Here is a 114,197-nt window from a genome sequence, read left to right as displayed (position 1 = left end):
AAGGTGGGGAGACTGCCCACTCCCCTTTGAAATGATAAAAACGCCATCACTGCAAAACAGATGAATCCCCTGCCACATCAAGCATTTACCGTGCTGAAGTGTCTTTGAGCAAGGCATTCCCGGGACACGGTCAACTGGAGCGCTAACAACATCGGCGAGATAAAGAACAGGGTTAATCTGTCATCTGGCACCATCAGTTTTCTCCAACAAAATCAGTGTCTGCCTTTCTGGGTTTCCAGCTTTGGTGGATAGACTGCTATGTTAAAAAAAAAATGTTTGCAGCACTTCACAAGGCCACAAAAACGTTTTAAGTCAAGCGGTACTCCCCTTTCAACAGAGCTTCCCTCTTTCTCAGTCTCTCCATTTGTGAGGTTCGCCAGCCAGAGGGATTTTATGACCACTTGACATAATTTGTCTACTTTAGACTCTCTGGTTGAGGATTTTAAGTTCCTTAGTGCTGTATGCAGCTGGCATGGTGTGTTGACTGCATGCCCAAGTGGATTTTACTGCCTGCCATTGGCCCTCCATTTCACCCCCACTCTGGAAAAACGCAACCACCTCATGACGCGGTAAAACCTGGAAACGTCAGGGCACACATTATTTAAAAGTTTTAAAATCTGCAACGGCTGAGAGATTTACAATCCTTCCACTTGGTTATGTGTTACGCTGCAGGAGCACCACACACTTTTGCACTGGAAAATTAGACAACATGGAGCCCCATTGGTTATGGTGTGAGCTTATCCCCTTTTTTATTTTATCAATCTATTACTATGTTGGACTGTTGCATTTGCTGGTCATTAAACAAACTCTTTCTGCTGAGCTGCTTGAGCTGAATCACCCTCCATAGTCTCATTCTTTTAAGATTTTGCCATATTAGTTAGCGCACATCCTATGTTGACAGGAAGGATGGGAGGTAGCGAGGCCATAAATCCATTTCAGCCCCATGCCCTAAGTACGCCGTCTGCATTTTTGGTCAGTTGGTCCACCAGCACACCCACTGATATCAGATCAGTGTTTTAATACTTCGATGTTTGACCGTGTCTCTTACCTCCCTAACTTTATGACCTCAAGTTTTCCATCCCTCTAATGCGTGTGTTCATCTTTGGTCTATATATCTGCATCTATATAGACTGTTGGAAATGGAGGCCTGAGTGCTTAAAATGAACATTTCAAAGCAGTGTTGCTTTATTGTTGTTGTTTTTCCACGGGTTGTTTGTTTGTTTGTTTGTTTTGGGGTTTTATTTTGTATCTGTAATGCTCGCTCTATTTTTTCAGCGCACACAGACACTGTGTGACAGCACACTGGGTGGGCCTTTGTCAGCAGACACTGAGGACAGAAGGAATTATCACTACTGGTAAAATGGATTATGTCAGCCAATCAGGGCAACCCTGGGGTGCCGTTATTCCACAGGCACACAGACAACCCCCCAACCCCACCCACCCCACCCCACCCCACCCCACCCCACACACACACAGTGCACTTTATAAAAACACATGAGTAAACACACAACTCAACCTGCCCATGTTGTGCGTGCACCCAGTGCCCGCATGTTCACATGCACGTACGTACGCGTGCTCACATCACATCACACACACACACACACACACACACACAAACCTGCACACACCAACGCATGCACACAAACACACACGCCCACTCACACACCCACGCGACGCACAAACACTATCACTAATAAGGCCTGGAAGCTGTTGCTGTGTGAAAGGTAATTACTCCATGCAGCTCAGTGACTCTTTGATGGAAAGTTTTAGACTAACTGGCTCTGCTGTAAGAAGTCTCAAATCTGCTTCTTTTTAACAAGAACTCTTTATGGGTCTTTTAGCTCTCTTTTCTTTCTCAGTGTTCCTAAACATCTCTGTTTCATGGCATGAAGGGAACACTTCATGTCTCATTCTCAAATATGCCCAATATGGAATCTATTATAAATACAGCCCCTGCAGAAACTTCCATCTTAACAAGTCCATTAGTCTTGTGTCCAGTCTTGTAATCCAACATTCTCTGCTTCTTCTTTTTTTTAAATGCCGTTTTAGTCATACTAATTTTCCGCAAACAGGTTTCACTGATTTTAAATATGACAGAGAAGTCCACATGTAAGACAGAAATGACAAAGAAAATGACCAAAAAAAAAAGTGAAACGCATTGTTAACAAATGAAATTACTGCATCCTCATGCGTGAGCGTAACATCCCCCCCCCCCCTTGTGCAAGAATAATTTTATTTTAGGGTTCGGAGCAAGACTGTGCCACTGATTTATTTGGCGTATTTACGGTAATTTTTTCACAGCAGACAACTTTGTGTTTCGGGGAAAGCCTGCTGTGTGCAATCTCAAACATGTGAGATATCCTGCAGGAAGTTTCGAAGCAAATATTCCCGCTGGCACAGCAAACGTCTTTATGACATTGAGGTCTGTGTGCTTTGTCTGCATGCTGCGTGTGACTCATGTGGGACCATGTTGGGTGAGACGATAACTTCCTCTCTGAAACCACTAACAGCCAGTTGTGTGTGCATTGTAAGTGGTCTGGTCCACAGGCCGTGTGTGATGCGTCTAGTGTGGTACAAGAGTGGTAGTTTGAGCATGCTACAAGCTCGCCTGATGGTTTGCTAGTTTGTTTGCTGTTCCTCTCGCTGCCGGTAGCCACTGAAATGTTGTGTTTGAGGAAAATTCCTCCTCAATATGCACTTATTTTTTGCTTTTAAGTCCCCCCCCCCAAAAAAAGACTTACAAAGACTTATAGTAGTTCATACTGGGCACTGAGCGCAAATAAATTGACCAGGTGGAATAGTAACGTAGTCATACAGCCCGTAATGCAAAACAGCTAAAGCAACAAAATCAGTGTTTTGCTGACCATTAAGTAATGTTCAGTGAATTTCAAATGTGCTGCTGCTGACCCTCTGAGCCGGTCTACCCTCCTATCACATCACAGGGCTATCCAGACACACACACACGCACACGCACACGCACGTTTACATTTTTAAGGCGTCTGGGTAGCGTAGCGGTCTATTCCGTTGCCTACCAACACAGGGATCACAGGTTTGAATCCCCGTGTTACCTCCGGATTGGTCGGGCGTCCCTACAGAGAACAGCTGGCTAAGTCTGCTGGTGGGAAGCCGGATGTGGGTATGTGCCCCGGTCGCTGCACTAGCGTCTCCTCTGGTCGGTCGGGGCGCCTGTTCGGGGGGGGGAGGGGGAACTGGGGGGGGGGGGGAATAGCGTGATCCTCCCACGCACTACGTCCCCCTGGCGAAACTCCTCACTGTCAGGTGGAAAGAAGCGGCTGGCGACTCCAAATGTATGGGAGGAGGCATGTGGTAGTCCGCAGCCCTCCCCGCATAGGCAGAGGGGGTGGAGCAGCGACCGGGACGGCTCGGAAGAGTGGGGTAATTGGCTGGATACAATTGGGGAGACAAAAAGGGGGAAATAAAAAAAAATTGACATTTTTATCTTGGCTGTCAGAAACATTGGGACGGGCAGTGCAGACGGCAATGTGCAAACTCCACTTCTGCACCCTGGACAGTGCAGAGTCAATCCCTTCCTTTCGGTCACAAAGAGCAGTGCCTCCTCCACGCTGTACAGCAGCCAGCAGCAGCTGACTGAACAGTATCCTACCAGTTGCCCGCGCCCCCTTCACCTCCTAGACCCATCATACGTGGGCCCCTCTCCACCAGTCATGCACTTAGCTTATGTAATGCAAAGCTAAACGCTAAAGTTCAAATGGGGACTGGAGTTTGAACTATTCCATGGTGGAGATGGCGGGGCGGGGGGGGGCAGGCCCTACAGACGAGTGATTATAATCTCGAATGACACTGATGCTTATGAATCCCTGAAAGAGTTAACGTCGCTCAAAGTTGGAAATTTTTTTTACTTCCTATGTCTAGTTACTACGCCCAGGCGATGTTGGTGAACTGAGTATGACTCCCCCGTTGGAGGCCGAGATTACAAAAATGTAGATTTATAGTCATGATAGCATTTCTTAAACTGGGTTAGGAGAGATGGTTACGGTGACGGTGATGACCCAAATAGGAGTCCTCTGAGGACACGGATGACGTAGGCTGGACAACACACTATTATACTCCCATCTGTTATCAGATCCATTATAATCGGTCTACCGATCAATGTTTCTATGGAAAGGTTCATACCTGGGTTTATGCCATTGCAGCTCCATTCCCAAATATTGACTAGACTGACTGACTCTGGAAGAAATGTGTATAAATTCTTGCACAGAGGGACATTCCTCTTTAAATTCTTCACAGCAGCTTTGCTATGCAGAGTGCCATGTAAACAAAGAGATTACAATGACAACCCACTGGCCTTACAAATAGATAGCTTATGTTTTTGTTCATGTAAAGCAACTACAGTCAGCGCAGATCCACAATCCAGTATATCTCTGGGGTTTTAGCCCTAAAGAGCTTACTCAAGCTCAACAACATCAGAGATGCCTCCAAGACCGACCGCGTTACGTAACTGATGCTCCATAGCTCATCCAGAGAAATTATAATCCTCTGTTGCCATGGATACGACCGTCCCAACAGAGCTCCCTTGTACTCTAAAAGAGGAACGACCCCAATTGATAAATGTGACTTGCATCAAATCCCGTTAGCGGCATAAATCCAGGGACCAGATAACAACCAATGTCTTTTGACAAAACTGGTAGTGATGGATGATAGATGCCAACCCCCCCTCCCCCCAAACACACACACTCACTCACACACACACGGGCTCTGGTTTAGCAGCCACCCTGACCCATTGAGCCTAGTAGGCCTGTGCCCGGTAGGCCTAAGGGGTCAGGGGCCTGGTATAACCCAACACTCTTTCTCTTTCTCTCTCTCTCTCTCTCTCTCTCTCTCTCTCTCTCTCTCTCTCTCTATATATATATATATATATATATATATATATGCACACACACAACACATCCTTGGTTTTATTGGAGCAAGTGAGAGTAGGCTGTTGAACCCAAGTCCTTTGACTTCCTGTTCGTCCAGTCTTCAGCTGCACAGCATATTTTGTTACAGTGAAATGTGCTGTGATCAAGTCAGGTAAACTTGGCAGCGTGACTGAGATGCAAAATCAAAGAAAACACAAAGTAATGAAAATATCAGCGTGTTAAATGAGAGCAGGCAGCCGGGGTGGTGGTGGTGGGGGGGATAAACACATCCGTTTCATCTATTTTCTATTTTATCTATTTACGATTCGCAGTCAGCGAGCCCTCCTGGGAATCGTTTAGATACAGACGTTGTTACCGGAACTTCGGATCTCGCACGGTAAATAGCTGCACGGGGAGGGAACCGCTTGCCCCCCCTTTTTTTTGGTGATAAAAAAAGGTGGATTAACCCCTTTTTTATTTTCTCTCGTGCCACTCTTAAACCAATCAGCGCGAAGGTACAGGAAAAAAAAAAGAAAAAAAGGAGAGGAAAGCTTTTCGAACTGGGTGCCACTAATCGCGGCGTCGCCGACATCCATGAGGACCGTGCCTCCCTCCACATTAGCGCAGACGACGAGGAGCCTGGGACCTTCTGCCGTGTGGGCCTGCGACGCCGGACACGCCCTTTAAACTTTTCACTTTTGACTTGCGTTATCTAAAAGCGGGGATATGAATGAAGAAGCGGCGGCGGCGGGGGGGTAGGACACTCGGACGAGCACGTATCGCGGTGCAGAGCGTCGGCGGCCGGGGACCGTCTCCTCCAGCAAACCCCGCCTCTGATGAATGCAGGGGCGCCACACGTGACTCCGGAGCAGAAATCCAGTATGGCGGAATCTGTCAGAAGATGAAATCCTCGCCCCGCTAAAAAAAAAACAAAAAAACAAACAAACAAAAAAAACAAAAACCCCACTTATGGAAAAGAAATAAATTGCCGGACGGATGCGGGAACAGCTGGCCGGCTTTCGGTCCGTCTAGGTGAGCAGGAGTGGGTTTATCTGGGGGTCGTCTTTCTTTCTTTCTTTCTTTCTTCTTTTTTTTTGTTCTTTCTTTTGGTCAAAAGAAACGTTGATAGGAGGCGAGGGGACGCGGTTACAGGACAGGCGAGAGGATTCAGCAAAACAATGTCCGGGCTGAAGTTTCCAGTTGAGCTCCCCCCCCCCTCTCTCTCTCCCTCCTTCCCTCTCCCCACACATACACACACATACACACACCTTCTCCGAATAAACATCGCTTATCCGTATCTTTTATACTCTTTAAGTGTCATTTTGACGACACCGTTTCCCTCTTCCAGCCGGGTTTGGAAGTGAACTGTGTAGGCAGTAGGAGGGAGAATGGACGCCGATGTTTATTATGCACAGTCCGAAAACGCCGATTGTTCGAGAGCTATTTTTAGAAACGCCGTCGGCCGTTCGCTTTTAATGCGAACATGCAGCCGCGAGTGGACTTAATGCGCACGTTTTCCCTCGAAATGTGTAAATCGTAGCTGTGTGTACAGGTCGGCTTGCATAAGAGAGAGTATGCATGTGAATGGGTCGGGATGGGCGGTGGTAATTCTCTGCATGCGTCAAGCCTCTCTCTCTTTTTTTTTTGTGAATGGAGGCGTAGGGGGTTGTTGAGGCTGTGGCACCCTTCAGCGCGAGACTCTTGCCACTTTTATTGCAAGTTCTGTAACGTGAAATGGAGATTTAAACGTGTGCGTTTTTATCTGAAATGTCGTATGTTTCTCCCCGTACATCTGTTTGGAGGTTGTTGTTTTTTTTTGTTTTTTTTTTGTTTTTACAATTATAATTTTAACCATAGGCCACAGGGCCTGTCTCCCCACATATTTCACCCTGAATAGAGGGACAATGAGTTTGGGGCACACACACATACACACACATACACAGATGGATTGGATGCCCCGAGAGAATAGTGTTGCATGGAGCCCCCTGGAGTGTGAGCCGCTCTCCAGGTCACACACGTACCCCTTTCCATCACAATACGCAAGTGAGGGTGTGCAGTGACCGACTTTTTGGCAATTTGTCCCGCGGCTGCACTGTCTGGCCCTCTGTCTTCAGACGCGACCCCCACCCCCCTTCTCCCCTCTTTCTCCCTCCCCTACCCAACGCCCATCCTTATTCTGACCCCCACCCCGGCTCAACACTACTCACACACACACACCACTCCCACCTTACCCTCAGGCAATTTTACCCCTTCAATTTGTGGTGGTATAGTGTACTTGATAATTTGGACCCAAGCAGTGATTAAATCTGACACCCAGGGTTCAGGCCTGAGGAATTTAGGCTACAAAGAAAAGAACAATCATTGACTGTTTCTGTCAAAGGCGAGAGCAGGCCGTTGGAGGCTCCCTGCTCTTTTAAATGTGGCATTTTGATGAGGCTGTTGTGATGCTGATGTGAAAGAAGCGTCAGAAGTTTAACCCTGACTCAAACTGCAAAGGGACTGGCCCACACTGATTTTTTCCAATGATTGTGGGTAGAAAAATGCTTCATTCTTGTTTATATTTATCTTTTTTTTGTTGTAAATTTCAGCCCAAATTGACTATCGGCACTAGATGGTGATCATCATAAACCAAGCACCTGCCAATGCCAACAAAAAATTTGTATTTCCGTAATGCACTAGTTAAGACTTTTCATTCGAGTGCATGTTCACTCAGAATTTACATCCCAAAGATTTTTTAAAGCATGCATGAAATCTGTTCTGCAAATAGAAACTTGGGTAAACCGAGTTTAGGTTAAATTTGCAATCTACTACATAACCAAATTTTATTTATTTTTTTAATCTAATTTATTATTACTACTTTATTAATCCCCGTGGGGCAATTCTTTCTCTGCATTTAAGCCATCCTAGCTGTGTAGGTAGGAGCAGTGGGCAGCCGCTGTGCAGCACCCAGGGACCAACTCCAGTTCGTCTTGCCATGCCTCGGTCAGGGGCACAGAGAATCAACACAAATATGCATGTCTTTTTGATGGTGGGGGGGAAACCGGAGATTATTAACAGGGAAAGAAATCTCATGTCCATTTTGCTATAGAAAAAACCCCATGAAGCCGACGCTGTGGGTCATTCAGTTCTGAATGTGCTGGATGCCTATTTGATTATACTGGATTAGCATACCTGTGTTTCACTTATAGGATCCTTGTGGGTGTTTCAACAAGAAGGGTTACAAAGCATGCCAGATAACACCTAACAGCCATCACGAAATACCCCCTTAAGTGTTTTTCCTAATGGGCCTCTGTTGCCTTGGTAGCAGGATATTCCCGGGAAGGAATAGCTGTCATTTATCAAACAAATTATGGACACCCTCTATAATAATGTAATCCTATTTCACTGTGATTGGCTAAAGGTGAATTGTGCTGTTTGAAATACCCCCGTGGAGTTGTTTAATTTGATTACTACCATTAAAATGACTGATAATTAAGGCACAGTGAGATACCTGTGAAAGTGGCCACCCACAGTTTTAAGTGAACTATATGTGGATGTAATGGTCTAGATGTTGCTTGTGTGGGCTATATCCACCCAGGTTTTTTGGTTGGACGAAAAACACAAAAACCTCTGCAAAATGTTGGTAAACAAGACTAGGTCGAAAACCTAGTATTGGCTGGACCATGTTTGGTCAGTGTTCGAAATTGTGACCAATTTGTTACAAGGATAGTCAGTGATAGTGTCTGTAATGTGAATTCCTGGATATTAAATGTTCATCTGCAGTTTGCTGTATTGGTCCCGGTAATATTTGTTGTTGAAGTGTACTGGAGCAGCATATCGCTTGACATGGTTAAGCTGCGTCCAAGAGCAATACTTTCCACTCATATCTTGGGACATTTGATTTGAAAGAGAACTCAGTTTAATTGTAAGTATGCCTATTTAATTATCTGTTACCTAAATATAAATGATGGCTTTGCACCAAGAACACAGTAGACGGGCTCAATGCCTTCCTTGATGTGATCGAGTATAGCAAGAGTTGTTGGACCTGGCAACGTGGTTTTGGTTTCAGTTACAACAAGTGATATTCTCTTGCAAAATACCCGCTCACGAGCACGCCTGGCATGGCGAGGCCTTCGCCTGACTGCAATCACTGCTGCCATGATCACTGGAAAGTCTGGGTGTCAGTTAGCACCAGCTCTCTGAAGACGCCAATAATTTTCACTTTCAACTGCGTGTGGCTATTAGCGTTGGCGTTTTGCATTGAGGCTCATTTGCGTAGAAAGGAGCCAATTTCACGCCAAATGTATGCATGTTACCTAATATAAATACGTGCAAATAGCACCGGAGCACCGAGACGCTATTCGCTTGGCAGGGCAGTCAGGGGTGCATTTCACCCTTTGCGAGTGTTTTGAGAATGACACGGGTTTCTTTTTGTGTTATTTGTGCAGGTTTAGTGGCCGCAAAAGCCGCGCAATCCTTTGGCGGATTCGCCAAGTGAGAGTTTTGTCAGAGTGATGGTTATTTGGGGTGCTTTAACTGTGCGCTTTGCCTCGTGCCTCTCGACGCTCAGCCGACCAGTCGAGTAACTTCAGTGACGTTGTTGTTCACCTGATCCAGCGGGCCAATCGTGTCAAACATGATCACTCACTCACTCAGTCAGTCAGTTAGTCAGGGATATTTGCGTTTTCCTAACACCTTTTTAAATGTCAAGTACCTCGTGAACCTGGTTTCTAACTCACTCACTCACTCACTCATAAACTGACATTTGGTCTCATACGCTGATATATACGATATACGCTGTTTTAAGATGTTGAACATTATTTTCATTAACTTATGTGTCATGGGCATCGGGGTAGCGCGGCGGCCTATTCTGTTGCCTACCAAGATGGGGCTCGCCGGTTCGAATCCCCGTGTTACCTCCGGCTTGGTCAGGCATCCCTGCAGATACAATTGGCCTTGTCTGCGGGTGGGAAGCCGGATGTGGGTATGTGCCCTGGTCGCTGCACTAGCGCCTCCTCTGGTCGGTCAGAGGAGGGGGAACTGGGGGGAATAGCGGCACCCTGGTGAAACTCCTCACTGTCAGGTGAAAAGAAGTGGCTGGCGACTCCACATGTATCGGAGGAGGCATGTGGTAGTCTGCAGCCCTCCCCGGATCGGCAAAGGGGGCGGAGCAGAGACCGGGACGGCTCAGAAGAGTGGGGTAATTGTCCGGGTACAACTGGGGAGAAAAAGGTGGGGGGGGCAAATCAAAAAACCCTTAAGCATCATTAGTAAGAAAATGTGTAAAACTTTTTTTTTATCTGCACCCCACAACTGTCCTCTCTTAGTGTCCCTGTTGTATTTTATCACTTGGTATTGAGGTGGAATTTCACAGAACCACCACCGACAGACATGCGAGCAAGATGTTCTGAATTGTCGGTTTGCTGGGATTCGGACAGGCGAACTTAAGCTGCGTTGAACCGCTGCAAAAGCATTTTATTTTATAATGTCGATGTTAATCGTCCGGTCAAGATATCATGTCACACAACAATTTCTGCTCTGCGTCTGGGATGCCGTGAGCACTTGCTAACAGTTCACTTTACATTTCTTTAATAGCTGTCCGCTTAATGAAGAGTGGTGCTCACGCAGTCTTCTCCTCCTCTCTCTGATAGGCTGGTGCTGTTGCTCCACAGCGAGGTGGCCCTCTCATTGGATTACCCAAATCCAAAAACTAATGGGGATTGGCTGTTGCTGAACGTCTGTTTCCTGTTACCAACCCCGAGACCTTGGGGCATTCTTGGGAGGGCCCCGCTCTGAACTGCTGTCAAAGTGTGTGTGTAAACAAACACACACACTCGTACGAAGAGCTGCACATTTTGGCAGGATAGCCATCTCTCAAGCACCAGACAGTAAATCGGCTACACACACAAACGACAAACGGGGACGACGCACACTCCTGTCCTGCCAGTACGCGAGATACACCAAGCCGGGCTCTCTCATCCTCTGCAGCCAAACTGTCCAGCGTGGATACGAACAGGGCCAATCTGTCAACAATGACGTCACACAGCCATCCAGGTAACTTACTTCCTGTTCCTCCCTCTGTGTCCTTTTCACTCAGTTTCATCCAGCGTGAGTGGCGTTTTGCTTCAACCTGACCTAAACCAGATGTCCGTGGTGTGGAGACATGTTTAGGATGTGTGTATTTGTTGAAGAAAACCGTTACTTTAGCTCATTAGTACTCGTTAGCACAACGAGAGATGTGTCTTGGCGGCTACGTTAGGCGTATTGAAATATATATTTAGGGGCAGTGTGTGAATATGTACTGATCACAGCCCGATTGAAATGCAATACAACGTGTTAATCAGACCTCATGAATGTTAATGGAAGGGAAAAGAAGTAAGCAGGATTCAGTGTAACTGTCTCTAATGAGCGAGGAAAAGGTCACTGACACAAACTAATCTACTTTGTCAACATCTTTAGCACTTTATCAATCTTAATTTAGAAGCTCTACTTAAATCTAATCTGATTGTACTGTTATTTATATATATATATATATATATATAATCCACTCCTCATATGTGTGTGTGTGTGTGTGTGTATGTATGTATATATATGTATATATATATATATATATATGTGTGTGTGTGTGTGTGTGTATATATATATATAAAATATTCCATTCCTTATATATATATATATATATATATATATATGTATGTATGTATGTATGTATGTATGTATGTATGTATGTATGTATGTATGTATGTATGTAAAAAAGTGCCAAGTAGATAGGGAAAAGGTTAGTTTCTCTCTCTCTGGGCTGAGTGAGGGTGACGGCGGTGTCGACCATGTTTACTTTGTACACCTGGTAATGTGTGCACTATAAATACCATGGTCGAGGTGGTTACCTGGGCCCCGGGGGGGACACGAACGAGCTCCGAACCTCAGCCAGGTTCCCACCGTCTCGCCTAAATGCAAACCCCCCCCCCCCCCATATTTTTTTTTTTAAACAAGCTGACTTATGGAGGGATCAAACTTAATCCGGGAAGGATCAAACTCAAACGGCACGCAAAGGTCCGGGGTGAGGGTACCGCTGCTCACCGCACCGGGATTAAACTTGACTAGACGGGGTTATCGATACCGCATGCATACGACATAACGGTTTTGCCCCGACATTGGCTTGCTAAAATTAATATCATTGAACGAGGGGAAGTGGTGTTTGTTTCAGCTAACGCGCACGCGAATGAGTAAACCTGATACCGCCATCACAACGCAGTGTGTCTGCCACGAAAGGGATGCGTTTCCAACGAGTGAACTGGTATCTGTGTGTGAAACGTCAGGGCCGTAACGTATTAGGTGTTATCCATGCTCGAGGAGTGTTTTGGATGTGTGTGATGGGATGACACCATGTGCTCAAAGTCTGTTAACATCCCATCACGGTGTCTGCCCCCTTTATGCCTGCCCATACTTTTCCTTATACCCAGGCAGGCTCAAGCGCATTACGTCGTTAGATCAACCCAGGATTAGGGAGGCTCAACAGTTATCATTAGACAGGCCATTCTAAATGCCTGACCACATTTACCGTGCACACACCAGCCCGGGCGGGAAACTAATTCGTCTGTCCGCTGGCTGCAGCACTGAGGAAACTCTGAAAATTCACTATTTCCCTAATTTCCCCAAGCAACCTTCACTATTTCACACAGCTGGCTTCATTTTTAGAGCGGGGCACCTCCGAATGATGATCTGGGTCACCTGTCTGAGGGGCGTGTAGAGCAGATTAGTTTACCAGCCACAGCCGAAGTATACCAGCATTTAGCCGGTGTTTATTTTTTTATTTTTTTGGGATCCCCCCCTTTTTTTCTCCCCAATTGTGTCCGGCCAATTACCCCACTCTTCCGAGCCATCCCAGTCGCTGCTCCGCCCCCTCAGCCAATCTGGGGAGGTGCTGCAGACTACCACATGCCTCCTCCGATACATGTGGGGTCGCCAGCCGATTCTTTTCACCCAACAGTGAGGAGTTTCGCCAGGGGGACATAGCACGTTCCTCCCCGTATTCCCCCTCCAACCCGAACAGGTGCCCCGACCGACTAGAGGAGGCACTAGTGCAGCGACCAGGACACATTTCCACATCCAGCTTCCCACCCACAGACACGGCCAATTGTGTCTGTAGGGACGCCCGACCAAGCTGGAGCTAACACGGGGACTCGAACTGGGATCCCCGTGTTGGTCGGCAATGGAGTAGACCGCCATGCCAACCAGATGCTCGCCGGTGTTTATTTTCACACCCTGCCCTCGACTACCTGACATCCTTCCTGCAGGACCTCAGTAGTCAGCTTTCCACCAGAGAGCCGAACAGGGCCACCATGTTACCAGCCTGAACTCACATAACTCGCCTCACACCTCAACTACAGATCTCTTCATTTCTCTGGGTGGCACAGTGGCCTCACAGCAAGAAGGTCCTGGGTTCGAACCCCAGGCCATCCCAGGTCCTTTCTGTGTGGAGTTTGCATGTTCTCTTCACGTGTCTGCATGGGTTTCCTCTGGGCACTCCAATTTCCTCCCACCATCAAAAAGACATGAATGTTAGGGTTAATACTCCTGTCTGTGCCCCCGACCAAGGGAATAGGAAGAAATAACTGGAGTTGGTCCCCGGGTGCTGCATGGCGGCTGCCTGCTGCTCCTAGCTACACAGCTAGGATGGGTTAAATGCAGAGTAAATTTCATTTGTATATGAACAAAATGACTAATGAAGAGTATTCTGTTCTATTCTATTCTATTCTATTCCATGTCTCTGTGACTGGTAGAGTTTATTTATACTCTTAAGCCTAAGCACAGGAGACCAACTAAACTGTAGACATGCGAAGAAATTACCACACACTGTCTTTAGCTTACAATTATAGGCTATATTGGAACCCTCCATCAAACTCTCAACTCAAGTGGTTGAGAGTTAAAGTGGCATAGAATTGGGTGGGTTGACCTTCTGACATACCTGCAGAATGTTGCCAAACTAAATTATTATTCTCTTCCATTCAAAGCTTTTAGTCACAATTTGAGATGATTAGCAGCGTTTTCCTCGGCACGCCTTAGCCTGTTACCGCTGCACAGGAAGGGAGGTGGTCAGCGACTGTCTGCATGCTCTCCTGTTATGAGGACCACCGACTCAGAGCCCTGCACCTTCAAATGTGTGATGTGGACACAGATGCCGGATCCAAACTCGAATTACATCCAGATGTCTCAAGGTTGTCAGAGCCATTGGGTTACACCATCCATCCATCCATAATCCAAGCTGCTTATCCTAATTAGGGTCGCGGGGATGCTGCAGCCTATCCCATTAGTCATTGGGCAGCAGGCGGGGAGACACCCTGGACAGGCCGCCAGGCACAGGCCGACACATTTACACCTAGGGACAATTTAGTACGGCCGATCCACATGCCCCGCATGTCTTTGGACTTTGGGAGGAAACCGGAGCACCCGGAGGAAACCCACACCGACACGGGGAGAACATGCAAACTCCACACAGAGGATGACCTGGGATGACCCCCAAGGTTGGACAACCCTGGGGTTCGAACCCGGACCTTCTTGCTGTGAGGCGACCGTGCTAACCACTGCGCCACCGTGCCACCCCCAGTGGGTTACACTTTTAAGTCAAATAAGTTCATTATATCAAGTCAAGTCAGCTTTTTATTACCAATGTATGGTCACAAGCAAGGAATTTGATGTGGAATATTGCTCTCAGTTACACATGTACACATGTACACAGCAATATATGAAAAGAGTAAATTAAGAAAGAGGTAAGTCTAAAACTGAATAAACTAAGTATAGAGAGTAAAGATATGAGCGAATGCACATCCAAGTACGAGTAATATTCGAAGTGTAACAGAATAGCGGTGTGCTATAAGTAGGCTATGATAAGCTAGTATTACAATAGCGTTATTATACAGAAAACAAACTGTTGCAAGGTTGTTGGAGTAATATGCATTAGTTAAGTCCACATCTGTGTTCTCACATAATGGAAGTGTAATCCACAGCCCTTATGGTTTTAATGGTTTTTTTTAACATTTTTTACATATTTCATCTCTTGGAATTTACTTATTGCAATGGTATTTTGGCTTTTTCACACTGGACCTTGTAATAAAGTCGGCCATGTGTGTGTGTGTGTCTGAGTGTATGTGTGTGCGTGCTTGAGCAACTGCGTGCATAGGTCTGCCCCACCCGAAGTGGACTGGACCGTAAGCGCATATGAATGTGTACTCGCGTGCGTACGTACTCGTGGGTGTATTAGCGTATGCTTTGAGCCGTTGTTATGGTCTGTAATGAGTTTTCCTGCATGCACTTTTTCTGATCCCCTGAAAATCTTTTTTTTCTTTTTTTTTCTTTGGTACAATTCTTTTCCTAGAGGAATGGCAGTATAGAACACTTTGTTTAGTTTAATGTTTCCCAGGAAAAAAAAAGGGGGGGGGCAAGCTGATAAGGCCCTCACATCTGTCTTTATGGGCATATCAGCAAACATACTGGAGTGTTTGCAGAGAAGTGATTAGGTGCTGTGAGAGCTTTGGCATATTAATGGGAGTATTTGTTCCATGCTTATGATCAACGTTATGCTAACGTGTCAACTTTGTTTGTTCGTCGAAGGCGCAGTGCTCTTGAACGCCACACTCAGGGTTCGGGGGCGGTGGGATTGGTCGATGTCAGTTAGGACGGTCCTAACTGACGTGTATTTGCAAGTGGTTAAATCTGTTTATTATACCCCGCCTGCAGCAGCTGTACACACACACACACACACGCCTTACTAAATTGCGGACTCTCAAAAGAATCTCACCACGATGAAGCCCAGAAAAGTCGGCACCCTTTGGAACTCAATGTCTTATCATGGACGTGGGAGTGAGTGACAGCCCCCCCCCCCACCGCCCCCCGCCCCCCGACTCTCTGAGGCCCCTCTGTGGTTGTGGTCACTTGCCAAGCACGCTTATCAGTTCCCATAGTGACAGTTCAGGCTGCCCCTTGTCCAAATAATGTGTGTGTGTGTGTGTGTGTGTGTGTGTGTGTGTGTGTGTGTGTGTGTGTGTGTGTGTGTGTGTGTGTGTGTGTGTGTGTGTGTGTGTGTGTGTGTGTGTGTGATAAATAAATAAAGAGATCAGAAATCGGAGCCCTGCATGCAGAGATTTGGAATAATCATTTCGCTCCAGCTGCGTCCAGGTCGGCCTTTCGCCGCCATTAGAAGATGAGCATGAGCCAAATTTGTTCCAAACGCTACCCGTTCAGATCGAAGCAGGTTAGACTAAACTGCAAAGAGGCCCGTATTGATTTATTAACATTTTCTCAGGTTGAGGGAGAGAAGAAAAAAAACGGTAAAACTCCTAAAAAGTGTTAGAGAGCGAAGGTGATGGCATTACTAGGCAACGCTTTGTTTTGCTTTTAGTCAGAAGTGCAGGGGCCTTCCAGGAAATTTTACAATGTTTACTTCCACAGCAAGAACTGGGCCTTCTCTCGCACACGCACACGCACAAACACACACCGAGTGAGGGCATAGGTAAGTAATATGTGTAGTTTGAACGTCGCTGTGTTAACATGGGAATGACACAAACCATTTGTAAGCACGCACTGATTCAGAAGAAGATGGTTTTGAGTGCAACGTGACACGGACTGTGTCCAGATTAGTGTTGTTGTTGTTGTTGTTGTTCTTCTTCTTCTTCTTCTTCTACCGTTTTATTTTGCTGGCTGTGTGTGTGGGTGTAAGCATCTTTTCATGGTTCTGAACCTGTGAACTTGACACACTGCTGCTCTCGTCAAAGGCTCTTCGTTATGTAGGTTACAAGTCAAACTTTTTCCAGCGTTATGAGCCTCGGTCTTGTAAAATAACAATGCTTTCAAAAAAGCAACAACAAAACATCACTGTAATGACTTGGGGTCAGAAGAGTTCATCCTCTTGAGCTTGGTCCCAGGGTTAGATAAGCCTCCCAGGGTTTGAGCTGTTGAATCTACTACATCGGTCGCACCTGACGTGTCCGTTTTTCCACCAAGTAAGTGCCAGACGGGACCCATTTGGCTTGTCAGATGGAGTCCCGTAGAAATGGTACTAGGTAGTTGTGAATTAACATCGTGTGTTAAAAGGAAACCCGATTTATACAAGGGATGAGCCTCACAGATGTCTTGGTGTTTTGTTCGAGTCTTAATTTAGCGCGAACACATACTCCTCTTCTCCGGTGTTCGGACTTGGGCGACAAACCAGCTGAGGGGTTAGCACTCAGCTGCAGTATAAAAAAAGTTTTTAAAAGGTTTTTGAATCACCGCAACTACGAGAGGTCCTTGATTGTACAGTCATAACTGTGCACAAAGGTTACTGGGCTGATAGGCCCGGTAGTATGTGAGAGTAGCAGCGGACAGACACACACACACACACACACACACACACACACGGACAGAAAAACCGGCGTTTTTCCTGCCATTATAAGATGTTTGCACAACACCCAAGTCGATTGAATGGGAAATACGGAAAAAAAGATTTTAATGTGCAGCTCTCAAGCTAAAAAAAAAAATCTACCTAATAAAACGTTTTGCCTGTCAGTCTGTGGATGTGCAGCCTCCTAGGCGGACCCTCGCACGAATGCGACCAAGTCTAATATCGCACTTTTCAAAAAGAAAAGGTTTGCTGTGTGACCATTTTGGTCCGACCCTAACCCTGTCTTTATTTTCATAATGTAATAAAGCTGGGTAAACCGTTTACACTCGCGCATGCGCGGCTCACATCTACGTTTGAATCAGATCGGGCAGCGACAAGAATATGCATCACTTCCTGTTTTGACTGCAACCTAGAGGAAGTTGTTCCTTGAATTTTTTTTTTTAGATTATAAAAATTCTTTTAATAACTTCTGATCATGTCGCTGCCCGATCCGAGGCAACCGTAGATGTGAGCCCTGCATGCGCGTGGTTGAGACAGAGAGCGGCGTTGGTGGAGCGAGCTAGAGAGTGAATGAAGAGAGGGTGCGGCGATAGCAAGAACAAACGTTTTTCGAAGGTTTTGAATCACCGCAACCACGAGAGGTTCTTCATCGTACAGTCATAACTGTGCACAAAAGATTTTTGGCTGATAGCTCTAGTAGTTTGCAAGATTAGCCGTGGACAGACACACACATGGACACATACATGGGTGCACAACCAAACATCAAGAAACTCTTTGCAAAAGACAAAAAAAGTAATAAAACTTCTGTCTATCTATCTAAACAAATGAATGAAATGAGGGGAAAAAAAACACCATGATGGGTCCTCTAGTAATAGTATGCCAGGTAACATTATAGGCCTATTGTGCCACCAGTCCAAGCAGGGGTCAATCCCCGTTACCTGAACTTAGATATACAATATATTCCCCCCTTTTTTCGGTATATTTGTCCCACCTATCAGTGGTTCTATAAGATATTTGCTCACAAGAGGCTTCTTTACCGATTTCAGTAGCCCAGCCCTGAAAGGACGGACTCCCTGGAGTCTTCCACCACCCCCATTAAAACCTGTCTATCCACCATGAGGCAAGTCAAAATCCAACTGGACGCACTACAGTGGGCAATTTTTAGAGGATCACCCAGCACATATAGCCTTGGTTTGAAATCAAAATTGTCCTCGAAACTTTCTGTAGTACATTCGTGGACCCGCTTCTGAAAGTCTCGGATCACCGGGCACTCCTATTTGGCATGAAATAAAATGCCCTCTGAGTCTGGGGCCTGACACCTCCAGCACTCTGCTGAGTCCTTAAAGGTAGAACAAGTAGGATTTGCCGGTTGCGGTTTGTAAACGCACCATTCAAAGTTGGTCCCTCCTCCCCGGCTCAGCGTCACCAGAAGAACACATCCCAGTGTCCAGACCAACTCCGCGTCGCTCTTCATTCCCGTCTTCTCCTTCAGTGCTCGCCAGCGGGTGAAAGTCATCCCCAGATTGACTTTCATTTTGGAACGAGCTTTGTCCACTTGGCTTTTCGCCTCGCTATATTTGCGTCTTTTTGGCGCTGTGTCCGCCATTGTTGGAGCTTCCTCTTGGATGCGCGCTTCAAATCTCGATCTGGCACCTGGTCGCTACGTTTTTATAGAGTCCCGCTGCCCAAAGGTTAACGCCCAGAAACGTCCTGTACACAGCAAAATAAGAAAATACAGGCCGAGGACAGGGTCTCTGCAGATACAGACACCGCCACACACGTCTAGTAGGTTATAATCAATGATTGGGAGGGATTATTTTTGTTTGAGTCTATACATTTATTTTTAGGAAACTCCTACTCATTCTACCTTTAAGACTCTTGTCTGTGAAGTTGAGAAGGTGTCCAGTAGAGAAGGTGGCCTGTTCCATATACCATAGTGACGCCAGTGAGAATATCGGAATAATGAGGGATATTTCTGGGTGAGCCAAAGACCTGTGTTAGTAAGTGCTTTAAGTTGTAGATATTGCCAGAACTTAAGATCTGGGAAGGTCAAAATCTAGGACAAGCTTGTTAAATGTTTTGAGAGAGTTTTCTTCGTATAGATCTTCAAGTGTGAGAATGCCTTTATCCACCCACTCTTTCCATAAGAAAGGGGCTTTGCCTATTAGTAATTTGGGATTGAACAATTTACTTGACCCCGAGTTAAGATGAGGATTTAGATGGACTGTCTGATATGTTATCCTCCACGTATCCTGCAGGTGGGATATGATAGATGGGATCGATACCGGACAATCTGGTAGACAAACAATTCAACAGAGGGAGAGGAGAGCCTATCACTCGCTCCATCTCATACCATGGGTGAGCCCTCTCTGGTGGTAATGCCCACTGAGCCAAATGTCTGGTACTAAAGGCCTCGGACTGCACAATGTTTGATTTTGTCAATATCGCCCAGCCCTAAATGTAGTGTGCTTACTTTATCATGCCTCGTACTTGTCAGTAAGTTTGACCATGACCTTGTTCACCACAGTACTTGTCTAATTTAGTAACGCAACCAATGTATGTGGCTTTTATTTCCAACCCAACCCTACACCAGCTGATTTCACTAACCAGCTGGACAGGGGAGGACTAACTAAGTACCACTGGTCTTACTTAGCAGGTGTCCAGTTAAGAGAACAAATTTACACATGCAATTTAATTTTGGGCCAAGATTAGACTCACACCAACAGGACCAGGATTTTGCTTCCATATCTCAGTCATCAAGTGTTGCTGTTCTCATGAGCCGGTGAGAACGTTTGCATGCATTTATGAACGTATATTGAAATTGTTCAGCCAGCCTAAAGGGAGTTTTGGCAGGGATGGGGAGGCAATGCTGCTGACACAAAAACACAGCGACAGAAGGGAGTAAAGTGTAACACACACTTGTTTGTGCACACACACACGTGCACACACACACAACTGTATAGACTTTTTCTTGCTGACGGGAGCAGGGTGACACAGGGGACATGAAACACATACACGAGCATTTGCATACACAGAGACAGACAAGCACAAACAAGAAGTGTGTCCTACATTGTCATTTTTCACTTTTTGTTTCGCCCCCAAGTAGGAAATGTGACCTCGGGAGTGTCATGGAATTTTTCTGCCGCTTATGTGTGTACCCCGACACACCCCGACTTTTGGGATTTGAGTCCCAGCGCGACGCTTTGCTGTCAGCGGTCTCACGACAACGTTTTGCCATCCGCCTTCTCTGTCCCCCCTGAAACTGGAAGAAGAAATGGCAGAGGCGGCTGGCTTTCCTGTCTGCCAGGGATGTGCCTCTTCGAAGTGATCCCTTCTTGCAACCCAAAACTAATTCTGTTACGTGGGCTACTCTAATAATATTCATCCCCCCTGTTAGACTGCAGACACAAGACTGCGCTATTGTTTTCAGCCTTATCTTAACTGACAGTGACTCAAAAAATATTTCTTAGTCATAATATTTTTCATTATATCGATGTGAGTGATTTCTTTCCTCTGGAGTCATAGGACCTCTGGATGCAAAAGTCCCCCTTCATTTATACATAGAAGTTATTTTTTCACCCTAATTTCCTCCGTTTTCTTTATTTTCATTGACATGTTTCGTAACAAGACTTGCTGTCAGAATAACCCATTGGGCGTCCGGGTAGCATAGCAGTCTATTCTGTTGCCTACCATCACGGGGATCGCTGATTCGAATCCCCGTGTTACCTCCGGCTTGGGCGGGCGTCCCTACAGGCAGACATAATTGGTCGTGGCTGCGGGTGGGAAGCCGGATGTGGGTATGTGTCCTGGTCGCTGCACTAGCGACTCCTCTGGTCAGTCGGGGCGCCTGTTCCGGAGGGAGCGGGAGCTGGGGGGAATAGCATGATCCTCCCACGCGCTACGTCCCCCTGGTGAAACTGCTCACTGTCAGGTGAAAAGAAGCGGCTGGCGACTGCACATGTATCGGAGGAGGCACGTAGTGGTCTGCAGCCCTCTCAGGATCGGCAGAGGGGGTGGAGCAGCAACCGGGACGGCTTGGAAGAGTGGGGTAATTGGCCGGAAACAATTGGGGAGAGGAAGGGGGAAAATCCCACAGAAAAAGAATAACTCATTGGCACCTTATTATTTATTGTTTGCTTATTTTTTTATTACCTCCTGTAAATCGAACTCGGGTCTCATCCCAGTTTTTGGAAAACCCTTCAAAACAAAAGTCCTATAGCCCATGTAGACCAGAGCATTACCTGCACATAACAGATGTGCCGTCTCCTGTTTATCCGGTGCAAACAGGAGTTGTACTTTAATTTATCATGATCATGATCTGTCACCTTGATAGACGGGGTTGTCACAGTTTTATCAGTCACACTTTCATCAAAAGTTTCATCAAAAGCCAAAAACCACAATAGCCTTTATTCGGGCTGTGCTTAACAGAAATGTTAAAAAGTTAAGGAAAGTTTAGACAAACAGCAGTGTATTCACATAGGAACAGATGCTGCTATGTGAAGTGACTCCATTGGCCAGCGATATTCGCTACTCATTTGCATGAATTTCGCTGTGCCAAATTTGCTCCGCTCCGGTGTATCCACACCATAACTGACAAGAATATGAGTGTAGAGTTTTCTCAAAAAGCCGACAAAGCCGATTCCTTATTTTGATTCTGTCAAAATGACGGATGGCGTTCCGGATTATCTGTCAGCGCTTTAAAAAATTTGGTAAATAACTGAAAATTTCCGGTTACTGCGGCCCCTGTGCAGCAGGAGCCTGGAGTTAAGAGGAACGGACCTGTGACCAAATCCCACCGACTTCGACGCCTGAAACGACTAGGGGTGTGTAAAGTGGACGAGAAACATCTTACCAATAACTAAAGTTCAGCTGCCCTTTAGCAAGGCAGTGGGCCCCGGTTCCTCTGTGGAAGAGCTCGGTGCAGCTGAGTGAAATGTGCGGCAGCTTGTTGCTAGTGGAGCGCCCATCTGCTCAGACCGTTTCTACGGGTTAAAGCGGGCTTAAAACGAAATGAATTAATGCCTCGTCCTCGACAGTGGGCTGAAAATTAAACCCAAAATGTTTCAACCGTTTCTTCTTTTTTTTACCTCTGCTCAAAACCCCCTCTTCCCCCACCCCTTTCCGTCATATAAACCTGTGACCTCTTTTCTCTGCCTTGCTCAAACGCATGCAATTGCACGTTGCACGCTTCAAACCAGAGGTGAAGGGGTTAAAAGCTCTCGCGCTGCAATAAAGAGGGCCCGGCTTATCCCTGAGTCTATTTATAGACATGCACACACACAAGATATGCGCACGTGCAAACAATCATTATTTTTGGCCTCCCGTGTTGATTCTCTTCTTCACGACTGTCTGTTGTTACCGTGCACCATGCAGCTAAAAACGGAGCTCAGGACAAGTGCATGCATGACAAAAACACTCCCTCTTGTGCGGCTGTCATCAGGATGCATGCCTGAACCGTGCCAAAGTGTGTTTTTCTCGTTCGCTAACCTTTTGTTTTTTTTTTTTGCTGAAAAATTGTCCACCATCCAGTTGAGCTGGTTAACGGTTTCTGCCTATAGTGTTTGAATATTCTCCCACGCCTTCTCTCTTTCTCTCTCTCTCTCAGTCTCTGTATCTCTCTCTCTCTTGCTCTCAACCCGACGAACAGTCGTGGCTCACGTTAGCCAGAAAGTCCATCACTTGCACCCCAACACCCACCACCAAATGTGCCACCAACTTGGCTGAACACCACCGGCAGCCCAGCCTAACACGTATGCAGAGGGGCAGATGGGGAGGGTCTCTCTTGTACAACAAGCCTCCTCATACCCCACCCCACCCATCACCACCACCACCCCTAAAAGCTCTGCATTGTCCTTGGAAAAAAAAAGAAGCAATGCATCCCTCCTTTGCACCCCACCACCTTCACCACCCCACCCACCCCTCCCCCAACAAACAAAAAAACCCAAAATGGACATCATCACGACCTCTTGACTGTCCTCCGATACATCAGCGGGAGCTCCGTTTTTAATTGGTATTAGGAGCAGGACAGCGGCAAGGGAACATGAGCTAATGAAAGGAACAGGGACACGTCTTTTGTCTGGCCCGTCCTTTGTCCACGTCCCTCTGGCGGGGCGGAGAGATGGGCTACACCATGTTCTGCCAGCAAGCTGTCAGCGGCAATTACGGTTTACACCACCGCCTCCAAGCCCCGGCCCTCTGCCTTTTGACACACCACTGTTGTTGTTTACCTCTGGAGCGCGCACGTCTTTGGCCAGGCCTCGGGTTGCATTGCGTCAGGGTTTCTACCCGGCTTCAGAGAGGCCACAAAAGGATGGCCTGGCGATTCAGCGGCTCTGAGACACAAAGGCATTGCGTAAAAGTCTGGAAAAAGAAGGAGGTGTTCTCATTGAATTTCCGTACATCATTTGCTACAGATTCTCGAGCAAATGGGTTGCAGACCTGCTTGTCAGCTCACATAATGCAGAGTTATTGGTGAAGAGCCACCCCCCGGTCACAGAGAGTCCAGGCTAAGTTCCTTCATGTTGTCCAGCCACTAACAAAGTGTGTTATTTAGCACCAACCTATTGATATCCAATTAAACATTAACGTAAAGAGTCCTCTGTTGAGCGGTAAGTCGGCGTCCTCCAGGTTAGGGTTGGATGACGCCATATGTATTCCCCCACTGGCCAAGAATAGAAAACCGCTGCATCGTATCTCATGTGTCTCCTCTACTCTTGACTGCTTCTCAGCTTCCCAACCAAATCAATAACAGTACTAAAGGTTAGTCTGCCTTCTCTGCTATTGCGATCCCATTCTCTGCCTCTTCTTTTTATTTCAATTTAATTTAATTTAATTTTTGATTTTGATTTTTTCCCCCCATTTTCTCCCCAATTGTATCCTGCCAGTTACCCCACTCTTCTGAGCCGTCCCGGTCACTGCTCCACCCCCTCTGCTGATCTGGGGAGGGCTGCAGACTACCACATGCTTCCTCCGATACATGTGGAGTCGCCAGCTGCTTCTTTTCACCTGACAGTGAGGAGTTTCGCCAGGGGGATGTAGCGCGTGGAATGATCACGCTATTCCCCCTCCCCCCTAACAGGCGCCCCGACCAACCAGAGGAGGCGCTAGTGCAGCGACCAGGGCACATACCCACATCCGGTCCCACCCGCAGACACGGCCAATTGTGTCTGCAGTGATGCCCAACCAAGCTGGAGGTAACACGGGGATTCGAACCGACGATCCCCGCGTTAGTAGACAACGGAATAGACTGCTACATTACCCGGATGCCGCTCATTCTGTGCCTCTTTGCTGATAAACACACTGTTCTGTTATCTGTCAAAACAATTTTGGATAGATGGGTTCATTTTGGACAAGAAGCTGCTAATTTATGAGATTGAATTGGCAAGGATTACCGTGGTTACCGTGGCCTCAGCTGTCCATTCTTCTAATAGCTTGTTTTCACATAGCTTCTTGAGATCTTTTTGACCTGGCTGCCTGGACCTGTATATACCAGAAACCGATAATATGGCGACAGGCATGGGCACAAGTCCACAAATACTGGGATGGCATCCAGCGCTTCACCTGTGCCCCCATCCATAGGGTTAGCCGTCGTGTCAGGGAGGGCATCCGACGTAAAATTTTGCCAAATCAGTATGCGGATTGACAAGACCGTACCGGATCGGTCGAGGCCTGCATTAACAACGGCCAGCATTGGTGCTGTGCCCTCACAGGGTCCTGATGGAAACTGTAAAATCTGCTGTGGCGACCCCTGAAAAACAGGGAAAAAGCTGAAAGAAGAAGACGGTAATAGGGATTCACAGCCAGACTTTTTATCAATCTGTCTGACCATGCTGTGATTTCATTTATTTTTTCAGGGTTTTTTTTTTATTTTTATTTTTTGTATCTTTGCCTTTAGCCGGTATTGACTGTGTAACACAGATTTGCAGCAATTGCTATGCTTCTCTTCAACTTTTATCCATGCCTTTTTTTTTGTTATGGGTCTGTTTATCTAGCAGGCAGGCATGACTGTCAAACTTTCAAAACTTCTCAGGTTGGCTGATTTCGAAAAACCGTCCACATTCACAGTCTGTTCCAAGATACATATATATATATATTTTTTTTTCATTTTGCAGCTTGTCTCTGCTATCCAGCCATGCTCCCTCCCTACATTAGATAACCTGAGTAGCAGCTAGCTGTGTATGTAGCATCTGGTTGTGTAAAAGATGGATAGCTCTGGACACTTGTTTATTTTACTGCCAATTTGAGCCTACTGAGATACTTGGTTCACCTCGCTGTAAACCTTTAGGCTTGTGTAACTCTAATGAATCAGATGCAAACATCTCTCCAAAATAGCCACCAAGTTGTCGCATTCAAAATACCGGCCTGTAAATAAAGCAGAGGCGCTGCCATCAGACTGCACTGGCCTGTGGAAGAGTTGGCCGGCTTGTCTCTGGCACCATGCCTGATGCATTTCGGATGTGAAGCAGCTGTCCGACGTCCACCGTCCAACTCCGCCGCAGTTTGCGATTTCAGATTGAATGATGGCGCTCGCACAGAAATGCAAAAGACACAGTCGCTCCACACCAAACTGCGGCACCGCAAATAGTTTTTCCTGACGATCAGAGCGAAACGGGGGGGGGGGGGTGTCATGTGGTCGTTTCCGAATGTTTTGGAGGGGAAGCAAACTGGCTGTGGCGCTGAGGGCCACCCATTCTCCACTATCACTCGCCATGACGTCAGCCGATGCCCTCTGGAAGCAAATATGTGACCTAGAGGAAGTGGCTCTTCAAGGAAAGGCGTATTTGATTAATCGTATTGTTCCTGTCCCATTCACCTTGTTCACTGGAGTCACCCTGGACAAAGCACCCAGAACGGAAGTGCACTGAATGTAATGAGGCTGGAGCATCCTTCCTCTTTCTGTTCTCTCTCTCTCTCTCTCTCTCTCTCTCTCTCTCTCTCTCTCTCTCTCTCTCTCTCTCTCTCTCTCTCTCTCTCTCTCTCTCTCGCTCTCTCTGTTTGTCCCCCTGTTTGTCTCTCGCTGTCACCAAGGAGACAACATCTCATTTCTTCTCGATAACAAAGGCCTCTGTCAATGTATGCTGTGTGCGTCAGAGTCAAGCTTGCCTGTATTAATTTAGAAAGACCCTGGCAATGCAGTAGACAATGCCGTCCACTATCTGATTAGATTGCTAGTCTTGTATCCTTGCCCTCCATTTACAATGCTGATCATAACATGCATGTTTGTGATGAGCGCTAGCTGCATTAGCTCGAGTTGACTGGCTCTTAGCCTTAGGCTAACTCGAGCTATTTATAGCTCTCCGTCTCCTGATGCTTGCCCACTGGGACCAAGAAGAGGAGGAGGAGGAAGGAGAGAGAGAGAAAGAGAGACAGGAGGGGTGGGTAACTAGGCTACATTCAAGATTGATGGTCTCTGTTGCCAAGGTTTGGGTACTTCTCTGCAAGGGTGAGGTGAATGTGTATGTGGTTTGTTGCTTAATTGCGTTCCCCTTCAAGCTGATCGCCCTCGATTTCTCTCGTGCCCGTTCACCTTCTTACTCTTAGAAGTGTGCATGCTTGTATTTGTACATACACACACACACACATGCACACGCACACACCTGTGCATCCTTTGTTTCGCTCTTGGGTATCAGCCGTGTGGTTTTGGTGGGTGAGAGCCCGGATACTATGTCTGACTAACCACACACAAAAAAACAAAAAAACAGCCATCGCCAAATACCCACATGTAATCCAGAGACGTGAAGCCGTGCTATTCATTTGTGCAAAACGGGGATTGGATTACTTAAGGCCACAGGTGCTGTCATTACAGACACACAGGCATGGGCGTACATCATTTCCAATGCAAAATGCAGTCATGTACTTGCAGGTCATTTGCGTAGGCTAGTTAAGATGTATCAACTAATATACAAATGAAGGTGTTTGTTTTGGGGGAGCAAGTACCCGCGGGTCATCAGAGAGTCACTTTGCGGTGTGGATACCTGTCAGCTCTTGAAAAATTCTTCAGCAATTTACATATATATATATATATATATATACACACACACATATACATATACATATATACATATATATATACATATATGCTGCATAGGCCATTAATCAACCTGGACACTTCACCTTTACTATACTTATGTTTCTATTATTATTCTTATTCTTATTATTGTTAGTGTTACGATTATTTTATTTGTACTATATTTATCATATGGTTCGATTCAAGTTGACGTCAGCCAACTCATTTGTGTTTTGCGCTCGAGGCTGTAAGTGCCAGTGGAATTTTTATAGGTCATTTTTTTATAGAGAACAAATCAACTTTTTCCATAATTTTGTCAATCTCGTTGCTGTCAAAGTTTCTGGTCTCGTCCGTTTCACAAGCTAACGTGAACTCAAGACTACTACTACTACTACTTTCGGCTGCTCCCGTTAGGGGTCGCCACAGCGGATCATCCGTTTCCATCTCTTCCTGTCTTCTGCATCTTCCTCTGTCACACCGGCCACCTGCATGTCCTCCCTCACCACATCCATAAACCTCCTCTTTGGCCTTCAAGACTAACGGGAGTGAATTGCGTGTGTGAGGTGTGCGCGAGCCACAACGTCACCGGTCTCTCTGTCGCTGGTGTTGTCGTGTGATATTGCCATGCTGAAAATGGCGAGAATGGGCGCTCTTTCCATACTGCCGCTGGACCTAGAGTTGCTGGGAAAACGCGCCACTAGTCAGCGTTCGCACGCCTACGTCATTTCTAAAGCAGCTCGTGTAGATATGCCAGCAGATGAACACAGCTGCCCGAACACACAACTCCGACATCACACGACATCACACGACACCACCTGCAGACACTTTACAGGGATGGGAGTCGTAACGCTGAATGAGTTAAGGCATTTAAAAGCATACATTGTTGGAATGGCATCAGTTTTGAAGTCCTTAGCACACTGCCATTGTCATAGCAAGGAAAACTGTGGTCTGTCAGTCAAGGTTCGAGACCCTCCACCCGTCTCTACCTGTCAGTTGTCGAGCTTCGTCGAGGTTCGACAGCGCTCAAGAAATTTAAAGCAAGAAAAACATGTCGGGTTTGACTGAATCCCGCAAGAAAGGGAAATAAATAATGTTTTGGAAAATTTGTAGCTAAGGGTGTGTAGGGTGTAATGGTTAAATTTATATATGTATATATATATATATATTTTTTTTTACAAACACCCACCCACAATGCACTTCTCCTGTTCATAAAGAACTAGATGTTGTTTTTAAAAAAATTTTTTGTAATGGAATTGGATGCGTTGTGTTGTGTTGTCGTTCCAAAGATGCTGCAAGTACACAACGTCAACGAGGTGAGATTTGTCAGAGCAGGACCAAAGGTGACGCGCCCATCCACACCCGGGTCCTCAACAGGGAACGGCGCATCAGAGGAGCGGCCCATTCATGCAAGGCGGCGTTGCATAGATGGACACGCACACGCGCACGCCTCAGTAATTGGCGCACAATGCATTCCCGAGCTTCACGGCTAATTAAGCACGTGGTTTTGTGTGTGTGTTGTGTGTTGCGCACATGCATGCACACTTGCATCCCGGTCTGTCCCTGAGAGAGTTCCAGAAATAGCATGTGCACAGCGAAACACAACCCTGTTTTTGTCCCCCCACCCCCTTCCTTCAGCCCTCCAAAGGGATTTTACAAGGCTTTTCATCTCCTATCTGAGGGAATAACCACATGTTTGCGCGCCTCTGATGCCTTCAAGCCATGTATATCGTATCCAGCATGTAAGGATGAGCCACCTAGGAAACATGTAAACACACTGTATACACACTTTGTGTGTGTGTGTGTGTGTGTGTGTTTGTGTGTGTGTGTGTGCACGCACACCAGTATTCATTTTATGTGTGCAATGAATTTCAACTCTGTCCCCCCCCCCCCGATGCTTTCCTCTCTACTCCCCGTTTGCTGTTATTTTTCGATCCCCCCCTCCCCCCTCCCATGATGCCCCTCTCCTCTTCCTCCTCCTCCATCCCTCTCTGTCGCTCTGCTTTTTATAGCCATGTCTTCCCAGGGCTCGGTAGCTACAAAAGCCTTTTCATGTTGCCACTATAATTACAGCCTACACACTTGCACGGACGCCCACAGACACACATGCACATAGCCGAACAGGAGAGGAGCACAGCAACAGCATTGTGTCTTTGTGTGTGTGTGTGTGTGTGTGCGTGTGTGTGAGAGCTGCATGTGCCGTTATACACAAAAGGGTGAGCTATTTTTATCTCTCTCTCGCTCTCTTTCTCTCTCCCTCGCCCGCTTCCCCCCCCCTCCGCCACCCCTTCCCTCTCCATCTCCCCCATCCCTCTCTCTCCAGCTCCTGCTCCTGCCAGCCACATTTGCTATGCTGAGCACAGCCAGTATCAGTCGAGCCCCAACATCCCTCCTCTCTCACACTGAACTCACACAAGCATACGCAAGCACACGCCGATGAGCACCGCTCCCCCTGTCATTCCACTGTGAGATAGCCAGCCTGTTTAAGTGCACCTGTATCCGACGCTTAGCTCGGGGTAGCCTGCGATTTCGGCAAATTCAGGCGCGTGCCGGCGGCGGCGGTGGATCAGCCCGGCGCCCACGTGGCAATGATCACGGTGCGGTGTTTGCTCTTGGCTGCACAGATGACCTGAAGTTCCCTGGTCGGACAGTGTCTTGACTGGCCGGTTTGCGGGTTGTGTCGCTGAGAAGGTTGTCTCAATGTTGCGGACCATATTTGAAGCGGAGTGTTCTCTCTCTCCAACAGAGGGGGTCCTGGGCAAGGAGCAGCCGCTGGAGGTCCTGAAGACATCGGCACTCAACCACATCCCAACAGGTAGGACTGGTAGCTCTGTGTGTGTGTGTGTGTGGTGTGCGTGTGTATGTGTATGTGTGTGTGTGTGAATGTGTATGTGCATGCTTCTCTACCAACCATAGCCCGTGTCTACGTGATTTCAATGTTAAGCACACATCCCGTGTGGCTGTGCATACATACGTGTTCTTCTGAGGGCTCATCTGGTGCTTATGAGCTTTCCATTCCAATTACCATGAAAAGCTCAGAAAGCTTCTCCACATTTTGAAACAAGTTTCCTCACTTGTGTGTGTGTGTGGGGGGACTGTCTCATCCTTTGTGTTATGACAGTATTGTGACAGCTGTTGCCATTTAATAAGGTTTGCCAGGTTGCTTAATTTGCCAGATATTTGTCCGTTGTGAAAAATGGGCAGAAGCTCTCATCTTTGCTTGTGTTGTCAATGGGTCTGTGCCGTTAGGTCAGAGATAGGCAGCATGGCCCAGAAAGGTCCGGTGTGGGTGCAGGTCTTTGTTCCAACCAAGGAGTTACACACCTGAGTCTACAAGTCAAGGTCCTTAGCAAAGACTGTTGGTTGATTAATATAATCAGGTTTCTAACTGCTTGGTTGGAAGAACAAGACCTGCACCCATACCGGACCTTTCTGGACCATGTTGCCCATCCCTGCATTAGGTCAAGGGGTGCACTTTTGTTCAGTGGAAGCTGAGCAGCCCAAATGTAGATGGAGAGAGGCTGTTGATTTAACGTCTTTCAGATTTATCATAAGAAATTACTTCAAAAATGTGTTTAAGCATCATGGGGGGGGGGGGGTGCAGAACAAGCAGGGTCAAACAGCTTTGTGTTACAAAAAAAAAAAAACAAACGTTTTTTTGACTCGCTTCTTACAGATACTTAAGGGTCCGGGCCCTGCAGCCCTCGCCGTCTCATTTAAGTTTCAGATCTCCTTTGCCGTGAGACAACCAAAGCTGCGTCGCAAAGCCCTTATTTTGTTCCCGTGACGAGTCTGTGTACATCTGATGACAAAGGATATGTCAATGACAGAGTCGAGCGAGAACGAAGAGGAGGGGGTGGGGGGGTGAGAGGGGAGAGAAAGAGGGACAGATGGAGATGAGGTAATCTGAAGGAGAAATCTGAAGTAATGTAATGCATAATGCATAACCTAATTACACAATGAGCTAGTTTAAACTGGTGTGTGCGTTTCATATTTCATACATTACCATAGTGTATAATTTGGTTTTTATCCTTTTAAAAAGTTTTAAAATGGCATCAGTGGTTCCCCCGGTGTCCTACAACCCCTACCGCTCATTCATCTCCCTCTCTCTCTGGTTGTGTCCATCGCCTTCATTGTCTTCCAGGGGGGGGGGGTAAAATGAAGCAGGTAGGTGCCAACTGGCGTTGTATTAATTTACCAACATCCCGGTGCTCAAAAGTCCATCCATCCCGTCTTTGCTCTGACTGACATCATTCCTTTCCAAGACCGCGCACGTTCCCCCGTGTTGTTGTGCGGGGCTGTTTTCTGCACACGCCTAACTGTGATATGAAATATTGACATGTACTGGGCTGACTTCATCGGATATTCTTGAAGTCTGTTGTGTTGGATGTGTATCAGGGTCTGCCGCTCAGATGGTGCCTGCCACACCAGAGGGTGCATGTGACTAAGAGGCGTTCACAACCGGCGTGGCGACATCCTCTCCCAGATCCTGTGGTTGGGTGCGGTTCTTCATGGGGTGCAAACAGGTGTTTCTCCTCAATGTAATTAGATGCCAATGGGCGGCTTTAAATACACAACGTGCAGTCCTTTCTCTTGGGATGCAAAACTGTGGGTGCTGCACCTGCAGGGTGGACGTTGTAACACCTATGGCAGAGGGGCGCACCTGACTCTGGTTTTACCGGAGTTTGACCGAATACAACTACTCATCGTTTTGAACGACTCTCCTATCTTGAGCGCTGACCTTTTCAGCGTTTGATATCAACCAGCTGATGGCGAGGGTTGCCATTATTTAAACTAATTAATTAATTAGAGTTTCCTTTATTAATCCAACCATCTATCCATTATCCGAACCGCTTATCCTGCTCTCCGGGTCGTGGGGATGCTGGAGCCTATCCCAGCAGTCATTGGCTGGCAGGTGGGGAGACACCCTGGACAGGCCGCCGGGCCATCACACAGGGCACACACACACACACACACACACACACACACACACACACACACACACACACACACACACACACACACACACACACACACACACACATTCATACCTAGGAGCAATTTGGTACGGCCGATTCACCTGACCGACAAGTTTTTGGACTGTGGGAGGAACCCGCAGGAAACCCACGCAGACACGGGGAGAACGTGCAAACTCCACACAGAGGACGACCAGGACGACCCCCAAGCTTGGACTACCCCAGGGCTGGAATCCAGAACCTTCTTGTTGTGAGGCGACCGTGCTAACCACTGTGCCACCGTGCCGCCCCTTTATTAATTCCTTTGGGGAAATTCATTTACTGCAAATTAACCCACCCTAGCTGTGATCTGTGTAGCTAGGAGCAGTGGACTGCCACCTTCATGCTGTGCCCGGGGACCAACTCCAGTTCTTTTCCCATTGCCTTGCTCAGGGGCAGAGACAGGAGTATTAACCCTAACATGCATGTTTCTTTTTTTTTTTCATTTCTTTTGGACCCCCCCCCCCCTTTTCTCCCCACCTGTACTTGGCCAATTACCCCACTCTTCCGAGCCGTCCTGGTCGCTGCTCCTCCCCCTCTGCTGATCCGGGCAGGGCTGCAGACTACCACATGCCTCCTCCGATGCACGTGGAGTCACCAGCCACTTCTTTCACCTGACAGTGAGGAGTTTCACCAAGGGGGGATGTAGTGCATGGGAGGATCACGCTATTCCCCTCAGCTCCCCCTCCCCCCTGAACAGGCGCCCTGACCGACCAGATGAGGCACTAGTGCGGTGACCAGGACACATACCCACATCCAGCTTCCCATCCGCAGACACGGCCAATTGTGTCTGTAGGGACGCCCAACCAAGCCGGAGGTAACACAGGGTTCTAACCAGCGATCCCCATGTTGGTATGCAACGGAATAGACCGCTACGCTACCCGGACACCCCACATGCGTGTTTCTTTTGATGGTGGGGGAAACCGGAGCACCCAGGGGAAACCCACTGCAGACACGGGGAGGACATGCAAACTCCACACAAGGGACGACTTGGGATGACCCCCAAGGTTTGACAACCCCGGGGTTCGAACCCAGGACCTTCTTGCTGTGAGGCGACAGCGCTAACCACCGGGCCACTGTGCCGTGCTGTGTAATTCTTCCTGAATCCTAACCTGTCATTCAGCAGCATGAACCGCACCACCGAATAAAAGCAAGCTAGACAAACAATGGCGGTGGATACACAACACGTTGGCTGATATCTGCCATTTTCAGACACGCTTGCTGTAATGGCTGCATCATTTTCTGAGGACTGTGAGTGAGATCCGAGTCTTTTGTGGGTGTGGGGCGTCAACAAAAGCGCAAGTTGTTTATTTTTTCTCAATCGTAACCATTCAGCGAATGCTGTCAACGTATTACAGGACACCGCGCATTGGGAAAGCCAAAGTTTTTCATATTGCAGAAGCCGAACACACCGGTGCAGAAGCAGAGCGGTGACGCACATGATTCGTGTCGGTTGTCGTCTGCACATGAAAATATTGGCATTTAACACTGCTTTAACACCCTTTTTCCAAAGGAAATATGAGTGTAGGCACATCAACGCTGAAGGACAAAATAGTGTTGTGAGCATTCGCTGCACGTCAAATAGACAGACACTCATTGACTCGAGGCTAGACGCCACAGGTGTGGTGGTTTTATATTGAATCAAATAGGAGTGTCCTTTATGACTTTTGTCCTCCCGGTGCTGGTGTGTTCTGTCCCTAAGACATTATCAGCCCTCATTCATGGAGCACATGTAGGCTGATCTCAGCCCTTCGTCCTGAAGTTCTCTACTTGGTGCAGTGGCCAGTCAGTAGGGAATAGCATTCCTCTGCTAGTGTTTGGGGTTAACTTCCTTTTTGGGACACCCATTCTAAAAACGTATGCTATATTTAGTACTCACTGTTACTCCATTTGAACAAAAACTGTCCATGACATGGTTTGCATTATCTTGGGTCATTTCCTTGCTGTTAAAGCACCCACCACTTTTTCTACTGCAGTGGTCATACCAGTTTCCTGTTTGTTGGCGTGTGCTATTGACAATGGCGATGCCTGCAAGATTTACCATGGATAAATGTCAACGACATGCACAGAATTGTTGACAAAACTTTCACCTGCACCTACCAGCAAACGGGTGAAAGTTTCAAGTTGTACATATCAAGTTATGTCCACAATTCCTTCCGTCCGTCCGCTCATCCTCATAACTGTGCCATAATTGTGTCAATATGCCATTGTCAATAGCACACGCCAACAAACAGGAAACTGGTATGACTGCTGCAGTAGCAATCGGAAGTCAGTTGACTACAGTTATGTACAGAGCTGACTGTATCCAGCCAATTATCCCACTCTTCTGAGCTCCCCCGGTCACTGCTAAACCCCCTCTGCCAATCCGGGGGGGGGGGGGGGGGGGGCTGCAGACTATCACATGCCTCCTTCGATACATGTGGAGTCGCCAGCCACTTCTTTTCACCTGACAGTGAGGAGTTTTGCCAGGGGGACGTAGTGCATGGGAGGATCACGCTATTCCCCCCCAGTTCCCCCTTCCCCCCGAACAGGTGCCCTGACCGACCAGAGGAGACGCTAGTGCAGCGACCGGGACACATACCCTCATCTGGCTCCGGCGATGAGGGGACATGTTAGATCTGACCTAGGAAACCGAGTGCAAAGAGTCTGCAGGCTTTCCTTGTAACCAGTCACTGAACCAGGTGATTTCATTGATAAGTGCACATTAAATCTGAGATGACAGACTAAACAGTGAAATCAGCTGGTGTGGTGACTGGTTGGAAGGGAGGAAAGGAAAGCCTGCATACTCTTGGCACTATTTGGCACCTGGTTGCCCATGTCTGTGCTAGACGTTTGATAAGTCCGAGGATGCACAGCCGAGGTGGACTTCGGCACGTATGGCACCTCAGCCTCCACACGTCGCCCCGGTCTTCACCTCACGTCTCCAAGTCTTCCCTGCCCTTGCCCGTCTTCTCCCTTCTCAGCGGTGCTGCTGCAGGTTGATGTCTGACGTCACCGACAGCAGGACAAGCCGGAGCATGCTTTGGAAGAGCAAGCCTTGCTGCACCTTGACACGTCCTTCTGTCACACCCTCTCTCTCTCTCTCTCTCTCTCTCTCTCTCTCTCTCTCTCGCTCTCTCTCTCTCTCTCTCTCTCTCTCTCTCTCTCTCTCTCTCTCTCTCTCTCTCTCTCTCTCTCTCTCTCTCTCTCTCTCTCTCTCTCTCTCTCCTCTCACTCTGCCTTCTCAAACCGGCCTCATGTCCAGTTTTTAGGAGGCCTCATAGCTAGTCTGCTGTCCGTCTTCGCTGTAATTTCCAAACAAGGTGAAGGCATTAGGTCTTCATTGAATCAGGTGGGGGGGGGTGCAACAAGGACTCAACTCTTGGACTCAGCTCTTGGCTTGATTTTTTTTTTAATCAGACTTGTTAGGCTTAATAGGCCCAAAAAACGTAGGCCAATGTGCACCCAGCCCACCCCAGGAGAGGACTCGGTAAGCAGACCACAATGATTTTTCCATCATCAACAGATGCGCTACTTGTTGCCTCTTATCTCCCTCTGCTGCTAAATTCACCATACAACCTACTGAAGCTGTTTTCCCCCTCGCCATCTCTCGGCATAGTTAGAAAAAAATTATCTCCGCTCCATTTTGCAGAGACAGCCCAGAACCGCTCAGCCTGGCTCGGTATGACATCTATTAAGTCTAACGAGTGACGGCATAGGCATTTAGACCGGCTCTTCACCGACTCGGTGAACAGACTCTTAAATCAGAGATGCTTGCCCCTCTGCATTGTCTGGTATAAATAGCTCTGCAATTGGAGGCAGAAGAGTTGTGGAGTGCCCTGGAGGGTGCTGTGTACAGATTGTTATTTGTTGCAGGGAGAAAGAGAGCGAAGAGGAAAGGTGGGAGGGAGCAACCGAGCAAGGAAAGAGGCTGCGTAGGGCCCGAGGATAGGACACCAAACAGGGGGGACGGAGGCAGTGTGGGTCCTGAGGATAGAGCCCAGAATGGAAAGAACAGAAAAGGAGCAAGGTGAGATGAAGCGCTAACAGCAACCGCCCACGTTACGTGCTGTAGAGACTCCCACGCGTCGCCTTGTAAATCAATCACAAAGGTATCTCTGTCAGGACACAAGGTACAGACACCCTTCAGTGTTTAAGCATACTGGTTCACAGACTTAAAGGAGACGAGAGAGTATGAACGGGGATGTAAGATCTCATTTGTGTTGCCTCACCGTTCTGTTTTTCTTCTTTTTAAATGTAAATCACCTCATAAATCTAGCTTTAAACTCTCTCACTCACTCACCTCCAAAAATGTTTGTGAGTGAATACATCTTAAAATGGTATATGCTGTTATAAAAAATAAAGGTTTTGGGTTTTTTAATTAACATTATAATCAGAAAGAAGAACTAGAGTTGGTCCCCGGGTGCTGCAGCTGCCCACTGCTCCTATACAACAGGATGGGTTAAATGCAGAAAACACATTTCATTGTAACCTGTATAATGACAAAATAAAGTGACTTTCTTCTTCATCGTCATCTTCTTTAAATTGCCTTACCTTCGACAAATTGCAGTGTAAATCCCAGACACTGTGTCTGTGCAAACACAGGACCCCTCCCTGTCTTTAAAACTTGGTTGATATATGTAGGTCTGTCAGTTATATAAGGACTACTTCTGGACTTGGCTCTTGGAAGATCTTCTGGTCTGTGCTGGGATGGTACATTTGTCTTTGTTTTGGTTTACTGCAAGTGCCCCCATATTGTCTTCTATCTAGTGCACATCAGTAAACTGAGGTAGGAGTTTGACGTCAGTGCTTGCATACAGAGATGGGCAGATATCAGTGTTTATCTCTGCCACATGAATGGCATTGTAAGCCCGCTCACTGGCCTCAAGTGCCTTCTCAGCCCCATCCGTGAAAATGCCTGAGCATCGGTCTGGGCACAGTTACTGTTTTAGGTCACAGAGTTTGTGTGTGCTCGGTGTTTGGTTTGTGTGCTTTTTTTTCCTGCAGTTTGATGGGGAGAAATATTCCAATTTCGAAATATCTGGTTCTGAAAAGATGTAATTTTAGGTAAGGGACAAAAAAAGCCGGGAAGAGTTTGCACCGGTTAGGATTAGAGCTCATATACCCATGTTCCACTGGTCAGTAGACCGTAAATAAAATGAACTTCATTGTGCATGCCACGGCCCTGATTCATGTCCTAAATTCAAACATACACACAAAAAAAACATGAATTGCATGCACATTTGACCATAACTTGTTGCTTATCACAGAGTACTTTTGCAGAGTACATTTAAACTCTATCTCATATTAAATGAATAACGCACAATAGTGATAAACAGCCACCGAATGCTGATCCGTCAGGTTTTTTTTTTTTTTTTTGCCTTTTATTTTTTATGAAGCTACCCCTATGAAGACTCTTGGGAGCCTCCGTGTGGGGAAAGTCCTCCCTCCGCTTTACCTGCAACTATTTGGTGCTTTTTATTTGTTTGGGAAATGTTCCAGGCCTTTAAGCTTGGAGTTTTTTTTTTTAACTACTGGCGCGGGACAGATAGATGGGGTGGTGCATCTGTGTAGGCAGCCGTAGAGGTAGACTGTGAGCGAGTGGGTGAAAGACCTTTGAAAAGCCACATCTAGAGTGGGAGGCTATCCTCTGCCTTGCTACCGCGGTACGCAGGTAGAGACGGTCAGAGAGAGAGGCAGGGAGCGGTAGGTAGGGGGAGGGAACGACAGAGAGGAAGAGAGAAGCGAGAGAGTGTGTGTCTGTGTGTGTGTGTGTGTGTGTGTGTGTGTGCTCTGTGTGTATGACGTTGGTTCCCGGAAAAAGCAGAGGGCTGCAGAATAAACAGGCTGCGTGCCTGAGACTGCCCTGTGATGTCACTACTGGGCGAACGAGAGAATAAGAGAGAGAGAGAGAGAGAGAGGTGGGACACCCACAAGGTTTTAACAGTGGGAGGGTGAGTTGGAGCTGCACCCAGCAAAAAGTGTTTGGAGAGGAAGGAGCGAGAGAGACAGAGAGGGGAAAAGTGAAGAGGGGGCAGAGAGAGAGAGAGAGAGAGAGCACAGTGTCACGGCAGACGGACCAAGGCGGCCAGACGAGGGAACGGAGGAGAGCAGCGTAGCCGCACCGATAAGGTGGAAAGGTGGAGAGGAGCATATCGCTGAGAGGGGGAGAGGGGGGGCGAGCAAGGAGGCTGCAGAGAGAAGGGAGGAGGAAGAGAAAGAGGAGGAGGAGACCGCTGATGGGTAAGGTACAACGACAGGACCGGCACCCATCCGTCTTTCTCACCGTCGCTAACTCTCTACTTCGTCTCTCTCTCTCGCTCCCAATGTCTGTCTTTCCATCTCTCCCTCTGTCTCGCTCCCTGTCTTTGCATCTTTCTCTCCCTCCCTCTCGCTCTTATACTGTACCGTTAGCAGTTAGCACTGACGGTGACAGAGATGCAGTATGAAGTAAGTTTGTGTGTGTGTGTGTGTGTGTGTGTGTGTGTGTGTGTGTGTGTGTGTATGTGTGAGAGAGCAAGAAAATCTCCATCGATCCACAGGCGAGGTTGTTGGTGTTGTGTCAGGAACTCACCCTTGTCATGTTATACCGATGTTGCAAGAACACTTCTCCTTGGGATTGTACGTGGGATGTGTTACTTGTACTACTAGTACTAGCTTGTACGAGAGAACTGCATCGCGCTGAAAAGTCTAGTCTTCAGTAATCGGTACCTCTCCGTTTGTTTAATGTCTTCTGGCTCACTTACCTAAGAACATTTACATCAGGGAGGAACTAGGGACCGGAGACGTCGTAAAACGTCTTGTTGTTTCTAGCTTTCTGCAACCCAAACATCAGTTGTCACACTGAATTTTTAAGTTGCTTGTACACTCCACGCATAGCTCTGTAATAGGGGCCAAAATGTGCTCGGAGACTGGTTAAACCCCATCTCAGCCCTTACTGGCGTAGGGTTTAAACATGATGGAGCCCACTGTCAAAATAAAGAGTCAGAATACTTCTGTTAAGTGGACCATCCTCTTCATAATATCTGGCCAGCGTCCAGATGTAACCCTACTCGTACTGTAATTGAGTGCAATGGCCGCCTTTTTTTGAATTAAAAATTGTTAATGTAGCCTTTAAGGATCCACCGATAACACTTCTTCAGTGCCGATGCTGATTCTGAGTATGATTCGTTAGTATTGGCCGATACCGAGTACTGATCCGATCCATTATGTTTGTTGAACGGTTGCAGACTGAGACCATTATTGGGGTCAGTGGGCAAAATAATCGAGATTGTATCAGTTTTTTTTCCACCATCGAATACATACAGGCTTCCATGTGCCAGAAAGGCAGTAAATCAAACCATTTTACTTTTATTTATGATGTGTTATGGCTTTTGGTGTCGGATTTTTATCTTGGTTAAATTCTCTAATGCCAATACTGGTATCAGCCTGATATCCGATAATCGGTATCGGTATCGGCATCGGCACCGGTACCGGTGCATCCCTGCACTATGCCATGGTAAAAGTCAGTTTTCAAACAAGTTTTCTGTCAACATAATATCAAGTGCGTCTTTTTACACTACGTTCCTTTGATTTAGGCTGCTGCTACTTTAGGTTGTGCCAAACTCCTTTTTCGAGTTTCGATGTGCTCCTCGTACTGACTGGTTCTGCAAATGCAGGCCGTATGCAGCCATGCTGCAGTCTCAGTTAACAAGCCCCCTCCTCCTCCCGTTTATGACAACCAACAAATAATGGATGTTGTAATATTTCCAAACAGATCTTTCTTTTTTTTTTAAATGGGCACAGGGGCAACGAACTTCCAAAACCAGCATCTGCGTAATGTATCTGAAGTGCTCTAAAGAAGTAATGGCATAGTTGCTACTTTGTTTAAAAACAGCCAAGCTTGGAATTCTCAAGGGGGGATATACCGGATCAAAGGAGGAAATGAGAAAAGCACAATGGAGGGAAGGAATGACCTAATGAAGAAAAGTAAAACCCGTTCCTTGGACCAGCCGTGTGTGTGTGATGTCCATTGAATTGGATGGGGGAAGAAACACGATTAACTTGTAGCTGGCAAGAAGAGCCATATGCCCAGACCAGATGATGACTTCTGACTAATGTGTTGTTGTCGTCCCCCACACGATGAGAGAAGTCCTCGAGGAACCGCTGGGTGTTGTTGTTCTGCTCCCCCGTGGCATGGATGCTGGTGGCCCAGGGACCAGGGGGGGGGTGTTCATCTGCTGTGTGCGAACCCAAAGGGGGAAGTGGCTTTTTATTTTTTTTATTTGTCTTTATCTTTTTATTATTATATTTATATTTTATTTTAAATAATTTTTTTTACATTTATTTATTCCTTTATCTTTTTAGGGGTGTCTCCCCCGGGGATAGGCTCCAGCATCCCCGCAACCCCAACTGGGATAAGCGGCTTGGATAATTGATGGATCTTTATTTTCTTTGGTTGCTTGTTTTTTGGGGGTTTTTAAACATTTTTGAACATCAATTCCTGTCACACTTTGTTTGAGGGGGGGACCTTTGAGCATCGTTGGCAAGTGATGCTATTTTTCTTTCTTTTTTTTTTCTGCTGAGTTGAGAGCAGTTTTCAGAAGGTGCCCTTCACTCCAGGTGGTTTATGAACAGTCTTCAGTTGATTTAAGTGATCATTTATCAACGCTTTCTACCTTCGGCTCCGGTCCTCAAACTGCCATATTTTTGGAGATTGAAATGTACTTTAAATTAAGATTTTTCCCCTACACTCTGTGTGTGTGTGTGTGTGTGTGTGTGTGTGTGTGTGTGTGTGTGTGTGTGTGTGTGTGTGTGTGATGGTAGGTAGTGGATGTTGGAAGCAGAATTTTTGGTCCTTGGTATAAAATTGGAAGGACATGGTGATATCTGCGTTCAGTTCAGTGGTACCAAGACAGATTTGCATCTTTATGTCCTTTAATTTCAGCAACCGAACTGCAACACCGGTCGCTTGCCTGTAAAAATGATTTTAGCTTTTTTTAATTAGGTAATTTACATTGTTATAGCCTTCATTAAGGGGGGGGGGGATCACTTCTTAAAAAGGTTTTATTTCTTTAAGGATGTAATTATATGGGAGATACCGCACTTCAGTACCCTTATACAGGCATATTCTGGTACTGCAGCTAATTTCAGCCAATTTTCCACATTAATGTAGCAGACATTGTAACAAAATTATCACGTGACTGAACCCAAATCTCATCCACAATGATGTAAGTTATGTTCACAGGGTGATGAATCAATACATTTATTAGCTGGCGCTGGTGACGTCCCGAGTGCATATTGATCCTTTAAGCGTGTTGCACGCATGCACACATTCTTTAAATCGCCTCATACGGCACATGTTATACATGGCAGCGCTCTCATAACCCGATATAATTTGCTAACTCACCTAGTTCAAGTGTAAACTTGACTGCGGATAACACTTGCTCTGTGTTGTCTCATGTAATTGGTTGTGTGAAGTGTGTGTGGTTGTGTGTGTGTGCGTGTGTATATATACACCGTGTGGCTGCAGCTTATTAAAAAGCATGCCAACGATGGCTGCGTGTTTGCCTCTTTATTAACGCAAAGTTCCAAGCAAGTATCTCTGGCTCGCGCCGCGCTCTCGGCAAACATGTAGGTAAACAATCAGCCAATCGGCTCCCTATTTATTCAGATTTAATAGAGAGGAAGCCGCTTGATTGGGAGGCTTCCTGTGCAGTGATTTGTGGGTGGCTGGCCCGGACCGAGGTTTGCACCACGGCGGGGTCAATGCAATCTTTGTCAGACGCTGCTAGGCTCCCGTGTTTGAGTTGCAGGATCTGAGTCAGGCGGACAGTGCAGCGAGGAGGCCTGCCGGGTTGTTGATAAGGGGTTCATACTGTGTTTGTGCATGTGTGTTTGTGCATCCCTTCAAAGTTAGAGAATGGATAATTGGTATAGACAAGTAATGTAAAGCAGAATTTACTGGTACCGTAGTTTAACTGCCAATACGGATTCCTAATAATACTTTAATGTGGCACTTTATTGATCCCCACAGGGGAATACTTCTTGACGCTAGCTTGGCTAGCATGGTTAGCTGGAGAGCTGATAGTGGATTGGATGTTCCACTCAAGGACCCTTCGGCAGAACCACAAGGCTGATTGATTATTTTTGCTCGACAAACACAGAGTTGGACTATTGACATGAAAGAATTGGTGGAATACAAATCGGTAAGGACGTCTGGCGTCGTCCCGCTGGGAATAAGAAAGCAGGAGATCGAGTGGTGGAGTCCTGACATGTAACATGTAGTTCTTGTATTTGTATTTTGTTATGGGGGGGGGGGGGTCAGGTTTAATCAGGCTGTCACCCCCTAAATATCAGTACTGATTTTATTTTATTTTTTATACTATACTAGTTCTGCTTCTAAAACAAACTTTTTCCAGTTCTGTTCTGAATGAACACATAATTTGTAAAACAAATATATATATATATATATATATATATATATATATTTGTGGCTTTTTTGAATGAAACCCAAACATTTTTCCAGTTATTTTCTACATAAATATGATGCAATGGTGAACATTTGAAGAGCTTATTTGAAAGGAAACCCTAGGTTTTGTTTGATGTCTTATTTAATATTGGTTCCAACAACAGGGACAGTGTGGTGCCAGTGATGATCCTTTTTTCAGTGCTGTGCTCTGTAGGCGTCCCTGGTCAGGGAGAAGAAGCATGACATCATACCTTCTGCAAGATGTGATCTAATCCCATTTAGCTGCAGGACAACCTCTCCTCGCAGGTTTACAAGAAAACCACTCAGCCAACAGGGTGCCATGCAGGAGCACTGTAATGAATATGAACATATTACTGACTGTTCTGTTTCGACTTGCCTTGTTGTCCCCGCTCTCCTGCCCTTCTTGCTGTTGGGATTATCTTTGTGCCTCCTAGTTTATCCAGGTAGGGCTGGTCATAGGACATAATGTGCAGCAAAGAGTCAAAATTGAAATGCTCTTTCTCTCTCTGTCTCGCTGTCTTTCTGTCTCCGACTCTCTCCTTTATTCTTCCTCTCTCGCCTCCTCTCTCCCTGCAGTGGACATCAACTCGGCGCTGCCCCTTCGTCTTCCTCCAGCTGCCATCCCCATGGACCTGCGTGTGGACCAGCAGCTGTCCTCACTCTCTCCGCCCGGCCAGCAGTCCTCCGGTCAGGGGTCTTTGGGTGGGTCGGGGCAAGCTGGTGGAGCGGCGGTGTCGCCTTCGGCCCGCGAGCAGCAGCTGCAGCAGGAGCTGCTGGCGCTGAAACAGAAGCAGCAGATCCAGCGGCAGATCCTCATCGCCGAGTTCCAGCGCCAGCACGAGCAGCTGTCCCGCCAACATGAGGCCCAGCTGCAGGAGCATATTAAGGTAGTTTTTTTTAAAATTATTATCTTTCATTTAGTGAGTCACTTTTTTTTAAGCTGCTTAATCCAGTAGTGTCATGGTGGTGCTGTAGTCTATCCCAGCAAGCAACTGGGCAGACAGGAAGACACTCTGGGCAAGTTGCCAGTCCGTCACAGGGCTCACACATACAAGTACTTAACTACTCGATATAGAGCAATATAGAGTCTCCAATTCACCTGATGTGAATGTCTTTGGACTTTTGACGGAAACCAGAGTACACTTCGAGAACATACAAACTCCACATGGAGGAGCCACTCTCAAACGCAGGACCCTCTCGGGGGGAGACATCAGCGCTAACCACTAAGCGACTGCATGACCACTTACTATCATTATTGTCTAACTTCAGTTTCAACACTGTTGAACTCAGTGAGGTTTTTTTTCTTTTCAAAGGGCGCTTGGCATGTATTGGCGTTACGGTCATTTGACCGTGTCCGAACAGAAAGTATACTCGGGAGTAACGCAGAAGAAAGAGCGAATAAACGCCGTCTATATATGTGTTGTTATAATCAAACCACCGGGGTTAGGGGCCAAACCTATTCAAACCATGACTGAACTAAACCCATTTAGAGCATGACTAAGCAGTTCTTTGGGGTTTAAATCATTTTAAGTGAATTTCATCAACAGCGAGGCAGTTGCATTAAGGCACATTTGCAGAACAGAGCTCTGACCTAAAGGACAAATAACACTTAGCAAATCCTCCGACCGTAAGCGGTGATTTTAAGGTGTGCGAGTCGCTGTGTGTGTGTGTGTGTGTGTGTGTGTGTGTGTGCTTGTGTGTGTGTATGTGTATTTCAAAATATGTAAAAGGGCTAGCGAGGTGGCATTTCCACAGACGTTGCCCACGCTAAAGATGCATATGCTTGTGGTTATGAAAGGTGCTTTGGACTAAAGCGTCCATTGAATGACATTATGTTGGGAAGGCCACACTTGGTGCATAGCCAAACTAGAAGTAGGGGTTTTTTTTGGGGGGGGGGGGCCTTTTTCTCCCCTATTGTGTCCGACCAATTAGCCTATTTTCCGAGCTGTCCTGGTCCCTTGCCGATCCGGGGCGGGCTGCAGACTACCCCATGCCTCCCCCGATACATGTGGAGTCGTCGCCAGCTGCTTCTTTTCACCTGACAGTGAGGAGTTTCACCAGGGGAACGTAGTGCGTGGGAGGATCACGCTAGTCCCCCCAGCCCCCCCCCCCCGAACAGGCCCCCCGACCGACCAGAGGAGGCGCTAGTGCAGCGACCAGCACATACCCACATCTGGCTTCCCACCTGCAGACACGGCCAACTGTGTCTGTAGGGGCACGCGACCAAGCCAGAGGTAACACGGGGACTCGAACTGGCGATCCCTGTGTTGGTATGCAATGGAATAGACCGCTACGCTACCCGGACGCCCCGAAGTGTGTTTTAAAATGTAGAGCGATGAAATTGTTAAAAAAATGTTGGTACTAATTTTAAAAAAAAAAGGCTTATTGTAGAGAGCACTTCAACACTAGGTCAAACAGAAGATGGGAAATATACTCCCGAGTGGGTGCGGAAGGCATTTTGAGTTCTCATTGCGAACATGTCTGGATACTGTGAGCCTGGGTTTATATTTGTCACATATCAAACGAGAGGAAAGCAGCATTGGTCTAGTGTCATAGATGAAGTCTCGATGACTGTCTTCATTCATTGTGACCTGGAAAGACAAAAAGTGGAATCCGGATCAGTCAGTCTAAGTCTCTGCTCAAATCTTAAAACGTCTGGGCCCAGGAGAGCACTGGGGCTGTCCTGTTAGGGCCGGACTGCTCAGACGTTTTAATGACCCAGACTCCAGTAGACACCATGTATGTAATATCTTTTTTTATGCATGCTCAATAATAGAGATAAGGAAGTCACAGAAAGTTGAATCAGCTCATGTGGACACCGGGTATTGAGAGGAACGTTTCATCACTCATCCAAGTGACCTCTTCAGTCTCAACTGACTGCAGCTATCCCCACCCTTATAAACAATACAGTGGCGTAACGACCAAAAACAATCAGTTTCATATGCAAATTAATGTGAGCATTAACTAGCATTTCAGTGGCCATGTGTACTAGTCACAGAGGGTTGGGGAATAGTTGCAATCACAGCATTGTAAGATGGGGACAGATGTACTCTTAGCCCCCCCTCGGTTCAGGGATGGCTGTTCCCTCTTCACATAGACAACCTCTTTGACTCCCCGTTCAAGCCAGCGTTCCTCCCCATCAAGGATGTGCACATCCTCATCCTTGAAAGAGTGGCCACTGGTCTGTAGACGGGTGTAGACCGTGGCATCCTGGCCTGACGTGTTAGCTCCCCTGTATTGTGCCATCCTCTTGGCCAGTGTGTTTGGTTTCCCTGATGTACAAGTCACGGCGATCCTCGCGGCACTTAACGCTGTGTTGTTTATAAGGGTGGGGATACCCGCAGTCAGTTGAGACTGAGGAGGTCACTTGGATGAGTGAGGAAACATTCCTCTCTCAATAAACGTTGTGTCCAGATGAACTGACTCCACTTTCTGTGACCTGTAGGGAACAGACCCCCAGTTGATAATATTTTCCCCCAGGGACCTCCCAAAATAAAGATTTTTTTTTTAATTGATGATTTAGTGTTGAACTGTAATATTGTCCCCACCACATTTGGCTATTCTCTAATTTTCTGTTGCATTGAATTATAACTTAACTAACCTGTTGCTCATTTTACTGCCAAGTCAGCAGCAAAATGGAGTTGGCGTTTCCTAAAGGACCCTTTATCCAGAGTGTCCTGAGAGCAATATAAATTGTGCTACATGCAAATACAGCTTTACTGCACAGTTCCTGTTATGGCAGTTAAAAGGTGTCCAGAAAGGACAAAGTTGATTATGCATTAGCTATGCCAAGGTTTTTACACAATAGAAAAAGGATAATATACAGTTTTTTCATATAGGCCAAGGTTTCTGCACAGCATAAAAACACCTTAAACAGAAGAGCATCAGGGACACCTTACCCCAAGTATTACAATACTGCAGCCTCATAATGTATAAAAGTGAAATAGTCATTGTTTGTTCTGGCTGTCTGACTCTTTTCCTTTTTTTCCCTTTTGCTTTCTTTGTCTCGTTCCTTATTATTTCTTCCTTCCTTCCTTCCTTCCTTCGTCGAGTGGGCTTACTGCCCTCACATGTGTTTTGAGGGCAGTAATGATGTGCCATGCTGTGCTAAGGCCCCTTTGGCCTGTGGTGGGGCTGAAGGACCACTCAAGTGGAAGCCAGTGACGCACAGACTGGTCAGGGAGGCCCAGCCTCAATCAGCCCCTTTCACAGCCTGTGTGTACACACACACACACACACACACACACACACACACACACACACACACATACCATTAGTGTACAGGAGCGCTGGGCATTCCCACCCGCACCCTATCCCTCCTCCCCTTCACGTGCATTAAAAGGCAAAAGGATACAAGGGTCCAGCCTGAGGTAGGACAAAAAGCCGACATACTCATTAAGGCTTTTATTTTTTCCCCTACACATATCCTCCCTCCTTCCTGTCACCTTTAGCAACCAGTTTATGCACAGGCGTATTTGAAACATTTGACTTCCCATAATGGTAAACACAAGTGCATGGCCCAACAACAGAGTAGCTATTTAAGCTTTATATTAAAAAAAAAAAAAACCTCAAAAGTCGTTAAAGAGTATTGAGACAAAATTAAGTCCAATTAAATTGATCAAATATTGCCATTGGGTTCTTGGTGATAGCGTGCCCAGAGCGGAGGACAGACTGTTGACTCCTTAAGTCTTGGCAAATCGAAGAATGGTGTCATTATGGGGCTTGCTGATTGCACATAAAGAGTATCTGAGCAGAGCGTTGCCTATTTATTGATGTGAGCAGTTATTACGGCGTATTTGAGATACATCATTTCTAATGTATGTTGGCATAAAGGAAGGTCAAGACTAACCGTGTACGAGGTATTATGAGTGAGCAGAAAGGCGCTCTGTGTTTCAGTCGACCAGACTTTATTTAGAAAAGCATATTTTTTGGGGGGCCCCCCCCTCCTTTTTTCTCCCCAATTGTACTTGGCCAATTACCCTATTTTCCGAGCCGTCCCAATCTCTGCTCCACCCCCTCTGCCGATCTGGGGAGGGCTGCAGACTACCACATGCCTCCTCCAATACATGTGGAGTTGCCAGCCGCTTCTTATCACCTGACAGTGAGGAGTTTCACCGGGGGAACGTAGCGCGTAGGAGGATCACACCATTCCCCCCAGTCCCCCCCACCCCACCCCACCCCCGACAGGCGCCACAGCCGACCAGAGGAGGCACTAGTGCAGCGACCAGGGCACGTACCCACATCCGGCTTCCCACCCGCGGACACGGCCAATTGTGTCTGTAGGGACGCCCGACCAAGCCGGAGGTAACACACGGGGATTTGAATCAGCGAGCTCCGTGTTGGTAGGCAATGGAATAGACCCCCACGCCACCCAGACGCCCTAGAAAAGCATATTTCTTGCATCAAAATGCAACAGAATGTGCTTTACACAAGACTAAGTTAGAAAAGATGGAAAAATAAAAACACTGGCATTTACCTACACCTAAAAAGTGAGTGTGTGTGTCTGTGTGTCTGTGTCTGTGTGTGCGCGCTGATGGGCAGCGGTTGACTCCAGGACTTTTTGTCAGGACACAGTGAAGTTGATGATTGCGTAGTATTGGCTGCTATGGCAGTTAAACCTGTTTTGCTTTGGTTGTGAGACCTGACTACTAGACTCTCCCACCACACCAGTAGGTTTTATGCTGTGCCATTACAACCTCGTAAGTACGATTTTATGTCGCAAGCATTAGGCTGACGCATGTCTCCATGACGGTTTCCAGGAAGTGAGCAGGTGTGGCTCTATGTCACCCTTAAGCCTCATCCCCCAATGCATTGTTAATGTTTATTTAAAAGCTCGGAGCTCATGGCCAGAGGTTTTATAGAACTGCAAAAGGTTTTATTATATTGCTTCAAACAGCTGTCAGACTTGATTACTCCAGATGGCGGCTTTAAGAGACCCCGAGCAGAAATGTAAATATGTGGTTAATGGCTAGCAAAAAACAAAACAAAAAAAACAACTACTCGATGGAGTTGAACAGACAATAAGTTTTCAAGAGGTAATGTGGAATCTGTATGCTGATGTTACCATGCTCCTCCTCGTCCCACAGCAGTTCTCCAGCTTCGTCATCCATCTTTTATATATATATATATATATATATATATATATATATATATATATATATATATATATACACTACCGTTCAAAAGTTTGGGATCACCCAAACAATTTTGTGTTTTCCATGAAAAGTCACACTTATTCACCACCATATGTTGTGAAATGAATAGAAAATAGAGTCAAGACATTGACAAGGTTAGAAATAATGATTTGTATTTGAAATAAGATTTTTTTTACATCAAACTTTGCTTTCGTCAAAGAATCCTCCATTTGCAGCAATTACAGCATTGCAGACCTTTGGCATTCTAGCTGTTAATTTGTTGAGGTAATCTGGAGAAATTGCACCCCACGCTTCCAGAAGCAGCTCCCACAAGTTGGATTGGTTGGATGGGCACTTCTTTGAGCAGATTGAGTTTCTGGAGCATCACATTTGTGGGGTCAATTAAACGCTCAAAATGGCCAGAAAAAGAGAACTTTCATCTGAAACTCGACAGTCTATTCTTGTTCTTAGAAATGAAGGCTATTCCATGCGAGAAATTGCTAAGAAATTGAAGATTTCCTACACCGGTGTGTACTACTCCCTTCAGAGGACAGCACAAACAGGCTCTAACCAGAGTAGAAAAAGAAGTGGGAGGCCGCGTTGCACAACTGAGCCACAAGATAAGTACATTAGAGTCTCTAGTTTGAGAAACAGACGCCTCACAGGTCCCCAACTGGCATCTTCATTAAATAGTACCTGTTAGAGCCTGTTTGTGCTGTCCTCTGAAGGGAGTAGTACACACCGGTGTAGGAAATCTTCAATTTCTTAGCAATTTCTCGCATGGAATAGCCTTCATTTCTAAGAACAAGAATAGACTGTCGAGTTTCAGATGAAAGTTCTCTTTTTCTGGCCATTTTGAGCGTTTAATTGACCCCACAAATGTGATGCTCCAGAAACTCAATCTGCTCAAAGAAGTGCCCATCCAACCAATCCAACTTGTGGGAGCTGCTTCTGGAAGCGTGGGGTGCAATTTCTCCAGATTACCTCAACAAATTAACAGCTAGAATGCCAAAGGTCTGCAATGCTGTAATTGCTGCAAATGGAGGATTCTTTGACGAAAGCAAAGTTTGATGTAAAAAAAATCTTATTTCAAATACAAATCATTATTTCTAACCTTGTCAATGTCTTGACTCCATTTTCTATTCATTTCACAACATATGGTGGTGAATAAGTGTGACTTTTCATGGAAAACACGAAATTGTTTGGGTGATCCCAAACTTTTGAACGGTAGTGTGTATATATATATATATATATATATATATATATATATATATATATATATATATATATATCTCAGACATCCATGTGGGAAGCCCAGGATGTGCCTCCTGCTGACAGGGTGAAAATCTGCACGAGGTCCCTGGCTTTCTAATTTCCACTGTCCTTCTGAGTGTTTGCAAAAACATGCGAGCTTCTCTATGGTGATGTGGAACAGCACATCCTCATGACTGATGATAGGTAAAATGCAGAGGCATAATGGAGAGGTGTAGGCTTCACACGTGTTGTCTTTTTAGTTGCAGCAGTGATTTCTCAGTCCGGTCATTGGGGACCCACAGCACTGCTGGTCTTCTGTTGTCGCCTTCAAACCACAAACTCATGCGTTTGTGGTGTAGACATGGGAAGTCGAGCACATGATGTGCATGGCAATCAAGTGGTAAAGTCGTGAGGACACTGTTGCGAAGCAACTGAACAGACTTTAAGTCATGAAGCCATGTTGGCTAATGATTTAGCTACCTGTTAGCGGGTCAGTGTCGTACTTTCAAACGGGCAATGCAAAGATTTAATTACGGAAGAGAAAAAAAGACAAGACCGTCCATCCATCCTTAATCCAAGCCGCTTACCCTACTAAGGGTCGCAGGGATGCTGGAGCCTATCCCAGCAGTCATTGGGCGGCAGGCGGGGAGACACCCTGGACAGGCTGCCAGTCCATCAAAGGGTCAACACATTCACACCTAGGGGCAATTTAGTATGGCTGATTCACCTGACCTACGGGGAGAACATGCAAACTCCACACAGAGGACAACCTGGGATGACCCCCAAGGTTGGACAACCTCAGGGTTTAAACCCAGGACCTTCTTACTGTGAGGTGACCATGCTAGCCTCTGCGCCACCGTACCGCCAAAACAAGACCATTGAGAATATAAACATTTCCTTCACATATATTGAATTACTAAAAAAGCCTTTATATGAATTAAACTACATGATGACTATACTTGCAATCCATTGCAAAACATTCGTCCGTGGGCTCCGCCATTTTTCGGAAATGTAGCAGTCATGTTACACCTTGTGAAGTCAGAGTTAACTGAGAACTTCCCCTTCTGAAGTCATCAAAACCAAAGCAGTGGTTGTTCATATGGACTCCGGTGAACATGGTCTTTATATTGGTGAATATGGTGCATTACTGCCGCCAACTCTTGAGTTGCACGACTCTGGGCGAAAGAAGCATAAAATGTCAATCTTATGTTTTCTCTGTTTCTTAGCTTTCGTTGATACTGCATGTCTCCCTCCGGTCCGCATGTTGTTGCCTTCTTCCCCTTTGTGTTTTACGTCCACAGAAATGTGTAATATATCAACCCCATGCTCGTGGTATGCATGTGCGGCCTCATATGCGTGCTGGAAGAACACGTGACGCAAGCGATACGGGGATCTGCTTTTCCTACCGCGCTCTGTAACACCACGAGCAGTCAAAAGCTCTGTTGGAGACCTCTAGGACTGGTTTTAAAACCCACAAACAAATCAGGACTTAACATCCTTTAAACGCTCCCTGAGTTTTTTGTGTTGGGGGAAAAAAGGCAATCCAAGCTAAAAAGTGACTCTTTGGTTTTGTTTCACCTCTGCAGCAGCAACAGGAGCTGCTGGCGCTGAAGCACCAGCAGGAGCTTCTGGAGCACCAGAGGAAGATGGAGAACCATCGTCTGGAGCAGGAGCTGGAGAAGCAGCAGAGGGAGCAGAAGCTGCAGCTGCTCAAGAACAAGGAAAGAGGACAAGAGAGTGAGTCCCACGCAGCCTGACTTAGCAATCAGGGTTTTGTTTTTAATTTCACCGCTTCTTGCTATTAATATCAGGGCTCCCACGTGTCCTGGGAAACCTGGAAGTTATAGACTAGTTTTCCCAGTCATGGAAAACACATGGAATATGTCAAAATTGATCAGATGTCCCGGAGATATTACTGAGGTAATGGAAAATTGTCAACTTAGGTTATAAAATCATATTTTTACCCGATGAGAGGGTGTATTTCAGCATAATTTTTAGCTGAGATGTCATTTTTTTTAGCAGTATTTTGAGCTGCTGAGATCGGGCAGGATTTTTAGTGAAAAGTTACACAGTCCATTTAGAGACCATTGAGGCTTCCACTGATGGTTGATACTGAGTAATATGACCTGTGAGCGACGGCTGTCTTGCATATCCAAGCAAACATCATGGTAAATGTCTTTGAAAGGTTTCAGAAAATTCTTTCCTAAAGGGAGCGGAAACCCTGACTATCCTTGACTTGGTTTCTTGTGTATGTACTCTCCCCAAATTGACTCGTATCGCTCATTGTACGCTGAAGGTGAAGCGGCTTGTACACATTGTGTATTTTTTGAAGTGGTAGCTGTATATAGATACAGTTATCATTGTTAGTATCATTGCCCCTGGGTGGAAAATTAACGCCGGCCACCAGCCAGACGCCGGCAAACGTTGGCCGTGTTGTAAGTTTGTCGACTCTACCAAACACTTTGGCAGGTAACCAGTCATAATTTAGAGGGCCGCCTCTATCCTGGGAAAAAAAAAAAAAAAAACTCAGTTGGCTGGTTAAAGTAGTGAGAGCGGCTTGTGGATTTCAGGTTACACATGATCCTGTGGCCCGGGGGGACTCGGAAAAAAAGCTCCGCTTCCTCCCCAAAACTGCCACATTGTTTGGTAGCTTCTGCCAGAGATCGGAAAAGGATAGCAAGCAGACGAAAAAAAAACCCTAACAACATTAAGCAGACTATTTAAATAAGCATTCATTATGGTGGTGTACAAATTTCATTTTGTTTTTGCATGTTTACGTCCCCCCATTTCACTTGGAGAAGGTGCGTGTTTACCATGGTAAATAAGGCCTATATTAGCCGGTGGCCTTGGCGGGGACCGAGCCAGGTTATTACTGCTCGCCTGCTGGATGTCTATCAACAGTCCATTGAGAGCGAGCGAACAGGAGTCCTTGAGAGCCGTTTACACACTGCATGGAAAGTGGCTACAGATCAAGGCTGCGTCCACACGCGCGTGTGTGTGTGTGTGTGTGTGTGTGTGTGTGTGTGTGAGAGAGAGTAAGAGTGAGAAGGAAAGAGAAAAAGACAGTGGTCTTCATCCCCCAGACTTTCAAAGTACTTTCTTAAGCCCCCGCCGTCCCACCTCCCCATTTTTACTCGTAAATCTGTCTCCTCTAATATGATATTCCACGTCTCTCCTTACCTTCCTCCTGTCAGGTGCTGTGGCCAGCACGGAGGTAAAGATGCGTCTCCAGGAGTTTGTCCTCAACAAGAAGAAGGCTCTTGCTCAGCGGAGCCTCAACCAAGGAGGCCTCCCGAACGATGCGCCCTACTGGTACCGGTGAGAAAACTGTTACTGCCAACACAGGGGATCGCCGATTCGAATCCCCGTGTTACCTCCGGCTTGGTTGGGCACAATTGGCCGTGTATGCAGGTGGGGGGCCGAATGTGGGTATGTGTCGTGGCCGCTGCACTAGCGCCTCCTTTGGTCAGTCGGGGCGCCTGACCAAGGGGGAACTGGGGGGAATGGCGTGATCCTCCCACGTGTTACGTCTCCCTGGTGAAACTCCTCACTGTCAGGTGAAAAGAAACGGCTGGTGACTCCACATGTATCGGAGGAAGCATGTGGTAGTCTGCAGCCCTCCCCGGATCGGCAGAGGGGGTGGAACAGCGACCGGGACGGCTCGGAAAATAGGGTAATTGGCCAAGTACAATCGGGGAGAAAAAAAAAGGGGGGGGACAACCTCCCCCAAAAAAAAATTACTGAAAAAAAACAATGGTTGTGAGTAAACAAAGGAAGATGGATGGAATGGAGGGGACCATTTGCAGACACACACCGAGCCATCTTGGTGCTTGTGGGGCACCGCTAACTCACCTAGCAGTTGCTACTCTTAATGCCAGGATGTACATCCATCTTTGATAGGAGTTGCCCATTAGACAGCCTCAGAGCCATATACATGCTCGCTCACCCATTTTGTTTCTCCTCCAACATCGAAGCTATATGTTTCTGTCTGGGTGGATTACCCAGAAAGCACCAGGGATATTTACATCATATCCTGTACATTAGTAAAAAGCAGCTCTGGCCATTAGATGAATAATTTATTCAACGGTGTCTTTCAACGTCGTTCCCCTGTTCACCTGTTATACCAGCCGCACTGTATATATGCATGACTGACAGATGGACAGAGAGAGGGGTTGTGAGAGCAAACACACACACACACACACACACACACACACACACACAAATGCATACATACGTGAGGACAGGATATTGGGACTTGATGAGAGGGGTTGAGTGTTCATTACAGAGCCACTGAGCCCTGCGTAGGTGTGTATGCTTGCAGTGCAGATATTTATCTCTGACCCTTTCCTCCCTCCTTTCCTCTGTCCGTCTCACACTGCCTCCCTCTCTTTTGATATCACAAACCACAGAAAGTGTGTAGCCGCCACACCAGAGCACAGGTCTGGGTTAAAGCCAGCCAACAAACTTGTATGAACAAACGCTTACTCTGTGGGCATAGCAGGGGATGGGAGCACATGTCGACAATCAAGCCAGGGGATTAGCATTAGGCTTTAATCATACAAATCCATGACAGCCATCGAGTTATTTACTTTTTTGACCTATCTCAGGAGGATTACTTCTTCAGTCACATGTGCATAGAGAGAATTTGAAGCTTTTTGCCTCTGTGGCGGTCTTCCTTGAGCTCAGTGGCGCCTCTTCTGAGTGTGCATGTGTTTTAGCATAAATGCGTGTCCTCTTTTTTTATTTTTTTTTTAGGAAAACCCAGCACAGCTCCCTGGACCAAAGCTCCCCTCCACAGACTGGAGTGTCCACCTACAACCACCCCGTGCTGGGGGTGTATAACCCCCGCGATGACTTCCCGCTCCGCAAGACCGGTACGGTTCTTTCACAGACTCACACTCACACACACACACAGGTTTCCATGCTTTGTTTCGGTATGCTGCAAACCTGCCTGCCTGTTCCCATGCACAGTCACGCCTTTAGAGAGGATTAAACTCGCATACAAATACACAATATGCACACGCGTAGTCGCCACTGTACTGTCCGGTGGCTCCAATACAGGCTCTCGTCTAGCGTAATTTAGGTGGCATCAGGGCATTGCACCATTAATCACACCTAAATTAGGCTGTCAGGGTCTCCCAGCATCCCCCACATGAGAGTGCTAGAGAGAAGGTAAGCGTAGGTGGTTCGAGAGTTCAATAGAGTGCACTGCAACCCGGTATCGCTGCAGAAAGTAGCAATCTGTTCTGCAAGTGTTAACAGTGCAACTGCAGACAGGAGGTTTTCTAAATGGGGCCAGGGTGTAATCTTCGTAAAGTCTTGTGGCTTAAAAAAAAAAGAAAGAAAATTACCGATGAAATCGGTGGTGAAATTTGTCAGAATGCTCCTCGTGGCAGCATGCCACTGGCGCTCTCATTGTGCGGCACAACGTTTAAAATCTAGGATGAGGTCCTGATAATCGAGCCGAGGGCCGTGATGACGGGGGCCGTCGCTGCACAGAAACAGTTTACACTGTTTTATTTATGTTAACTGTGACTGACCGTCTGTGCATGTGCGTTTGTGTACAGCGAGCTCTCATGCTTTGTGTGTGCGTGGGTGTGGTTTTATGCGTATGATACATGAATTGTTTTGGGGGGGGGTTGTGTATGAGTGTGTGCGTCTGTATATTCCTGCATATCGGTCTTCCTGTTATGTGTGTATTTGTGTACAACTGTGGAGCTTTCAAGGCAGCTTGTTATTTCAAGGTGTGCATGTGTGTGTGTGTGTGTGTGTGTGTGTGTGTGTGTGTGGTGTGTGTGGTGTTGTAGCTGTGAAACAGCGGTCATCTTACAGTGCAATTATTCACTTAGCGGGCCGGCAGGCGGCCCCAGGCAGCGCTCCGGCCCTGTTGACTCTGGTTGGTCAGGCTGCTCTGGCCAGAGCAGCACATAGACCACAGTTGACTCTGGCCAACAGAGACACATTCCACCCTGGGAGGAGAGAAGGGAGGGGAAAGAGAGAGGGGGAGAGGAGAGGGGGGGTTTGGACGGAGAACGGTGTGCGCGGTAGAGAGAGAGAGAGAGAGAAGGAGGGAGAGAAAAAGATTAGTAGTCCTCAGCGCTCTTACTGACCACCATTTAAAAGACCCCAAAACACACCTATTTTTTTTCTCTTTGCTAAAATAACATTTGAAGCTGTGGAGAGACTGCTTGGTTTGGTTTCTTGTCGAGGAGAGGAGTAGGTGAGAGAGGAGACTCGAGTAAGAAGTGCTGAACACAGGTGCCGGTGGCCGCACCTACCACACTTAACGTAGGAAAAGAAGAAGAAGAATGGGAGGATTGGAGGAGCGGAAAAGACGAATGTCCCCTGTCCGCAGGCCTTCTGGTGGAGATCAAGCCCGGGGTCTTGCTGTTCCTCCCCGTCAATCTGCACCTTTTCTTCTAATAAAGACACAAATACCAAAAATGTAAAACCTTACAATGTCTGATGTTTTTTATAGTTGAGCTGCTGAGTGTGTTGGCCGGCTCCCCAATGACAAATTTCAACCTCGATTTATTTCGAGTCCTGTAATTTTGATTTTTCCCCAAAAAAACAATTGAAAATTGTTCAGCATGGGTGAGATGACCCTTCTTGATTCTCCTACGGCTTGATCTTTGTCAGGATTTTTTTTTTCTTCCAGATAGGTGGAATAATCTCAACCCCCGTTTGCCAATTTGTTCTCAATTTCGTTGAGGAAAATTTTAAGGCTCCATCAATATGAGCTGTACTAACGACTTGTCGAGCTGGATACCTTTCTGCAGTGTAAGGAGCAGAAATCTTGTGCCACCCTGATATTTGCCCTCGGTGATGACGTGCTTTGCGGGGTTTACTTATGGTAATGCCAGCTTGGGAGAGGTTAGAGGCTCTTTTATATCACCGCTTGGTCATAAAGTTAGAGGACTGGCAACCATGGCTCCCGGCAACAGTCAAAGGAACAAACGTTGCTCTTTAGCGGATCCCCTCTCGCTTTCCTTCGACGTTTGAGGCTTGGAGTAACACACAGTGTAATAACAATGTAATAAGATCACTTGATAACGAGATGATTAAATCTATAAGCAGCTGTTAACAACCACTGTGGAGTGCATGGTGTGTGTGTATGTGTGTACCCTTAAATCATTGTGCGTATGTTAATTTTGACAAAAAGAAACCGAAAAATCTTTCCAAAAGTCTATCTTTCCTTGTCTATTGGTCTGAATACCTGTAAATCTGCTTGCACATTATTATATATTCCCAAAAATGTTTTTTTTTCCAGATCTTTTCAATTAGGTGCATCCACTACACAATTGCTTTTATTTCAGAAATTGCAAAAATAGCCTTTATTATCTATTAAGTAGTTAATAGTGCATATATATATATATATATATATATATATATATATATATATATATATATATGCATAGATATAATAGTTGCAAACATGCAACAGTGCCAGAGTACTGCATGCTACCCTCTGAATATGTGACCATTTAAAGTCTATAATGTAGACATGATTAATGCGTCGTCTGTTGATTTTTGCTATTGATTCAGTTGGAAAAAAGATACCCTCGTAATTCAACATTAGTATCCACCTCACACAGTCCTTCATTCCTCTGGCTAACCGTAAGCTTCCCTGTGGTTTGCCTTTCAGCAGTTGTCACAACCATTCTGGCTTTTTCCTCCTTAGCGCAACCAAGAAATGCACAAAATACACTGCTTTAATTGAATGAAGCATGTTTGATTTTTTTTTTCGGGGAAGAGAGGAGGGGGAGAACTGTCTGCATATGCTGGCCTGGAGCAAAAGAAATGCAGTGGTCAGTCAAATTAAAGATTCGTAGATTTAAGCAGCGGATGTGCTAAAGAATAAAATGGTGGAACAGTGTAAAGTCGAGGAAACAAAAGCCAAGAAACCTTGTTCTCATTAATATTGACTCTTTCGCCATGCACACTGCCTGGCTTTGTTTCAGTCACTACCTGTGATTATCGGGGTGATGTCAAATTGGATGTATTCGTTTTCGAACTGGTGTGAAAATCTGTACCAGCTTTGCAGCAGGAAGCGCCAAAAAGACCAAAGTGTCTGACTCTGTTTCTCCCTTCACATCCAATTCCCTGTTATGTTTTTATCATTTACAGATACTTGCCCTGTAATCATAACTTGAGACTGTGACTTATGCCACTTCTTATGGTGGCTCTTAATGCCTTTCTTTGACGGCGTTTGCCTTGATCGAATCTTTAATTGACCTGCTGTGAGGGAAGGGTGCCAAAACCTGGTATTAAACCGGCACCGGTGCTAAATTATTAAAGACCACAGTATTGATAAGCTCCGGTGTTTATAGTTCTGCTATCAGTATTGGAGAAAATAAGTAAATTTCCTGTTTATTTAGGCTACAAAAATGTTCCACCATTTATCTCACCAGCTGTTTCTATCACAGAAGGTTGAATCAGTTCATCTGGATATAATGTAGCGAAAACTGCATTTCTAATTTTCAATAAGAATTGTCTATGATGCATTTGCGCTATTCTCAATCCAGAAGCAAGATCTCTGTCTCGGAGCCTGTCATATGTGTGAGCCGAGGGGTGGGGCCAGCTCTCTCTGCCTCTCTCTCACACACAAACACACACACACACACACACACACACACACACACACACACACACACACACACACACACACACACACACACACACACACACACACACACAGCCTGCTCTTAGTGACAATGGCGGAGAGAACTAAATAGTCAAAAGTCTGGTTATGGTGCATCTGGGTGGCGTGGCGGTCTATTTTGTTGTCTACCCGCCGGTTCAAATCCCCGTGTTACCTCCGGCTTGGTCAGGCATGTCTACAGACACAATTGGCCGTGTCTGCGGGTGGGAAGCCGGATGTGGGGTATGTGTCCTGGTTGCTGCACTAGCACCTCCTCTGGTCAGTCGGAGTGCCTCTTCGAGGGGGAACTGGGGGGAATAGCGTGATCCTCCCACGCACTACGTCCCCCTGGTGAAACTCCTCACTGTCAGGTGAAAAGAAGCAGCTGGCGACTCCACATGTATCGGAGGAGACGTGGTAGTCTGCAGCCCTCCCCGGATCAGCAGAGGGGGTGGAGCAGTGACCAGGACGGCTCAGAGGAGTAGGGTAATTGGCCAGATCCAATTGGGGAGAAAAAAAGGGGGGGGACAAGTCTTTAGCAATGTAAGGGGGGAAACACAAACAATCTTTTGAAACATCTAGCCGAACTGCATCAAATATAGGCGGAGAAATGCAGTTTGACTGCCTGCTTTGTAATCCATCTCTCGTTGCCCCGTCCACCTCAGGTATAGTATGTATGCTAGCAGCCTAGAGCCCACGGTTTGTTTTTTTCTTTTTTTACGGTTAATAGTTTATTTTTTCACGATAAACAAAGCATATACTATATATACACAAGTATTTCAGTTACAACCAGAGCCCACAGAGTTAACTAAATTATACAAACATGGGTTGATGATTAAAAGTAACGCTCTGTCTAGACATGAGAAAATACAGAAATGTTAATTCTGTTCTTCATTTGTTTTGTTTTATCGATTAAAAAAAACAAACAAACAGAACCAGTAAGAGTACCGCTAAAGTACTGGATCGATAAGCAGTATCTGTAAGAGTAGCAGTAAAATCTTAACGATACCTGTCCCTATTGACTGTTGCATTTCTTTTGCTCCAGGCCAACAAATGTAAACAGTTCTCCCCTCCTCTGTACCCTCCACCTCACCCCCCCCCAAAAAAAATCAAATGTGGTTCAAAAGCAGTGTATTTTGTGCGTTGCAATTAATAAACTACCTTTTACTCACCCTGGACACTAATATTTTTCGTTGAGTACATTTGACTTTAATTCCATCTTTAGTCCTCTTCCCACTTCGAACTTTGTACTCCACTCTTTTAATTTTACCAACGCACATGGAGTGAATACACACTTCATTTTGAAAGGGTTTGCAAGGATAATGTGTTTTATTAAATAGATTCTCAAGGGAAGGTAACAGGTAAGCTCCAGTGTACCTGAACCGAGCAGACCTGCAGAAGAAAAATGCAAACTGGATGTTGTGGTTCAGTACTACAAGAGTTCAAAGTGTCTTTATCGTCCCTTACAGGAAACTGGTTTGCAGCCAGGATACACACAAATGCACAAAACACTAAAGCACTGATGGCCAACAGCATACAGGACGTATTAGTCGACAAAGAGACTGAAAGGAGTTCATTCAGCATCAAGGTCAAAGTGCAGAAGTCAAGTACACAGTCTGTGCAAATAAGCAATCTCCAGACAACAGTAAAATACTATCTACCATTTCACACGAAGAAGAAGAAGAAAGCCACTCTATTTTGTACAGGTTACAATGAATGTGTTCTCCGCATTTAACCCATCCTATTGTATAGGAGCAGTGGGGAGCTGCAGCTCCCGGGGACCAACTCCAGTTCTTTTCTGCATTGCCTTGCTCAGGGGCACAGGCAGGAGTATCAACCCTAACATGCATGTCTTTTGGATGGTGGGAGGAAACTGGAGCACCCGGAGGAAACACACCCAGACATGGGGAGAACATGCAAACTTCACACAGAAAGGGCCTGGGACGGCCTGGGGTTCGAACCCAGGACCTTCTTGCTGTGACGCAACAGCGCTAACCACTGGGCCACCGTGCTGCCCAAATGAATGGCAGCAGGGACAAAGGAAACCTTATATCTCGTAGTCCTCGTACCAGGCACCCTCAGGGTAGAAGTTCAAACTCTGACCGGAGGAGGTGATCTTGACACTCCAGAAGGGAAGTAGCATTTCTGAACACCTGCCTGATATAAAGGTCGGTAAGCGGGGCTCGGCTCCTCCCTGAAATTTTACTTGCCATTTTGATGAGGCTACCAAGCCTGTTTTTATTGGCCAGAGTCAGATTACCATGCCAAGCAACAATGCAGAACATAAACGCTGATTCAATAAAACTTCTAGTAGAGAGAGTCATCGTCTCAGAGGAGACAATAAAAGACCATATTTTCCTCAGAAAAACAAGTCGTTGTTGGACCTCTATTGTGGTAGCAAGATGAAATTCAAAACACGATTTTTAAAATTTTTTTTTTGTCAAGAACACCCAGGTATTTATAGCTGTCCACTAGCTCAATGTCTGTTACTTTTTTGGGGGGGGGGGATTTTTTGCCCCCTTTTTCTCCCCAATTGTATCCAGCCAATCACCCCACTCTCCGAGCTGTCCCGGTCGCTGCTCCACCCTCTCTGCCAATCCGGGGAGGGCTGCAGACTACCACATGCCTACTCCGATACTTGTGGAGTCTCCAGCCCGCTTCTTTTCGCCTGACAGTGAGGAGTTTCACCAGGAGGACGTAGCGTGTGGGAGGATCACGCTATTCCCCCGAGTTCCCCCTCCCCCCTGAACAGGCGCCCTGACCGACCAGAGGAGGCGCTAGTGCAACGACCAGGACACAAACCCACATCTGGCCCCCCACACGCAGACACGGCCAATTGTGTCTGTAGGGACGCCCGACCAAGCCGGAGGCAACACGGGGATCCGATCCAGAGATCCCCATGTTGGTAGGCAACAGAATAGACCACCACACTACCCGGACACCCCAATTTCTGTTACTTTGACAGTAAGAGAAGTTTTCGTTACCAAAATGAGTCCAGCGTCAGTTTAGCCGTAAAGGTTAGTGGATCACCGTGTTTTGATTTGATCAGTTGTTGATGCTCCTGCAAAGGGTTCGACATTGTTGGATTTAATATTTCTAATGATGGATGCGATACTCGAAACGGGGTACGAGTTATGGCTCTGGCTTTTCCAGTCCCCCCCCCCCTTTGTTGGATGAAATCGTATTTCGATGCGCTAGTGAATTATTTTCTGTTTGACGTACACTTTTTTTTTGTACAAGACTACATCACATCGCGTCACATCACGCTAGTCCAAGTTTCCTTTCGAACAGAAGTAGATTTGAGCTGTGTTATAAATCTAACATTTTCATACTTTTTGATTATGCTAGCATTAATACTGAAATTATGTCACTGAGAGGGGAGCGTCCTTTTGATGCCTTGCCCTAATTATGAAATATAAAGGGCCTCATAGTCTGATAAACTAGATATTGAAAGAGCAGACTGACAGTGAGAAAGAACGCAGAGGAAAGAGGACTCTCTCAATCCCCCTTTTGTCTCCCTCTGAAAGGACAAAATAGCGCCACAGATGATTAGTAACAAGGAACAGACATGAGCCACTAATTGGTTAATGCGGACCCCACTGAGGCCCCTGATTGGCCCGGCAAAAGTAAACAGACCATTAGCCTTCATGGCAAGAGCCAATGTGACATGCCATTCCCTTTGCTCTATCTCCACTCACAAATCTGAGAGAGCACACACGCACACACATACACAAAAGACCAGCATGGAACCAGACGTGGCTCTAAAACTGGAGCTAATTCTTTTTTTTAAATCGCCACTTTCTTCGGGGAATTGTGGACTGGAATCCTGTCGTAAAGGAAAACAGCCGAATAGGAGGAATGACCCGGGGATTATCTAACTGACTGTACAAGATCCTTTAAAGTAAATGTTTTCTTGCATCACTGAGGTTTCGTAATAAAGCGGTTAAGTCACATTTCCCATCAAGACAAGTCCAGACACTGTTGAGTCTCCTCCGTGACGGATCAATGTGCCGAGCTCCTGGTGTGCGAGCTCGTGAGGCTGTTGGTCTGATAACTCCACCACCCTTTTGGATTGATTTGCCTGAAGCAGCATGGCAGCCAGATAAATGTCACGCCTCTGGAAGGCTCGACGGGTTTGCCGGTGTCGGCGCCGTAATCGGCGGGAATAAACGAAAAAAGAGGAAGAACCAAAACCCTCCCACCTTTGGAGACGCAGCACTCGGCGAGCGACTCGGATGTTAAAAACGAGCTCGGTACAGCCGCACTCCAGACCGAAACACATCGGTCTGTTGGTGGGGATAGTTGCTTGTTCACTTGCTTGTGATGTGTTTGGGACTATGTTTGGGCACTTTGTTTCCGAGACACTGTGTGTGGCTTATTGTGGAGAGCAGCGACATATAAACAGGCCTGGCACAGTTCAGAACCAAGCAGTCTCAAAACCCAACAATCTCAACATCCATCCATCCAAACTGCTTATCCTGCTCAGGGTCTTAGGGATCCTGAAGCCTATCCCAGCAGTCATTGGGTGGCAGGCGGGGAGACACGCTGAACAGACCGCCAGGCCATCACAGGGCCGACACACACTCGCACCTAGGGACAATTTAGTATAGCCGATTCACCTGACCTACATGTCTTTGGACTGTGGGAGGAAACCGGAGCCTCCGGAGGAAACCCACGCAGACACGGGGAGAACATGCAAACTCCACACAGAGGACGACCCAGGACGACCCCCAAGGTTGGACTACCCCGAGGCTCGAACCCAGGACCTTCTTGCTGTGAGGCGATCGCGCTAACCACTGCGCCACCGTGCCGTCCCCAAATTTCAACAGTTTAATCTTTTTCAGCTTATTTTGCTGGTTAACTTGCCATTAATCCAGAGTTGCAGTGTGTCCTCGGTCCCTCTGTCTGTTGATACACAGATAAATGCAGAGAGGTCAGTTATACACGGGTGTTCCTTGTTGGCCAGTTGAGTCAAGAGTAACTCTCCTTTCCTGCAAGCTAATGTAAAAACCCTGCGCTGCATCCACGGTGTTGTCATTAAATGTTGCATAGATGGATCACATCATGTGATGAATTGTTTAAATATGCATCAAGGATCATCAAAACAGATTAGCAGCTGCTTCGGGCATCGCCGTCAAATGCTGTCTGCTGAAAAGTTGTGTCCAAAGATGCTAAGAGTGCCGCGGGTGCACACATGTTTAACAAACCGTTATTGCCACTGGTGAGAAATGGCCAGAACACATTTTGTGTGTTATGTTATGCTGGGATGGGTGTTTATGTAATGTATTACTTGCCATTACTTTATTGACTGCAGCTAAATCACTTAAACCGTTTTGTCCATCTCTCTCCCCCTGGTTCCCCCTCTCTCTCTCTATCTATCCTCCAGCCTCGGAGCCCAATCTGAAGCTTCGTTCCAGGCTGAAGCAGAAGGTGAGCGAGAGGAGGAGCAGTCCCCTGTTGCGGCGTAGAGACAGCCCCATCACCACCGCCAAGAAACGCTCGCTGGACATGGCAGGTTGGAGGCTGATTGCACAAGAACGTGGAGAACACAAGAACTCCCATCACATAATGTTCAGTCATTGGTTCTCTGGTTTATCATAGTTTATCCTGTGTGCTGTGGCTTGTTTTGTAATCGTTTTCCTTGTTCATTCTTATGCGTTTGTGTGTGTGTGTGTGTGTGTGTGTGTGTGTGCATGTGTTTCAGACTCTGCATGTAGCAGTGCCCCTGGCTCAGGCCCAAGCTCCCCCAACAACAGCTCCAACAACATCCCCAATGAGAATGGCATCACTGTGGCAGTTTCAAACAGCACCGAGGTATACACACACATACACACAAATTCTCTCTCTTTCTCTCTCTCCCCCCCCTTCTCTCTCTCTCTCTCTCTCTCTCTCTCTCTCTCTCTCTCTCTCTCTCTCTAGCAAATTATACAACAGCACTTATTGTTAGAGTAACCTTGCTCCACTGTGTGGGTGCAAGGCTACAGGTGCCAGCTACTGGTTGTTATATTTAGTAGTGTAGACCATGTGCAGAGGCTAGTGGCAAAGGGGCCTTCAAAGGATGGGTCTGCAGAGGAGGAGGGCCAGGCAGCTGCCAAGATGCTGTTCAGTGTCAAGCCACCATGGCATGTTTCTGCCGGTTGTTTAATCCCAATAGAATGTAACCGACAGACCCAGCGGAAATCTACACTTCAGTTATTTACCCCTGCACCGCTTTTTTTTATCTTTTGCATGAATAATGAATCACTGAGGGTGGCAATGAACTGGCAGCTTGTTCAGAATGTCTCCCTGCCTTCTGCCCTGTGCATGCTGGGATAGGTTTTACCCCTCCATGACCCTGAATTGGATGAAGCAGGTATAGATCATGGATGGCTGGATGGACATAATAAATCTTTAAAACGTGCTTTCTAGGTATCTCTTGCCCAGAGGTTGTGCAGTGGTGCTGATCGGGGTTCTGTTAACCAGTTGTCCCTCTACACCTCACCCTCCTTGCCCAACATCACCCTGGGACTTCCTGCCACAGCCACAGCCACAGCTGCCTCCAATGTAAGAATGACATGGCTGCTTGTCTGGCTCCTCCTCTTGTCTGTTGACCTTTGTATCTGTTTGTCTGAGTCTGTCAACCCTTTTTCCTCACTGTTTAACTCCTCTGTATTTCTCTCTCTCGCTCTCTCTCTTTCGCTCTCTCTCTCTCTCTCTCCCTTTTACCCCAATCTTATTAGTCTGTCTTTTTCTTCAGTCTGTCTGCTTTGAGTGCACTTAGAGTATTAACATTTTTAAAGTGCACTGCTCGTTGACCAAATCATGCTAGCTGACTCACACTTGTATTTGTTTGGACATCCACATTGTTTTACTGCAACTTTAGGTCTATTTTCCCGGATCTAAGCCACAGTCATTTGAAGCCTACGCTCCCCCTTTCTGCTTTTTCCACTTGCCAGGTGACCTCTGCCCAGCAAGAGGGTAGTCTGCAGCCAGCCCTCTCCCTCAGCCCACCCTTCATCTCCGGAGCCCACCTGACCCCCTACCTGGCTGAGGCTGGAGGGGGCACAGGCGGGCATGGTGGGCACAGTCCACTGCTCCAGCACATGGTGCTAATGGAGCAGAGTCCTGCACAGAGTCCCCTGGTCACAGGTAGGTCATGATGTTGGAGTGGCCCCACTGTTATCATTATACTATAACAATGGTAATCATGATCACAGTGTTATTGTGATATTGACAATAATGACTACAGGAATACCAATACATTATTCAAAGAGTACTTCTCAATTTATCCGTTTAAAATCAGTCGTAGAGGTGAAAGAGAGGAGGAGAATAGGTATGTAAATGATCAAATGCTTAATAAGATTACGTTTTGCAAGTTAGATGACTTATCTAATGGGTTCCAGGGACGGTTGGGCAGATGTCTGAATGATTTGGTGAATTATGTATTGCAACAAAAAATTTGCCTAGTTTTGCCCTTTTCTGCTGCCACCTTGTGCCGCCATGTCTCGTGCTGACCACGCCTGCAATTTTAGACATTGGTCAACAAATGTTTTCATTGCAGCATAAGATTTGCCAAATTGGAGAAATTGGGTTCCCGGGAACTCGCATCTAGTATCATCTCAGCAAGTGCTGCCAAATGAGTTCCAGGACCCATAGGGTGGAACTAGCAGGGGTGAGCATCATGGATTGGTTGAACACACACAAGAAGCCACGCAGACCAATTGCAACGGCGATAGACAAGATGGAAAATAGTCACATCTCACACTAACTGAAGAATCATTCATTTTTTGATCGTCCATAGACTGAGGGAGAAAAAAAAAAAACAATACCACATAGACAGACACACACACACACCGAGAGATTGTACTCATGGTACATTGTGTGCCACCACATTGAAAAACTTTCATTCATTAGTTCATACTAATGAGCCCCATTCATATGTCAGCGCATGCTACAGGGGAAACATGGGAGTATATTCGATGGTTGCATTGTGTGCCGTTTCCTATTAAATCCTCCATTGATGACCCTGTTGCCCCTGCTATTTTCAGCCCTGCACAAACAGTGAATGGGGTGATTGCACACATGCCGGTTTTCAGTAAGGAGGTGCCTGCAGGACACAAACGAGGCCGCGTAATGTTCTTGCACATGTGCGACTTATATGAATGCTGTGTACAGCATTAAACTACGAAGATGCATGTGACGTTTCAACTTGGTTTGTAATACCGTCACCATCCTAAACATGGTTGTTGTGTATTTTCCCGTAGTTGTGATTACATTACTCTCTGCCTCTTTGCATGGAATAAATTGGAGCTCCATCCACAATACGAGCCCGACCACTTGCCTATCTATTTTTCAAGACCCAAAAGCAATTTGAACCTGATTTTTGTGCATCTAGAGCTGGCACATCATGCACTGTGCTGTCGTAGGATGAATAGACTGGTACTGAAACAAATGTCTCCTCACACTGAGCGAGCCAGTTGGGGGCACTTCAAGAACCCCTGAATGGAAGACATTACAATTGATGAACAGTAGACAGTAGGGGTTATCAAATCAACAAGCATCTAAATACGACTGCCTCCTCTTAACCATCACCCCCCCCCCTTTCTCTCACTCTCATGCTCTCTCTCTCTCTCTCTCTCTCTCTCTCTCTCTCTCTCTCCTGTCCCTACCAGGTGTGAGCGGCTTGTCCATGCCATCCGCGGCCTCCATGGCTAAGCTGCAGCGGCAGCACCGGCCCCTGGGGCGAACTCAGTCGGCCCCCCTGCCCCAGGGGAGCGCTGCCCAGGCCCACGCACAGGCACTGGCCTTGCAGCAGCTGGTGGTCCAACAGCAGCACCAGCAGTTCCTGGAGAAACACAAACAGCAGTTCCAACAGCAGCAACTTCACCTCAATAAGGTTGGCAAGACTGGAGCGTGTAGGGACTGGCTGGTTTTGTGTGTGTGTGTGAGTGTGTGTGTGTGTGCATGCGTGCATGCGTTTTGTCGGGTTAGTGGTCCTTAGCTGTCTCTCTTTGGTCTCTTCTTTCTCCCTGTATCTCTGTTACTTTGATTGCTTTGTTTTTCAAGTGGAAAGGAGGCTTGTTCGTTGTGTGTGTGCACACTTGTATCCCTGAGTGTGTGTGTGTGTGTGTGCACGTGTACCAGAGATAATCATTGCACTTTCTCATACACAATCTCCCCGTGTGTCATACTAGTCATGCCTTTTTCTCTTTCTTGCCTTTTCTGCATGTTTACAAGTGTGTGTGTGTGTGTTTGCTCATTTTGTTCCCATATTCATGTGACTGCAAAGAAGTCAGTTGCTACGGGCTGCAAGCTAGCCCAGTGCTACCATGGCAACAAGGCGGAAGCCTCTGCCTTATATGGTCATGAAGGAAGGAGGCAGCAGCAGCAGCTCTGTGCAACTATTCCTGTTGTAGCCTTGAGTAACGCTGGAGGAGAGGTGGTTGAATGAAACGAGGGATTTCCTCCTCTCGTTCCCCTCCTTCTCGCCCTCAACATATTTCCCCAGGCTCTCGAGACACAGTTCTCAGCACAAACAGCAATTACCGGGGGGTGAAGTCTGCAGGGCTGTCATCAAGGTGGCGTTTCTGGGGGGGGATGCTGTACAGTAGTGCTGGTGGGTCTCCAACAGTTGAATGTCAGCCAGAAAATTAATACAAAACGTGAGGGATAATTTTAGACGACGCTCACCTTAAATCCGAGGATGTGAACTCTGCAAAGGCACCAACGACCCGCTCATATGTTTTTGGGTTTTATCCAGGCTTTACTTGTATGATTACCTCAAAGAATGTGATATAAGGAAATAGTGGTGGAAGATCACATGTAGAATATTTAATTCTTTTATAATTAGGCTTGTCACGTTATTTCATTTTTTGATCTCGAATCAATGAGGAAATGAAGAGAACGGTATGTGCAAAGGAAAAGGCGTTTCTGGGAAAGTGGAGCAGGAGAGAGCGGATGGTGTGATTTCTTTTCTTATGTGGGGAGTATGATGCTGTGAAAGATGGGGGGGATGTTTTGAGAGGAAGATGATCAACATTTGAGGCGTGGGGGGGTGGAGATGGAGGGGGGGTCTGGGTAGCCGGTGAATGTGCTGACGTCAATGATGTCCCATGGCGGAGTGCCAGGGGAGCTGAAGGTTCACAGCTCTGTGACACACACACACACACACACACACACACACACACACACACACCTGTAGTTGGGCTCACTCCTGGGAGTTGAGGCTGACATTTCGTTCTCTCTGTTGTTCTCTTTCTCTCACACGCTCTCTGTCCCATAATGTGTGTACGCGACGCACACACATGTACCCAGTGATGCACAACAATGACACACTATGGAGGCGAGTACTCCGGTGCCTTGAATGGGAGTCTGAATGGCCCGTATCAGGGGAAGTGAATGAATAGACAACAGACTCGGTGCTCGATAACCACGGGCCCCAGAATGGGCTGATGAAATGAAGCACAATTAGAGAGGGCAGTCTCAGTTTGACGAGACACATTTTGCCCCGCAGTGCACTCGGCAGAATGGATGCTCACATGCAATTAGATCGGATGGCTTTTGAAATGAGCAAGACACCAGTCTGACTGGGTAATCCAAATTAAGCTTGTTAAAAGAAGAATGGGTGGTGAGAGACGAGACAGTTCGCCAGGAATCTGATGGAAAGAAGTGCATGTGTGTGAATCTGTGTGTGCTTGATTTAACTCACAGTATATCTGTGTGTGATGGGCGGGGGTTAACCAATGAGTCACTTAAATGTTTAGGAATCTGCTAAGCATTGTTAAATATACTGGTCATTTTCATATGGAAGTGATACATAAGTTTCAATGAAAAGTTGTGGTGTATTGAAGAGTTCAGACTATTCTTCTTATAAGCGTCGGATAAAAATGAGGAAAACGATCAATGAGCAGGTGGTTGAAAGACAGTGTTGTAGTCGAGTCACTAAACCTCGAGGTCGAGTCTCGAGTCCCCAAAGAAGAGTCCGAGTTGAGTCCGAGTCAAGTCCCCATTACCCGAGTCCGAGTCATTGAGGTTGAGTCTGAGTCAAGTTCCAAGATGGGCTCCAGTGCTCCACTCTGGCACCGTAAAAAAGCTGACATGCAAATAAAAAAGGTCTACATGAAACAGTATGACAGAGCTGTCACCATTTCAAAAGGGGTTTGTTTACTTTGTGACACATAACAAAAACAAAAAAGAACAGTCTTTATCAATTAACAAGTCCGAGTCCTCATCTCCAACTTCCGAGTCCGAATGCAGTCAGTGCTCGAGTCTGAGTCCGAGTCCGAGTCATCGGTGCTCAAGTCCAAGTCGAGTCACAAGTCCTGAAAATCAGGACTCAAGTCCGAGTCCTGGACTCGGGTACTACAACACTGTTGAAAGAGAACGTGGTGAGTCGGGGTTCCTGATGGCATTTCAAACGCCACATTACCAGGAAGCGTTATGATGTGCTATGCCAACATTTTAAGGGCTGCAAGCTGCAAACAGTCCGTTTTCCACCTGTAATTTACCCTAAATAAACGGTAGCTACACAAATAACTACAGTTAACTGTCTGTTGTTCTCTTCTATGCTAAATATCATAGCAAAACGTTTCTGAAATTGAAAACATGTCATATATTCCTTCTGAACAGTGCCTCACCTCACTTGTGCTGGCTTTAAATTGGCAAACAGAAACTTGTTTATAAGGCCTGTGAAACGGCCCACGTCACTGACAGAATATCATTAAAAATAGTGCGTAATTGCCAATTTATTTACATTGGTGTTGTTAAATTCTAGTGATAATTTTATAGAAAACCAACTGGAAAAAAAGAAACGTTGTAGCATGGTACCAGAGCGGAATGGACACGAGCAGGATGAGCAACTGAATGGAGCACATGGAAAACCTCCTAAAACCCATCTACATTACGTCTGTTTGGTTACTTTGTTTTTTAAACTAGTCAACTAACCCGATCTATAATTGTCATTTAAATGAAATCGACAGTGACAAACTGCCCATCCCTGTATTTCTGTGTTTATAGTGCAAGTGTAGAGTGTGTGACACCCTTTTTGACTTGTTGTGTAAAATAAATCCCAACCAACCTTCCATTCTCCAGATGATGGCCAAGCCCAACGAGCCGTCTGTAGGCCGCCAGCACCAGAGTCACCCCGAGGAGACGGAGGAGGAGCTGAGGGAGCACCAGGACGGAGCCGGGCTGCTGCCGGGGGTCACCATCAAGCAAGAGCCCCCGGACCCCCAGGAGATCGAGGAGGAGGCGATGCAGCACAGGGAGAGGGAGAGGCAGGCGGAGCAGGAGCTGCTGTTCCGACAGGTAAGAAGGGGGCTGAAGGTTTGTGAAGGTCGGGGGGAGGACGGGAAGCAAAACAGTCCTGCACAGTCAGTGTCTCACGTCTCACGACAATTACACGTAGTTGTTTCGAAGAGTATTGTGAGAGCTGTGCAGGAATTTGCAGGTTTGATGAGTCACAGCTTTATCCACAACATTCATTATTATAATTATCATTTTATTTCGATACCGCTCAATAAAGAACCTACATCAGATGATCTCTATAACACGGAGGCATGGAGGGGTGGAGTGACTCAGTCTGACATGACTAACCTGGCTTGAGTTTTGATGACAACTGGGCTAGCTTAAAGAAGGTGGAAAACCCGGATCTTTTTCTCCCTCTCCCGAATGCCGCTGCTATACTGTAATGTAAGGATGCAAATTCTAGACGTGGCCAAAGTTGCAAATTAAGCAGCTTTCACATGGCCGCGCAAAACGTCGACATCAGTGCCAGGTTGGGTGCCACCCCTTCACATGATCAGTGCCAGTACCAGGAGCGCCGGGGATCATTATATTCATTATGGAGTTTTTAAAATGACAGAATTGAGGAAATTCAGGGGTGGAGTTCAATTTTGGACTGCAGCCCACATGGTTGACAGAAAACTGTCAACCAACCTGGTAGTCCAGTCTGTAAACTGACATCATTTCAAGCCACAGACTTTTTAGTCAGATCGTAGTATGATTACATGGTCATGTTATATAATTCCGGATGCTCCGACACACGTAGAACAAGTTTCTCCTGATTGGTTGCGCATCGCAGAGGTCAGCGTCGCAGAGGTCAAAGTTGAATATAGTTGAACGTTGCACAGAACCCCGAGGTCGGTGGCAACGCCAGGTCCAGCGGCGACGCTTGCCACACAGGAAATGAATGGCAGCGCCGGCACCGAGTGTTGTTGTCGCTGATCATGTGAAGGGCCCTTTACCGCTGCCTGATTTACTGCCACTGTCAGTCCCTGTGAAACTGAAGCTGTGCAGCAAAGTGCTGTAGAGATGCTGACTGGAGCAGAGACCTTGATACTGATAAAAAATGGATTTGTCCTAGTTAATGACTGCAAAATAATTTAGGCTGCAAGCATCTATATTGGGATTTCAAGAGCTGATCCCGACTTAACTGAGACCTGGTGTGTTTTAGGAATGGCAAAGAAAGATGTAAAATACAAGTCGACAAGACTCGCTTGTACAATCTGGGCTGTGAAAATGCTCTGTGTCTGAGGCCATGCAGATACTAAGGGAAAACCTAGACCCTAAGTTTGTTTTGTCTGCCACCTTTTGGCCAAACCTTTTACTTGCCATTTAAAAAAAAATACTCTAAACAGTTTTTCTTCCTCTAAGTCTAAGTGTCCCAATACATTTGCATTTAGATACAAGGCAATTAAACGGAAACTGTGTTGTAAAGTGACATGCATAAAGTACAACCTGAGAATAATATTACAACAATATAAGTAGTAATAATGAAGTGGTGTTAGGTTCTTCTTCTCTTGCTCCCTGTTTTTCACTTGGCTCTTCTCTCTATAATATTTCTCTCTTTGTTTCATTCTGTGTGTGTGTGTGTGTGTGTGTGTGTGTGTGTGTGTGTGTGTGTGTGTGTGTGTGTGTGTGTGTGTGTGTGTGTGCGTGTGTGTGTGTGTGTGCGTGCGTGTGTGTGTGTGTGTGTGTGTGTGTGTGTGAGCAGCAGGCCCTGTTGTTGGAGCAGCAGCGGATCCACCAGCTGAGGAATTACCAGGCCTCCATGGAGGCTGCTGGCCTGTCAATCTCTTTTCCAGGGCACCGCCCACTTTCCCGGGCCCAGTCCTCTCCGGCGTCGGCCTCCTCCTTCCCAATCAGCGTCACTCCCTCCGATCCGCCCACCAAGCCTCGTTTCACAACAGGTCAGCCCCATACATCTTTCCTAATGATTCAGTTCTGTCGGCAGATAAATGAGTCTTAAGAATGCGTCTTCTCGGGGCGTCAGGGTGGTGTGCCGGTCTCTTCTGTTGCCTACCAACATGGGGATCGCTGATTCGAATCCCCGTGTTACCTCTGGCTTGGTCAAGCGTCCCTACTGACGCAATTGGCCGTGTCTGCGGGTGGGAAGCCAGATGTGGGAATGTGTCCTGGCGGCTGCACTAGCGCCTCCTCTGGTCGGTCGGGGTGCCTGTTCATGGGGGAGGGGGAACTGGGGGGAATAGTGTGATTCTCCCTCGCACTACGTCCCCCTGACGAAACTCCTCACTGTCAGGTGAAAAGAAGTGGCTGGCGACTCCACATGTATCAGAGGAGGCATGTGGTAGTCTGGAACCCTCCTCAGATCGGCAGAGGGGGTGGAGCAGCAACCGGGACGGCTCGGAAGAGTGGGGTGATTAGCCAAGTACAACTGGGGAAACATTTTTAAAAAATGAATAAATAGATAGATAAATAAATAGAATGTGTCTTCTCCTCAGGCCTGGTCTATGACTCACTGATGCAGAAGCATCAGTGTATGTGTGGAAACACCAACAGCCACCCGGAGCATGCAGGGCGAATCCAGAGCATCTGGTCCCGGCTGCAGGAGACAGGACTCAGGGCCCAGTGTGAGGTAAAACAGTTTTAACAATCAAATTTTAGATCTATAAGTAAGACTTTATCCACAAGGTGCATCATCAGTCTTCACCAGAGGGGTTTTCCCTTTAAAGAACTGGAGTCAGAATTTCTTTCATTTGCAAAGGAATGGCCAAGGGGTGCACAAGGAATTTGATCTAGACCAGACATAAACACACAAGTATGTAATTAAACACCATCCGGGAAGAAGGATCTGTTCTCTAATAGTCTTCCTGAGGTTTCTCAACACAGGAGCACCGCAGGGTTGCTGCCTTAGTCCCTTACTCTCCAGTCTGCTCACACATGACTGTGTTGACAAATATCACAACAGCATCATGACATTTGCAGATGACACCACAGTAATTGGACTGATAAATGACAACAATGAAGATGCTTATAGGAAGGAGGTGAGAGACCCATCCATATGGTGTCAAAATAACCTAAATACTGAGAAAACAATGGAGGTAATTGTTGATTTTAGAAGTCCAAAGTGGTTCAGACACCAGTTTACATCACAGGTGGCACTGTTGAAATTGTGAAGAACTTCAGATTTTTAGGCATTCAGATCTCAGACTCCCTCTCCTGGTCTCTAAACACCAGTTGTGTCATTAAGAAGGCACAACAGAGACTATACTTTCTGAGATGTCTTAAAAAAATTCAGAAGGTCCACAAAAACCCTGGTCGGTTTCTATCAGACTACCACAGAGAGTATCCTTACTGGAAGCATACTGGTGTGGTTTGGCAACTTGACTGAACAGGACCACAAACAACTGAGAAAGATAGTAGAAACGGCTCCAGGCATCATAGGAACAGCACTGCCACAGCTTCAGGACATGTACACCACCCATTGCAGCAGAAGGAAGGCCCTAAGTATCATGGAGGATATCAGGCACCCATTTATTATTTCCTGATATATGGTTTTCAGGGCTGAGCGAGCTAGGGCATATCCATTTCATTGCATTTGAAGGTACATGATATGACAATGTATATGACAGGGCGGCACAGTGGTTAGCACTGTTGCCTCACAGCAAGAAGGTCCTGGATTTGAACCCCAGGGTAGTCCAACCTTGGGGGTCGTCCCAGGTCGTCCTCTGTGTGGAATTTGCATGTTCTCCCCGTGTCTGTGTGGGTTTCCTCCGGGTGCACCGGTTTCCTCCCGCAGTCCAAAGACATGTAGGTCAGGTGAATGGGCCATACTAAGTTGTCCCTAGGTTTGAATGTGTCGGCCCTGTGATGGCCTGGCGGCCTGTCAAGGGTTTTTCCCCACCTGCCGCCCAGTGACTGCTGGGATAGGCTCCAGCATCCCCGTGACCCTGAGAGCAGGATAGGCGGTTCGGATAATGGATGGCTGGAAGGTCACTCCTAAAGCATTTAACAACTGAATTGTTTTTGTTTAGTTGTGTCTTCTCAGTCGCTTCACTGTGCTTTTGAATTGTGCACTTTTTGTTGTAAAAGGAGCTCTATAAGTAAAGGTTTATCATTATAGATATTATTATTGGCAATAGTAGTGGCAATTATAGTAGTATCTTTTAAAGTCAGACAATCTTTTGTTAAGCACAGCACACGAATTCCTGCAAAATCTCTGCATCTCCATGGACAAAGGTTCTCTGGTAATCAGCAAACTAAATATCAAGAGACTTAGTGCACACGTTTTTCTGTGTGTGTGTGTGTGTGTGTGTGTGTGCATGCGTGTGCGTGGCTCTGCAGTGTATCCGTGGGAGGAAGGCCACTTTAGAAGAACTGCAGACGGTCCACTCCGAAGCCCACGTCCTCCTCTACGGAACCAACCCTCTTCGGCAGAAACTAGACTGTAAGAACTCTCACACACTTACACACACACACACACACACACACACACGCACTCACATGGGTACGTGAAGTTAAATGCTGTTAACTGTTACAACCTCGTTTGAATCCATGCACACACTTGACCGTCAGAACCATACCATGTTAAAAAATATGCTTGCATGCACGTACACACATACACATACATGCAAAAGCGAACTGAAATATACATTTGTATTTTGTCCAACGCAACAAAAACCCTGCTGCCTCACCGTATGTGCACATGGAGAGCGACACATGACACACTGCCCATGTTTAAACCCTATCTTTGTTAGTCGTGTTGTGGAGAGATGTAGACAGAAATCACTCTGAAGGCCTAGACTCCTATCCTGTGCATTTTAAGGTGTTTTGTATTTCTTTTGTGTGTGTGTGTGTGTGTGTGTGTGTGGGTGTTGGGAGGGAGTATCGCTGTGGTTAAAGCGTTAATATCTACATCACTAATGGCACTCTGAATGATGATGTCATCTCTTTCTTTTCTCCTTCTCTAGGTTCAATCACCCCGATGTTTGTTAGGCTACCGTGTGGAGGGGTTGGGGTAAGTTCCCATCTCTCTGCCAGCCTGTTGGAGTGGGCTCACAGACAGACCGACAGACACTCACTCATGTGTTGAAACCTTGTTTTCGCTTCCGCGTTTCTGTGACGCCAGCTTGTAGAATGCATCATTTATGATAATCATGTGCGTGTTTGTGTGTGATGGAGTGTGCTTTTACTTTCTGTCTGTGAATGTGTGTATGTGTCAGTGCCTGTCTAACTTTCTGTCTGTCTGTCCATGTGTGCTCCCAGGTGGATAGTGACACCATTTGGAACGAGGTCCACTCCTCCAGTGCGGCACGTCTGGCGGTGGGCTCCGTGGTGGAGCTGGTCTTCAAAGTAGCCACCGGAGAACTAAAGGTATCAGTGATCGGTCTGTTATAGTCTCTCTCTCTCTCTTGCCGGCCCCGCTCCCACTTTTTAGCTTTGTTAGTAGTGTTTGCCAATGATTTTCAGGTGATTACATTATAAAGGAATCATATACTTTACAAAAACATAGGTTTCTTCACCTCTCCGTCATAATGAGCTATGCACACAAGCATCTATCGGAAATCCTTAAACTGCTATTACATAGGGCGTCCGGGTGGCATGGCAGTCTATTCTGTTGCATACCAACACGGGGCTCGCCGGTTCGAATCCCCATGTTACCTCCGGCTTGGTCGGTCGTCCCTACAGACACAGTTGGCCGTGTCTGCGGGTGGGAAGCCGGATGTGGGTATGTGTCCTGGTCGCCGCACTAGCACCTTCTCTGGTCGGTCGGAGCGCCTGTTCGAGGGGGAGGAGGAACTGGAAGGAATAGCGTGATCCTCCCACATGCTACGTCCCCTTGGCGAAACTCCTCACTGTCAGGTGAAAAGAAGCGGCTGACGACTACACATGTACCGGAGAAGACATGTGGTAGTCTGCAGCCCTCCATGGATCGGCAGAGAGGGTGGCGCAGCGACCAGGATGGCTCGTAAGAGTGGGGTAATTGGTCAGAAAATGGGGGGGGTGTATATATATGTTGTTTTTAAAAAAATATATATTTACATATATTGCAAGGATGATATAACTTGCGATAAATAAACAAATATTGAAGTGTGCATATTATGTTGTCCAAACGCAGTGTTTTCCCCGGGGAAGTAGGCTGTCTGTAGACATCCTGATCCAAGAAGTTTAGAGCGAGGCTGTTTCCCTCTGTCGGGCTCCGTCATTCCACTGGACCAAAGATCATTAACTTATTCATTTCTTGTGTGTATTTATTTATTATTTTCGTTCCTGTCCATGTCGTGCTTTAAGTCAGTGGAAAGGAGGTCTGTTATTTGGTAGATTTCTGTGCGCCGAAATGCGATTGTAAATCAGTGTTGTCATACAGGTCCAGTGGATTTAATCTGTTGCGAAGAACTCGCTGCCTATGCAAGCCGCGTCCTCCTTCATTTTCTTAATTTTGCAGCAGGTTTCCCTCTTGCTCACACCTAAAAGCCATATTAACGTTTGGGGTTTTTTTTATACAGCAGACTTAAAAAGTCTACGTTGAACATATGTGACTTGGTGCTACGGTATAGCATTTAGTTGGTCATAAATTCGAACGTAGTGCCGATTAAAGATCGAACATACTTAGGCTCTGCTGGTGCAACGGACTACAGGGCTCCACCTGGTAGGTCAAATGTTCACATGCTGAGTGTGACTGCATGGCGCTTGTGGATAAAATTATTTCTCTGATTCATCACATTTCAGGCAGTCTTTTGCGATGTGTTTAGCACACATGTCCACATCACAATGGTGATGAAAATACCATTTATCCATCAGCACTAGTGCACGGTGTGCATCTTTAGTTTGTATTCTCCATCCATCCATCCCTGCTCAAGTTGTTTTTGTTTTGTTACCTTCTCGTTTTAAAATCACTTATACACATGTAACTTTACTACTTTGTTTTATTACAGTTGCTTTGTTTCATTTTTGCTGTGTTGGTGGGCCATCCCTGAATGTAAAGAGACAAAATGCTGTAAATAGTATTGCTGCCCACATACCTGTGGAGGCATGGAGGTGTTTAGGAAAGATGGCAGTGGAATTTTTAACTAGATTGTTTAACACAATCTAGGGAAGTGAGATGATGCCTGAGGAGTGGAGAAGAAGCATACTGGCACTAATTTTCAAGAACAAGGGCGATGTGCAGAACTGTAGCAACTACAGAGGTATAAAGTTGATCAGCCACAGCATGAAGATATGGGAAAGAGTAATAGAAGCTAGGTTAAGAGGAGAGGTGATGATTAGCGAGCAGCAGTATGGTTTCATGCCACGAAAGAGCACCACAGATGTGATGTTTGCTTTGAGAATGTTGATTGAGAAGTATAGAGAAGCCCAGAAGGAGTTACACTGTGTCTTTGTGGATTTAGGGAAAGCATATGACAGGGTGCCGAGAGGGGAGGTGTGGCATTGTATGAGGAAGTCAGGTGTGGCAGAGAAGTATGTAGGAGTGGTGCAGGATATGTATGAGGGAAGTGTGACAGTGGTGAGGTGTGTGGTTGGAATGACAGATGGGTTCAAGGTGGAGGTGTGATTACATCAAGGATCGGCTCTGAGCCCTTTCTTGTTTGCAATGGCGATGGACAGGTTGACGGGCAAGATCAGGCAGGAGTCTCTGTGGGCTATGATGTGTGCGGATGACATTGTGATCTGTAGTGAGAGTGGGGAGCAGGTTGAGGAGAGCCTGGAGAGGTGGAGGTATGCACTGGAGAGAAGAGGAATGAAAGTCAGGAGGAGCGAGACGGAATACCTACGCGTGAACGAGAGGGAGGACAGTGGAATGGTGAGGATGCAAGAAGTAGAACTGAAGCAGGTGGATGAGTTTAAATACTTGGGGTCAGCTGTTCAAAGTCACAGGGAGTGCAGAAGAGAGGTGAAGAAGAAAGTGCAGGCAGGGTGGAGTGGGTGGAGAAGAGTGTCAGGAGTGATTTGCAACAGAAGGGTACCAGCAAGAGTTAAAGGGAAGGTTTACAAAATGGTAGTGAGACCAGCTATGTTATATGGTTTGGAGACAGTGGCACTGATGAAAAGACAGGAGGCGCAGCTGGAGGTGGCAGAGTTGAAGATGCTAAGATTTTCATTGGGAGTGACAAAGAAGGACAGGATTAGGAACAAGTATATTAGAGGGACAACTCAGGTTGGACAGTTTGGAGACAAAGCAAGAGAGGCAAGCTTGAGATGGTTTGGACCTGTGTGGAGGAGAGATGCTGGGTATATTGGGAGAAGGATGCTGATTGTGGAGCCTCCAGGGAAGAGGGAAAGAGGAAGGCCAAAGAGGAGGTTTATGGATGTGGTGAGAGAGGACATGCGTGTAGTTGGCGTGACAGAGGAAGGTGCAGAGGACAGGAAGAGATGGAAATGGATGATCCTAACGGGAGCAGCCGAAAGTAGTAGTAGTATTGTCACCCTTAATCTGGAAATAGTTTGAACACTGGCACGTCAATGCTTGAACCTCTGCGACCGGGTGAACAACACTGTGGGTAACACTTTTGTTTCGTCTGTCTGTTTTCCAGAATGGATTTGCTGTGGTCCGCCCTCCTGGACACCATGCCGAGGAAAGCACTCCCATGTAAGGCCACAGACTGTCAGCACACATGCAGACACATTGAATGCACGTGTATACAAATGGCGGTGTGGAAATGTGCTTGTCTACAACAGAAATGACAAAAGCCATAATGTTCATTTGTCATATTTTTATTTCGTCAGTTGTTTTGCATTAAGCAGTGTCTTGTTTGATATTCTTCTAAACATTGCTCGTATGAACTGTAAAGTGCACTTAAGACAGTTTAAAACCAGTCAGCACATTACCAAGTGTTGGCTAGGACACTGTTGAGCAAATAACCGGCCTGGTGATTCTCACAACCCTCACTGCCTTTCCTGTTCTTCCAGGGGCTTCTGTTATTTCAACTCGGTAGCCATCGCAGCCAAATTACTCCAGCAGAGACTCAACGTCAACAGGATCCTCATCGTGGACTGGGTCAGTGTCTGTAGAAGCGTGCTAGATGGGGAGAGGGTGTAGGGCATCCAGTAGATACAAGCGGCTTGTTTGTACAGGGTCCTTTTCTCCCCTAGATTTGTCTGGCGTGTTTTAGTCTATGCTGTATAACGCTTTCAATAACTGCAAATCTAGTTTCACATTTGCACCATAGTCTTTGTTTAGACAGGCAAATTGCAAGGGTTGGGATGATGCTGGGATATAATGCTGGCCATATGTACTTCCCTTCAGGATGTTCACCATGGAAATGGTACCCAGCAAGCCTTCTACGATGACCCCAATGTCCTCTACATGTCCATCCATCGCTACGATGATGGAAACTTCTTTCCTGGCAGCGGGGCGCCTGATGAGGTGGGTTTGTATTTGTGTTTTAGCAAGAATGCCTTGATTCCACTGGGCAGGGTTTAAGCCGTGATGTCTCAAGGTAGCTGACTGTTGCTGAGCCCTGTGGCTGCAGTCGTTCCGGTGTTCCTGGTTTACAACTGAATTTTGATTAATCCAAAAAGGAAAATTCATTTGTTTTACAACATCGGTCTTCTTCTTGTAGTTTTTGGCATCGTGCATGGGGGTTCTGATATCAGTTTACCAGCTTCATTATGAAAATTTTGAACATGGGCTCACTGCTGGACACAGCTTGAACACAAGTCTAAGCAACAACAACAACAAAACCTAGTGTCTAAGTTAAACAGGGTACATGATTTCCCATTATATTTGACTTCTCAATTACACTGGCCGGGTAGTAAGCCAATGAGTACTATTACTACCTATGGTAAGTGTGCTCATACCTGCAAGTTGAACCAAGAAGTAGCTCAGCATTGTGATGGACCATTGATAATATTGGACATTATAACTTTTAACTTTCTCTAAATTTATTTCTGATTTTTCTCCCAATTTAGTGGACAATCGATCCCCCTATTTTAATTCAAACACCCACCCTCGTACTACATGCGTTCACCAACTGCATCTCTCCGGCCAGCGGTCTCGGAGGAGACGCCTCGCCACTTTCGTGACAAGGCGAATTCAGGCCGAACCACTGCTTTTTCCGACACACATACAGACGCATTCATGTGACGAACACAGGCCGACTCCGCCCCCCTCCCGAAGACAGCATTGCCAATTATTGCTGCTTCATCAAGTCCGGCCATAGTCGGATCTGACGAGACCAGGGCGCGAACCCCTTGTCCCCAGTGGGCAACTGCATCGACACAAAGCTGATGCTTAGACCGCTACACCACCGCGGACCCAACTTGCTCTTTTTATTCTCATTTCCAAATACGTGGTTTTGGTGATTGGGTTGAATTGGATTTATTGAAACATGTCTGGCACTCGTGTTCAGTTACGACATAAGACACCGTCATAAGGCCGTGTCCTGTGGCCGTCCCGAATCCAAAATCTCCAAAATGAAGCCGGTGACTAGAATATCATAAATGATATGAACGAAGGCAAAAAGTACAAAAATAACACCCAGGTTGTAAAAAAAGACAGAATTACCCTTTAATAAGAGGGCTCACACTCCACGAGGGTAAATCACTAAATCGCTGCCATTGTTTTCAAGTTATTTACTGCATGAGAAAGTGTCCGGAACCGGGCAACACCACCGCCGTGCCAGCCGCTTTTCACAACCTGGTCCAAGTTGGCCTCGAGCTCCCACATAAAGAGTGAACAGTTAAACGAAAGTATGCGGGGATGAGATCAGGAGGTTTCCCCAAATAAACAATTGGGGAAAGCATAACAATGAGACTGTTAAATTGTTTGCTGTTGTCTCACTCGTGCGCTGAAAGTAATGACTTATTTGAGTAGCCCCAGATGTGCTCATTGTTTTGAGACCTCGCTGTTGCTCGGCTGCCTCGCTAAATTTACAGACAAACAAACCAAACCGTAACATCACACAACCGGCTCCAGTAAATCTGAACCGCGCTAATGAAGACAAGGCAAGGTGATTCTGTGTGGGAGTAGTTGGGGGCGGGTGTGGTTGCCTGCTGTAAATAATAATAGATGTGAGTTGGCTCTTATTTCTTTCTGTTCGCTCCTTTTACTATATATAAGATACCCTTCACCGGCCATCCGGGCAGCGTGGCAGGCGGTCTAGTCCATTGCCTACCAGCACGAGGATCGCCGGTTTGAATCCCATGTTGCCTCCAGCTTGGTCGGGCGTCACTACTGACACAATCGACTCTGTGCGTAACTGTAGTCCACTGACATCCGGTTTCTACTGCAGGGGTCATACCAGTTTCTTGTTTAGGTCCACAATTCTGTCCATCCATCCGTCCACTCATCCTCATAAATGTGGACGTAACTAGATATGTACAACTTGAAACTTTTCACCCGTTTGCTGGTAGGTGCAGATGAAAGTTTGTCGACAATTCTGTGCATATCGTTGACATTTATCCATGGTAAATCTTGCAGGCATCGTGAAAAATATGCCCTTGTCAATGGCACACGCCAACACACAGGAAACTGGTATGACCGCTGCAGTAGAAACCGGAAGTCAGTGGACTACGCACAGACTCTATTGGCCGTGTCTGCGGGTGGGAAGCTGGATGGGGGTATGTGTCCTTGCACTAACGCCTCTAGTCAGTCAGGGCGCCTGTTCAAGGGGGAGGGGGAACTGGGGGGAATAGCGTGATCCTCCCACGTGCTACATCCCCCTGGCGAAACTCCTCACTGTCAGGTGAAAAGAAGCGGCTGGCGACTCCACATGTATCGGAGGAAGCATGTGATAGTCTGCAACCCTCCTCGGATCGGCAGAGGGGGTGGAGCAGCAACCGGGACGGCTCAGAAAAGTGGGGTAATTGGCCAAGTACAATTAGAGAGAAAAAGGGGAGAACCCCCCCCCCCCCAAAAAAAGATACTCTTCACCCCATAAGTTCTTACTAACTCGCACTTGGGATATTTCACTCATCTTAGGTTTGTAGTTACTGTCTCTTACGGATAACGTAGGTTTCTTTTTCTGCTTAGAAATATTGTTTCAAACGTCCTTGTGTCTTACTGCTTGAGCATCTCATCAAGACAAGTTCCTACAATGTGCAAACTTACTTGGCCGTCTAATAATGTCGAACTCGCACCTTTTTCGAGGGAGTCAAATGTGAGTGATGGTGTTGAGGTGTGTTTGGAAACTGTGCTCACACATACGTGCATTGTCCCCTGTAGGTCGGCAGCGGGCCCGGAGTTGGATTCAATGTCAACGTAGCCTTCACTGGCGGTCTTGATCCACCGATGGGAGATGTAGAGTACCTAGCAGCCTTCAGGTAAAGTATGAGTGTACACACACATGTGCGGGCACACACACACACCCACACACACACACACACACACACATGTTAACCTGGACGATCTGATGAATTTCTGTTTCTTGAAAATAATCCGGGAAGGAAATGGAGCAAAAATATTCATTTGTAATACACATGTATCCACTTCTCATGAAGTTGACACACTGTCTTTTCACATTATATAATGATTGTCGTTCTAAGTAATTGTTAGCTGTAGAGTCAAACGGCCAGGTTGACAGTCATATCATCCAGATGTGATCAGATCACTACACGGTGTCGTTGGACGCCCGACCCATATCCCTCCATATCACCCTCAGGCACCTCCTCAGCCTCACTTCCTCCCCTTGACCGCTTTCTTCTTCCAGGTCAGTGGTTATGCCCATAGCCAATGAATTCGCTCCAGACGTGGTGCTGGTGTCTTCGGGCTTCGACGCTGTGGAGGGCCACCCTCCCCCACTAGGGGGATACACGCTCACATCCAAATGTACGTATGTGAGAAGTGTGTGTGTCGGCGTGATCATTTCTCCTTCGGCTCATCCCCTCGGGACAAGTCCATACTGTCGGACAGCTGGAAATGACAGATGTTTAAATTGTCTTTAACATATTGGCCATTTAGCTAACAGTCATACCCAGAGTGACTGACAGTTAAAGAAGCTTCAGTTCTTGCCCTGCCAAAATCTCCAGCAACCAAACGTCCACAGTACAAAGGTTGCATTTCCTCAATCCGTGACCCCCAAAATAATTGTGAAAGAACAAACAAGTAGAGAAGAAAATAATGCATTGCATTTTAACATACAAAATGTGCTATATGAATAGTTTTGATTGATTGATTGATAATGAGGTCTAAGGAGAAATGCAGTAGCAGGGGAACAGGAGGATGATAGATGATAAAATCTTAACCCCAACAACAACTGACATTTAAAAAGGAGGGAATTTTAATTCAGAATGAAACCTTTTGAAGATATTATTTACACGAGGTTCCTTTCAGTGCTAATAGTTCCTTTTAAAGTGATGCCACCCACGTCAAGTAACATGGCTGTATTATAAAGCAAAGTGCTTCCTTTCAAGCAGAATAAAACCTTGATTAGTGCGGGATAGAAATGAAATTAATACAGCAGACAGCAAATAATTGCAGACAGTGAATTAGCATTAATAGCAGTCCTTATGCAATGAATTAAATCCGGCTGATGCGTCACACTGACGATTGACTATGATAATGGACTTCTGTCTCACTCCTTGCCTCTTATTTTTACACCATGCTAGGCTTTGGCTATCTTACCAGGCAGCTGATGACCCTTGCTGGGGGAAGGGTAGTCCTGGCCCTGGAGGGGGGTCATGACCTCACCGCCATCTGTGATGCCTCGGAGGCCTGTGTGGCCGCCCTGTTAGGCCAGGAGGTGAGCGTTCTTGGGATACACAGGGACTGATGAAGAGGATCTGACAGAACTACCCCCTGTGTTGTTGAGAGTGATGGGGTTAATAATTGATAACCTCCCATTGCAGATGTTAGGTTGAGTTAGGCCCACAACACCTCCAGAAGCCTTGACAGTGACATCAAGTGTCTTGCAGCCACTCACATACACATACACAGCGGCACACATACACCCCTTGTACTCCCACATTTAAGGCGACACTTATTTCATGACCGTTCACCCAACCGGGGAACAGGAAGTGATGGCCAAGAAGAGGAAATATGAAAAGGACAGTAAGAAGGGGAACTAGTGGAATGAGCAAATCGAAGTAAAGGCTAACACAATCTCCTGTGGAATGGCTGCCCATTATGTTAGTTTTAGGCTGACCCCCTGTGGAGTGTATTGTAAATACAATACCTTACTGCTAAGTCATTCACATACCTGTTCTTGACATGGAGTACTGCTACGTGTGTGTCCACAGCTGGATCCGCTGCCAAAGGCTGTCCTAGAGCAGAGGCCCAACCCCAATGCTGTCCGCTCCCTGGAGAAGGTTCTAGAGACACACAGTAAGTTCACTGCCAGAAACCCCAATTTGATATAAAAACATACATAAACAAAACCAGGAGTCCTGATAGCCAAACTGTTGTACTGTGACTACTGTTGGACTTGGGCATTGTGCATTTTACAGTGAGTGCTGCAGCAGATTTACCTTTAATTCTTAGATGACCAGCTTTTAGATATCACAATTGATTGGCGTGTTCACGTTGGTGGAGGCCTATTGTGAGGGCAATTCATATTTGATGTTTGCTTACTTTTAATCTTTCACCATGACCTTACATTGCTTAGATAGATGCCTAAGGACCATGTGTAATGGAACAAAGGTGGTCTTATAAAGCGTCTTCTCCAGGTGAACAAATAAGGGCCTATTGTTAATTGTTGGCTATATGCGAGACACCCTGAGTGTAGAACATCTGTCCACACTAATTGGAGAAACGGCCTTGGTGGATGAGAGCTGGAAGACATGAGATTAGGGAGGGGAAGAACACACAACTGCCCTGTAAGAGAGACTGTGCTGTACATTTTTCAGTATAAATGGCCACAGTGAGGATAACAGTCCTAAGTCTAGCAGTGTTAGTGTCGGGCTTTATCAGTCCCGACTATACTGCAGCAGACTAACAAGCAAATAATAGAAAAGAAGGGCAGGGTCAAAGGTCAAAGCACACTGACAGTCAATGCAGCAAATACTCTTGTGAAACTAGATTGTTGTTGTGGAAAAAAGGTTGACATGTTTCTGTCAGCATCTAGAACAGCCAGGTAGACTTATTCTGCACACAACGACAAAGTTTGTTCTCGGTTCAGATGCACCAGTAATTGGAATTATTTTTTTGGCGGGCAAATTGAAATCAAATGCCAGGTAAGAGGTTGTTCCCGTCCTCCCGGGTCTTTTTCTATTCATGTAAGTGTAGAGGCTTTTATTGTGAAGCACAAGTGTGGAAATCCGATAACCACTGATCAGTATACACTGGTGTCTTTTATTTTTTTGTTTTATTTTTTTTATTTTTCTCCCCAATTGTACTTGGCCAATTACCCTATTTTCTGAGCCATCCCGGTCGCTGCTCCATCCCCTCTGCCGATCCGGGGCGGGCCAAAGTCTACCACATGCCTCCTCCAATACATGTGGAGTCGCCAGCCGCTTCTTTTCACCTGACAGTGAGGAGTTTCGCCAGGGGAACGTAGCGTGTGGGAGGATCGCACTATTCCCCCCAGTCCCCCCCCCCCAAACAGGCGCCCCAACCAACCAAAGGAGGCGCTAGTGCAGCGACTAGGACACATACCCACATCCGGCTTCCCACTCACAAACATGGCCAGTTGTGCCTGTAGGCATGCCCGACCAAGCCAGAGGCAACACGGGGATTCGAACCGGCGAGCCCCATGTCGGTATGCAATGGAATAATAGACCACCACGCCACCCGGATGCCAGTCTTTTAATTTTTTGATGCCTTTCCTCTCTGGTTACTTCATCTGACTCTTCTCCCCTCTCTTAACCCCTTCTACTCACCTTTGTCTTCTTCCCTTTTTTCCCCCCTTCTTCCGCTCGCCCCTTCCTCCCCTCAGGTAAATATTGGCGCTCGGTGCATCGCTCCTCCCCTCGGCTGGGTCTGTCCCTACTGGAGGCCAAGCGAGGAGACTCCGAGGAAGCCGAGGCGGTCAGCGCCATGGCCTCTCTCTCCGTGGCCAACACCAACGCCATGGACCACAGGTGAGAGTCCAGCCTCGGTGTTAACCGGGACGGATAGAAAGTGCAGTCCTCCCTAAATGTGCAGAGGAAACAGTGGGTTGTTCAGCCTTCAGAAATGTAGAAGTAATGGTGATGCTAGCCTCTTTTAAAACAGGCCTTTACAACATTCCTGTTCAGGTGCTCATTGTACAGGTATGTGAAGTTGGAGGCTATGGTGTACGTTCCTTCCTCAGGGACAGGTAGAGTACATTGAGGAAGATGGTGTGTTGAATTTCATTGTGAATATTTTCGCTACATTGTACATCATACACTTACTTTATAACATATCCAACACTACCCACAACTTCCCCCAACTGCTAGCACGAAAAGCAAAATACAAACAAATTTGACAGGAAAGTATTTTTCATCCATCCATCCATCCATTATCCAAGCTGCTTATCCCCGTTGGGGTCGTGGGAATGCTTGACAGGAAAGTATTTTTCATAACCTTCAATTACGACTTAACTTATTTAGTTAAGTAGTTTTCTCTAGTTTTTATTTATTTTCTTTTAAATTTATATTTATTATGATTTTATTTATTTATTTATTTATTTATTATTGTTAATAACTTCTTCTGAAATTCAGTTACTGAGTAAATTTGGGCTTGTAAATTTAGACCAAGTGAAACAAGCTGGTGAATAGTTGTACAAATTACACTTTGTCCTTTCAAATTAGATATACCACGTACACTATTCTGCTTAGATCTACTGAAAGAAAACACAAATAGCTGTTTTTCTTTTTTGCAAGGTGTAGAAAAAAAAAGATAAAGTATAGGTGGAATATTTCTGTGTGACTGCACTAGTGTTTCAGACAGAGGATCGGGGCCCAAGTCCACAAATGTCCGAGGATGATCTTGCCCGTAAAGTGTGGGAAGGGGATGTCAGTTTACAATGAATGGAAGGGAAATATGTGATCTGTTGTTTATGTCTGTCCCTCTCTGTGATTTGCCCATTAGGCCAGAGGAGGAACCCATGGAAGAGGAGGAACCACTGTAACGGAGGGAACCTTTAGGGTGTTGCGCTGTCACCATTGACCTCTCCGGAGAATGCCTCTTTGAGCTCCGAAGAGTCTCGACCGATCCCTTCATTTAGTCCCCCTAACCCCACTCACCACGTCAGTCACCTTGATTGGCGGCCCCTCAGCCAATGAGGGAGAGTGGGTGGGCTCAGCCTCAGAGTAGGGAGCCAATCAGGAGACAAGAGGACTGAATTGGAAAAATAAATAAATAAAAGCTCAGCGTTGCTTGGCAGCACTCGCTCACTGACACACATTTTCTGCCGGTCTTCGCACCTCTCAAAGTTAGCCCAAGGTGGCTAGCAAAGTGACCACATACGAAGGCAGTACTGTGTGTGTATTTGGGTCAGGGGCACGGATGGGTCTTGCCCCATAAAGGTGCAAAATGCTCCTGCGCAGAAAAACACGGTGCTTTACGTAGCTGCCCTCTGACCCAGGGGTCAGGACATGCGGGACAGCGGACATACCCAACTGTCGAGTACAGCTTGAGATTTCTCTCTTCCCTTTTCTCAACTCATTTTCCCCTCAACAAACAAGGGCATCGCAGAGACGGAGATGACCATCAGATTTTAGAAGATGTATTCACTGTGGACTTTGATGGGCCGAAACCTTAAGTAGGCCTCGACAAAGATTTGACGATCTAGCGGTGTGACTGTCACCGAATTGGACCAGCCTGTAGTTGTAGAACAGAAGGTCGACGGATGAGAGGAGTGCCTTGGCGAGGGCCCGCTGGATTTCAGGATTGTTCAGGAATTGAAGATTGCCTTAAGTTAAATGGTCTTTTTTTTTCTTTCTTTTTTTTCTTTTTTTCCCGCCGGGAAAACTGGCGCGTGAGTGGGAGACGAGAGTTTCCGGTCGGCGAAGACGGGAATGACAAAGTTAAGCAAACAATCTTTCAGCATGTTTACTTGGAAAGTGACGCAGACATCATTTGATGTCTCTCACGGCCTCTCTTGAAGAGTTACTTTACTTTTGGATGGATCTATTTTTCTGTAAAAAACTGCTTTCTAAAGGTAGTTGCCAGCTTGAGTAGAAAGGAGGCAAACATGGAGATGTTGAACATTGAATTAGATTGAACACTGTCAAAAGGTTTAGCCTTTTATGTAGCTTCCCTTTAACCTAAATCATTGCTTTGTTAACCACATAAGGCATGTATTTTGAGCTAACCAGGCGAGAGGTTTCTTTTTCAGCAGGATTTGAATGTTATCCAAAAAAAAAAAAAAGGGACGTGAGGGGAACAAAAAAAAAAAAAGAAAAACGGAAAGCCAAGCAAGAAAAGCCAAAGCATGAGTTTGCATATAGTCCTTTTACACCACTAACAGGCAAGTCGATAAGCATCTCTAAGTACCGACCCTTTGGAAGAAGGTCCTCAATACCAACTTCACTGTTTACTAACTCCTCGCGGTTTATCAAGGGGTTGTTTCTTTACGTAGGCTAACTGACCTCCCATGCTTTGCCAGTTGGCAACTACCTTGGTTACTAGTGTGAGCTTAACATTAGTCATGTATATTGAATTGGATATATTTTGAAAGGCAGTAGTCTAGTATTGCCAGTTTGTAACTACATGTATGATTTCCACATCACGTCGTCGATTTGCTATATCAGATGTGTTTGGTAAGCGTGTCCATTTTTTTTTTATTATTATTGTTATTATTTGATGTACAAGATTATTTTTCTAACGTTTTCATCCGTAGTTTTTGTTCCGTGTCCGTTTTTAATCCATGGTTCCGGGCTCGCCGTAGAGCCGCCGTTTCACATCCTTACTGCTATCGTTGACTCGTTCGCCTTTTTTTTTTCCCGCGTTTTCTTTCTTGTGTATTTATCGAAAATAAGGAGCAACACTTTCTTCTCTGTGTGTGTCTCTAGGCCTTTTGCAATTTCATCGGTTGTGTATTTATAACATGTACTGTTAATAGGAGATTTGTATATGAAAAATCTATAAATGTATTCTAAGTAATGACAGCAACGTTGTGAATGAAACAGTATGGCGTGTGATATTACTCCATGAACTTAAAAAAAGAAAAACGGCATTTTAACTGGTCACTGACTGTACTGTTAAAAAAGTTCCTCTAACTGACAAACAGTTTTGCAGCATTACATGGCACTACAATTTTTTTTATCACCTCAAAAAAAAAACAACATTCGACCACTTAGTTGCCTAATTGATAATGTTCCTGCAGTGCATGGGGGGATGTCCACATGCCTTTAAGCTGTGATGTCATCACCACACACTTCCAGAAAAACGTTTTGGAGGCCATTTTATGTAGCTGAATGAAATTTGCATAGTAGAAGAAGAAAACGAGCCGGTTGACGTCGATTGGGAGATGGTCAGACATTGGAATGCGATTTTTAAGAAAGTGGAAAACTTTTTTGGGGGGGGGGGGTCCACCTCGTGCAGCGAACGCCAACCATCGACCGGTGAAACGTCATCATTTTGTGCAGCCATCTTTCCGTCATGACTGGTTCCCATAGCAACAACGTCTCATCCCTCCCTCCTCCTCCTCCTCCTAGAATCGAGTTTGCTTATATACACTGATATGACACTAACGTTATTAGCCATTGCTACGAGATAATCTCGAGTTATTGTCCAGCGGTCAACTGCTTCGTATGACACTTAAAGATGGCCATCACATTTTTTTTTTTAAGTTCATATGATTTTCGTAGACTTGTAAATTTTGGGGATTGATGTGTTGTTTTATCATGTCTTAACAAAACATTCCACTTGTTTATTTTTTTTTTTAAATTTGGCTTAACAGGTTTTTTTTTTATTTCTAATTATGAATTTGAAGTTGAGCATTTTTGTAGAAACTAATGATGTTCAGATGTTTCTTTTGCTGTCTACTCGCGCCAACTTTAACTCTTTGCATGGTTTGTGAGTCAGCATGCCTGCTTGTCTATGTAACAAAATGTATTTGCACAACAGAAGAAGAACACTGGAGGACTAAAGTCCTCCCACGGCAACTCAGAATACCAGGTGGGACAGACTCTCTCTCTCTGGTGTGCAAACAATTCAAAAGACTTTGTCCAAATGCCTCCACTGAAAATATTTGATATTGTTCTTATTGAATATTGTTTCCAATAAGTGATTTTAACATGAATCAGCACTTACAAGATGTACGGACGTGAGACTGTATTTAAGAGAACCTGCTCGGCCAAACCTCTGGTATATTCACAACTCAACACTCGACTCCCAAAGAATGTTCTGTCAAAGAAATTTACAGAGGCAATATTACGGTAGAGAAAATGATGGCTTCTGATTGCAAAAGGTTTGGATAAGGGCACCTTCGTATGATTGTCATACCCACCTCGGCCAGTTCTATATATAACCACTGTGGCTCAAGAGCAATTCTTGGTTTACATGTAAATGGGAAAAAAAAGTTATTTTTTGTTTGTTTGTCTCTCTATTGATGAAAAATGTTATCTTTCTTTGGGACCTACGCTTTGGACATTTCATCTCTGACATCTATAAAATATATTTCAGAAAAAGACGAGCGTCTCTGCTTGCATTATTTATGTGTGCGTTGTTGCGTGAAGCGGATGTTTCTGCAGATTGAGCACCAGTCAGACTTGGATCAGAGGTTGTGTTTGATGGGAACACATCAGCATATGGAGCTTTGTTAAGGGTTTTCCATATCTCTAGTCTGCCTGGGGGAGTTGAGGAACCTTGCGTGATAATAAGGGAGGGATAATCTATACGACTGATAGACTGAAGACGGAGATTTAGGTTTCATTTGTGGAAAGTTGCGTAACAACTTTAACCTCATGGAACAGAAACATGGTTGTGTAGTTTAACCGTTTACGGCATGACTTTGAAATAGCAGCATTATAGAGGGTGGGTGGGTGGGTGGGGTGGTTGCTTAGCAATTTTCCATGGGGCACCAATGTGCAAACAGTGAACTATGTTTAAAATAAAATAATTCCCATTTTAATTCATATCCCATTTTTGATTACTCAAAAGACGAGGGCAGTTTTCCTTAATGAAAGTTATTTTTCTAGATTTTCTGTCTTATCTCTTTCGCTCGTTTTGAGGGCTCACACAGTGACTCTTAACCGCCGTCATGCAAAGGAAATTGGCACACTGACCGCTTGAGCAATGAGAATCACTGATGGCATCAGGAAGTCAAATGACCAGACAACAAACATGTAATATGAAACATAAAGTCCCCCCTTGTCCAAATTAATTGGAAAATAGGCTTAAATTACTATTTTTCTGGAAAATAATGACAAATTCATTGTTTTCATATGGCAAAGCCATGCTGTTTAATGTTCTTGGAAAAAAATAAAGCAGTATCTGAATAATCAAGACCCACAAGTCACACATGATGGAATCATGTTATTTTCCATTTGGTGTGTTGCAGCTAAATTATGTCAGTTCGGTGTTTCCCCAAAGACTGCATTGCTGCAAATCAGACAACATCAATACAATATCAATAATTCCTGGTATAGTAGAGATTTTTCGCAATGTCTTATCATTTTAGATATCTTCGTTCTTACCAGGAATTTAAATCATTTTCAATATACATTGATTGGACAAACATTTCTCAGAAAATCTCTGTTGAGTTCCAGGTCTTTGAGAGACTAGGACACGCCTGCATGATGTTGACATTAGATTCTCGCCTGTATCAACTCCAGCTGTCTGTGCAAAATACACAAAAAGATGTCTTTTAAAAGAAAAGAAAAATGTCTTATGTTTCCTGTCATTGACATCTTGCAAAAAAACCCAAATTAATTTGTCACATTTCATATCATCTGTGTTGCATGCAACAGATCTATTGCTTTTGTAGTCAGTTCAAGCTCATTACAGCTGAAAAATAGATTAATTCATTTCACATCAACTGTCCAGCACATGACAACTGTGAGGTTGGACAGCAGAGTTGAAGGCCTTTGCAAGGAGAAATAAGTGGAGGTCATGAAGTATCAGCTGACAGCCCTCTGAGATGAAAATCTAATCACCAGAGAAATGTCACAAGTGTGCACGTCGTGCATGCTAGATTTGGTTAAAAGCAACCTTTCTTTGTCGTCTCAAGGCCTCGATTCTGCACCTCGAATGAATAAGCTCATTTTAAAGTCACCAGGTTACCCAGTAGGCTGTAGTGCAGGGGGTAGCCTACTGGATTTGCAGTGTATTGTCCACACTCGGAATCTCATTGCGTTAATTTGAGTACGTGTACACTTGTCATTTTTAGAACTAAATAAATGGAAGTCTCCTGAGGATTTGGACACTGCTAATTTTCCTATTAAGTAATGAAACCCACTCCAGGTCATCCGGTCTTTGGATAAATTGGCCACTTGTGAGCGCCAGCGTCTCCATGGACATTCTCTCGAAAACCATGTGGATGGCGACGACCGCCGATGCGACGATGACGCATAATGCAAATACAAACGTCGGTTTTCATGCGAGTAAAGACGGCGTGTACAGTTATAACGGTTATATCGGGGTTAAGGTGCCGGTTAGGTTTACAGTTAAAGTTAAATATTTGTTTATTGGACGCCGCCAAACAACGGTTCGGATAGCTTCGCCTACTCACGTGGTTTTTGAGAGAATGTCGACAGGGGTATTGACAGGGGCCAGCAGTGGAAGTTCTGTTGGTGCACTGGCACATCAATCATCGGCTGGTTATCCAATGGCGTGAAAGCACTTCCGTCTTTGCCATGTAAACACTAACCTCTTCCTCCCCTGTCTTTTGGTCGGCCCCCCTGTCAGCGACCCTCTCTCTCCAGCGAAATTGAAATGCCGAGGTTGCAGCATTAGCGCGCTAACTTTTTTCCCCCCACTTTTACAACCCTTGACCGGGCAATCCCCCCGTACTTTCTGCACGTCTTTTTTCCCACCTTTAAGTCAACGACACACGTCTTTTGGAAACATGCCTAACATCGTGCTTTTCAGCGGGAGCTCTCACCACGATCTGTCGCAAAAAGTGGCAGACCGACTTGGACTGGAGCTGGGTAAAGTGATCACCAAGAAATTCAGCAACCAAGAGACATGGTGAGTGAAAATGTACTTAACGAACAGCATCTTTCATATTTGACACTTGCACAGCCACAGGGGGGGTTGTGCGCGTTTATTTCGTATCTATGTATGTTTTTTGTTTGTTGTTTTGTTTGTTTGTTTTTTGTTTGTTTTGTTTTTTTTTGGGGGGGGAGGGGGTCGCTTGCATGAAACCTTTATTTTTTCGGGTTAGGGAAGCGGATTACATGTGCGCAGGCTAGCTTAATGCTAACAACTCTTAGCTAAGTTTACTGCTGCAGAGCATGTGACCAGCTGGCCGTACGTAAACAGACGGAGCGGACCCAGGCGGCGGTCAAAACAAGTCGGTATATTTCCAAAGCGCATGAAAACAAACAATCGAAGACCCAAGTGACGTATAATTTACAAGTGCAACAACGGAAACAAAGTCAAAAACAAAGGGTAGTCACTCGGCAGATGAAACGGCAGGCTTGAGGAGGCGGCATATAGCAACAACACTAGCACAGTTTTATCTGGACAATGCGACTGTAAAGCCATCTGGGACTGAGTTGTGAATGAGGGCTATGCAAATGAAGTTCGAGTGGATTTGATGCACACACAATCACATCTAGCAATTAGTGTGTGAGGATGGCTTGATTTTGACGAGCCACTGCTAAATCTGCAAAAATGCATGTACGAAAGGTGAACCGGTTCATCTGGACACGACGTTTATGAACCGGTTCACCTTTCTGTGATGTTCTTACCTGGATTATTGAGCATGCATAAAGACAAATGCGTCTGTGGTTAACGACTTTACTGCCAAATTGCAAACCGAGCTGATGGTTTGTGCTGGGGTCATGCTGTTGCATTTGATATGATTTGATTATTCACTGCAAAAGAAATGGAGGTTAGATGCATCACATCTGCCTTTGTTTCTACAGCATCACGTCTCAGTTCTGTCACATGCACCCGATTTGTGTTCATTTCCAAATGGAAAGGCAAGCTTACCATTAGTGGAACCTCGCCTGCATCTGCTGCGACCGAGGCTCGTCTGAAATGAGCCCTGCAAAGTTATCTGTCGCTGCCCCTGTCTCCTAGCCACGAGCAAGGTTATTCAAGGTCCCATAGACTTTGCACCTCATTTAATGTTGATCTACGTTGTGTCTCTACACACAGTGACGTCTTTTGGTCTGCCTACCCACCATTAGGGCTGTCAAAATTGGCCAAAAATTACGTTCAATTATTCCTTTAAAAAAAAAAACACAGGTTCGAACCCATTCGAATATATTTTTGCTCATTATGTCCATAAGAGGGCAAACCAATACAACGAGAGACATAACTACTTATATAGGTATATTTATTTCAGTGTAAGCATGTCTTTTAAAAGATCTACATACCGACACATTGCAAAATAAACAAAATAATGTCTTATACCGTAAAATTTCATTTAAAGACCATAGACCCCCCCCCCCCACTCTCGGATCGAGATGAATGATTCGTAAATGACGTGTTATACAATAGCCTAATTTTTGTACAGATTAGGTAATATTCATACTGGTATAAATAAACAATTTGATAGTATTTTTCTTTCTTTCTCTAAAGCCCAGCCCATCAGCCATATTGATTGGCCTCATGTCCTTACCTATGAACGAAGTAAGTTTCTTCGCGCAAGCCTCAGTGTAAAATATGAGTCGAGATGTGGTTGTTTGGGTAGAGTTCCAGACATCGGGCCATGCTCATTTGGGTGCATATTTTCGAGATGTGCCCTCAGGTTACTAGTGGTGGAATGGTAAGCTAACTGTAGCCAAGTGTTGCATGTGTTACATAGCTTGCATACGACTTGAGATTCCACAATTTTTCCCGTTTTCTGACCAAAATCTGAAAGTATTTCCAAATGGGGCTTTTTAGATTGTTTGGAGTGAAAATCACTGTCTCTGTGGCCGAGTTGGGTTGTGAACTCTGCAGTGTTTACTACATAGTTGTTGAATTATTCGCTCGTTTCAGCTTGATCTAAATTTCATTTTCAACCAGTGAAAGTGACATTGAGTGACTCCTGTCCGTCATGCAGCATATTCAGTGCAGAGGCCAAGGCCCTCACAAGACTTCGCGAGGCAGACAGTTGCAGTAGTGCTGCTTTTTTTTTCACAAACGAATATTAATTTTTACACTCAAATGTCTTTCTTTTTTTTTTACAATCCGGTTATTCGAAATGGGAATATTCATTAATAGCCCTACCCACCATTGTTTTGAATTCAGCAGGAGTTTGGTAAGGTGCTGGGAGAAGTTGAAGAGATGTCGCCAGAAGCCTGCTTTTCCACCTCATCAATTTTTTAGACGGCTCAACTAAGTGCTTTTTCTGATCTTGCAATCTCGCGCCATGCATATAAATGAGTTCCAATAGTGCACTTTTCTTGCCTAGGGGGATGGGAGTTTGTCTCACTTGGCTCTGCATATTTTTGCAAGTTAAGCTTCCTGCTTTTTATTCTTATCCCGGTATGACACCTATCCTGTTGGCAACGCCGCCACCTGAAGTGGATTAAAACCTAAGGAAAACTGAGATTAACGGTGCTATGGTCCTCTGCAGGGATCACAACAGTTTTGGCGATCAAAGTATCAACAAACAAGATTATCTTATTTTCAGAGACTGAGATGGAAACAAAGTAAACTAATCAGCAGCCATACCAACATTTACCCTGGTTCAGCTAAATTACATGTGCTAAGCAGGTGTGGGCTTGGTTAGCACTTGGGTGGGAGACTCCTGGGAAACAGTTGCTGCTGGGAGTGGTGTTGGTGGGCCAGTAGGGGGCAGTCTTCCCTCTGGTCCCAATAAATATTTAGAAAAAAAAACCCCCAGTGATGGGGACACTGTGCTGTAGGAGATGCCATCCTTTGAATGAGATGTTAAAGCGATGTCCTGACTCACTGAGATTCCATGGCATTTATTGCAAAGGGGGGGGGGGGGTCGTCCCCGGTGTCCTGGCAAAATTCCCAACCTAGGTCTCTCTATCTGGCCACCTAATCATCCCCCTATGTAATTGGCTGATTGATTCCTCCCTCTCCACCTCAAGCTGATTTGTGGTGAGCATTCTGGGGCAAAAATGGCTGCCGTGCCCAGGTGAGTGCTAAACATCGGTGGTTGTTGAGGTGAGTTTCCCCCCTTAACTGTGAAGCACTTTGGATATCAAGATAAAGTGCTATAGAAGTGTTATCCATTATTATTATTATCATTAAAAATGTTTTTTTCCTTTTCTGCCTGTGTAACCCCCCAGCCCTGTCACTTTAAAGATAGTGCAGGGTATCCAAGTAGGAAACAAGGGTTTATCTCTAATCTAGATTCAATGAGGAGATTGACTGTAACTTACTTATTTGCCTGTTAAAGTAGACATGAAATATCCACCCCAAATAACACGCACGACAGTCGATGGTCTATGTGAAAAGGACCTATATTATCGCCAATGAAAAAAGTAAAAGGTCACAGTGTCGCACGATACCTAACAGTCGACAAATACCTTTTCACGCACTCAATGTCTTTTGTTCCTGTTGCTCCACCGCTGGCCAAAAACATAATTGGTGGCTCAAGTCAAGTCAAGTCATCACAACAACAAAGAAAGCACAAACCTGAGCTCTCAGAAGAGTTTCAAAGTTCAACTAATAGAATAAAAAATAAGCAAGAGACTAAAATAAAACGAGTGCACCCAAAAGTCCCACCGCCCTCTTTTGCAATGAATGTCCCACAAGATGTCCCAGGTGACGACTGTGATGTTGGTGGAATGACAGCCGATGAGATGACGACTCGGGTCCAACTGAAGAGCTCCAAAAAAAAAACAACCAAAAAACAGCCTACACACATGCGCAGGACAGATGCTCATCACAAGTCCATAATAAATGTCCATTGAGCTCTACTTCAATATAGCTCCTGCTCTACTATGTCTTCTTTTGTTTTTTCGTGAATTTTCATTAAGTCTGAACAACTGTATATAACAGTATACCTCAAAGTACATGAATTCAACATAAACACGTCAAAAATTAAATACATCTAATTATATTATGGTTCAAACAGAGCTGCTAGCAGGGCTCCATACATGGCTTACATGAAGCTTAGCTGCATGAGGAATTATGAGCCTCGACACCACGTGCAGCACCTAGCGGCCTGCAAGCTGAATATCACACACAGCACTTTACTTCATTAGTGGCTGCATACGGCTCATAGGCTGTTTTTTTTATATAGTAGTACAGAATCTAAATCTATTTATTTTCTGTGCATTCATTGCTAATGTAGTTAACATGCTAAGCTGACAGCTACCATCGTTAACTCGCCAGAATATCAAATGTTCGAAGTCCTAAGCACGAAGTAGCAGCTCCTCGGCCAACTCTTGTGGTTCGGGGTTATACCTCAGCTCACGAACTTTAATTAGCTGTGACTCTGTTTTAACTCCAAAAACTCCTGACGGACTGATCCACACCGATGACAGAGGAAGAAAAAAATAAACCACCTGTCGTGCTCTCTGCGTGCGGAGGTGGAGCGTATCGATATCTGTCAGCCTCATTTAAAGGACAGTAACATAACCAACATAACTAATCTATGGTTAACTGCCCTGGGTACAGCTCATACAGATTTGCCCATTTCACTTGCAGAGAATAAAGGCCTCTATGCAGGGTGATTGACCTGCTTATTTTCCTGTGGGGAAATAAGAATTGTGTGCAGATAATACAACAGAAAAATATCCAGGAAACAGGTCCTCTCAACTGATGATCTGGAGGCTAAAATTTGGTTAAAATATGTTCTAGCAGGGATGCGGGCAACTTGAATCTATTTCCCCACCCTTTTTTTTTGTCCTTCCAATTGTACTTGGCTAATTACCCCACTCTTCCGAGTGGTCCTAGTCACTGCTCCACCCCCTCTACCGATCCGGGGAGGGCTGCAGACTACCACATGCCTCCTCCCATACATCTGCCGCTTCTTTTCACCTGACAGGGAAGAGTTTTGCCAGGAGGACATAGTGCATGGGAGGATCACGCTATTCCCCTGAGTCCCCTTCCCCCCCCCGGAGCAGGTGCCCTGACCGACCAGAGGAGGGGCTAGTGCAGTGACCACGACACATACCCGGCTTCCCACCCAGAGATACGGCCAATTGTGTCTGTAGGGACGCCCGACAAAGCCAGAGGTAACATGGGGATTCGAACTGGCGATCCCCGTGTTGATAGGCAATGGAATAGACCGCCAAGCCACCTGGACGCTCCCCAACTTGAATGTTTTTATTCTGGAGTAACTTAAAAAAAAAGCTGTGGGTTAGCTCTTCTTGAGGAAGGAGAGATTCAGGTAATAAGAGCTGTGATTTTGAATATTTTGTCAAAGATGAATTAAGCCTAGATTAAGATTTGTGAAATTGTTGACTACAGTAATGGTAAATGAAGAATGGTAAAGCTCCTTCTCATCAATCTTTATGAACCTCTTTTGAAACTAAAATTGTCCCATTATGCAACACTACTGAAGTCTTGTATACCTTTCACACCAAAATACAATCCCGGGTTTTAACTGGGATTGTGTTTGGTTTAAAGGGGTCTCACAGAATCCCAACACATTAGTTTAACACATAACCAATAATGCATATCCATATTCTTGATATGCATATCATTGCTATTGGGTGAAACCACATATCTCCAATGGAGCTAACTTCACAGTAAGTGGAAACATCACTATTTCACAATTTTGGCTTTGTAAACCTTTAAAACCAGGAAAAGACAACACTTGTGCCATATCACGATGTTACCGTATCCAAAATCCCAGACAATATCTAGTGTCATATCACGATATCAATGCAAATATCGATATATTGCCCAGCCCTAGGTTTATGTAATACAAAACAAAAAATTCACCAAATTTGCAGATATGTTGTCTTCCCTTGACAGTGACAATATGCAAAGACAAGTCGTATTCTCGCAGCCAAATATTCATCCCTGTTGGGCTGCATTGATAGACTATATTAATCCCCATTAATCCCCATGGGGACATTACACTTTGTAAAGCTGTTGCAAATGTACAGCACATTGCAATGGAGTATAACAATACTCCATTGCAAGTAAAAGTTCAGCATTCAAAATTCAAAATGTAAAAGTACAGAATTATCAGCAACAAAATGTACTTAAAGAATCAAAAGTGAAAGTACTCAATAATGCATAGTGGCTACTGTCAGTTCTATTATATTATATTGTTATTGAATCATACTGATTCGCCAGGCCCTGTGATGGCCTGGCGGCCTGTCCAGGGTGTCTCCTCGCCTGCCGCCCAGTGACTGCTGGGATAGGCTCCAGCATTCCCGCAACCCTGAGAGCAGGATAAGCAGTTTGGATAATGGATGGATGGATGTAATAACAGCAAAAAGCAGCTGTATGTTGTGCAAACATTGGCAACATATTACAAATAACAACACATAATTTAATCCACCTGTCATTTTTCTTTTCAAGCTCTATAAAGAAGGCACTAATATCGCGGCTTGAATGGGTCTGGTGTTACTGAAATGCAGGGATTTGTTGGGCGTGTGTGAATGGAGGCTTTTTTTGGGTGGGGGTGGAATCGACTTCGCAAGTTTGTTCAAGTTGTTTGTTCAAGATGTTTTATTAGTCAAATGCACAACAATACAGTGTGGCAGGCATTGCTGGCAGGGAAATGCTTAGGCATCAGTTCCACCTCAAAAAAAGCTAAAGAATATGGCATAACAATTAAGTTGAAACTAAAAACGATCTAAAAATTAACCAAAAATATGGAAATATAAAATTACAGTATGTACAGTCCAGCCTGAGAAATTAAAACTAAGCTAATATAGCAAAAAATAGACAAAAGTATATTGGAGAAGAATAAACAAAGTCACACATGAAATTTCAAATTAACAGTAGACATGGAACTGTAGCATGTACAGAGTGTATGTAGTTGTAATAAATATGGTAAATGTGTCTGTACATAGTGTAGGAATGGTATGGCTGAAAGTGACCAGTGCAGAGTAAAGTGAAACGTGTGCATTTTGAAAGAGAGCGATGTATGCTCAAGTGTCCAGAGTCTGTTCAGGAGTCTTATGGCTTGTGGGAAAAAGCTGTTCTTAAGACTGTTGGTTTCGGGCCTGGATGCTCCGGTACCATTTGCCAGAAGGTAATAGAATAAACGGTTTGCGGCTGCGGTCCCCAACTATCCTCTGGGCTTTCTTCCTGCACCTTTTGGTGTAGAGGTTTGGCATGTCTGGTAGTTCAGTCTTTGTGGTGCACTGTTTTCACCACCTTCTGTAGAGCCTTGTGGTTAAGGGTGGTGCAGCTGCCATACCAGGCGGTGATGCAGCCAGTCAGGATACTCTCAATGGTACGTCTGTAGAGTATCCTGGAGTTCATGCCAAACTTCCTCAGTCTGTGGAGGAAAAAGAGCCGTCGTCTCACCACCTTGATGACGATCCCGGTGTGGTATGTCCAGGTCAGGTCCCTGCTGATGTTCATTCACCCCAAGGAATCTGACGCTGCTGACTCTCCACTGCTGTCCTGCTTATGTGGGTTGGGGTGTGTCCACCCCCCTGTACCTTCCTGAAGTCCAATATCAGCTCCTTAGTTTTGCTGACTCTGAGATGGAGGTTGTCCTGGCACCATGTAGTCAGGGCTCTCACCTAATTTCTGTAGGCCGTCTCGTTGTTGTCCGTGATCAGGCCGATGACGATGGTGTTATCAGCAAACTTAATGATGGTGTTGGAGCTGTGTGTGGCCACGCAGTCGTGCCTGAACAGGGGGTGGGTGAAAAAGGGGGCTAAGCACAGGGGGCTAAATCTCTGGACATGGAGCCACGGTAGTGTGACTCTACTTTGACCCTATATTGTCCCTTAGCAGCATTGATCTTTTTACGGAGTTCATGCCAAGTTTTTCTGTATTTGTCCATATCCCCTGAGTTAAAAGCGGTGGTCCGTGCTTTGAGCATGGGGTGGATTTTGCCGTTTATCGACGGATTCTGATTTGGGAATGTCTGTGCAGTACCCTCAGTACGTCATCATCGATGCATTTACCAGTATGTCCAGCTACTGCCTCTGTGTATTCATCAGTGTTACTTTCCGCCTCCCGTAAAACTCGCCAGTACATAGTGTGGAAGCAATGATGCAGAATGGAGTCCGATTGGTCGGACCAACACTGAATGCATCGCGCCACAGGCCTTTCCTGCTCGAGTTTCTGCCTGTAAGACGGAAGCAGGTGGATTGAGGGGTGATCTGATTGCTGAAGGGAGGCCGGCAGAAGGCCTTGTGGCCTTCTTGGAATGGAGACTAAACATGGTCGAGCGCGTTACCACCGCATGTCAAGAAGCTGATGTGTTGGTGTAATCTCTGCAAGACTGTCTTTAGATCAGAGCTGTTGAAATTGACAGCTACAGTAAAAGAGCCTCCGGGTGTGAACGCCCATGCTGGCTGATATCTCCATACAGCTCATCCAGGGCTTGCGTGGTGTCGGCATGTGGTGGGATGTAAACTGCTGTTAGTACGACCGATCTAAACTCTCTCAGGAGGTAGTGAGGTCGGCATCTGATCGTAAGATGCTCTAAATTAGGAGAACATCCACTAGAAATAGTCTCCACATTCGAGCGCCACAAGTTGTTGACCATGAAGCAGACACGTTCCCCCTCTGCTCTTCGCCGACGCCTTCGTTCCATCCAGCCGGTGAATAAGAAACTCCCGCAGGGACAATGGGGGAGTCAGGTATCGCTGGGTTCAGCCAGGTCTCAGTAAAAACCATAATGTTATAGTTCTTAATTTCCCGTTGGAAGGCCATCCTGCTCCTAAGTTCATCCAGAGACTTGACACTCGATAGAAGAATGCTTGGGAGGGGAGGCCGGTTTCCACGTCGCCTCATCTTGACCAGGATTCCTGCCGTTTTCCCCACTTTCGTCGCCAGTGGCACTTTCCAGGTGTTTCAGGTAACTGGAAGAATGGGTAGTCTGTGATTGCTGTTGTTGCTGTCATCGTTGTTCTTGAGAGCCAAAGCAGATTTAACAAAAACAATTAAACAAAACCAGTAAGTACACTTAAAAAAAAACTCACTAATTTGAGGCAGAGCTAGACGCATGGCAGCCATCTTCAACAGCACTGGAAGCGTTTATATCAGTGTGAGATTCCGGGAAACAACCAGGATTTGGATGTGAAAGGGGCTTCGGCCTCTGCTCGTAGTACCTAAAGCGAATGGAGTCGTGTAGTGTGTTCACAGGAGCTTCTGGGAGGGCTGGTTGCAGCGATGTGTGCAGGCCAGACCCAAATCCTGTACTGCTCTCTTTCGTGTGTGGCGATCACATGACCAAGGCTGGAGCACGGCGGTCATCGTCCCGTGGAATGTTTCACGCTGGCGTCGCTCACTCTGGCTTTGATGTCCAGGCCTTCGGAAGAGATGGATGACCAGTGTGCGCCTGGTGGGGAGCAGCCTCGGCTCCATCTTCCGGATTTTCCCACACACCTTATGAAATAAGTCAGAGGACTTGGCCTGGGCTTGTTTCTGCTACACATACCTCTATATACCTCCATGCGTTGCTGGTCTGAAAGAAGTCAGAGGCAATTAACTGAAAGATGACTCTGCCTCTCCGTGTTGGATATAGTGTACATATACACCGACGGCATCTTTGTCAGAATAGCGTGGAAAAGATGATTTCAAAGTAGTGTTGTAATGTTATAACCGTGAAGGCTTTTGTGCAGAGATTGTAGAAGCCAGGGCTGGATTTCACCAGCAGAAATGTTTAACTAAGGTAATATTTAGGGTTTGGGGATAATCGGTTCAGTGCAAAACTGCTATACTAAGTTGTGAAGAATTTCATATCGCAGCGTTTCCCCTAAATCACATTGTTGATGCAGAACGAACAGATGCAGTGAAGGGGTTTGATGTAATGATTTCTACGTATCTGAATGTTCTCATCTGAATTGTGTGACTATTTACGAGGGGGGGTATACTTATGTTTTAAGCTCTTATCACACATGGGGTTTAAAATAAATTCATTTTGTTGTACTTTTTCTTGTTTTTGCAGTTTTCACACTTAACTGTAGTTAAGAAGGGATGTAGCTTTAAAATGTGTAATTTCAGATCACAATATATACAGTATTGTGATATTTGGGGGAAAAAGGTGCTTTATGTAATGAATCTGTACTAAAATATAATAATATCGAATCTGGGGGTACCTGTCAATTCCTAGCCCTCGTAATATTTAGGGATAGGTACCGAAACCTGGTATTGAATGGGTACTGGTGCTAAATTATTAAAGACCGTAATACCGATAAGCTCAAACGTTAACAGTTCTGCTATCGGTGTCGGAGAAGTTAAGAAAATAAATTTCCTGTTTATGTAGGCTACAGAAACGTTATCTTGCACCTTTTATCTCACCAGCTCCATTTCTAATTTACAATAAGATTAAAACATTTGTCTATGACGCATTTTCAGAAGTCTGCTTACACTGCGTCCGGGTAGTGTAGCGGTCTCTTCCATTGCCTACCAACACAGGGATCGCCGGTTCGAATCCCTGTGTTACCTCTGGCTTCATTGGACATCCGTACAGACACAATTGGCCGTATCTGCGGATGGGAAGCCAGATGTGGGTATGTGTCTTGGTTGCTGCACTAGCACCTCCTCTGGTCAGTCGGGGGTGCCTCTTTTGGGGGGGGGGGTAGCGTGAGCCTCCCACACGCTACATCCCCCTGGCAAAACTCCTCACTGTCAGGTGAAAAGAAGCAGCTGGTGGCTCCACATGTATCGGAGGAGGCATGTGGTAGTCTGCAGCCCTCCCCGGATCGGCAGAGGGGGTGGAGCAGCGACCAGGACGGCTCGGAAGAGTGGGGTAATTGGCCAAGTACAATTGGAGAGAAAAGGGGGAGGGGGGGGGCAAAAAAAAGTGTTTATACTTCACTAGATTCGATGCTGACGATGCTTGTTGCCACAAGTGCAACAAGTCTTTTGCATGTAAGGGCGGAAACACGAGCGATCTTCCGAAACATCTAGCCAGAGGGCATCGAGTACAGGCGGAGAAATGCAGTTTGACGGCCTAGCTCGTAGTTCATCTCTCGTTGCCCCATCCACCTCAGGTATCTCATGTATGCTAGCAGCCTAGAGCCCTCACAGCGTTAACTAAATTACACAAAGTACCAGATCAGTAAGCAGTATCGGTAAGAGTAGTAGTACCGTTCAACTCTTAACAACAAACCCCCCCCCCCAGTAATATTAGCCTACTTAAGGGTTTTAGTCAAGGTGTAAATTGAATTAAAGAGTCTCTCTGGTTTGAATCTTAACCTGGATGTGTATGTGCTCCACGTTACTGAATGTGTCTGTAAATGTTTGCACGCTGAAACGGGTGATCGAGTCCTTGCCGAATTAGTTTTGGGGAGCGTTTCAGCGTGTAGACCTCCCTCCTTCGTTCTAGTTTCGTATTTGTTGTCTTGCACCTTATTAATGTTTTCCGGATGTGCGTATACTTGCTTCCTCTTGCTGTGAATGCTTCCCATGTGTTGCCGTGCAGTGTGGAGATCGGCGAGAGTGTGCGCGGCGAGGACGTGTACATCATTCAGAGTGGCTGTGGGGAAATAAACGACAACCTGATGGAGCTCCTAATTATGATCAACGCCTGCAAGATTGCTTCGTCCTCCCGTGTCACCGCCGTCATCCCCTGCTTCCCCTACGCCCGACAGGATAAAAAGGATAAGGTAAAGTCAACACACACACAAACACACCACAATAGTGTTGTTTGATGTTTTAATGTATGTCTATAATCTGTAATATCACAGCAACATTTTAGTGAGATTTTCAATCTTTAAGATGCCTTGTTTGGGCGTCCGGGTGGCGTGGCGGTCTATTCCATTGCCTACCAACACGGGGATCGCCGCTTCAAATCCCCGTGTTACCTCCGGCTTGGTCAGGCATCCCTACAGACACAATTGGCCGTGTCTGCGGGTGGGAAGCCGGATGTGGGTATGTGTCCTGGTCGCTGCACTAGTGCCTGGTCGGGGTGCCTGTTTGGGGAGGAGGGGGAACTGGGGGGAATAGCGTGATCCTCCCACGTGCTACATCCCCCTGGTGAAACTCCTCACTGTCAGGTGAAAAGAAGCGGCTGGTGACTCCACATGTATCGGAGGAGGCATGTGGTAGGCTGCAGCCCTGCCCGGATTGGCCGAGGGGGTGGAGCAGCCACCAGGATGGCTCGGAAGAGTGGGGTAATTGGCCAGATGCAACTGGGGGGGGGGGGGGTCCGATCCACAAAAAAAAAAAAAGATGCCGTGTTTGAAATTCAAGATTATTTTGACGACCCTGAATTGGATTAAGCGGGTATTGATCATGGATGGATGGAAAAATATCAGTAAACATGGAGTCTCATGTTTTAAATGCAGGTTAACAATCGACATACGCTGACACCAGCAACACAATCCACCGTCTTTTTTGGTGGTTTACTAGCCAGCTGTTTACTTGTTCCTGTGAGATGAAAGTTCCTCTAGCAGGATTTCTTCTGTAGCAGAAATTATGCAAACTCCTTCTTCTTCTGTGAAACGGACTCTCGGCCTATTTGACCTAATAACCCTTGACCCTGCCAGTGCTGGCCTACAAACCTGAAATGAAGCATTATCTTTGTACAAGGGTTGAGTGTCAGTTGGCATTCTGTTCGCTGAACATCTGATATTGATATCAGGCAGGGAAAATGGGCCCCAACATCCTGTTAATCCTGTAAACCATTCGCATATCTCACACGACCTCACAAACTAGTGCAACTGCTGACACATGATGCAAGAAAAAACTTAATGATGCACTTCCGCGAAACCAAAATTGCACGATCGTGAAAAACGAAAGACGCCGCCGATGAGGTCACTCGAAAACAGGACGGCATGAAAAGGAAAGATGGCGCCGTAAGGTCGAAACAGGATACAGAGCCTGGTTAGTTAAATTGGCCATGGCTTGGGTTAATTGGGTTAAGATGCATACTCCGGTGTGGGTAAAGGATGAAATATTGGACACCAGTCGGCGTCTTGCGGACTTCCCGCTAATAGATGTACCACTTAGGCAAACCGGGTAACAGCTGGCGTTTTGCTGTGGTATGATTCTTGTGGCGTCTGTAGTTTTTTTCCCTCTGAGAGGCCACAGGCTGCTGTTATTCAATAAAGACTGTGCTCCAAAGTACTAGTCCATATTACTGACACGAGGGTGCAACATAGCGGGGGTCAAACATGCTCCGCGGACATTATGGCCGACCTGTTCAACCCAGCAAGATCTAACTGCAGAGGACTTGACCCGAGACATTGCAGCTTAGATGAAATTAAACCGGCCTTACTCTCTCTTCAGGTTATGTTTTGCCAGTTGAATAGCCAAATAAGAGGGCCGCTGTGCCAAGCCGACAACTAATCTCTTTATCAGTGGGAGACTTCAGACTTTAATACACAGCTGCTCAGTTCGACCCATGCAAGTGTTGCAGCGAGCATGTGGTCAGTTTTATCTTTTCCTTTCCCCAGGGAAAGCTGCCCTTCTCGCAGTTTGTCCTCATGCCGGCGCCCCTTTTTACACAGAACCGGCTCAGAGTTTCTTTCAGGTAGCCGAAAGTTTTGTCAACAGAACCAGCCGAGACCTGTTGTCACGTATTATCCCATTTATAGGGGTGGAGATAACGGCTGAGGGAGAGCAGCATGATCTAGTTGTTGGTGGCCGCTCTGTGATAAAACAGTCATGAGTTTGAGCTTGAGCAAGACATCAAACCTCTCCCCCTCAGTCACTTCCTGTTACTCATCTTGTCATTGATTTTTAAGGCATGGAAAGGCCCTTTCATAAAATATATCTGATAAAGTGTGACTTTAAGTTAACGGAGCAGAACAGATTTTGAGACGAGCACTGAAGGTACAATTTGAGTTGAAAGTGCACAAAATGTATTTGATCTGAATGCCCGTGATAATGATAGTTCTTGTTGTTTATCTCTAAAACATCTGTCTGGACATTTTTTTTATTTTTTATTTTTCATTTTTATGTTAAATTTAACAGTCTCTTTATTTCTAGTGACCTGTCCTGAAAGATGATGTTTTTTTTGGGGTTTTATTTTTTTTTTTTTTGCAGAGTCGCGCACCTATCTCAGCCAAGCTAGTAGCCAACATGCTGTCTGTGGCTGGCGCCGACCACATCATAACCATGGATCTCCATGCCTCTCAGATCCAGGTGGGTACGCACGCCTTCACAGCAAATGAAGGCCTTTTGACCTGTTGTTCTTTTTTTGTTTTAGCAATTTCACCTTTATTAGACAGTGATGGTGAAGAGGCAGACAGGAAATGGGGTAAAGGGGGGGGGGGGGACATGCAACAGAGGTCACCAACTGGAATCGAACCAGCGACCGTGTAGTATTTGCTGTAACCGTTCGGCTACGGAGGCGCCCCGACCCGTTACTTCTTGAATCTTATCGTTGGCATGTTTGTGATAAACACACAAATGCCGTCTTGATGAAATTGCCATTTCAAGAGCAGAACTACACTCCCGCTCCTGCTCACAATGGTCACCTGGGGCACTGTGAAGCACTTGGTTGTGAAAATGTAGAAAGCCAAAAATCCTCCACATGGACTTTTTAACCAAATGCAGTATTGTTTTCTTCTAAAGTGATAACAAGGGCATCTGGGTAGCATAGCGGTCTATTCCGTCGCCTACCAACACGGGGATCACCAGGTCGAATCCCTGTGTTACCTCCGGCTTGGTCGGGCGTCCCTACAGACACAATTGGCCGTGTCTGGGGATGGGAAGCCGGATGTGGGTATGTGTCCTGGTCACTGCACTAGCGCCTCCTCTGGTCGGTCAGGGTGCCTGTTGGGGGGGGGGGGATAGTGTGATCCTCCCACGTGCTATGTCCCCCTGGCGAAACTCCTCACTGTCAGGTGAAAAGAAGCGGCTGGCGACTCCACATGTATCAGAGGAGGTATGTGGTAGTCTGCAGCCCTCCCCGGATCTGGCCAAGTACAATTGGGGAGGAAAAGGGGGGGGGGTCCAAAAACGAAAATAAGGAGATAACAAGTGGCTTTTAAATGAAAAGATGGAATTTCACTCATCCCAGTGTAACGTGATTTTGAATGTTGTCAACAAATCCTTGATACAAGAGAGATCAGCCTCATTTTAAGACGTTGTCCCCTGGGAAGTTATCACATTGGCTTAAAAAGTTTGACGGGACACGAGATGGAATGACTTTTTTTCTTTCTTTTTTTTTTTTAGATATGTAGCTAATATTGGACTCAGTGGGAGCTTATTTTTAAACATTAGGGTGACTGGTTGCAACACCCTTTCCATCACGATAAAAAATGGACTTTGGTTTGTTTCGTCCACCAGGGATTCTTTGACATTGCTGTGGACAACCTGTACGCAGAGCCTGCTGTCCTTCAGTGGATTAAAGAAAACATTCTCGAGTGGAAGAACTGTATTATTGTGTCCCCGGATGCAGGCGGCGCAAAACGGTAACTAACATGAGTTAAAAGATGGCCACAGATATTTATTTGTTTGTTTGTTTATTTACTTATTTTATAGGAGTCCACACACACATCCAGGAAGCAGCGGTTTGAAGGGCGGTATGTTGTCACAGCTAGGTGGCAGTGCTATCCTGCACATTATAACTTGATTGGAGCTGTCCTTTGTGCAAATGGCAGAATTATAGTCTTGTGAAGTACACTATCAAGTTCGACTGATAGTCAAGTTTTCCACATTGTAAAAAGGTGCTGGATTCTCACCCGGAGAAAACCCACCACAGACACGGGGAGAACATGCAAACTCCACACAGAGGACGACCTGGGATGACCTCCAAGGTTGGACAACCCCGGGGCTTGAACCCAGGACCTTGCTGTGAGGCGACAGCGCTAACCCCTGGGTCACTGTGCCGCCCAAAAATATAAAAAAACTTTTTATATACTTTTTATGTAAAAAAAAAAAAGTACCATCTTTTGACTTTGTATGGCCATCCCGGTATCATTTACAACAGTTGATGTCTTTTCTTTTTTTTTTTAGAGGCTTCATTCAATTTTAGAATTTTGTCACAGCATTTCAAGGCTGCTGAGCTTGTTGTGAAATTTTGGGTAAAATCTTGACAAACGGCAGTTGTTTATCTTGGACTACCTATTGTGCAGAGTTGATCCAGTTCCAAGGCTTTCGTTGTGTCAACAAAGTCATCCGGTGACAACTACAGTAAAACCATTCCAATGTGTTCTGTCAGTAATTCATTCAAGTTGTAACAGACATTGAAAATCTCCCTCTTTTTCCTTTTTTTTTTCCTATCATTTTTCCATCTGTCTTTGTATCGCTGTCCAGCGTGACATCCATCGCAGACCGTCTGAATGTGGAGTTCGCTCTCATCCACAAAGAGAGAAAAAAGGCGAATGAGGTGGACCGCATGGTGCTGGTGGGTGACGTCAAGGACCGAGTGGCTATCCTGGTAGACGACATGGCCGACACGTGCGGCACCATCTGCCACGCTGCCGACAAGTCAGTTTGCTTTTCGGTCATTGTGTTGCCTCTTTACAGTGTGACAGGCAAACCTTGTAGCGGTGCTAGGATCTAACAAGCATGTAAGGGAAATGTCACTGATCTCAGGCCCCCGACAAATCCCCTTGACCGTCTTAAACATTATCTTTGGGTGTCTGGGTGACGTGGCGGTCTATTCCATTGCCTACCAACACGGGGATCCCGGTTCAAATCCCCGCGTTGCCTCCTGCTTGGTCGGGCATCCCTTCAGACACAATTGGCCGTGCCTGCGGGTGGGAAGCCGGATGTGGGTGTGTGTCCTGGTCGCTGCACTTAGCGCCACTGGTCGGGCGGGGCGCCTGTTCAGAGGGGAGGGGGAACTGGGGGGAATAGCGTGATCCTCTCACGCACTACGTCCACCTGTTGAAACCCCTATCTGTCAGGGGAAAAGCAGCGGCTGGCGATTCCACATGTATCAGAGGAGGCATGTGGTAGTCTGCAGCCCTCCCCAGATCAGCAGAGGGGGTGGAGCAGTGACCGGGACGGCTCGGAAGAGTGGGGAATTGGCCGGCTACAATTGGGGAGAAAAGGGGGAGGGGAGAGATGCATAATTAAAATGGTAGTGTTACTAGCCGAGCACATCGGCAGAAATTTTCATATCTGCCGATAATTAACTTCTTAAGTTTTTATCGGCCGATGTCGTGCCGATATCATCGTGCATCCCTCGTGTGTATCTGTTTTAGTTGAGTCAGGATCTTCTGTCAGCCCCCCCCCCCCAAGATTTCATTAATCTAAACTTTTTTTATTTGTTTGTTTCTCCCTTCCTCGAGGTTGATCGACGCCGGGGCAATTAAAGTCTACGCCATTCTCACACACGGCATTTTCTCCGGTCCAGCCATCTCTCGCATCAACAACGCCCCGTTTGAAGCCGTGGTGGTGACCAACACCATCCCGCAGGAGGAGAAGATGAAATCGTGCCCAAAAATACAGGTGCGGCACACAGAGAGCACTTCCTGTTCTCCCGTTTCCTGGTTGGTTTTAGCCAATGAAGAGCTTTTTTTTTTTTTTCATGTGACACGTTGCCTTCACTCACTGAAATGAAACCTGGAGCCTTGTACTCACGCGCAGCGAGAAAACCATCGAGAGCAGTGGTCAGCCCTAAAACTACTGTCAAAAACAGGTGTAATGGGGGGGTTTGCATTCGGTGTGAGACATCTTGAGGACGGGCATCACACTTTGTGATCTATTATGAGTTATTGCTACAGGTACTTGAGTAAGTATTGCACATTTAATGGACCGCTGGTATATTTCAGTGAAGTTATTGTTTTATAATATGGGGTTCATTTCATTCCAGTTATTCCCTTTTAGATGTTATTCCACTCTTTCCCTTCTCTTTGTCTGTTCTCTCTGCATTTAAAAAAAAAAAATATTTGTTTTTCATCCGTCATTTGCTCATTTTCATGTGATCATTTTGTTGCGTTTCTTTCTTCTTCTTCTTTTTTAGGTGATTGATATTTCGATGATCCTGGCGGAGGCAATCAGGAGAACCCACAATGGCGAATCAGTGTCCTACCTCTTCAGCCACGTGCCCTTGTAGAAAGAGAGGAGGAGAGGGGCCGATTCCTTTTCTCTCTCCTCTTGGTCCAATCTCAGCTCGCACCTTTGGCCACATATCCTTTGGAAGGTCTCTCAATGGCCTGACGGGTTCTGGCCAATCCCACGTGACAGTCGTCTGTCAAGGTCACGCCCACTCATCCGTTGACATTTCCGCCTTGGAGACAGAGCCACTCATCACTTCTTTCCTTGAAGACCAGCAACTTTGTATTTATGAGATTCAATATTTTGTATGCCCCTTTCTTTTTTTTTCCGCCCAGTTTCAATCTCGCCACCCTAGAGATCAAGGTCTTGGCCATCACTTGAACCAAAGGGTCCATCAGCTAACATTGTGTATTTGTATCTCATGCTGAATTCATTATAATTGGAACATTCCATGTTGTGATGTGGTGATGGATGTTTTCAGAACATTGTGCTTTGCAAAGATTGGGGAAAAAACGGTGCTGGTATAAAACACACCCTTTTAATTACAAGTGTCTCTTTAATTCAAGCCAGGAGTGTTAAAACTCGGGCATAAAAGATTAATAATTTGTCAACTTCCCCAAGATAAAAACACATATGCGCCCAGAACAAGCCTGCAAAGAGTTAAGTAATAATAATAATAACAATGGGTTAAATTTATATAGTGCTTTATTTTGATACCTAAAGCGCTTCACATAGAAAGGGGGGGAAACTCACCTCAACCACCACCAGTGTGTAATGTAAGTGCAAGCTCATATGATGACAGATGCCCCAAAAAAAAAAAAAGAAAGAAAAGAAGATTGAGTGAAAATAAGATGCCTAATTGGTGTGCAGGCTCGGCCTTTTCGGCATTCTGCCCTAGATTTCGGCATAAAGTTTTGGTCAGTGTTCACATTATTAACAAGAGACCAGTGGAACGAGTGTTTTCTTTTCCTGTGTGTGCTGATGCAGTCTTAACCTCTGCAGTTATTAACCCGTACAGATTTTCCCATCTGCAGTGTCATTAGCGGCCATCATCCCAAACATGAATCTGCCTCTGGCGCCCAGTGGCAGCAGACCAGTATTACAGAAGCCTCCCTGAGTGCAGGTTCTCGTTGTGCCAGAACTGAAGTTAAACCAGGGCCGACCTTCACATCTCTTGTTCAGGTTGGGTTGGGGGGAAAGGGATAAACGGGAGGTTTAAATGGGTGAATAATTCATGATTTTGATGAGTTTAAAGGGCCAAGAAGTAGATTTTATTGTTTTATTTTAGTCAAGAAATATAGGTCACAAAAGGTTTTGATTTTCAGTAATGTCGACCCGCAAGGAGCTTTTGTCTGAAGGAGGCAAGATTCACTCATCATCTGTAGGTGGTGGGAAAACTTTTTTATACACATACTTCAAATTGTCAGTTGACAATAAAGCTTTGGCTTGGATAAAATCGATGCTCTCAGTTTGTCTTTTCTCTACCAACGTTTTTCCGGGTCTGTTTTGTGTTAACATGTAGTATCCGGGTAATTCATTTGGTAATGTGCTGCCAGTGGTACCGAAAACATCCGAGGCTTTGCCTTAGCCATAGTAAGATGCGACCAACTATTAACCTGCACAGGGAAAATGAACTGTGCAGTAGGAACCCAACTTGAAAATATTGCAACAATACAGGCTTAAATAATGCAAGAGACAAAAAATGCAATGTTTTTCCATTTATAAACACATGCAATTTATAGCTACATTAGAATGTGGGCAAGCATGCCGGTTAAAAATGCCGTCCTTCCTATAATAGTGAACAAAGGGCACCAGAATACACCGCTGTCGATTAAAACAAATTTAAATTAATTGATTATAAAGGCACGGTGACGCAGTGGTTAGTGCGGTTGCCTCAGCAAGAAGGTCCTGGGTTCGATCCCCGGGGTAGTCTTGTCTTGGGGGTTGTCCCGGGTCGTCCTTTGTGTGGCGCTTGCATGTGCTCCAGTGTCCTCCCACAGTCCAAAGACATGTAGGTCAAGTGAATCAGCATTACTAAATTGTCCCTAGGTGTGTGCCCTGTGTGTGTGTGTGCCCTGTGTGATGGCCTGGCGGCCTGTCCAGGGTTTTTCCCCGCCTGCTGCCCAATGACCCTGAGAGCAGGATAAGCGGTTCGGTTAATGGATGGATGATTATAAAGGTGATGTGAGAAACTGTATAAAGTTGTTAGACTACCTGGAACCCACGTCCTTCTAATCACTCAAGGAAGTTGATACACATAAATATGTTTACAGTATCACCTGTGGACACATGACTTTATTATATTAATAACATTGGGTGCGGTTCACCTGG

At 46.0% G+C, this 114,197-nt stretch overlaps 2 protein-coding genes across 3 annotated transcripts; both read left to right on the top strand.

The window, feature by feature from the left end:
- The first annotated feature begins 5,777 nt into the window (after positions 1 to 5,777).
- LOC130131342 (histone deacetylase 4-like) lies at positions 5,778 to 90,551 on the top strand. 2 transcript variants are annotated; one of them, XM_056301003.1, is made up of 27 exons: positions 5,778 to 5,912; positions 10,511 to 10,913; positions 29,988 to 30,056; positions 43,283 to 43,593; positions 51,681 to 51,831; positions 53,289 to 53,412; positions 54,850 to 54,968; positions 64,122 to 64,250; positions 64,440 to 64,549; positions 65,144 to 65,278; positions 65,671 to 65,863; positions 67,387 to 67,610; positions 70,805 to 71,020; positions 72,708 to 72,903; positions 73,456 to 73,589; positions 75,299 to 75,401; positions 75,925 to 75,971; positions 76,220 to 76,327; positions 79,486 to 79,541; positions 79,862 to 79,949; positions 80,199 to 80,318; positions 83,118 to 83,215; positions 83,602 to 83,720; positions 84,500 to 84,633; positions 85,130 to 85,214; positions 86,764 to 86,908; positions 87,882 to 90,551. In XM_056301003.1, the coding sequence occupies exons 2-27, from the start codon at positions 10,892 to 10,894 to the stop codon at positions 87,919 to 87,921; spliced, it is 3,276 nt and encodes a 1,091-aa protein (XP_056156978.1). In that variant the 5' UTR covers positions 5,778 to 5,912; positions 10,511 to 10,891; the 3' UTR covers positions 87,922 to 90,551. The 2 variants fall into 2 exon arrangements, with proteins under 2 accessions (XP_056156978.1, XP_056156977.1); XM_056301002.1 differs by lacking the exons at positions 5,778 to 5,912; positions 10,511 to 10,913 and having other exon boundaries at positions 29,942 to 30,056.
- Positions 90,552 to 93,625: 3,074 nt separating this feature from the next.
- On the top strand, positions 93,626 to 113,322 carry LOC130131318 (ribose-phosphate pyrophosphokinase 2). The gene is made up of 7 exons (XM_056300966.1): positions 93,626 to 93,926; positions 105,391 to 105,574; positions 107,958 to 108,056; positions 109,206 to 109,330; positions 110,175 to 110,348; positions 111,158 to 111,317; positions 111,832 to 113,322. Exons 1-7 carry the CDS (start codon positions 93,805 to 93,807, stop codon positions 111,922 to 111,924), a joined length of 957 nt encoding a protein of 318 aa, XP_056156941.1. The 5' UTR covers positions 93,626 to 93,804; the 3' UTR covers positions 111,925 to 113,322.
- Positions 113,323 to 114,197: the final 875 nt, after the last annotated feature.

The sequence above is a fragment of the Lampris incognitus genome, chromosome 21 (genome assembly GCF_029633865.1).
Source record: "Lampris incognitus isolate fLamInc1 chromosome 21, fLamInc1.hap2, whole genome shotgun sequence".
NCBI classification, from domain to species: Eukaryota; Metazoa; Chordata; class Actinopteri; order Lampriformes; family Lampridae; genus Lampris; species Lampris incognitus.
The sequence above is the reverse complement of the archived record's forward strand: the minus strand, read 5'-3'. Positions and strand labels throughout refer to the sequence as shown.

Coding starts and splice junctions, on each gene's coding strand:
- LOC130131342 (XM_056301002.1), top strand. CDS start 29,942: ATGTTGCGGACCATATTTGAAGCGGAGTGTTCTCTCTCTCCAACAGAG. Junction 65,279..65,670: donor CAGCCACAGCTGCCTCCAAT/GTAAGAATGACA, acceptor TCCACTTGCCAG/GTGACCTCTGCCCAGCAAGA. Junction 83,216..83,601: donor GAGTACCTAGCAGCCTTCAG/GTAAAGTATGAG, acceptor TTCTTCTTCCAG/GTCAGTGGTTATGCCCATAG.
- LOC130131318 (XM_056300966.1), top strand. CDS start 93,805: ATGCCTAACATCGTGCTTTTCAGCGGGAGCTCTCACCACGATCTGTCG. Junction 109,331..110,174: donor GATGCAGGCGGCGCAAAACG/GTAACTAACATG, acceptor ATCGCTGTCCAG/CGTGACATCCATCGCAGACC. Junction 111,318..111,831: donor AATCGTGCCCAAAAATACAG/GTGCGGCACACA, acceptor CTTCTTTTTTAG/GTGATTGATATTTCGATGAT.